General features: G+C 33.2%; 3 protein-coding genes and 1 long non-coding RNA gene across 21 annotated transcripts; all 4 read right to left on the bottom strand.

Annotated features, from left to right (window-relative positions):
• Positions 1–30,563: 30,563 nt before the first annotated feature.
• Positions 30,564–103,099, bottom strand: LOC145306092 (uncharacterized). 3 transcript variants are annotated; one of them, XM_080148034.1, is made up of 30 exons: positions 103,037–103,099; positions 102,093–102,199; positions 101,613–101,682; positions 100,540–100,649; positions 99,500–99,582; positions 97,996–98,042; positions 97,168–97,253; positions 95,804–95,924; positions 95,227–95,324; positions 82,984–83,041; positions 80,413–80,477; positions 79,687–79,771; positions 75,876–75,954; positions 73,819–73,851; positions 69,627–69,684; positions 69,179–69,243; positions 67,913–67,996; positions 65,895–65,967; positions 64,382–64,494; positions 62,953–62,995; positions 56,265–56,310; positions 50,000–50,048; positions 49,174–49,261; positions 47,754–47,802; positions 38,518–38,587; positions 35,605–35,694; positions 33,129–33,202; positions 32,249–32,353; positions 31,817–31,888; positions 30,564–31,622 (listed from the first exon to the last, which is right to left on the bottom strand). In XM_080148034.1, the coding sequence occupies exons 1-30, from the start codon at positions 103,067–103,069 to the stop codon at positions 31,527–31,529; spliced, it is 2,250 nt and encodes a 749-aa protein (XP_080004160.1). In that variant the 5' UTR covers positions 103,070–103,099; the 3' UTR covers positions 30,564–31,526. The 3 variants fall into 3 exon arrangements, with proteins under 3 accessions (XP_080004160.1, XP_080004161.1, XP_080004162.1); XM_080148035.1 differs by having other exon boundaries at positions 56,271–56,310; XM_080148036.1 differs by having other exon boundaries at positions 50,000–50,045; positions 56,271–56,310.
• Positions 103,100–103,179: 80 nt separating this feature from the next.
• LOC145306093 (uncharacterized) lies at positions 103,180–108,802 on the bottom strand. 2 transcript variants are annotated; one of them, XR_013874886.1, is made up of 8 exons: positions 108,570–108,802; positions 108,044–108,120; positions 107,574–107,683; positions 106,914–107,038; positions 104,631–104,756; positions 104,146–104,236; positions 103,694–103,909; positions 103,180–103,512 (listed from the first exon to the last, which is right to left on the bottom strand). XR_013874886.1 is itself a non-coding variant. In XM_080148038.1 (7 exons), exons 1-7 carry the CDS (start codon positions 108,644–108,646, stop codon positions 103,841–103,843), a joined length of 675 nt encoding a protein of 224 aa, XP_080004164.1. In that variant the 5' UTR covers positions 108,647–108,707; the 3' UTR covers positions 103,652–103,840. The 2 variants fall into 2 exon arrangements, 1 of the variants encoding a protein (XP_080004164.1); XM_080148038.1 differs by lacking the exon at positions 103,180–103,512 and having other exon boundaries at positions 103,652–103,909; positions 108,570–108,707.
• On the bottom strand, positions 108,669–136,964 carry S6kII (Ribosomal protein S6 kinase II). 15 transcript variants are annotated; one of them, XM_080148031.1, is made up of 31 exons: positions 136,884–136,964; positions 136,386–136,432; positions 136,091–136,149; positions 135,167–135,234; positions 134,362–134,412; positions 133,943–134,040; positions 127,171–127,267; positions 126,611–126,662; positions 126,122–126,223; positions 124,508–124,580; positions 123,993–124,067; positions 123,100–123,216; positions 122,308–122,387; positions 121,347–121,470; positions 120,835–121,059; positions 120,200–120,253; positions 119,615–119,716; positions 119,134–119,175; positions 118,522–118,595; positions 117,992–118,072; positions 117,437–117,512; positions 116,774–116,956; positions 116,356–116,445; positions 115,449–115,529; positions 115,215–115,280; positions 114,083–114,142; positions 113,853–113,927; positions 112,982–113,723; positions 109,547–110,448; positions 109,360–109,445; positions 108,669–109,272 (listed from the first exon to the last, which is right to left on the bottom strand). In XM_080148031.1, the coding sequence occupies exons 2-28, from the start codon at positions 136,419–136,421 to the stop codon at positions 113,640–113,642; spliced, it is 2,325 nt and encodes a 774-aa protein (XP_080004157.1). In that variant the 5' UTR covers positions 136,422–136,432; positions 136,884–136,964; the 3' UTR covers positions 108,669–109,272; positions 109,360–109,445; positions 109,547–110,448; positions 112,982–113,639. The 15 variants fall into 15 exon arrangements, with proteins under 15 accessions (XP_080004157.1, XP_080004155.1, XP_080004158.1 ...); XM_080148029.1 differs by having other exon boundaries at positions 108,669–109,264; XM_080148032.1 differs by having other exon boundaries at positions 108,669–109,264; positions 110,434–110,448.
• Positions 136,965–138,844: 1,880 nt separating this feature from the next.
• Positions 138,845–140,239, bottom strand: LOC145306170 (uncharacterized). The gene is made up of 5 exons (XR_013874913.1): positions 140,208–140,239; positions 139,764–139,840; positions 139,404–139,502; positions 139,007–139,073; positions 138,845–138,937 (listed from the first exon to the last, which is right to left on the bottom strand). It is a non-coding gene; the product is annotated as an uncharacterized LOC145306170 (long non-coding RNA).
• Positions 140,240–144,179: the final 3,940 nt, after the last annotated feature.

Here is a 144,179-nt window from a genome sequence, read left to right as displayed (position 1 = left end):
TATTGGATTTTTTTCTCATCCATCAACCCTGACTTACACATGACAGTAATAAAATAAATATCTTTATTTTGGATTGCTCCTGTGGCCGCCATATTTGTACATTTGAAAAGTCAGAAAATTTTAAAAACCCTATTTTTTTACACAATTAATATGATAGCTTAAAAAATTAAAGAGAGGGGATGTACAACGCCCCCCCCCCCCCCGGAATAGAGTTAATCAATCTCAACATTATAGAAAATAACTATATAATGTAATCATACTGCAGTTAATATTCTATATTATTCCATGTTGTATGCTAAATTAACTTTAATATAGTCTTAACAGAATAGAGATAATAAATAATTATGAGAATTAATATAGTTTTTAGATGTGTCCAAATGCTCTTTGAGATCTTTGGTCTACAGTAATTAGGAAAGCCTAATGTTGGTCCTGGTAGGTTTATTGTGTTAAAATTGTATATATGAAACATTTTACTACTATCACAAAACCGTACATCTATTCTAAATAGCAGCCATGAAAATCTTGTTTGGACATAAGAATTTTAAAATTTGCAAAATTGGGAAAGAGTAGATGGTTATTTACAAGAAATATCATATGTACATCTATCTCTAATAGCCGCCAAGAAAATCGCATTTGTTTAAAAGACTTTTCTTAGCTTTCACAGGATACAGACGGATAATATAATTTCTCGTATTCTTCGAATCCGGTGGATATGGAACCGGTTCTCATCCATACGAAAAAACAATGTCTAGCATCATATTATATCCAGCTTTCTACGAATATAAAAATGTACAATCATAAGATTAAAACCAGTTTTTTTAGCCGGTGACTTCGGCACCTCAGGGCTAAAAAAAACTAGTTTTAATCTTATTATTGTACATTCTATATCCGCGGAAAGCCGTTTATAATACGATGCGAGAAATAACTATTCTAAAATGAAGATTTATTAATCGTATCAATTTTAATTAGACAGACTTACATTTTACATAGCAGCATAAAATGTTGAACTTTTCCCAAAAACATTATGACATTGGATTATATGCCATACTTGTATAGAGCAGCATTGCTACTAATAATCGATATAGAATTACTTGGATAGTGCACCAGATATTCGCTTACTCTAATCAAATGAAACGTCAAGCTGGCTAATATAACAATAACCCCCCCCCCCCCCCACCACCTATTTTGACTTATCCACGTATCATATATCCCTTCTACTATAACTCTAAACTATTTACTAATTCTATTTGTTATGAATAAATTATTATAAAGTAAATTGAAATCATACCTTCTCACTAACTACTTCAAACTATTCATCTATCTATTCAATTATCTATCTATTAATCTTCAGGGTTGGAGGGGACATTGGGCTGTTTATTACACTAGTCCCCAAAGTTTTATAATAAAGTTTTCTTTTTCGTTGGCTTAACAACCTTAAGACTTTTATTTATTTTTGATTGATTGGTTCATTTAGTTGAGTGTTCATACGTTTTAATCACTAATTTTACTATTCAACTATCAATCTATCTATTTATCTCACTCAATATTCAACTATCTATCTATATATTTATCTCACTCACTATTCAACTATCTATCTACTAGCGGCTACGGCCCTAGAGGGCAGAGGCTTTAAGGAACCCATGAAACATGGAGAGTGGGATGGTGTAGACCGACCATCATAAATTTTAGTTTTAACAAGAAAGTAATTCCTTAGCCTTGCATAGATATAAAAGAATATGTGAGCCTATGACAATTATTTTTTAAAATCAAGAACCAATTAAAAGTTTTTTTTAACAATTTAACTTTTTTTTCATTTGTTGAACTTTTTATGTACAATAGAACCAACAAACCAAATGAAGATACAAAAAAAGATTAAACTTTCAATTGAGAAACTTTTTAAGTGGTTTCGCCAAGGATAGGGAGAGCTTTTATTAAATTTGATCCATTATCCTTTAGTCTATGCGGGGATAAAATCACGTTTCCTCCATAGCGTTACGGACTGACGGCCGGACAGACAAAGTGAATTATAGAGTAGCTGTAAACAGAAGCACATAAGAATATGAAGAATGAATGTTAAATGCAGAAAAAAAAGTTTCATATTTCTAAAAAACACTTATTTCATTAATTGCTTTACATATATTATATAAAAGATGCTTTTATTTCTTTCCTCTTTTTCATTTTATTCAGAGGCTGCACTCTTAACCTCTATTATGGAATACGAATTTATAATAACATACAAAACAAAATTCCCCCCAAAAATAAATTAAAAAAAGAAATATTACCATTACCCCTACAAACCCTTTCAAAGACGTCAAAGGTCGCGGGGGGGGAGGGCCCGAGGGGCGTTGTTTACCACCCTTAAAACCTAAACCTTTACATACTCTACCCCCCGAGGTATAATGTTTTTTTGGTTTAACAGATTATTGGGAGACACATTCCCACCTCAATAGATTTCAGGGGAGGTAATTGCCCCTGCAGCAAATTTTACCCTTGGGTTAAAAAATTTGAGGGTTATCTCAATAATGTTCCTTTTCCAAAACTTTATCCAAATTGTCTTTAAAAACGTAAAAAAGTAGCTATTGCTAAGAACATGAGTTATCAGAAATAAAAATGAGGTGTTTAATAGGACGGCAGGTAAAAAAATGTTTCGACATCAAATGCTTTGTTGAGTTCTAACTGCACATAATTCTGTCAATATAATGAAAATATATTTGTTTTATACAAATCCAAGTTTTTAATTATAGATCGTGTTCTTCCATCTATTAGTTTATAGGTAACTTAAACCTTAATCGAACAATTAATCGTTTTGAAATGTTCTATCTGATTCCAACCTTCTACTTATAACATTGAAAAATCTTGAGCTTAATCATATTCTTAAGATTTTGAACATACAAGCATTATTACAACAGAGATCGGCAGATTTTTGTTCACCAGCTTAAATATGCTAATTTTTCTGCAGAGTTTGAAGGTGCCTATCCTTTAAATCACTTTTTAGACCAAAACAAAAAAGCTTCATTGTAAAGAAGACCATATTGGTTCAGCGATTAACTAGATCCTTCGCTTCAGATATCTTGTTACTTTTATACAAAAATAATGGGAAATAGTCCCTTTCGTAACATCGCCCCATAAGGGGCGATTTGTTGTATTTTTAAAATGGCTTTTTGTAAACCCCGAACAAACATAATATTGCCCCACAGGGTTAGGTAATTCACCCCGCAGTAGGAGAAAAGCTACTGTGAAAAATACGAAGATACAAATAATGTTATACACTCATTAGCTTTTAAACAAGACATTGACTAAATATGTTACAACAACTTCATTTTTTACTGTTTCATATGCTGTACCTCTTATCAATATAATTGTCCTGGTTTATTATGACAAATATTGCAAGGAGAAGGAGAAAATAAAAAGTTTTATAAAGTAATTTATTTGCATAATCATCAGGCATCTTATTTTAAGGGGGAAACATTATTATCGCATTTTATGCTCTTCCCCTAAAGAGAAGTGTTGTTTTCTTTACTTTCTCTCGCAAAGGGACGAAATAATCACCGAAAAAACATCAATTAGAGAAATTTTAGCATATTTTGATATTTCTTACCCCTTTAAAATAAAAGTTAAAGAATGCACCCCCAAAATTTTTTAAATTAAATATTAGATTACCCTCTCACCCCCCCCCCCCCCGAACAGTTGAAACCCTCAATTTTCCCTACTAACCTAAAAAATTTGACGTTATTCTTTAAAGTTAATAAATATGATGTAAATAATTATTATTTCTAGGGTATTTTGCAATATGATAAGTTTTGTCTATTTATTTAATGCTAAATATAAAATTAATGGTTAGACATAAACCATTAACTTAATTTCTACAAGGTTAGAGGGGAGTGAGATCACGCTATGCTTCTAGAAAAATAAACTTTAAGTTTCTAAAACAAAGACAGGAATATAATTGTAAGTGTAAAGTATTTCGTGGATATTTTATGGTGCATTTGAAATTTCAATAAATTTTCGTCTGCTTTATATTTTTTAAGTATAAAGATTATTGTCCATCTAAAATACCAATCTATTCATAACATAGGCAAACGAATAAATTGATATAAATTTTGAAAGGGATAAATTTGTAGAAGTATATAAATAATATTCTTAAAGATAAAATACCGAAATAAAATGGTGAGTGGATCAGATGAAAAAAAAAGGGACATAAGACCATTAATTACACTTGTACCCAATGTTCTCTCTATTTCTATGGCTTAAAAACTTTAGGTACTTTTAATAAACCTTAATTGGTTAGTTTTAAACTAGCAGTGGTCAGACTTCTTAAACAATAACATTAATTTATATAGTAAGGAGAACTTTTGTTTATGATCATTGGGGTTGTAACAAAAACAAAAAGGATTGATTATGCCCCTGGTTGGTTTGAGAAATCTAAAACTTTAAGTCGATATACATTCTCAAATTTTATCCTCTTTGGAAATAAATATTAGACAATCAAATCTCCTAATTTATTTATCCATTTCTGCAAGCTTAAATAGTTTACAGGATACCCTTGAGAATGGATATAATATTACTTGGATGTTGCACCAGATTTACATGTACTCTGAACAATTGATGCTTGCAGAGATGCTCGCAGATGGCTATATTCACCTCCTTTTATCCCATTCCCATCCCTACTGCTGGATGCACGAACTGGCCAATAAATGAGATCCATATTAGAAAGCTAATTTGACAACAAATTTTCCCCTGTCAATATATCCACGTATATCCTATATCCATTCCCTTGGGTTGACTGGCCCGTCCGTGTTGTCCAAAGTTTATCGTCATGAAACCTAATAAAAAAGTTTGTACATAAAGTTGTGTGGAGACTATTTAGAAACTACTGGAGTAGTGTCCATCATACTACACACTTCTCTTCAACTCCAGTTTGAAAACAGTAAAAGAACCCAAGGAGGAAGGGGATATTGAACTGTAAATTAAACTACTACTAGTGGCCATCTTACTACACACTTCTCTCAACTCCACTTTGAAAACAGTAAAAAAGCCCAAGGAGGAAGGGGAAATTGTAATGTAAATTAGACTGAACGAATTAGGGGAATGAATTAAACTACTAGCCGTGTCCATCGTACTACACACATCTCTTAAATTCCAGTTTGAAAACAGTAAAAAAGCCCACGGAGAAAGGGGATATTAAAATGTAAATTAGACTGAATGAATTAGGGGAATGAATTAAACTACTTGCAGTGTCCATCATACTACACACTTCTCTTAAACTCCAGTTTGAAAACAGTAAAAAAGCCCAAGGAGGAAGGGGATATTGAACTGTGAATTAAACTACAAAGGCAGTGTCCATCATACTCTTCTCTTTAACTCCAGTTTAAAACATTAAAATAACCCATTATACTACACACTTCTCTTTAACTCCAGTTTGAAAACAGTAAAAAAAAACCAAGGAGGGAGGGGATATTGGATTATAAATCAAACTACTAGAGCAGTGTCCGTCATACTACACACTTCTCTTAAACTCCAGTTTGAAAACAGTAAAAAAGCCCAAAAAGTAAGGGGATATTGGATTATAAATCAAACTACTAGAGCAGTGTCCATCATACTACACACTTCTCTTTAACTCCAATTTGAGAACAGTAAAAGAACCCAAGGAGGAAGAGGATATTGGACTGTAAATTAGACTGGTAGCTAAAGTTTTATAACCCCGTCATATAATTTGTGGGGTCTAAAACCTTGGTTTTTAAATCTACTAGCGGTTTCGCCCCTAGCCTCTAGGGGCTTTGCCCCAAGAGGTTTAATCAAACCATTTTTTCGTATTTTAGATTTAAAAGAAAAATTATTAAAAAATTTTTTTGGGGGGGGGGAATTTTTTTTTTTGGGGGGTAGTCGACCCCACTATTTTAATCTTAGTTTTAAAAAGAAAAAGAAAAATTTTTGGGGGGGGTATTTTTCATTTTTTTTTTGAGGGTTGGGGGTGTCCCACCCCCCAAAAAAATAGTTACAAACCTTCCCGGGACCTATGAGAAGCTACCCTGTAAAGGAGAACCCGATAGGTTCAGCGTTTAGCGAGATCCTTCCCTACAAACAATTTAATTTTGACAAAAATTTTTGGGCAAACAAACGGATACAGCATGAAATCTCAGGGATTTAAAGGAATAAGACAATGGCCTATAAATTGATGTACCTTCCCAATGATGATATACAACATTATTCCTTCTGTACATTAATTTTAGTGGTTGAAACGTTTGAACACTCAACTTAATGAATCAACCAATCAAATTTAAATTCCCAAAGTAGTTAAGCCAATACAAAAGAAACGTTGTGATAAAACTTTGGGGACTAGTGTAATAAACAGCCCATTGTCCCCTCTCTCTCTCTCTGATAAAATATGTTTCTTGGAGCCTTTGGCTTATTTAAGTTGTCTTTTGCACAAAATGACGGCTGAGCACTGAATCAGTGAATATCCCTTTTTTTAAAAAAAAATATTAAAAATAAGGAGGGAGGTATATATTTCCCCTCCTATGCTTTATCCCTGCGGGAATAGTCCTAACCCTGCGTGGCTGCCAAAAAGTAAATCATATAACTTGACCTAAAGTAATGGACAAGCAAAACACTACTCCCAATTATTTTCAGTTTATTTTAAAAAAAGAGTAAAGGGGGGGGGATATATGTGTTCACAAGGGTACGTTGTGTGAAAGTGCTGAAATTATTTATAGCCAACAAATCCTTCCAAAAAAATATTTTTTTTACTATCACTTAATAATGGAAAAGTACTAGAAAAAATAAAGCAACAGAACCAAGTAAGTAGAAGAAAGTAAAATACTCTCCAATATGGATAAGGACCTGTTCTAAGCCATACTCAAAAATCGTGTATCATATCGTGTTATATCCAGTTTACTACAAATATAAAAATGTACAATCATAATATTAATACCAGTTTTGCTAGACCGTGCCTTTGGTATCTTGAGGAGGATACAACTAACCAGTTACAGCAAGATTTAATTATATTACCAATACAATTTGTTCTTATAATGATTTTTTAAAATTGGTTAGGTTGGATAAAGGACATATCTAACGTTGTTTTTTTTATGCCATTTCACCCCACTACCAGGATTGATTGAAAAGTTTGGAAGCTCTTGGTATAAATCACAGAATCTAGATTTGATAAAAAGTACCCACAAGTGTTTAGGCCAACGAATAATAGGTTGTCAATATAATTTACAGTCTAATGTCCACCCCCCCCCCCCTCCCAAGATTTCTCTCAGCCCCCTCTCCAGAAAAAAAATGTAAATAAGAAATAAATATTTACTTTAACACAAAAATGTGAGATTGGATAAGTTCAGAGGTCACAGAGATCTAAACGGACTTACTTACTAAACCATTGCCCCCAAGGGGTGGTGCTTAATCCCTACATTTTTAGGGGAAGGCTGTTTTTTGTGTCTGTATTTCTAAGATGGGATGAAGAACCAACCTAACCTTAGGACCTATAACAGCTTTACTGTAAAGAAAAGAGCCATATTGGTCTATCACTTTCGATACAATAACATCGATGGGATGGCAATCCGTCAAATTTTTGGACCGGATCCGGATTCTTACAAGAATCCGTCCAAAAAAAAGGCGGATTCCGGATTCTTATTTTGGGCGGATTCCTGATTCTAGCCATATTTTTGAAGGCTTTTTTAAAAATAAAAAGATTTAAGTGCTACATATGTCCCAAAAATTAATGTTCGTGTTGTTCTCTATAATTCACTTCCGAGAATAGAATCAAAAGGGGGAGTTGAAATAAAAAACTGAAGACGCTAATTTTAGCCTACCAATTAAGAGTCCGAATCCGCTATTAAAAAACGGATTCCGGATTCCAAAATTGACCAAAAATTGGACGGATTCCGGATCCGGATTGCCAACCCTAACAATAACACGAGTATAGATAGAAAGATAGAAGGAGTTGTTTTATTTTCTACTGTCTTTCCTTTTATCTTTTACTTTGTTAAAATTAATAAGTCAATTCATTTTCTCTAGTAAATATATTAATTTAAGAAGCTTCGCTATAATTCTGGATGTGTTAGTCCTTGTTTTATGATGTAGATTTATGTGTCTGGTATCAGACAGGGGTCTAGGGCTGGAGTAAATGGTATATAACTTAAAATAAGTTTCATATTCAATTATTTGAAACTAGCGTATATATAGGGGCACTGTATTAGAAAGGGTAGAAAAATAGCCCAAAACTATCCCAAGATTTAAATATTTTTTTTAATTAGCATAAAACCATCCCGGAACTTATGTGATGCTTCCCTTAGATGGAGAGCTCAATCAGTTTAGTAGCTCTTAAATTCTTAAGCTACAGACAAAAAGTCTTACTACTTTATATAAAAGGGTAATCAGGATTTTTGTATGTCCGTTAGGATCTTGCTAACTACTGAATATATGGTTAAATTATGTTTTCTGGCGAAATCTTAAAACACAGCGGTACAGTACTGATATATGTAGAAGATTGAATTATCATTCCCAAATAAACGACCCCTTAAATAGTGGATGTAAATATTCATTTATTTCCCCGGTATGATCATTTATATCCCTGGTATCAATTTTAGAAGATTTTAGAATTTTTATTAATTACTAAAAGAAAGAAAAATAATACCAGGGAAATAAATTAAATTTAAAAACCAAAATTAAACCACATTTTAGCATAAAAATGGGGTATTCCTGTCCAGTTTTTTTGTTTAGGAATGAATATTTCTTACCCGAGGGAATAAATGATGGACCGATAGGTCATCATTTATTCACGAGGGTAAGAAATATTCATTCCTAAACAAAAAAACTGGACAGGAATATCATTCTCATTTAAACAAAAAACTCATTTATAATAAACAATTATATATATTGAAAATAAGTGTTCTTTTCAAAAAAAATATTATAAATATGAAAAAAGGAGATTATTTTCTTTCTTTTAGTAATTAATAAAAATTATAAAATCTTCCAAAAAAAATTAAATATCTTCTAAAATCATACCAGGGATATAAATGAGATACCAGGGAAATAAATGGGGTATTCTCGTGAATAAATTGTGTGTGCGAATGGGGCGTTTGTCCATATTTAGGAATGGAGACCGCTCTTCTATGAGTACTACTAAAACCTAATTTTAATGCAATACACATAGACATTCTCATCGTCGGTTCGCTTATTTAGAATGCTTAACCCTCTATTCCCACAAGTATAATACGAATTTGGTTGAGCTGGTGGAAGCTCAACAAAAGACCCACGCGAAGTATTATGTTGCTTTAACCTAAGAATAAATGGTTGGTTTTGATATTCGATTAGAATCATATAAGTATATTAAGTATTAAGGAAAGAAAATGTTTTTATAAAGTGTATTTATATCACAAGTGCATAAGTTAAGTATGGAAATATTTACAGGATAAGTGTTAAAATTATAAGTAGAGTAGGACAGAAATGTGCCCTAAGTCCCAAGCAGTGAATTGTGCTAAGTGTTAGAGTCCTAACATAAGGCCTGAGCTCAATTCATGCTAAGTACTAAGGGGCCTAAATTTAAACTACAATGCATGCCAAACAACTAATTCATTACCTTTTTAAAGCCAGAAAGAGAAGTTTATGGTAGGAGAGTTAGTAAATAACTGAATAAATTCAAGAGGTACATGCTATAACATTAGCTCTGGACCAGGATTTTAGTGTTTGTCTGTGCAATTAAATATCTGTGTGTTAATATGTGACGTAAATCAGGCATAGTTGTAGGCATACATATATGTACTGATTGTTTATATGATTACATTAACTATAAACATAATATCTTTAATAAACATATACTATTAGCAAATCACATACAGATTACCATGAATAGGCTTTCGTTACCTATATATGGTGTCATATAGGTAGAAACAGGCCTATGAATGCATAAATTGATACAAATAATGCCTTGGGCCTAGCTAAAGTAATTGTGTCTTGCCCCTGAGTGCTACTAGTTAATTGCAGGGCACGTGTCAATCAAAGGTTCATAATATGATCTATATAGTGTTGATTTTATATCAAGCATAGATAGATAGTTGTGGATGCGAAGCATTTCTGTAAAAGTCTCATATGTACGTTCAAAGAATTTGAAAATTGAGGATCGCATCTCCAATGGGGGTAAGTTGTTAAAAAAGAAAAAAGAGAAAAAGAAAAAGTTTAGTAGTCCCAGTATATAGGCATATATAATAAACTATAAATGTATTCCAAGCTAAGTTAAATACGCTTTCCATTAAGAAAGTATGATTTGCGTATTTTCATAGCTGGGTATACAAGATGATAAACCTCCCAAATAGAATACATTCTTTTCTTAAGGGGTTTAGTTTTATCTAACTTTGTCACATCAATAAATGTTTTTGCGTTGGTAGTTCTGGATAGTTCAGCTTCTTCTGATGATGAACTAGGTGGTGAAGTGCTCTCGTTCGAAGTGTAGGTTGAGGTTGGGGGTGAGGTAGATATGTAGCCAAGGGCGTCCACTTGTGCTACCTCGTTTCCATTCTCGTCCAAGGTGATCGAGTGATTCTCCAGGTCATAGTAGAGTTGGTTGAGGTCATCGGTAGAGAGGGACAGTGTGCTGCTGGAGCTGGTGTTACTATCGGTCTCCACTCTACTATCTTCTCTGGTAGTCAGGGCTGTATTTAACAAGAAATTCCTGATGGTGATGGACAGGTTCTCTGAGAATCCATCGTACTCAGGTGTGGTGATGATGTTGTTGTTCTCGTCTATTGTGTCAAGGTGTTGACAGGAACACAACCGCAATCCGTCCAAGGTAGGGTGGTGGTAGGGCTCCAATACTCCATGATCATCTAGGTTATCTCCAGGCTGGTCCATGGTAGATCCTAAAAAGAGTTAGTGCGCGTGCTCCAACCGGTTCCTTGGGGTATCCTGGCTATGGTAATCTAAACAAAAGAAGTTTTAATAATCTTTTATTAATCCTTTTATCCCTGGGATATTCTAGAAATTCTTTCGTTACAGATAGACCTATAATGGATTGGTTAGTTATCTCTATTTCTGTTAAATATAACTGTTTCCTGAATATAAACAATATTATATATAAAAATGTATAAGTACAATTAGTATTTACATATCGTATTATTTTCTTTGGTTACATTACTCGTATATATGTAAAAATATAAGATTTTACTAACAAAAGTTGGTAACCCTTTGTTTGTATATTTTGTATATGTACATATGGTTTATACCATTGTTGGTATTAGCTGTATTTATGTTATTTTTAACATGAATAAATTTTAATCATTTTAAAGACTAATATCTTACATTACGTCGCTATCAAGTGTACCTTTTAAACTTAATATCTATAAAATATATCGTTCGACGTCCGTAATTAAATTTTACGTAACAATAAGTTGTCAACCCTTTGTTTATGTTTGGGCGGTCAAAAGTGATAGGGGTTGGCTTTGAGCGAGGTTATAAAAAGCTGGCGGCCCAGTAATTATGCTCATTTATATAATAATTGTCCTTGCGAGCGGAGCTTGCGTTCGAGTGTTTAATTTTACCGCTAAATTCCAAGAGAATTTATATAAAAGTGATAAAATATAGTAACCCGTTTGTTTTATATGAATGTTTTTATGTTATAGATTGTTGATGTGCCCATTATTGCATTCGTTAGCCATTATTTAAGACCTAAGAATCTTATTTTTCTTCGTCGATAAGACCTTTATCACTGTATTTTAAACGAAAGTGGGTTTGAAGCAGTATGGGTACATCTTCAATATATGACAATTTTGTTCCATATAATATTTGTAGTTTTGATAGGACATATCTGAGTCAGCAAGTAAATTGACGTACCTTGTTTTGTTTCCGTTTTCCGTCTGCAAAAGTTAAATTCGTTCATCGTAAACAAAACTTATAATGACACAGATATATTCCATCATTCTACTCGTTTTAACTTTTGATTATAGGGTTCCCTTTGTATAATCAAAACTTATTTGAGTCCTGATTCAAATCTTCTAAAACAATTTTACTATAGGTTTAAAAATAAGATTTTCTTTTTACGTAATTCAATTATAATGACGTTAATTGATAGATTATTTACGTTACGAATAACTCAACCATATTATATAAAAAAAAATGGTCGCTTACAAAAATTATATTTAGCTAGCTTTATCTAAAGTGTTTTTAAAACATCATTGAAGATATTCAGATTTAGCTAGTACATAAGTTTTAACTGCTTGATACATCATAATGAATATGTTTTTGATAGCTCAGCGATGGCTATTTTTAAGCGTTGAATCATGTAAAATTAATTACATATTCTTTAACTTAATTGAATCTTAATAAAACAAAGTTTTAATGTTTAAATAGCTTAACGATAGCTATTTTCAAGCGTTGAATCATGTAAAATTAATTACATATTTTTTTTTACTTAATTGAATCTAATAAAATAAAGTTTTAATGTTTGAATAGCTTAACGATAGCTATTTTCAAGCATTGAATCATGTAAAATTAATTACATATTCTTTAATTTAAAGAATTTTACTTTTAGATGATAAATCAAAGTTTTAATGGTTAGGAGGTTCAACCATAGTTGCTTAAAATACAAAAAAATTCGTGTGTACAGTCTTTTTCATAAAATTAACTTTACTATATTGCCTTTCAGAATCACTAGTCCTCTTATTTTAAATTTACATTCGCTCATAATGTATGTGCCTGACAGCCTGGACGCGCATCAGAATATTAAGGAAAGATTCGAGGAATCAATGAGGGCGGCTGCGGCCACTCTCGCCAATTCCTCGTTTCTTGAAAATTCCTTAGACGACTCGAGTTCAGTGTACAGCGACCAGTCTGGGATGCCAAGCCTTGCTGATGTCGATGACTATGGGGGCACAAGTACTGTAGAGTCCGAAAGGGATCAAGGGGAGATGTTCGGCAACGAGCATCTCTCACTGATGCTTAGTAGAACGATACAAATCATCTGGTCTCTCCTCAATTCGGTGATGCAGAACTCCTGCGGTGACATTGGTGACGATGTTGCCGGAGGTGATTCTGGGTCTGCCGAGTTGGGGAGAGACCAGAAGACGAGTCTGGACACCTTCAACATGGATGGCTTAATTAACATGTTGTTGGGGTTTGGCTTGTTTTCATGTGCTCTTATAGTGGTCTTCTTCGGCGCTGTAGGGCTTGAGACTCTCACACGTGTTGACAACACCTCAGACAGGTCGCTGGCTCGCTGGATAAGAGATGTATGTACGCGCCTCCGAAACATAGGCGTCAGGACCATTGAGCTTCTCCACTGCAGTAACAGGACTAACAGGACTAGAGCTGGGGCTATGTCGCCAACTGCGGAGCCGTCGGGCACCATGTATGAAGCCGCGTCCTCTGAGATTGATGATATTCTGTCGGATACACAGGTGAGTTTTCTTCTGTTGTATATTTCTTTTTTTTGTTTTGTACAATTTTTTTTCTAGCCACCCGGTTTGTATAATTAAGCATCATGTTGGTGTATGGTTGTTCTGTCCTATTCTCACTTCCTCAACGTTGACTTACGGCTCTTCCATATATATCGCTCACCGTTTGTCATCGTTTTATGTCGCCAGAGAAATCTGCCCGGTTACCGCAATTAAGTTGAGATACCAGTTAACATTTACTAAAATCTTAAGTAGCAACCTAATATTATTTCCCTCTGGGAAAGTTAAGAGTTTGCTCGTGCCGTACGTTTCTCATTGGGGTTTAAATGTTAGATCAAGACTTTAATGTTTTCCTTTTGTTGCTCCCTCTGCTAGTCCATCGACTCCAGCAGAAGTGAGGTCCAGAATTGGCCTGTTTGCCGTACACTGTTTGTCTGCCCCTGAGGATCGGATTACTGGAAGAAGTGTGCCTGTGGGCTTGGAAACCTCGACGGGAAGTCCTGGCTTCCGTCCGTTGATTGTGGATCAAACAGAGCGTTTACATGTAAGTATCCATGCTTTAGTTTTCTATTAATTTTCAGAAAGAGGCTGTATATTTGTACACGTATCTAGAGGTATTTGCAACTAAAATTCTTTTATGTGTAGAATATTAATCTTAAAATGTATGGTTGCATGTATTTTTGAAACGATCTAAGATTTTAATTCTAGTATAAAGTGGGTTGAATTGCTACCTAATCATATAGCTTTACAGGATTTTAGGCATTCTCATTTCCTGATTTTCCTAGACTCATTGTTAATATTGCGATTAAACTAATAAGATTTATTATATTTTAGGCGACCAACTCAGTTAATCTGGAGGAACACTATACAAACATGCTAAGATTTAGCCCACCCAATTCTGGAGGGTCTGCAGAAGGATCCAGCTATAGTTCATCCCTATGCTTGAGTCGAATTGATTCCACATCTGCAGCGGACCTTTCAGCGGTAAGTTTGCTACATTCGTTTAATATTATTAGTCGCCAAAGCTACGTGACATGAGGTAAAGAAGTTGGTGACTTTAGCTATGCATATTTACAATAAGTTATTTTAATCATGGTGCTATTTTCGTTCCATTGGTTAGCATCATGACTTTAGCGGAGTTAATAAAAATTTTCTAAAAGTATCAAGACTGTTCAATTATCTATATGGGTAGACATTATTATATTTCTCCCTGATTATTTTGTTAAGATTTTCTATTTTCACTAATATTTACTTCCCTATTTTAGGAAGCGGAGAATACCCTTCCTCTGGTGAACGTGTTCGAGATCGATATACCGTCCAGCCAGTTCGGTTCCATGGGTAGTGAGATTCGGTTCCCATTGCCAGAGAGAGTGGTTGGAGGTTTAGAGCGGCTGCGTCTTACAGTCGAGACTCCCACCCCATCTCTTCCACCAGAGACTGTCTCAGAGACTGCTAGCCTGACTTCAATTGTGCGTTCGTCGGATAACAGCAGAGAGGAGTCCGATGCTGAAGGTGTCCCTCGGCGACGGAGTTCTGCCGGCCCTAAGCGTACGCGCTGAAGTGGCGAATGTTAGCTTGGTCATAGACATTGTAAATTTTATTAGACAAAGACTGCTCAGACACTTGTGACAAAATTCTTAATCTATGTAACTAGTCAAAATAGTGATTACTATTCAGTAAAATATTAAACGTTATGACTTTCATACTGTACAAGACCAAATAATTTACACCATTGTTATTTTGTTATATCATTACGTGTTAGCTTGTAAGGAACCTAGTATGTAAGGAAATATTGGTATAAGGTTGTATTTTCTTTCCCCTAATTTAAAACTTCGTGTAACTTCAATTACTTTCGTCCTAGTTGAGCTAAATTTCTTTTCTCAATATTATATTTACAATTTTAATTTTCAGCCTTATATCACAATTTATTCATTCTTGTTAGCTTTAAGGGTTATGTACATAGATATTTAATCGAACTTGCGCCTCAGTACCTTTTCTCTGATCTTTTCATTTATATCCATCCCTGTGCATTAATCGTGAATTTTAATTGTGCTGTGATATATATAGAAGACCTGTAAATAGCATATATTTTTGTAACCAATATCCAAGTAGACTGAAGGACTGACATTAGCCAAAGCTACCCAAATATGCGTATTCAAGTACTTGTAAGAGAGATATATAAAGACTGTTTGTAAATTTTAATATTTGAGCAATTAAAGTAGTTTCATGGATCGAGTAATTTCATTAAGGAGGATTATTTAACTTATTAAGATTTAGAATATATATCATTCCTCTTCAAAACTATAGATCTTTACATCCCTTTAATTCTTGCTACAATAACCGTGAAACTTAGGTTTTGGGGTAAAATTTTCTTAGGCCTGTCATTAAAGTTAAATCTAAACTTTTATTTCCTCCAAATAGAATTTCCTGATTCAAGTAGAGTCGTTGATAAGATGTGTCCCTATATTTATACATATAAGTCTTTGCATTTATTGCTCAATTGTTTTGTTTTTTTAATGATCTCGGAATTTTTCTTATGTGCCAATATACAGCTTAAGTCCAAAAAAAATATTAACTAAATTTGTTAAAACTTGTCAGAAATCTTTCTTATTATCACAATTTTGTTTGCCAACGATTTTTGTTAAATGAAAGTTTATATTCTGTTTTCGAAATTGTCTTAACTTTATAATTTTCACCAAAGAGAAATATTTGTCAAATTTTATACCTTTTCTAAAGATTATCTACTTTTGTTAAAATAAATATAGAGATTTTTAAGTAACATACATAACTTGTTAATTACTGGTTTAGTATTATATAAAATTACGTAGCTTACTCTATAAGCGTTACTTGTTTGTTTGTCACGTTAATAGTGATAATAATTAAATTAAATTGTTACCTTTAGGAAGCGTTTAGCCTAGTTTTAAAGCTTGCTTATTTTATAACAATTAAAATGAGTAATAATATTACCTACTATGTTCTTTTGGTGTCATAGTTACTATATATGTGGTTTATTTTCTTACCATTTCTATCATTACCCTTTTAGATAACTCATATAATAATAACGTGGAGATTTTTTTATGAGAAACATACAAGAATACAAGTACAATATTGTATAGGTAACTACGAGAGTATTATATTTTCCGTTTGGCAAGGTCTTTTATATCATTGGGAATGTCCGTTAGTCTTTCCATCTGAATGCCTTAGAAGTTAAATCATAGGAAACATGTTAACTTGTATATTTATCTAACAATTCTGTTTGAGTTTCTAGGTCGATAACTAGCGGTATGCGCGGCGGGGTGACCTCTCCGGCTGTAGATTACCGTTAAGTTATGATGATGTGCGTCTGGTCGTTGAGGGATAAGCGTTCTACCGCGTATACGCAAACTCCTCTGAAATGCTCTTAATATTCTTTTCAAGAGTCTGACTAGGAATGTAGTGATCCTGTCTAATATTATAACCATGATAATTGTTATTGATACGTATATAGCTATTTCTTCTATATGAGCGAAGATAGTTCTAATGGTCAATGGTTCTTTAGGTTTTGGTGGGCACAGTGCTTCTGACGCAAATGGTAAAGTTCGTGCCGTGGTCTGTCGGTCATATCCTAATGCGAACTGTGCTATTGTATCTCCTAATGTGAGATTATATGATCCTCCTGTTATAATAAAAGGAGTGGATGTAATAGTTATTGATGCATTCTCTAAACTGCGATTAGTATTTTCGCTCAAGCTAGTAAAGACAATTCCATCCTGCACATGAGTGTAGGGATAAGTCTGTTTTGCCAAAGGGCAGTGCTTGGTTATCAATGTTTCATTAACGCTAAGTAGTCCTTTAAGGCACTGGTCAGCTTCAACCGGTAGATAAGCGTTATAATAAGATTGTCTGTAAACTCTTTTGGTTTTATCCAAGTAATAAATGGAATCGATATAGCACTCATCAAAAGGAATTGGTGCGTATCTGTAGATTTTTATTGGCTCAGAACTTAATTCCATGGATAGGATAGTGGTGAATGATGTGGTGCCACCACTTAAACGACTTTGGACTTCTAATCCAAGATTATGAGTATAGTCCAAGTTAAGTTCTTGCCTTACAAAAGTTTTAATAGAGTCTGTGATGTCTGTCTTTGCAAGATCTTGAATTAGAGTAAGTCTAAAGTTCAAGTCTGCTTTAAGATCTTCTAAGTTCGTGATGGCTAAGTTGCTCAAGCTATCAACATAAGAGTATTCTGCTGTTTGCACAAAGTTAGCTGCTTTGGCATGAAGGATTATACCACTTACAATTTGTGGTACTATCTCCGCAAGCAATAACTGTGTAAAGTCAAACTTATCATGATCTAGCTTATAAGAAAGCTTATTTACGTTATTAGTCACTTCAATGCGGTTAGAACTTATTAAAGGAGTTATTGTTTCAATAGCTTCCTTGATGTCGCGAATAAGTTTTATTACGTCATTAAGCAAGTCCTTAATCTTTTTGGTATATAACTTGCCTATAAGTTTAGTTTGTGCTGAAGTGAATGTGCGTCCATCGTAGCTAATGTCTACTTGATTCTTCAGGCCATCATAGATTGCTATTTCAGGCGCTGTATTGTCTACAGATATATCAACTTGAATGGATCGAATTGCTACAGCTGTGTAGCCTATATATTCTCCACTTTGATAGTGAGTGGGTATCAAGTCTGTCATTGTGTCTGCTGTTGTACTATAGTAGTACATACTTAGTATTATTAATATTATCTTAGAATACATTGTTAAACAGTTAAGTTTATTTACTAGATGCTTATATCCACAATCAAAAGCTAATTTTCTGACTGGTACACTTACACTAATAGTTAAGGTCTTCACTGCTTGGAGTTCTATGATAAACTGACTTATTTTTCCAAAATCTATTTATTATCCCACTTTCGCTACTGCTAGATCCTGAGTGGGCGTTTCCGGTTTCAAACTATAATTAAAGTTTTTGACATAATTTTTTTTGTATGTAGATTGGTTATAAGCTTAATAACTAATCAAGTTCATCTCAATTCAAGGCATTTATATATAGGTTGTCTAATAATGTTTTTATGCTTGTGTGATTTACATAGAAGTATTAGATATTTTAACTTTTAACTCAATTTTGTATATTTTGGGTTACGCAGTGACATGCGTATATTTGTACAGTTTATATTACTCGTTTGACTCTGTTTAGATTATACAGATTCAAAACTTATACATATACAATTTTTTCTTTTTTTTTTATATATTTTTGTGTATAAAAATTTTTTGAAGGGATCGACTTATTTAGTCGACATGTATTGTATATGGTTGGTCTCCCCCTGTCAAGAGAGAAGACGTAAATTTTACCACTGGATATATAACCTTGAGTGGGAAAATTCTACATAAATTATGATATCTCTGTTATCAGATTAGAATAACATGCTATTATATTGTTCCCGAGTTTACAGGGTAAACGGAAATGCAAGTGATTGTTATTGGATTTGATTTATATCTCTCTAAATCTGATATTATAATTTATGTTTAACGTTTTATAGATATGAATTCTGTACGTGTGCAGAATTATAGGCTTTGTATTAATTAAATTTGCATTTGTTATAATGATAGTCATTCTGCTGCTTAATTGTGCATAAGGGATGACTGTGCACATATTTTAGTTGCAGAATTTGTTTTGGCCAAAATTATAAGCGGAAGCGTCTTGCTTAGTTAATTATCTTTTAGTCCATGACTTTATTGTAAGACTTTATAATTACTGTTTTGTATTCTCTATGAAAGTGTCAAAATATTAGCCAATTGGTTTGAAACTCTTCGATTTTGAAAGGGTATTTAACTTGTCTGTATTTATATCAGATCTCCTTTCAACCATGTTTATTTTGAACACTTGCAATTTATTAATATGTGAGAGGGTATGTGTGATATTAGGATTGGTCTTACGTGGAAAGTATTTAGTTAATTCCATGAATTTTCTGTAAGTTTACCTTTATATATATTTTTTTTTATGTGGTTTTTAGTTGTAGTCTTATTTTTAATTAGCAATTAAAACAGGTTTTGGCATCTTTTTTAAAATAGATGTAGGGGAGTTTTATTATTTAAACTTTTAAATATCCCTGTTTTATCAAAAACTGCGTACAGCATATACTATTGCGTAAGGAAAGAAGAGTAATAGTGTTCCCTTCTTTTAGTATGAGCTATAATTAGTTCATATGGTTTATAACTTAAATATTTTATGGCATTATTATTAGTTGTGTTTTTGTTATAACAGTTCAAATCTACTTTGGTTAGAATTGTAATATACCTGTTATTCATTTGTTGACAAGATGCATTGGTATTTGGGTTATATTATAATTCTGAAGGAATTTTCGCTTGAAGTTTTTAAAGCTTTAAAGAAGTCTGAGTGCAATATGCAAGAAAAACTGAATTTTGTTTTGACTGAAATTTTCTTTAAGGGTAGGCAATGGTTTTTGCTTAATTACTAGATCTTTAAATAAAATCATTGATGGGCAAAATTGTGGCATATCACAATATATACTGTTATTGTGTTTCCATAAGAAAAGTATGAAAAGTATAGTTTTGTTCGTACAGACCTTAATCAATTTTGTCTTTATCACTATTATATACAAATTAGATGCACTTTTGCCACAGTATGGTTTTGGGTACATGTTTCAGGCATTATTAAAGGCTGATGGGTTAAGTATCTGAGATGTGTTTCTTAGACTTAATGTTAACTGCAAGGTTACTGGGAATTATATTCATAGGGTTTCAAGATAATCAAAATTCAAGCGATTCAATACGGCTTTTCCTTGCTTGCAAATGCAATGATAAGTTTGGTATCTTATCACCAGGGGTGATATAGCATTGTATGCTTATATAAAGATTGGATCCGGTGGTAAAAGTGGTTTGTGAGTTCTAATAATGCAGTTTATAATAAGACTATTACATAAAAGCTAGAGGTGGTACTAGCTTTATTTGACAGGGTTATTTTACATGTCAATGTGCTAGTTAATTCTACCAAAATTGGTCCAATTGCCAAACTTTCATAGTGTCCTCTAAGTTTCACCGTTGTGCTAGGATTGAGACAAAAGTTCATCTAACCCGAAGGTATAAGTGAGATCGAATGTGCTATCGGTTCATTTATGCCTATTGTTATGAATATGCACATAAAAAGTTTTTTTTTGTAAAAACTGTAAGTCCATATATATTTTGAAGGCTGCTATGCTTGTTTTCAGTTTATACTGCAATAGACATGTAAATCTAGAATCAAGGAAGAGTTACAGCTTTTCAAGGTAAGTGAAATTTTCTCAAACCAAATTTTCTCCTATGTGCGTATTGCCCACAACTTTCTTCAGAATATTCAAAATATATGTTCAGTAATTCTGACTTCGTTTTTTTTTTTTTTTTTTAATAGTTCAATCAATTTAATGATACTCCCTAAGTATACTGGGCTCCTGGGGTGGAGTGTACTGTCTAGGTCATGTCCTTAATATATGTTTTTGTTATACAATTTTGTCTTGTCTGTCTCAGGGTGAGTTTTAGTGTAAAGTTTGCTTCACAAGTAATAATAGTCTTTTAGACAAAGTCCCAGTGGTACTTTGGCACTGTTGATTGTTCAGGGTCTTTTCTTTTGTCTACACGTGAATGTATGAGGATTTTAGAATTATGCCATAAAATATCAGCTATATTATTATTCAAGTTTCTCTCTCTCTTTTTTTTTAAAAAGTATTGTGTGAAATTTTCAATCTTGGCCATACACCTTAACCTAATTTCTACACCATCATCTATATGTTCAATGAAATGAATTTACTGTATTCAGGAGTAGATGAGACTGGAGTTTTATTTAACATTAGGCTGATAATCAGATTAAGATCAATCATGATATGTGAGTGCCCTGTTTGACAGCTGTATGAATTAAAGTGTATATATCAGCTTAATAAGTTAATCAATGTAATAATTGATTTTGTGTTTCAGATTGGTATAAGAGTGTCATTGGGTTGGCTACTAGTAACTAGAGTGATCTAATTAATAGCTGGCGTGTTTCGTGCTATGGCAAGTTGATCCAATTCGTCATCAGATTCGTCTACTTCTGGTAGCATAGGTAGTCCATATATGAATGATCCTGAAAAGTCAAAATCAACGACTACCTCTCTGACAATAGATTGGTCGCTGGACTCTATGTAACCAGTGATAACTGTGTTGGTGATAGTGTGATCGGAGTTGTTGATTATTAAAGCTCTGCCACTGAGTTGTCCATCATCATTGATAATGAGTTGTGTTTGTCCAGGTAAGATTTTGATGCCTGCATTTTCGTTTGAAATATGATCGTCGCTGAGGATTACTTGTGTTCCAGGTGCTAGGTTGAAAAAGTGGTTGATATTCATTACTATCACTTGGGTTTCTTTAGCTTTGATCTTTTTAACTACTCCTGTACAGAGCTGGAGCTCAAGTTCAGAACAGAAGATACTGCTCAGCGGTCCTTCAGGGTGAAGAATGGAATACAAACACGGTGCTAACCGGTATTTGTCTGTGACAGACGTCCATGTTAGCTGTAGGCTTCTAATACCATTTAGTCCAATTATCATAGGTGCGACATCCTCATGGTTTTCAGCTACAATTGAGAAGGGAATTGGGTAGTGACGGCTTGAGAATGATGTGGGGCGAATCATGAGGGTTACTTCTCTGGGTTCGGGGATCTTGTGATCTACATGTGTAACTGGTAGATCATGACTTTTTTCCAGCTGATTTTCATCATCGTTCATTACTATACCGAACAACTTGCTATAGTACCTGGCTGATATGATGTTTTTATCTGTTGCTGAGTCAAGTAAAGCTGTCATGCGTACATCATAGTCATATTTACAATCTATTTCTTCTGGCATACAACCAGAGCAATGGAGGTACAATTTTCTTTCTTCCTCTTTTGCTGGTGTAGTATTATCTCCTACTTGATCTTTAGGTTCATTGAGATCTATGTCTGCTGTGTCAGCTGTGATTCCACTGAGGTTACAATCTCTAGATGATTCCTCAGCATTGGCTTTAGCCCAGTCTTCATATGTTTGCCTGAAGACACCACTAGGTCTCACCTTACCACTATGGTATAATTCCATCATGGCTGGCCTTCCAGGACATAAGTGTCGAGAATGGTATAACTCTTTACCATATGTCTTATAACAGTTTGTACAGAAAGCTGATGTCATTACAGTTGGGTATAATCGCCCTGTATCATCACATAGTAATCTACATCCATCAGATATATCATGAGAATATTGTCCACATGCTACACAGTAGCGTCCAGGTGATAACCTATAAGAAGCCTGATAATCCCGTTTGGTATTCCTCTGAGAATGCCTGTCCCTGTTATCCCTGTGATGAGGTTTGGGATTGGGTGACTTTGTAGCCATTTCTTTAACGGTGGATTTTCTTCTATGATAATTTGAGATGGCCTCTATTTTGGCAATTTGTCTGTCTCTATAGTTAGCTCTTCTCTCTTTAGATTTCGAAGTGTTGGTGGTGTGGATTCTCTTGTGTTCTATACTCGTTGTACAGTTTGTGCAGAGATGCCTTCCAACTTCAAGTGAACCACTCGTATTAGGTCTTCCAAGTTGTATTGTGTTCAGTTTCTGCGAGAGTAGAAGTTCTTCTGCTGGTTCTGCTACTTTTGTTCGCCTGTGGGAAACAGTTTTCCATGAGTCTGATAAGTTAGCTTGTGTTGCTAGTGAGGCCAGAGATATCACATTCACCTCAGGGCTCATATTCCTTTTGTCAATTTGTTCTGACTCTTCTAAGTTGGATATTTGTATTTCCTCATAAGCATCGGAGTCTCTAATGTCTGTATTAGCTGAAGGGGTGTTCATACCAGGTGTTTGTCGAGCGTCCCCGACAAGGAGTGGTTTCCTTACCAGCTTCATCATCCTGCTGGCCTTGCTTGCGGGCAGATGACATGATAATAGTTGTAAAGTCTTAGAACTAATTATAAGTTCTTTTAGATGCCAGTGGAATGTTGTACTATTTTTATGATAAAAATAGCGGAAGTTCGAGAGGAGTACAAATAATGGTTATAGTTTAAAACAATCAAGAATTTGTTTAAGTTAACAATTCTTTGCTTTAAATTGTGTTTAACTATAGATGGGTATGATATATGCTTCACCTATAGTTGTTTCTACGTCGTATATATGTACGTGTGAGCTTTTGATTGATATTCTAAAGATGTGCGCTAATGCACCCTTATCCTTAATTTGGCTCAACTGTAGAAACACTCCTACTTAACTTTTATACAGTTTTATTTATGGAGTCAATTTGAGCTAGTTAGCTATTCAAATTGGTTATTAAGTTAAGTAATGTTTACAGCGGAGTTAATTTGGGTATGCTTATATACTATCACAAATTAACTTTTAGTTTGCTCAGGAGTCGACTTTCCCAGCAAATTATGGTTGTCGAGAAAAGAAACAGCAATTTATAATCCTTGTTGAACTCTTACTTCACTCCAAGGATATGTGTTTATAGCTTACGATCTACTTATTCCTGTAAGGCTATTATGAATATAACTTACTAAGGTTCACTCCCAAAGGATCGTCTATATTCTAATAATATTGCAACAATTTTGCCTGAATGTCAAAGATCTCGCCACCTCTTACTTATAGTTGTATTAGGGGTTTCCTTCCAATCCTATAACGTAATTTGCGCAAAATTGGGGCTTCACTTATGACTTCAATTCTTATAACTGTAGTGGGATATACAATTTAGATATTCCTATATTTATATATGTAAAGATTGTTTTCAAAATTATCTGACCGGATGTAATCTAATTATAATTAGTAGTATTACAATATTCAAGTGCAAGTTTACTCTGAGGAAGTGTGAGATCCTACACTAGGTGGCCAACCTAGAATGTGGAGGTTGTCAATCAAACTTCAAAGGAGCCTATCAACTTTAAATTAAGCAATACTTATTCTCTTTTTTTTTCCTGAAAACTAATCTGACTGATTTTAGTGCACTTTTTTTTTCTAACTTATCTAAAAGTAATTTGTTAGGTTATAAAAATTCTGGGCTATATGTAGACACACTTTTATGTTACTTGGTTATAGTCTATGTGCTAGTAAGCCTAAGTAAACATACGTTTCTCGATATAAAATTTTATGATTCCGGATATTTAAAGACAGTAGGGTACTTTTCCGTAGTACTTCTGCTACTTCTTTTAGAGACGTCCTACTCTCCCAAGGTAGGCTGCTGCAACCTCCTGCTGCGTTTGGTGTATAGAACTTTGTCTCTTAAAGTGTGCTATTCAGTACATATAGGGCCTATATTGTTGACTATACTTTTATATCACTAATGGTCACTATCACTAGTAATTAACTTGTCTTCACTTTCACTGCTGAATCCTGGTGGTACATGAAATAGAAATGTTAGCATTAGCAAAGTGAGTAAAAATTTAGTTTTCATGTCCTACTTATTGTTGAGTGAACTGCTTATTATATTTATGTATGTGTTTGTAAGGAATATACAAACAAAAATTTTCTAAGTTAAGATTGAATTAAAAACTTTCTAAGTCAAAATAAAATAGAATCACTCTAAGTCCAAAGTTGGAAAATTTTGACTAAGTCCAAAAAGTTTCTAATGAAAATATTCTAAGTACAAAATCAATAAATTTTGGCCCAGAAAAAAAATCAAAAAGTATCTTAAGTACAAAAAGTTAGCAAATTTTGACTAAGTCAAAAAGAATTTTTTTTTTTTTGAAATTATACCAAGTACAAAATTAGTGAATTTTGACTAAGTCCAAAAATCTTTCAATGAAATTATGCTAAGTACAAAAATAGTGAAATTTTCTTGAGACAAAAGAAATAGAATTACTCTAAGTCCAGACGTGGAATAGTTTGTCCGAGATGAAATTTCCTAACAGTTCATTCACAAAGCTACTTTAGAGATTGCCTATAAGTCAAAAGAAATAGAATCACTCTAAGTCCACTATTGGAATATTTTGACTAAATGCAAATCTCGCTAAGTTAAGGATTTTAAAATTATAAAGTATTAGAGTGTTAGAATTATCCTTCACCAAAAGAAGTAGAATCTCTCTAAGTCCATAATCGGAATATTTTGGCTAAGACAAAAATACTCTAAGACAAAATTTTCTTTTAAGTGTGGAAAATGAAATTTGTTAATCTAGTTGGAAAAAATCGTAATTATTACAAGTCCGAATTTTGGTAAATTTCCAACCAAGTTCCCAATTTCATAAAAATTACTATAAGTCCAGAAATTCGAGATTCTCTCTGTAACAAAAGAAATAGAAACGGTGCTAAGTCCAAAAGTGGAATATTTTGTTCAGAGTCTCAGGAATTATTTCTCTGATTACATACAGCAATTTGTCTACACTTATATCATTCCAACCGATCGATGTTGAGAATATCTTTGAGACTTTGAAATATTTTGTTTAACTCAAAATTTTAGAGGCAATAGTTTTATTTTGATACATCCGCGTATAAATCAGAATTGCATTAAGAATATAAGTCCTAGGCATGTATAAGTAAGTGCAAATCTCAGAAAATCGGTTCTAACGGCACCAAAGTATTAGTACAGTTTAACTTGTGTATAAATGCTACAAGTTTGTAATAATCTTTTGGCCCTTTACTACGACTCAAGAGTACTAACTGCTTTCGGCATATTGTTTCAGAAACATGGCTCCAAAGACAATATGTATCCCAACTAACAGCGTTTCCCGTGTTCTATAGGATTTGCTCCTAAGTTTTCATTTAATAAGGCAGTTCAAAATGGTCCTTTACAAATAGTATTTTGATAGCTTATAAATGAAAAGTTACTCCATGCTTGATTCTTAGTAAGTTCTGGTTTAAGTATCAAAGATTCAAGTATTTCAACACTTAGAGAATTTTCGAATAAGTAAAAATCATACTAAGTCCGAAGATTTATATATATACTCCGCCACCTAGCACAACTCCTAAATTTCAAAATTCTGACTAAGTCCAGAAATCAAAATTTTGCACATAGCTCAATCATAGATTATTCCAACCCAAGTGTTTTACTAAAGAGAGGCGGACATGGAGGTGCCGGTGTGCTGGTATTCTCTAGGGCCTCTAGAGTGTCAACCAGTGCGAGTGTCCTTATAGGGCGGCGACCAATGGCCACAAATATGCTAGCATTCTCTAGGGCCTCTAGAGTGTCAGCTAGTGCAACTGCTCGTACACGAGGCTCTCAATTGCATTTGTGTCGTGCCTTTCAGTCCCTATCTCTTCAAACGCCTCATAGTCCTAACCTTGCTCTCAAATAGTATCACAGGTTTTGGTAAATCCGATTTTGCCATAGCTACAATTATTCGATTTTGGTAAAAATACCTGCCTTAGGCGGTTCGGGTACGGCAAGGAAAAAAAGAAAAAAAATTTATGAAGTAAAATTTTTCTAAGATACAACCGGTAAGTTGCACCATTGTGTGTGCGAATGGGGCGTTTGTCCATATTTAGGAATGGAGACCGCTCTTCTATGAGTACTACTAAAACCTAATTTTAATGCAATACACATAGACATTCTCATCGTCGGTTCGCTTATTTAGAATGCTTAACCCTCTATTCCCACAAGTATAATACGAATTTGGTTGAGCTGGTGGAAGCTCAACAAAAGACCCACGCGAAGTATTATGTTGCTTTAACCTAAGAATAAATGGTTGGTTTTGATATTCGATTAGAATCATATAAGTATATTAAGTATTAAGGAAAGAAAATGTTTTTATAAAGTGTATTTATATCACAAGTGCATAAGTTAAGTATGGAAATATTTACAGGATAAGTGTTAAAATTATAAGTAGAGTAGGACAGAAATGTGCCCTAAGTCCCAAGCAGTGAATTGTGCTAAGTGTTAGAGTCCTAACATAAGGCCTGAGCTCAATTCATGCTAAGTACTAAGGGGCCTAAATTTAAACTACAATGCATGCCAAACAACTAATTCATTACCTTTTTAAAGCCAGAAAGAGAAGTTGATGGTAGGAGAGTTAGTAAATAACTGAATAAATTCAAGAGGTACATGCTATAACATTAGCTCTGGACCAGGATTTTAGTGTTTGTCTGTGCAATTAAATATCTGTGTGTTAATATGTGACGTAAATCAGGCATAGTTGTAGGCATACATATATGTACTGATTGTTTATATGATTACATTAACTATAAACATAATATCTTTAATAAACATATACTATTAGCAAATCACATACAGATTACCATGAATAGGCTTTCGTTACCTATATATGGTGTCATATAGGTAGAAACAGGCCTATGAATGCATAAATTGATACAAATAATGCCTTGGGCCTAGCTAAAGTAATTGTGTCTTGCCCCTGAGTGCTACTAGTTAATTGCAGGGCACGTGTCAATCAAAGGTTCATAATATGATCTATATAGTGTTGATTTTATATCAAGCATAGATAGATAGTTGTGGATGCGAAGCATTTCTGTAAAAGTCTCATATGTACGTTCAAAGAATTTGAAAATTGAGGATCGCATCTCCAAAATGATGATCTATCGGTCCATCATTTATTCCCTCGGGTAAGAAATATTCATTCCTAAACAAAAAACTGGACAGGAATATCATTCTCATTTAAACAAAAACTCATTTTTATGCTAGTAAAATGTGGTTTAATTTTGGTTTTTAAATTTCATTTATTTCCCTGGTATAATTTTTCTTTCTTTTAGTAATTAATAAAAATTCTAAAATCTTCCAAAAAAAATTAAAAATCTTCTAAAATCATACCAGGGATATAAATGAGATACCAGGGAAATAAATGAATATTTACATCCACTATTTAAGGGGTTGTTTATATGGGAATGAGTTTTTGTTTAAATGAGAATGATATTCCTATCCCTTATCTCTGAAAAAACCAAGAAAATTTCATATGGATGGCTATTTCTATAGTCGTTCAATATTTCATCATAACAGTATAGTAACCATAAATAATACCTCCCGACCACCCCCCCCCCAAAAAAAAAAATATTTTTTCACATTACATTAAAAATTGGGCATCTCTTCCCCCCCCCCCACCCCAAAAAAAAGGATGGGTATTCAGATAGGTTAATTACCCAACCTACAATGAAAATTTAATACCCTGTGTAAAAAAAGTAACCCCCACCCCCCCTTCCGAAAATAAAAAGCTTGTAAGAAAAATAATAATTGAATTACTATAAGAACGGCATTAAAGACAAACTAAACGAAGCAATGACACGACACTTTTTAATTTTAGTATTATAAAGAAAAGAAATTATCTTTAGAGGGGTAAGGAGGTTCAGCGGTTGACAAGATACTTCTGTACAAACAGACAGACACAGACATCTTGTTTTTTTTTATATAATGATTATTATATCTGGTTTGTAGACAGCTAAATCAAAAGACACAATATCAAAATCCCATAAAGACTCGTATAAATCATGGATCTAAATGGATAAGACAATGACAGATAAATTGAAGTACATCCCCAATTATGATCATACAAAATTACCTCCTTCTGTAGATGCCAATTAGTGGTTGAAACGTTTGGACACTCAATTAAGCAATTATAATTCGATTAATGAAACCCCGAAGTTTTAAGCTAACGAATAAAAAAAGTTATTAAATATCAACCCATTGTCTCTTCCCTCCCTGCATGTAAAGAGTTAACAATGAAATATTACACAGAAAATAATAAAACAGTCTAAATGAGACAAAAATACTTTGACAATAAATAAAAAGAAAAGTACAAAGATTTAGAGAAAGATGGACAATTTTGTGCACTAGGAGTGCAGTAACAACCAGAGAGAGAGAGAGAGATTGGACAAAAGGCTGTTTATTACACTAGCCCCCAAAGTTTTATAATAGCATTATCTTGTTCATTGGCTTAACAACTTTGGGGACATTAGTGAATTTTGGTTAATTAAGGTAAGTGTTCAAACGTTTCAACCACTAATTTTAATCTACAAAAGGATTAATTTTGTGTATCATCATTGGGTAAATCAATTTATCGGCCATTGTCTTATCCCTTTTAATTCCTGAGTAACAACATTCTATTCAGGGATGTTACGAAGGTCCGTGTGTCCTCCCTACTGTCAATCATAGAGAGGTGGATGCACCCCATTATCAGTGGTCTACACTACTCCGTACCATTTTAGAAAAATTTTGTTAAAATTTTGGCCGCCAATTTTTGTAAAACGGGACGGGGTAGTCTACACCAACCAAAGCAGCCAAAGGGGGTGTTTTACATGAACCTCCCATAAACATAACACCTCCCTACACCCCTTATGGCTAGAGATTCCCTTCCCCCCTCCCACCTGGTAAAACCCTGCACACAAGTAGTACCAGAAAGTGAAAAAGGTATAACCAACAAGTCAAATAAATCTAAGATGAAGGAAGATGTCCATCATAACTATTTTCAGTTCGATTCGCCCCATCTCTTTATGCATTCCCCTTTGAACTGGATTTTTCTGGATTATTTATTCCAAAACTTGATAGCGATAAGGTGTTTATACAAGTGCGCCAATGTTTTTTTTTATAAAATTGTTAAAAAATGACATCTGTTTGGTTTTCCTTTGCAATTAAGCTTTTTTTTAGGTACAGGGAAGGTTTTTAACTATTTTGGGAGAGCGTATCTCTACCCTCCCAATTTAAAATCACACCCCCAAATTTTTTTCTGAATATTTCTTATTAAAACTCAGTTAAAAAGTAGAAGGGCGGTTGACTTATCCCCCTCCCACCTTAAGAACACCTAGAGGCTTCTTGGGGGCGTCCGTTGCCCCTAGTCTTTCTTAAAATAAAAGCTATGTCTTTCAATTAGGTGTTTGATCACGAATTTCATATGGTAAAAATATTTTTCTTATTTAATTGTTATCCTAATAAGATAAAAGTTATGCTTGAAAATTGTTTTAATAGCTATTATTATATGTTGCATTTTTAGATAAACGTGAGAATTGCGTTCAGAATTTGCGTCAGAATTTGCGTCATTTGCGTCATTTCAATTTTCAGATTTTTATTACCCGTCATCAAATCTAAAATAATTTTTGGGGGGCAAATGGAGAGGTCGTCAATTTTATGATGTGTTGCCCCCCAACGACAGCTGCTGAAAAACACGTATAGGTTTCGTGATTTTTTTCTGAATTAATTTCTGCTTACTGACGCACTTCAAAACCCTAGTTATATAGTGACAGCACTACTAAAATAAACAAGAAATTCTTAATTTTAATTCATTTTATATTTGGAGTAACTTGGAGTTTTAGGTTCAGGTACATTATATTTATTTACATTTACAGTATGGCTCCGAATCAAAGTATTTTATTAATGTTTAAAACTGGTTCTGAGCCATACTGAAAAATCTTGTTTTAATAATATTGAAGAGAATTTTCACGAATCACAAAAAAATTATAGGATTTTTTATTTTGTTATCCACAGAAAACTGTCTATATCACGATGCTAATATTTATAAGAATTATACTTAAAAAAAAAAAAAATGATTATTTAGTATTTACATAGATACAAGTTTAACTGTAGGCTAACATTTTAGAAGGTATCATGAATAAGACAAAATCATGTATAAAACATTATTTCAGACAATTTATAACTAAAATTAAAAAAAATTAATTTTTTTTTCCCCTGCTACAAATTTTTTTATTTTTTTCCCCCCTAGTTTTTTCTCACCAAGAAGGGGGGAAAATGGAAAAATATTTAAAGAACTCTATATTTTATTTATTTTATCCCTCCTACCACACATTTTTTTTTGGTTTTTTCACCAAGGAGAGGGGGGAGGGGGAAATGGAAAAAATGTTTTCAGTTTTCTTAATTTTTACATTTTTTTTCCCTCCAACCACTTATTTTTTATTCCCCTCCCCCCCCCTGAGCAGGGGATCCCATGTAGAATATACACCCCTGCAGGGGATATAAAAAATAAAAATGTACAATTGTGAAGTTAAAACCAGTTTTTTTAGCCCCGAGATGCCGAAGGCAAAAAAAAAAAAAACTGGTTTTAATCTTATATTTGTACATTTTTATATTCGACGAAAACTGGATATAATACGATGCTCTACATAATTTTTCAGTATAACTGAGAACCGGTTCTAATCCACTGGATATTAATCGGTTTCAATGCGATACTGGATAAGGTATTTTTTAAAGTTGTGTGGCATTTGTTTGTTCATTATTGTTGTTAATTTGTATTTGAATCATCATTCCAATCATCCAGAATCTTAGCAAGTTTATCCTTTATTGGTTCACTCAGACTCACGTCATCGTCATCAAAGCCCTAAAAAGGATTATTTTTTGTCCAACATAAGTTTATGAAAATAATTTTAAAAATCTTTTAAATAAAGAAATAAAATCTACTAATTCATATAATATCCTCTAGCGTTTTCCCTTTTATATGTCCCCCTTATACTTTTGTTCCTATAGGGTTAGTCGTACGTTAGTTGGTACACCCAACATTCTAAGTAAGTATACCTTTAATTCCTCTTCTTTTTCAATATCAGATTCCTCTGGGTTTTCAGAAGGCGTAGATTCAACATCTTCGTGCTAAAAATTTACTTAGTATTTTTGGGATCCGAAGGGATAAGACAATAGAGGATGGAATAATGCTCACCCTCCTCAATTTAACAAACTTAGTAAAACTTACTATTCTGTAGGGTTATTAATGGAAAACTTTTGTAGTACCTTATTAAAATTTACTTAACGTCCCCAAAGTTTTTTTAAGTCAAAAAATAAAAGAACCTGTTTAATGTTTATTGAACTTTAGTGACCATTAAAATTTTCGGTCCAATCGGAACCTTCCTTTCCTGGTAATACCCAAACAAACGTCCCCAAAGTTTTAAAGCCAACAGCGTTCATTAAACTTTGGGGACCACTTAACTTCCAATATTTTTAAATTCACTTTACCTGAACCTTCATGTGTTGTAGAACAGCCTGTTTTCCCACAAATATTGCCGTACAAAAGTCGCATTTGTACACTTCAAAACTGTCACTTGGTTTAGTCTTCTCTTCCTTAATACAATCCTTATATAAAAGTAATAGTATGCCTATCAGTCTGTGTGTACCGATTAGGGGAGGGTACAACCGTCCTCCCATGAGAAATTACCCCCTAATGACAATCCTTCTTAATTTTAATGTTTGTTTTTTTTCTTTTTAAAATTAAACTTTAAATTTTAAGTAGGGAAGGGTCGACTACCCCCCACCACCTCTTGTTGCCTTTAGGGGCGGAGTCGCAAGTTATATATTAACACTAAAAAATTTGAATTTTAAACAATAAGTGGCGTGGCTTCTAGGAGCCACTTTTTGGGTAAAAACCGACCCAGGACCTATATAAAGGCTTCCCTGAAATGTAGAACTCAATGATTTGAAAGGGAAACTGAAAGTATTTTCGCCTTAGAAAACAACTTGATCTTTAACTTTTAATGAAAAATCTTTAGTGGTTTAAAATCTCGCCCGGCTCCTGCTGAATCTCTGCTGGATACAATTCCAGAATGGGGTTTTCTAACCTTTACTTAACCTAACCTAAATATTTGGATCATGGAAAGAAAACGAAGTTTCCGGTTTCGTCGTTTTTTCACAGTAGCCTTTCTCCTATTTCTAGCCCCTGCTGGGGGCTCTAGCCCTGCGGGGCATATTTTCTAACCCTGCGGGGCAAAAATTAACATTTACTTAACCTAACCTAACCTAAAATAACCCTTCAAAAGCTACTGTGAAAATACGATGAAACCATCAACTTCGTTTTCTTTCCATGATCCAAATATTTTACTGTGTATCCTCGCCTTACTACCTGATTAGAATCATCTGATGTTGATTTCCTTTTATTGTCCTCTTTAGGTTTCTCTCTACCTTCATGTGCCCTCACTAAAATCATATTTGGATAAGGATATTATACAATAAGCTATAAAAATTGGAAAGGATTTTAATGAATATAATAGATTTGAAATCTGCATAAAATTTTAAGGATTTTTTATAAAATTCGTTTTTTGTATAATTCTTTATCTATAAGCGCAAATACAAATTAAGTTAAATAATTTTGACATCTGTGATTGGTGGATTGAAAACTATCTGCGCCCTGATTGGAGAAGCTTAAGTGACGTACATCATTAAACCAATTAGAGCGCAGGTAGTTTCCAATCCACCTATCCTATTGGTCAAAATTTATAAACTTAAATTGGATTTGCGCTTTTAAATAATGAATAAAAACGAATTTTATAAAAAATCCTTAAATTTTTATGCAGATTTCAAATCTATTATATTTATTAAAACTCTTTCCAATTTTTATAGCTTATTATACAAACCATGAACTTTTGCTAGAATCATCAATAAATCACTAAAAATGACATTATGACGATTTCTACCAACCAACTTTCTTTCTGCCTTTAAAACCTACTTCCCAGTGGTTACATCACAAAATCTTGTTTTTCCCCAGAAAATATAATTCGAATAAGAGCCCAAGTTATAAAAAGCTAATATATGGAATTAAGGAGTTAGACGAACTGTATACCTACAAGTTTTATTGTAGATTTGCTACTAAAAAAAAAATAACAAGTTACATTTGTCTACTAACAACACCATTAAAAGAACACAATCTTATGGTGATGATTATAAAAAATGATATATGAGGTTTGTAGGTGTGTCTGTTCCTTAAGATCTCGCTAAATACAGAACTGAAGGCTTAGGGTTTCAGACAGAATCTAGTTTTCTTTAAAAATAATAGGTACACGATAAACTAATACTAATACTCTTTCAAATCTTGGAAAATCCAAATACTTTCAATTTAAAATAAGATTTAAGCGGAAAAAATGTAATACGGTAGTACAGTATGACATTAAAATTATTTTAAGAAAAAAAACTGTAAAACATAACTTAAAAGTAAAATAAATAAATATGTAATTAATAATCATTGTGTTGGCTAACTAAAAAAAGTCACCACCAAAAAATTGGAAGCCTCTAGGGGCGTATTGAATTCAATAACCCATTTTTTTTATTTTAGAGGAAAAAGTAAAATACGATTATCTTTTATTGGAGGGGGTTACTTTTTTTATGGGGGCTATTTCTCTTGGAAGGGTGGTGGTATCCTCCCCCAAAATAGTTATAAACCTTCCCGGGACCTATGAGAAGCTACCCTGTAAATGAGAACCATATTGGTTCAGGGGTTAGTGAGATCCTTCGATACAGACAAAAAAAGCTTACTTCTTTATATTATAGGATAGGTAAATGTCTTGCAATTAAAGGGTTGGTTGTGCTTAAAACTAGGTTTGGACCGGATATTTTTTCGGCCGGATATCCGGTCGGATATTGAAAATGGCTGGATATCCAGCCCAATTTTACTTAAAACACTTGCTACTGTTCATCCTTTATAAGTTCCCATTAAGTTTCTTCTGAATGTCTATCCATGCCCATACAAATAGAATATGTAATAAATATAGGTATGTATTTGTAGCTAGGTTAATGATACAAAATTATGTCATACTTTTACATAATACATATTAGTGATGGCAATCCGTCGAATTTTTGGGCCGGATTTGAATTCCGGATTCTTAAAAAATCTGTCAAAAAAGTGGCGGATTCCGGATTCCTATTTTTGGTGGATTCCGGATTCGGATTCCGGATTCTAGCAATATTTTAAAAGGATTATAATTTTTTTTTAAATCAAGTGCTACATATGTCCTAAAAATCAATGTTCTTGGTGTCTTCTATAATTCACTTCCGAGAATCGAACCAGATTTCAAAAGATATTATATATAATGATGAAAATCTTTGCCTTCAAAGAGGAGGAGTTGAAAGAAAAAACTCAAGACGCTAATTTTAGCCTACCAAATAAGAATTCGGAATCCGCTATTAAAAAACGGATTCCGAATTCGGATACTAAAATTGGCCGAAAATTGGGCGGATTCCGTATTCTGGATCCGGATTCCGGATCCGGATTGCCAACCCTAATACATATACAAAATCAATTTTGATTAGATTTATTACACCAGATGGTCAATCAGACACAATATGCCGTCCATCTTAATAAGGATTTTCTAGCATTCTTGTTTATATTTATTTTAAAAAATTTCCAAATATAATTCGAGCATCCAGCATAAAGTTTTCTGTTTTTTTTTATTAGGTACCTAATCTCTCTCTTTCTTTATAAATTATAATTACCGACCATTTACCTTCTGCTCTCTAACTCGCTTTGTCCGTTTGTCCATCCATTATTGTTTTTTAGTGTTTCGCTACTTTTTGAGTTATTGTCATCCTTGTCAACTTTGTCTCACCATTATGAATTTTAAGCCCTCTCTTAGTTTTAGCCAAATATCCACAAATCAGACATTCGATTTCAGTTTCGTCACTTTCTTCCGGATTTCCTAATAAAGAACAAGGATGTCAATATTCATTTACAAAAAAAAACAAATATAAAAAGTAGGGTTGGCAATCCGTCTAATTTTTGGACCAGATTCGAACTTACAACATTCCGTCCAAAAATAAAACGGATTCTCCGCGGATTCCGGATTCTTATTTTTTTGACGGATTCAGGATTCTAGCAATATTTTAAAAGGCTTTAATAGTTATTTCTCGTATCGTATTATAAACGGCTTTCCGCGGATATTGAATGTACAATTATAAGATTAAAACTAGATTTTTTAGCCCCGTGGTGCCAAAGGCACCACGGGGCTAAAAAATCTAGTTTTAATCTTATGATTGTACATTTCTATATTCGTAGAAAACTGGATATAATACGATGCTAGACAGGGGCGTCCAAGCTTTTTTTTGGGGGGGGGTAAAAAATTTTAGGGGGGGGGGTAAAATGGCGCGCGAAGCGCGCCGAAATTTTTTTTTACCCCCCCCAAAATTTTTACCCCGGGGGTAAAATTTGATTGGGGGGGGTAATTACCCCCCTAAAGTCTGTTGGGGGGGGGGGGTAAATACTCCCCCCAAATCTGTTGGGGGGGGTAATTACCCCCCCCCCCAAACTAATTTACCCCGGGGGTAAAATTTTTGGGGGGGGTAATTTAATTATGTAAAAAAAGCACCTACCTAATCTATTAAGTTAAGTACTATCCTATAACATAAAGTAGTAAGTAAGGTTTATTTGACTATAGCTTCAGATTTCATTACTTTTAATACTGAGTTCTCATTTTTAGGAAAGCTTCACATAGATCCCATGATGGTTCCACAATATTATAGGTCAATCCTTTGAGTGGTTTTAGGCTATTTTTCTCCTCCCTTTTTACCCTTTAGAAAACACGAGTTCTTAGATGCTAAGGGCGCCACTACTATTCAAATATATAGTAGTATCTCATTCTTTAGATTAACTCACTAACCAATGAACCAATATGATTATACTTTAAAGTGAAGCGTCTTATAGGTCCTGGTAAGTTTTATAACAAGTTTTGAGACACCCTGACATCCTCCCAAAAGAAATCGCCTATAGAAATTCTTTTTCATTATTTAATGAAATATTTAATTTAGTTAGGTATCTATTTTATGGAATCTTCAGTGCTTTACAATTACATCATAGATCCCCGGGATGGTTTTAGCCCTTATAAAGGCCCAAGCAAATAAAACATGATCAAACTATTAAATTTTTTGTTATCATGGTTAAGAACTGTTTTAACTGGTTGGACTATATTGGGGTATAGTCCCTTTTGTGGCAACGCTCTTTAAGGGGCGTTTCTTCGTTTTTTTCACACAAGCTTCTCTCCTATTTCTAGCCCCCGCGGGGGGCCAATTGCTTAACCATGTGGGGCAATCACCTAAACCAATATAACCTATCCTAAAATAAACTATCAGTAAAATTTTTTTTTAAAGAACATTCAATTTTGGGGGGGGGGGGGTAAATACCCCCCCCAAAAAATTTTTTTTTAAAGAACATTTATTTTGGGAGGTAAAATTTTTTTTTAAAGAACATTCAATTTGGGGGGGGTAAATACCCCCCCCAAAAAATTTTTTTTAAAGAACATTTATTTTGGGGGGGTAATTACCCCCCCCAAAATGGTTTGGGGGGGGTAAATACCCCCCCCAAAATCGTTGGGGGTGCCTACGGCACCCCCAAGATAGGGGTAATTTTTTTTTGGGGGGGGGGGTATTGTTCACAAAATTTTGGGGGTGCCTACGGCACCCCCAAAATCGTTTGGGGGTGCCAAATGGCCCATTACCCCCCCCCTTGGACGCCTATGATGCTAGACATAGTTTTTTCGTATGGATGAGAACCGGTTCCTATCCACCGGATTCGAATGAATACGAGAAAAAAAATTAAGGGATTAAATTTTTACCGGGTACGGCGTTTTTTCATATTTTTACAGTAGCTTTTCTCCTAACTCTTGGTGGTGTTGGTGGGGAGAGATTGGGAGGTGGTGATCTTTGCCTTCAAAGAGGGGGGGGGGGGGCGTTGAAAGAAAAGACAGAAGACGTTAATTTTAGCCTAACAATTAAGAATCCGAATCCTCTATTAAAAAACGGATTCCGGATTCTAAAATTTGCCAAAAATTGGGCGGATTCCGGATTCGGATTGCCAACCCTGATAAAAAGGTTATTTAGTTGTATAAAAATAACAGATTTCTGCACAAGTAGCGCAGCAAAAATGCAGGGCATGTTTAGTAAACTTAACTTTGTATTAACAACTACAAATAACTTCCCCATAACAATTTTAAGGGGATATTTTCACCCAAAACATTGTTAGAAAATTTTTATGTTGGGAGGTTAAAATATAATTTGAATTTTTTTATTACCCCCATTAGCCATTGACATTCCCCTGTTATATAACATCCGTGCATAAGAAAATTTGTAATAGTTATTTCTCGCATCGTATTATAAACAGCTTTCCGCGGATATAAAAATGTAAAATCATAAGATTAAAACCAGTTTTTTAGCCCCAAGGTGCCGAAGGCACGGGCTAAAATAACTGAGGTGAATTCTTAAAAAAAACTTTTGACCCACTAAAAGTTTAGTGAGGCAAAATTATCCCATCTAAATTTTCAGTTTGCCCCACTAATTTCAGTGGGGCAAACTGATTTTAGTTTCACCTCTGGTTTTAATCTTATGATTGTACATTTTTATATTCGTAGAAAACTGGATATAACACGATGCTAGGCATAGTTTTTTCGTATGGATGAGAACCGGTTCCTATCCACCGGATTCGAATGAATACGAGAAAAAAATTATTTTATCTTATCCTAAAATATGTTTACCTGTATGTTTTTCTTTGTTGTGCTTTTTTAATAGCTTTTCTGAGTCAAACTTTATATCACAGAAAACACACTGAAATAAAACAAGCCAATGACAACATAAGTTTATAATAGTTTTTTCTCGCATCGTATCATAAACAGCTTTCCGCGGATATAGAATGTACAATTATGAGATCAAAACCAGTTTTTGTATTCGTAGAAAGCTGGATATAATTCGGTACTAGACATAGTTTTTTCGTATGGATGAGAACCGGTTCCTATCCACCGGATTCGAATGAATACGAGAAAATGAATTATTTGTTAGAATTAGCTTCAAATCAGCTAAGGAGCATAAAGTAACAGGTTCTTCTTGTCTGTCTTTGCCAAAAGAGCTCTCTAACTTTGGTTTTGATTTTACTACATGAATTTCCGTATAAGTTTGTACCGAGAGAATTTGTGGTATGAATCTTAATTATCCAAACTATTTATCAGGAAATAGGAACATTTATAAAAATTAAAATAACTTTAGCAACAAGTAAAATTGGAACAAATGCCATGAAAATTTATACAATAAAACTAAAATATAGAAAATAAAATAATTGAGTCCGATATCACACAAAGTACGTTCTTGAGCAGTGATAACACCCCCCTACCTACTTTGAAATAAATTGAAAATAAGGGGAAGGGGTAGTTTTTCAATTGTTTTAACTCGTAATTACAAGTCAGGTTAGTTTAGTAAATAATGGATATCCCCGCAGAGATAGACCCACCTGCAGTGTCAGGTGTAGGAAATAACTACTCCTCTCCCTTATTTTAATCATTTCCAAAAATATGGAGTTGGATGCCGGAGAGGGGACATGGGACTGTAAATTGCTACTGAGGTAGCAGATTTAAAAATATGTTCTCTCATTTGTTAGCTTAACTACATCGGATTGGTTTAAACTAGCATTGTCCAAACTTATCATAAAAAATCCTACAAAAAGGTTTATTTTGTTAATCATCAGTGGGGTGCCGGAATTACAAAATTTCGTCTATTGTCTTATCCCTTAAGATCCCTGTCTCTATCCCCCTCTTGTTTCTAATCAAAGGTATTGAAGAAGGAGGAAACATTCCGCTAATTTTCAAGCGTTGAATTAGCTAGAGTTAAAGGAAAGTTAAATGTTCCTAGGAGGGAGGCAGCTTATACCAATAACGAAATTAATTCGGGAAAAAATCACGAAACCTATACGTGTTTTTCAGCTGTCGTTGGGGGGCAACACATCGTGAAATTGACGACCTCTCCAATTGCCCCCCAAATATTATTTTAGATTTATTTCACTTGTTGGTTATACCTAATACCTTGGAGGGAGGGAACATTGGACTGAATATAAGTCCCCAAAGTTGACTTAATAACTGTCCGTTTTATTAATTTATTATCAAAGAGGAGACATTTGGCTTTTTATTACAATAGTCCCTAAAGTTTTATAATAACGTTTTCTTATTGGTTGGCTCATTAGGTGGAGTACAAAAAGTTGCAATCAATCTACAGAAGGGATAAATTTGTGTATCATTATTGGGGATGTACATCAGTTTATTTGCCATTGTCTTATCCCTTTAGATCCTTCAATGATCCGAATATATATTTCATATTAGGTTTTTTATTATATTATGTATTGTTATTTTATACTGAGTATCTAAACTCAATGTTCTTAAAAAAAATTTTGCCCCACTAATCGCTTAGTGGGGCAAAATTGTTTTCATGAAAAATCCACCAAAATCACATTAAAAATGATTGAAGGATTTTTCACGAAAACAATCTTGCCCCACTAATTTAAACATCCACCTCAGAACTCAGAAAGTGAAAATTATCAATATTCTGGTTTTATAACTTTCTCAACTATCTCTTTGGTTAAAAGGATAGGTAAATTACTCCTAGTTAATCATAATTATAAATAAAAAAAACAGAAACTTTTTTTTAAGATTTCAAAAGTTGATTAAATAGGGTTTTTCTTGATTGACAAAAAAATGTCAACCCAATAATATAAATCATTTTTCTGAAGATTATTTCGAAGAAAACAAAAACAAAAAAAGCTTAACATCTGACCATGCCCTTAATCAAAGATTGCTTGAATATTGTCAAACCAGCTACTTCATAACAAAAATTGACACTTAAACATAACATTTACCCATTCAAACTATCAACTATCACTTGTATTTTGACATTGTTTATTTACGTCATTTCTAATGCTTGCTCCCATGAAAAATATGTTTTTATTTCTCCTTAAAATATATATGATTTTATTGAACTTTCTCCTTTTTGGCGGGAATATTAATTCTTGCAAATCAAACTAGGGTGCAAAGAAATTGTTGGTCTACTTAAAAATTTTTTTCAGTACATAAATGGCGCTGAAGAAAGACTAGTAACCATCCTTACCAGCAAGTATTTTACGAATATACAGGTCGGAAAAAGGGATTATAACACAGTTCTAGTATATTTTGGTATTATTATATTTAATACTTTGAGGACCCCTATTTTTTTTGGGGTAAATTTCAGGTTTATACCTATTAACAAATAAAATTAAAATTGAGCAAAATATTTTGCGGATTAGACAAAGTTTGAATGGCTTGGATCGATTCAGTTTTGCACTAAAGAAAAATTATTATGCAAGATTCATTTTGTCCCCTAATTTAGCTCCTAAACTTTAGGTTGAAGCCAAAATTTACAGAATATTTTAAAGTCAGGACAGACCCTAAATAAACAAGAGCTTAACCTAAAAAGGTGAAAAGTATTCTTTTTATCAAATTATCCTTTTATATGTGAAAATTGTAATATGCAAATCCGATAAATCAAAGGAATCTGGGCAAAAAGAGATAAATGTACTATGTGTATACAACATATATAATGGATTTATTATTACTTGGATGCTACACCAGATTTCCATGTTCTCTAATAACGTGTAACACGCAGCGGGCCAAAGACTCACACCTTCTCTTACGTTTAGCCCATCCCCTCCCTCATACTAGATGAACGAAATGACCAATAAATGACAGAGAAAAACGCACCCTAAATTGACGACAATTTTCTCCCCTGTTATAATATCCACGTATATTCTATATCCATTGTGTATACATATAAAAAGATACTAAAGATCAGCTAAAAATGTAGGTATACTAATTTAAGAGAGAATGACTTAAATTGAACAAAGTTCCCTTAAATTAACACCTAATATATGGCAATCTAAAAATGACATGTCAATTTAGTAATAAAAATAATAAAACACGATCTAGCTTTGCCTCAAGAACCCAAAAGACTGTTTCATATTATGAGCTATTCAGAGAAGCTTCTTTTAATAGATAGGTTATACAAATTTTTACATAGATGTTTTGTTAAATTAACTTCGTGTAATGAATTATTCTACTCCCTTAACACCCCCCCCCCCCGGTCCCCCCCCTCCCCCCAAACCTTGTCAATAGCAAGAGTTATCAATAAGCAGAATTATCAATAAGAATCAGAATTGTCTTATTTTTTGCTATTCAAAAAAGCTTCTTTAAAAATTATATTATTAAAGGTTTCGAAAAGCAATTTAAATTGTTGTTTCATAGTCTGAAGATATTTTTAAATGTACTATGTAATGAAACTATCTACTCAAGCCCTCCCCCAACCCTCTAACCTTGTCAATAGCAAAGTCCTGTAAAGCAGAATTGCCAATAAGTTTCCAATTTGAGGAAAACTTAATTTTATTGTCAAATTCTGTTATATTTGGTAGGTATAATGTGAAGCATAGGTAGGTATTTAATATTTATTACCAATATCAAACTTATAAAGCATTTTCCCTTCGAAAATCAGCCCTGGGACACACATTCAAAAAAAAAGAAGAAAAACTGCACATTTATTATTCTAGCATCCAGGGGCTCTGAATTCCTTAGATAGGAAAGGACAGAAAAAATAGCCAAAAACCATCCTGGAACCTATGTGAAGCTTCCCTGAAATGAAGAATTCGATGGGTTCAGTAGTTATTGAAATCTTAAGCTGCAGACAAAAAAGCCTTACGACTTTATAAAGTAGGATTAAAGAGAATATATAATATTTCGAAAGGGTAACTGGACTTAAAATTTAAAGGTTCCCAAAATAAAAAAATATATAAAAATTGTTAAAGAATATCTTTATCTGAACTTGCCTATAATGCAAAATTTGAATAAAAGTACGACTATGTATATTTGATTTAATATTCTTTGGTTCTGTTCCATACTAATTTAGTTGTGAAGCTGCAAGGAAAAGTCAACATTAAATAGCCTAAAACCATCCAAAAAGTACAACTTAAACATTCCCGCCATTTTATAGATATTTAGCTCTAAACAAATAAAACTAAATATTTTTTTTTATAGACTATTATTAGTTAACAAAATAGCCTAAAACCTTCCCTAGATCAGTACTCAACTAAAAACTTTACTATAAACTGTGAAACAACCAATCCCGCTTTTTTCAAAATCTCAAGTAGCATCAAAACAACAACTATTATGCTTTATAGATAGGATAGAGCATCTCAATTTTGAGAGGCAGGGAAAAAATTATCTTAATCTTCCAATAACCTATTCCTTGTCCCTGTTTCTGCTTCGGGCCTTTCATCTATAATCTATATTTGATTGCATACAGGCTAGAGCAATCACAGTGAAATTGAAATGGAAGCAGAAAACAGCTTTCCTGTTGTGTAGGTGTCTTGTTTGATTCTATAAAATTACTGCGTTACATAAGAAGTATTTTAGAAATACTGAAATTTCTAGGCTGAGAAACATGTCAAAACAACAAAGCAATTAAATGAACCAACAAAACAACAATGTCTGCTAATTTTTGTTAGGACTAATTTCAGTTGATGATATCAAACGCTTTCATTAGGTCAAGCTAACACAAATTGAGCTAGAATACCTTGTGTAAAAGTAATAGGATGTATGTATGTCTTGTGTATACTGTCAGTAGCTTAAGATCTCGCTAACCGCTGGACTAATATGGTTCTTCATTTAAATAAGCATATTATAGGTTCCCGGGAAGGAACCTCCACCCTCTATAGAATAATACCCCCTGGAAAAAATCCCTTCCCAAAAATATTTTTTATTTACCTTTTCTTGTACAGTGGAGGCTAGCTACAACCTCCCCCCCCCCCCCCACCCACATCCCGTAAGTTTGGGTGTTGATTAGCAGCTATTAGATATTAAGTATGAAAAATAAAAATGATATTCCTAAATCTATGTAAGACTCCACTGTGGAGTGTATATTCTCCATTCTAAGTCCTGCTATATAATATTGAATAATAATATTCCGTACATGAATACTTTATGATCCTCTACATATATACAACTCTATAGCAGCGTTAAGTTCATCCCCCCCCCCTTATATTAAAAATAAGGGGATAGGGTTATTTTTCGATTGTTTATTGATTTCTTTAGGGCAGGTTAGATTATATTGGGTGCCAGGTAACCCACACAGGGTTGATGCACTTCAAATATAGACCATTAAAGTTTGGATCCCCCACAGGGGTTAGACATAGGGGGAGGGGGCTTCAGTTCTCATCAGGCACTTTGTGGGAAAGCCCATCTATGGACGCCGATGCAAAGTTTCTCATGAAAAGCCTCTCTATTCAGAACTTTAAACAGGTCTGATTGCCAATGTAAATCCTTGCTAACCCGCGTCATAACTCAAGACGTTAAAATGTGTGTGTACCTTCTACTATTATGTCAGATTTTTAGATATTTCAAGTTTAGATGGTTTTACAATACAAATTTGAAAAAAGAAATAGAAAGGGGTGGGGGAAAGAAATTGAACCAAGTTGTAAAATAAACCTACACCCTGTGACAAATAGAGAAAAATAGGAAGTACTACATCTAATGTGTAAATTATGATAAAGAGCCAGTAGACCTAGAATGTACTCAAATTAAAAGGATACAGTAAAGGCAAATTAGCACTAAAATAATTTTTGTTGTTGTACATTTCAGTACATACACTGTTGGGGAAATGAAAACGTAAAAAAATAAGTACAAAATAAAATCGAACACTCTTAATTATCCTCTAGGGTTCGTGCGGACATACTGCTTTAAATAATGAGAAAATCGATAGCTGTATGTAAGATACAATGAAAATAAGATTTAAAATGAAATATGGAGAGCTTGACTTGATAATCATAGAAACTTAGGCTGCACAACAAACTTTAATAATTTCAGAGATAAGACAATAGACGATAGATTGATGTTATACAATCCCAATGATGATAAGCAAAATTACTCAAGCTGTAGATTAAAGGGAGGAGTAGGTTGCATTAAAATCCGTAAAGGTGTGAGTTTTAAGGCTTAAAAATAGTAGTAGAACGATAATATTCACTAAATATGTGTATTTCTTAATGAAAAGAACTGTAGACAAAATCTTTTTTTTAAAGTTTAACATAAATTTTTATCGTTCTACTACTGTTTTTAATTTAAAACTCACAAACTTTACGGATTTTTAGCACAACCTACTCCTCCCTTTATTGGTTAAAAAATTTAGAGACTAATAGTTTAAAACCTATCGATCAGAAATTTCCAATGTTTTGAGACAAAGTAAAAGAAAAGGGTGAGTATAAAAACTTTGGTTACCACTGTATTTAAAGCACTTTTTGAAAGCACTTAAGGTGGGCGTGGGGCCACGAATTGTGAGAATTAGCTAGGTTTTCTACGAATGTAAGGCCTTTTTTTCTATCAACTTACTGATAACTTTATCCATGAGAATATAATTTATAAATCTTGCTTCCACGGACCAACTGTAAAATCAATCAAAAGGGCTGTCCAAACTTACCAAAACATAACACACGACCAGCCAGTGGGAAGGATTTATAAATACAAAAACAATTATGTCCAATCCATTTTATAAAGAGGGCTATCCACGAACAAGAGCAAGTGATTATAAGCACCTTCCAGCATTGATCTTTGGCATTTTTTTAGTGAATATACTAGGTTCATGTTTATTATTTGGTTTATCGACTAAAAAGGTAGGTTTCGCCATGGTTTTATATGAAAAAAACTTTGAAATGTTAAGCATAGTTTCGTGCAAATTCATCAAATGTTTTGATGAGTTCAAACTGTTGTTTAAAAGCTTTGACACAAAAGTATATCATTTTGATTAAAAATATATGTTTAGAAAAAGGTGGTAGCATGTAATATTTTAAACAGTTTAATTAATGTACTTTTGCAATTTACAGCATTTGATGCTTTTATTTTATTTTGTCCTTTGAAGTCAACAAAGCAGTTGATGATATTGTATCTAAAAATGCTTTACATTTTAAATTTTTTTTCATATAAAACCATGGTGAAGCATAACTTTTTAGTCGATAAACCAGATATTTAACATAAACCTAGCAATGTTGGAAGGTGCTTAAAATCACTTGTTCGTGGATAGTCTTCTTTAGTAGTGCATCACCCCCAACTTGTCTTGTTTTTGAGAAATGTCTTGATTTTTAAAAAGTGAGTTAGGTAAAGTCAATGAGAACCCAAACGGGTTGGAGAATCCTTAGGTTGTAATAAAACTAAAGTGGTCAGAAGTCGTAAAAAGGGTGGAGCCTAGGTACCCCAAAACATGGTTGTTAGAAACCTACCCCTGGACCTATAAGAAGTTTACTGCAAAGGAAAACCAAATCTTTTCAGCGGTTAGCGAGATTCTTTGCTACAAACAAGACACACAGACATCCTATTACTCTAATATCATATGAGAATTATGTATTTCAAATGATCAACATCTTTTTCCATGCTATCTTGTACTGTGTTATATACCTTGGTATATGTATCAGATTTAGATTATATATTCAAATTCAAGGAAAGTGGATATGGAACACTTAATAAAAACTGTTCTGTAAAAATAAAATTTCAGTTGATGAAAATGTTCTCCTTTTTCATTTCCCAAAGCCAGATAAACACATCGTTATATTAAAGTAACAGGATCTGTGTGTGTCGAAGGAACTCGCTAAAAGCTCAACCGATATGGTTCTCCTTAACAATGTAGATTCTCATGGGTCATGGGAAGGTTTGTGACTATTTGACGGGAGGGTACCACAACCCTTCTAAAAGAAATCGTCCTTAGTATAAAATTACCCCCACATTTTAAAAATTTTTCTTTTTAGAACTAAAATTAAAAATGATGGAGGTTGATCGAAATTTAATAACAACTCTAGAAAATCTATCAAAAAATTATGTTATGTATTCTAATTTAAATTTTCAAAGTACGAAAATCTAGATGGTTTTATGATTTCACGAAACTTAGAGTATAAGACATTGGACGAAAAATGTATGTAATGTATTCTATGTTATAACAAACAAATAACCCCTCTATTGTATATTAATTCTAATGGTAGAAATGTTTGGGCTACACTGCTAGTTTGGGGCATAGCAGCTAGTTTCATATAATGCAGGAACATTTGGTGATAAATAAACTGAGCTGTATCTTTAAATCATTTTAGTGGTGAGCCATATCGGGGTGCGCCGAACTTCAACCAATCACAGCGCGGCATTTCATAAAATGCTGTGCTCTCATTGGTGGAAAGTTGGCTCACCCCGATCTGGCTCACCACTAATATGATTTAAAGATCCAGCTCTGTACCTTAAAATCAGAAATCATCTAACATATTTTAAATCCAAACGGACGATTCTAACATGCATAAATTAAAGACACTAAATGTATAAAAGCTTCGTTTTCTTCAGAGAGCAATGTAAAAAATGAACAAAAATTTACATTACTAAAATGTTCTCTCTAAAAAATAGGCTAATCCTTAAAAACACATGATCAAGAGAGTACAAGAAATATATAAGCACAATACAATTAAGAAAATTTCTAGCAACTGCACCATTTAATGCAGCTTATACCAATAACGAAATTAATTGAGGGGAAAATCACGAAACCTAAACGTGTTTTTCAGCTGTCGTTGGGGGCAACACATCGTAAAATTGACGACCTCTATATTTGCCCCCCAAATATTGTTTTAGATTTATTTCACTTGTTGGTTTTACCTTATAACTGCATTTAATGTATCTAGGGTCAATTTAATGGGGGTCGGGGGTAATTTATTCTAATGGCTATTTCTTTTAAAAGGGTGGTGTTAATCCGCCCCACCCCCCACACAAAAAATGATTGGAAAGCCTTCCCGGGACCCATATAAAGCTTCAATGTGTCCAATGAATCCAAATCACTTCATCAATAGACGATAATTTTTTCTACAATCACACAGACATCCTGATACTTTTATATAAGTGTGCTACTCAGTACTCACCCATGCTCCAGTTTTGTGGCTGGCTTCATGCTGTTTCCAGGTAACCAGACTACAAATAATTTTCAGGTCATCACACACAGCATAGATAGGACAATGGATGATAAATTAATCTTCCCTCAATTTATGATTTTACAGAGCCCACATCAAAAATTGTTATGATATGATTCCTACTTCTGTTAAACTGTTTAAACACTGATAGTTTGGAACCAACCAATCAAGATTCAATAAAAGTACCCAAAGTTTGTAAGCTACGAACAAGATGAGGTTAAATAAAACAATGGGCACCCATGTAATGATAGTGCATAAGCTCTTGATGGGAATGCGGGTCTGGCAATTGATTTTAAAAGGGGACTATGAACAAAAAGAGCAAGTGATTCTAAGCACCTTCCTGCAGTGATTTTCAATTTTTTTGGTGAATATACTTTGATATAGTTATATCGACTACAAAAATTAAGTTTTACCATGGTTTTCTATGAATAAAACTTTAAAAGGTCAAGCATTTTAAGACAAATATCATCAAACGTTTTGTTGAGTTCAAAAGTTCAAATACAATAACATGCCAAAATATAACCAAATGCTGTAAATTAAGCACACTAATAAAAAATGTTTACATTATTTCAAGTTTTTTCTAAAATAACATTGTTCACTGAAAAAGTTTACTTTTGAATCACAGCAGTTTGAACATTTGATAATATTTGGTCAAAAAATGTTTTTTCATATAAAACCATGGAAAAACTTAACTTTTGGATCTACTGCAGTTCACGGTAAAATATTGCTGGTAAGCAATATTTCCAAAAATCTATGAATTTTAAAGGCTGCCAGCTGCCAAACGGCTGAACTTACAGATCATTTCCCTCAAACTGTTTTAAGCGGCATAAGAAGGCCTACAAATAATCTGGAATAGCCATAAATCAATAATGCATAATTATCTTGCAGTGCACAGAAATGCGCAAAAAGACCTATTTTATGCGTTTTTTCTTCAGTGAAGCTTTCCCTGTGCATAATTGGATCTTGGCTATTCCAGATTATTTGTAGGCCTTCTAATGCCGCTTAAAATGGTGTGCAGGTTAAATCTGTACTTTCTGCCGTTTGGCAGCTAGCAACCTTTTAAATTTATAGATTTTTGGAAATATTGCTTACCAGCAATATTTTACCGTGAACTGCAGTAGATCCTAACTTTTTGATATGAAACATTACCCTAGTATAATGACCAAAAACATTTAGAATCACTACTGGAAGGTGCTTAAAATCACTTGCTCTTATTCGTGCATAGTCTTCTTTAATCTCAATTGTGACGTTTCATAACTTTAGGTATTATTGTAGTGTCACATCCTTGTGCATGTGAATACCAAAGTCAACTCAACAAGTAAAAACTATTGTTGGAAGAGTACATGTTATTAAACTGTGTATGTGATCATACCTTGAGAATGAAATCTTACAGTATTGGCACACAAACCCTCCTCCTACACCTCCACTAGGCTTTCCTCCACTCCACCGTGGCTCCTCTGTTTACATAGGATCATCAAACAAAAGGAATTATTTATCATTTCATTTCTTTTCTTTAAAATTTTACCAGCAAAATCCCCTATTTAGCCATAGAAGCGCCTATTTTTTTTATTTTTAATTTGAGCAAGAAGTGTACATTGGGGTGTAAATTAAACTAATATCCAAAGTTTTTTAAAATCCAAGCTCTTCGTTTTTGTTTTAACCCTAAAAATCCCAAATTTTTAGACAGGTTTAGTAAAATGAATTTAAGATCGCCAGCTACAGCCATGAAAAAAAAGGATGATGTTACATAGAAAACAAGAAGGGTGTTATTTGTGGTCCACTGGTGAATTGTATTAAATTTCTCAGAAATAGGTATAGTAGAACCCTGGACAAAGTAACAGGTCTATTTCCCTTCAGAAAAGTAGATTCTGTCTTTCATAGCATATCAAAAAGTTAGAGGGATTGGGGAAAATAATTTGTCTTTTTTTACCTATAAAGGGTCTGTAATATATTGTGTACTTAAATTGCAATACTTATACTGAAATATAGGACGCTGTCTGTTTGTAGCGAAGGATCTCGCTAATAGCTATAATAATATATATTTCTTATATTTTCCGTGAAAATTGAAAGAGTCGCTTTCCACACCACACCTCCATTTAGTTCTCCTAGAGGCCTCAAGGGGCATAGTTCCAAGTATAGTATTTAAATTTTAATAGAAAAAATAATCTATATATTCCTTTAAGATGAATCTTTTCCTGGACTGGTAATTTTTCTTGCATTAGTCGGGCTTGGTAATTCATCATCCTGCTTAAAAATTATTCTGTTAAAGGTGATTATGGACACAAGTTGTACTTGTTTTTGTTATTTTTTCAAAGAGTCTTTTATTTGCATCCTATTATGTAAAATAGTAATATTTTTGTTTATCCGTTGATATCTTCCTGACTGTTAAACCGATTGAGTTCTCCATTTAGGAAAGCCTTAGTGATGTCAATGGAATGTGCGGGCTATTTTATTTTTAGATTTACCGAACAATGGCTTCCAAGTTTTTTTTTTTTAGGGGGGGGGGGGTATTTGTTTTTTTTTTGACGGGTAATCACCCCTTTACCCCCCCTACTCTTCGGCGTCCTTATTACCGATTACAGGACTTTCAGGATTTTACTTTTTTCATGGGAACCCTCCTTTAAGTATAAAAACGTGACTATTAAGAAGTTTATTCGAATGGAGATATTTTAAGAAAGAAGCTTTGGACATTTTTACTTTATGTTATTCACCAATCAATATGTTAAAAATACACTTTCATAAAAATTCAAAAACTCAAAAATACTGTAATGAAGTAATGAGTTCATAAATTGAAAGTATAACATTAAAATTCTAAAAATATATTCTTATTTTTGAATCATGAACAAATCACTTTATCAGAATGTCCCATCAAAAATTGAATAGGACAATCAAACACAAAAATTGTTTAAAAGATTGATTTGATTTTAGTAATTGATCAAATAATGATTTTAAATTATTTCTTTTTATTAATCAACAATTTTTTTCATGAGAAATAATTTTCTGCAAATGGAATTTAAAATCTTTTCAAATTTTTTACCTGAAAAGTAAAAAGGATGAAATCCTTATACTAAAGTAACAGGATGTCTGTGTGTCTGTGTATCTGTGTATCTGTGTGTCTGTACCGAAAGAACTTGCTAACCGCTGAACCGATTGGGTTCTCCTTAACAGGGTAGATTGTCATATGTCCCGGGAAGGTTTTTAACTATTTTGGGGGGAGTACTACCACCCTCCCAAGAGAAATCACAATAAAATCGAGAAAAAAAATTGAAATATTTCCGCCGCATAGTGTCGCTAGCATAGTCTCGCTGCGTAGACGCATGAATTTAACAATTGATAACATAGTCTCATAGACAAGTTATTTCTCAAATTAGATATTTAAAATTAAAAAAAAAAATTTAAAGGCCACTAGAGGCCTCTAGGGGCGTAGCCGCTAGTAATTCATAAAGGCAAAGCTCAACAAATCCGATATAGTCAGAGTCAATAAAACTAACTTTAAAAGGCAACAACAGAAGAAGATTTTTTGTAAATACTTGCTGTGCTACTTATGAAAATAGGGGGGGGGGGGAGAGTTTTCAAATATTTGTGTAAAAAGTGAGTATAGGCTATATCTTGAGACTGAGAGGATAGGTTATTAGGGATGAAATCATTCTTATATGATAAATTTTCCCAAGTTTTAAGATTTTTTGGATAGGCCTCCAGGTTTAGGAGCTGCAGGCCTTCAGGTTCAGGATCTGCAGGCCTCTAGGTGGTCTCTGGACAGGTAGAAATCAAAACCAAAAAAACAGTATATACAACAAAATATGCATATTTTTAAATGTTATTTGCATATTTGAAGAAAAAGATGCTTATTTTGACCTCTATTTCTTGAATTTATTTTTTATTTTTACCTGTCTAGAGACCAACTGGAGGCCTGCAGCTCATGAACCTGGAGGCCTTTCCAAAAAATCTTAAAACTTGGGAAAATCTTCATTTAGGAATGATTTTTTCTTTTATAACCTATCTTCTCAGTCCAAAGATAAAAGCCTATACTCACTTTTTATGCAAATGTGTCAAAACTTTTCCCCCCTCTTGTCCTTGAAAGATATTGGTTAATGTTATAGAGATGTTGCTATTCATGCTCAATTGAGCAATGAATGTCTGCAACTTTGGTATATATTAATAAATACATTTTTGAAAGGATCCTAATATCATATTTTATTAAGTAACAGAATGTCTGTTTGTATGTGATGTCTGCCAAGATTTCGTTTCCAGCAGAGGTAAAAGCTTTTAGATTTTTTTTGGGAAGTTTTATATTGGTAGAGAGGTTTTATTCTAGTTGAAAGAGAATACGACACACCCTACATGGAAACGAAATAAAGAGGGAGGTCATTTTCTAGTAAATCCCGTAAAGGTGTGTGTTATAAGGCCTAAAAATAGTAGTAGAACGATAAGGTGCTCTATATATTTGTATTCCCTATTGAAAAGAACAATAGGGAATTTTTTTTTTTTTTTTGATAACCGTACCTGGAATATCTTTAAAAAATATGAAATTTCTATCAAACGCTTTGTTTGGCTCAAACTGACAAAAATTAAAAAAAATATAATTATAATAATAATGTTTTCTATAGGTACAAGGTAAAGGTTAAGAACAATCTATACCATTAAACAAAGGAAGAAGCCATTTTTAAAGGTTGATTTATTCAAGGTGACAAAAATTAGTTTTATGTTTGTGGAATTTCATGTTTGTTTGCTTTGAAGTAGAAGGTTTCAATGTGCATTGTTTCATTTCAATTTCACTACAGCGAACAACTACATTTTAGAACATTTTTTTCTGTAAATTAAACTTTCATTATCAAAAAACTAACTTGTTTTTCAACTATATTTTGGTCAATCTTTATTATAAAAAAAAATATTCTGGCTTTAAAATAGGATTTGAAACTAAAAATGACATACTACATAACAAGCAAAGAAAGAATATACAACTTAAAGAAACCTTGATGAAAAGAAAAGATAATTTATACATTTAGATGTCCATACGACCCCATTTTTCATCAAACTTTATAAGGTATTTTTTTAGACATAAACCTTTGTATACTTTTAGTTATAAAAGAGGAATGGCTGGCATTATTTGCGACGAAATTATTCAATGATATAATTTAGGCTAATTTTATTAAAAGAAATTTAACTATTCATAACTGACTTTTTATATGATTTGTCATATGCTCTACATTTTAAAAATACGACGAATCACACCTTAAGGGGCGTTGCCATGAAAGGGCCTATACTCAAAAAGTCTAATCCATATCCCTTCTTATCACCTATTAGGCTATTCATCTATCATTAAAGGGGGGGGGGGGCAAAGTGACACTTTTTGAAACCAAAACTAAAAGTCAACAAAGGAACTCAACTAAAAAAAGAGTTACAGGTCTGAGATTTTGCATGGCAGTTGCTTTATAGGGGTAAAATATATATAGATTGTATATCTGAATGTTTTCAAAATTGTCTGTATGTAACTTGTTGTGTTGGTTTGTTTCACTAAGTCATTGTATTAATGATTTGTTAAAGTTTCATTTTAATGTTCACTGCTCGTACAACCTGTAAAGAATGGCTTCTTCCTTTGTTTAATGGTATAGATTGTTCTTAACCTTTCAGTTGTCCGTGTGTCCATCTCAAAACATGGTGATTTTTTTTAATTGTTAAATTTTAATGTTATAGGTATAATTATAACCTAACAATAATTGCAAAATAATTTAATCTATATTGATATAAGTGCATTTTATCAAATTGGTTTTTTTTGACATTAATAGTTATCACTGCGGGTTCATGAGGATAATCACTTTATTCGTGTTCTGGAGGAAACTTATGTAAAACAAGTAAAATGCCTGAATTGCAATAGAAAATTTGCGGGAATAAAAGCATTGAATATTCACCATGAGGACACTAAACAACAGTGTAAAAAGAAAACACTAAAAAGGTTGAAAAGAAGGAAGAAAAAAAAAAAAAATCTGGTACTAAAGAAAATGCAAACCTGACACAATCTATCCTAAGAATCTCCCCAAGTACTATTGATTCTGTAACACCAGATCTATTTCCTGTACATAGAAATTTAGAAATTTTATTCCTTCTAATGATGCAACAATATTAGAAACTATTGAAGACAAAGATATGCCTCCCAATCATTCAACAAGTACTCCAGTAAAGACATGTAAAGCAAAAATTTAATGTAAAATTTGTCACAGAGTGTTCTCTAGGAATTGGTTGTTAAAACGTCACATGCTCTATCACACTCAGGTATATAAATGTTAAAGGAGGGGGGGGGGGGGGGGGCGAAAGTGACACTTTTTGAAACCCAAAATAAAAGTCAAAGGAACCCAACTAAAAAAAGTTACAGGTCTAACATTTTGCATGGCAGTTGCTTTGTAGGGGTACAATATGGAACTGTGAATAAACGGCGTCGCAACTGCCTAAAACCGCCAAGAAAAGGCAAAAAAAAATTCGACGGGAAACGGCGGTTTTCAGCAGTTGCGCCGCCGTTTCTTCACAGTTCCATATTTTACCCCTATAAAGCAACTGCCATGCAAAATCTCAGACCTGTAACTCTTTTTTTAGTTGAGTTCCTTTGTTGACTTTTAGTTTTGGTTTCAAAAAGTGTCACTTTGCCCCCTTTATGATAGATGAATAGCCTAATAGGTGATAAGAAGGGATATGGATTAGACAAACATAAAACTAATTTTTGTCACCTTGAATAAATCAACCTTTAAAAATGGCTTCTTCCTTTGTTTAATGGTATAGATTGTTCTTAACCTTTACCTTGTACCTATAGAAAACATTATTATTATAATTATATTTTTTTTAATTTTTGTCAGTTTGAGCCAAATAAAGCGTTTGATAGAAATTTCCTATTTTTTTAAGATATTCCAGGTACGGTTATCAAAAAAAAAAAAAAAAAAAATTTCCCTATTGTTCTATTCAATAGGGTAAGGGGGGGAAATTTCGGTTTTTTTCCGGTTTTTTTGAAAAAAAATGGGGTAAATATTAATATTTTCAAATGAAACCAAGACCAGTAGAAAGCTTACGGAAAGGACTATCAGGTCCTAAAAGGACATTATCCTAGGACTTTTAGAAGTTGGCCGAAATTGACCGCAAAAAAGTTACCGATATTTCCCCACCACCGGGGGAAATATCGGTAATTTTTTTCAACCTAAAAAAAATCGATGAAAAACGGCCAAACGGCCAGTCAAACATAAATAATCATAATTAGTATAGGTTATAGGGATTATCCACAAAAAGTTTCATAATGATCGGACTATTCCTTCTATGTTAAAAATGAATTTTTTTGAAAGACGCGAATTTTCGATTTTTTTTTTCGAAAATTTTTTTTTTTTAAACTTAAAATTAATATAAGAAAAAAACGTATTTTATTACTTTTTAGGCCTGATCCTAAAAAAGCTCACATTGAACTATAGATTTAGCCCAAAAAACATAAAAATTGATTAAAAATTGACCTCAAAAATTGAATTTGAAGCAAAAGTGTCATCTTTGCAAAAAATCTTGACTACATTTTAACCTTAAAAAAATTGATGAAAAAAGGCCAAACGACCAAACAAGCGTAATAAATCATAATTAGTATAGGTGATTGGGATTAACCACAAAAAAATTCATAAAGATCGGACTATTCCTCCTATGTCAAAAATATTTTTTTTTCAAAGGACCAGAAATTTTGATTTTTTCCTCGCAAAATTTTGATTCAAAAATAAAATTAATTTTTTTTTTGTTTTTTATCTGTTCTATTCATTTTTGGCCTAATTCTTAAAAAGTCCATATGGAATAATAGATTTGACAAAAGAAAACATGAAAACATGACCTTAAAAGTAGAATTTTAATTTCTTTTGAAATTACCGATTTTTCCCCCGGCGCCAACTTTGGTCATTTTTGAAAAAAATATTAACCCGATTTTAAAGCTCTCAACGGATTTGGAAAAAGCGGGCAATTTCTAGTTCAAAAAGTTTTTCAGATCAGCTCTAGGTCTTACCAATTTTTGTGTAGGTCGATCTTTACACACCTACTAAAAAATTTTTGGGAAAAAAAAATTTTTCGTCCGACTTTGAGACCCAATAAGTACCCTTAATATTCATCTCACAAAAAATTCATTTTATACTTTTTTGTAGGCAATTTAATAAGGAACAAATTTGCTTTTATGTTTTTTTCTGTCATTTGAAAGGAACATGGAGAAAAAGGTCATTTAATGAAGGTAGGTCGAAATTACCGAGAATAGCCCCTTACCGAAACTTCCCCCCCCTTACCCTAGGGAATACAAATATATAGAGCACCTTATCGTTCTACTACTATTTTTAGGCCTTATAACACACACCTTTACGGGAAAATGACCTCCCTCTTTGTCTAAATAGTATCAAATGTTTCGCTGAGTTCAAAGTGTATTTAACAGATCACAATTTTATTTCTATAAACAGAATAATTTTCCTGAGATACCTTGGCGCTAGCGGGTGTTTCTTCTGGTCTCAAACATTCTGCAGTTAACACATTATTATTAAGTAAACTTTCCAGAATTGGTTATAACATGTGTACTTTAGGCATAAAATATATGTATAATGTATATTCAGAGAGAGAGAGAGGGGGGACATTGGACTATTTATTCACTAGTCCCCACAGTTTTATAATTCGATGGCTTAACAACTTTAGGGACTAATGAATTTTGATTAATTGGTTAATTAAGGTGAGTATTCAAACGATTCAACCACTAATTGTAATCTACAGAGGGTGTTATTTGGTGTAACATTGATGGGGATGTACATCAATTTAACTGTCATTGTCTTATCCCTTTAGTTAGATCCTTGTGAATAATTGTCAATATTTGGTGAATTTTTGCCACTGGATAATATTAATATTTAATACATATATAAACGTATTTATAGCAGTTATACTGCGAGTATGGCTGTAGTTGTGGCAGTGGTTTGTGCATTTTGACAAAAAAAAACACTCATGTGTATTTCTACCGGTTGTAAAAAAATTCCCAATCCGAGATATCTGGATAAATTAACACCCAATTTCTCATCTCTTTTAGGATTGGATGTAGAATACGTGGATATTGTTAAGAGATTCTTGCAAGCCCTAATAAAATGTTTCTTCCAGCTGACTAATATAACGATACCCCCTACCCCCCCCCCCTTGCATGACTTTACCCTTACCCCCTACCCTAACCATTGAACGTATTGAACAATATATGAGGACTTGAACTATATAATATAAGCAACCGACAATGACATTGACGAAACAAGGATGACAACATCCAAAAAAGTGAAGCACTGAAACGGTAGGACAAACAGACATTAACACTTGTATAATGTCAGAACTGAATAATAAGAATATACAGGGTGCGCCACATAAATCCGGACTTTTTCTTATTTTTAAACAAATAAACATAAAATCGTCAATTTTAAAGATTTTATTAATTTTTAAAAACTGGTAAGCAAACTAGGTATATGACTATTAGATTGTTCAATAAAATCGCTGCCAACCTCAATCACCGGGTCTACTCGTTCCCTGAACCGCCCGCCGTCCCTGGTCACCATTTTCCTGTCCAAGCAGGCGAAGTTCTCCATAATAGGAGCAATGAGAGAGGTCTTTTTGGCATGGGCGCGTCTATTGTTTCATGCTTTAATGACGCTCCAGGCCCATAAGTCCATTGGATTAAGATTGGGGCTGCTGGGAGGCCACATCTCCTTAAGGACGTGAGTAACCGCAGGATCCAAATTAACCCATCTTTCAAGCTACTTTGACACGGCGGCTCTCATTTGGGCCACAGTTAAGCTAGAACAAAGCTTTATACCTTTTTAAAAATGGCATGGAGATTAAGATAGGGCTATCAGCGCAGCATATAGTCTAAAATGAGTTTTAAGGTTCCATATGGGCCCCTGAAGTCAAGAACCGAGAAATTTTCAATATCTTTGACGTTTTTGACATCTTAAACTTTACCACGATTTACTTTGGCAGAGTACTACAGCCAAGTCAGCTGGGATAGAGAGCTCTAGTCTTTTCTAGTGTTTTAACTAGGTATCTGATAGTATCTCCAGCAAGTTTCATTAGTCCATTTTACCTACAGATGGGCTGAGATCAGATTTAGTAGGCCCAAGTCGAGAATCCGCGGTAAACTAAGTGCGCAATTAGAATCTGCCTTGTTGAACATTTGCGCGGCCAGCTCGGCGTACACGTCCTCCATCGTCCAAAGATTTCCATGGGTTAAAAGGTCATTACCTAAGCTTTTTATAGTGGGGTCAAACGTCCTGATTGGTCAAGAAGTTTTGGCGCTATGGCCGTTTTAAAAAAGTCCGGATTTATGTGGCGCACCCTGTAAATATATAAGAGTCAAAGAAAAATTGTAAGTAAATTTGTTGAAAAACTGCTTGATACAGGATAATGTTTATGGACATACTTATATAATATTTTTAAGACTTGATTATAGAGTTGCTTTGTTTATAACATTATACTTTGTTGTCCTAGGAATCAATATACCAAAAATCAGATCAATCGGACGATTAGATAACATAAAAATTTGTTGATAAAAAAGTACAAAAATCAACATGTTTAAAATGGACGTACGGACATTCTTGTTATGATTATAGAGTTGCTACGCTTTCTAATCGTACCTAACTGCTAAAGGAATCACCATACAAAGTTTGAAATCGATAGGACAATTCTAACATGCCTAAATTAGCGATCAAAGCTATCCGTTACGGACGGACCGGCCATAATTATAGGAAATCTTCGCTTTTAAAAATCACGTAAATTTTCTCCACTATATTATATACTAAGCTAATTTTAATAATATATTTACCCTAAGATTTGTAATACAGATATAATAAAGTAATTTTCTACAAGATGAATTTTAGATTGATATTACACATTATTCTCAACAAGGAACCTTGTCTGCATAAGAAGTGCAGCAACATACAATTTCATATCTTTAAACGGCCAACAATATAAAAATAGGTCAGAGAACGATAAAAGACATCCGACCGATTTCTGTACGTGCTTACTTATCTGCCAAATATTGATACAGACAGACACCAGTTATAGAGTAGCTGTGCTCCTATATCATATTACTTTCATTCATAACAGTTAGGCCTTTGTGATACAGGAATAAAGATAGACACGGTGTATCAATTTTATGAATGAACACCTGGGAAAGATTTGCTTGTAAAACAGCTAGGGTTGGCAATCCTAATCTGAAAACCGCCCAATTTTTGGACCCAGAATCCGAATCCGCAATTCATATTGTTAATTTTATTTTCACAGTATATTTTCATAATTATTTTAGGTTAGGTTAGGTTCAGTAAGGGTAAAAAAATGGCCTCTGTAGGGGCTAGAATTTCTTTTTTGATAAAAAGACCTTTAAAAATATTGCTAGAATCCACAATCCGAAAAAAAGAATCCGCAATGGGGGCGGATTTTTGTAAGAATCCGAATCCGATCCAGAACTTGGGCGGATTGCCAACCCTAAAAAACAGCGTCAAAAATTGAAAATACAAAAATGAGTTAAAACATACAAACGTGTTTAGATTTTAAAAGTTAATTTTAAAAATTCCCTTGGCATAGGAAGCCAGCCTGGCATGAAATTGGAAGATTTCTAAAAATTAATTGATTCAAATAAGTCACAGTACACTATAATCAATAGATACCATCAGGAAGGAAGCTTGGGGGGGGGGGGGGGGGATAGGGCGCAGTAGGCTGGCTGTAAATAATATTAACCTCAACCAGTTCTGATATTCACAAGGAGACTAGTCCTAAATGTTTTAATAAAAACGTTTTCTTATTCGTTGATTTAACAATTTTCTCGTATTCATTCGAATCCATACGAAAAAACTATGTCTAGCATCGTATTATATCCAGCTTTCTACGAATATAAAAATGTACAATAATAAGATTAAAACCAGTTTTTTTAGCCCCGAGGTGTACATTCTATGTCCGCGGAAAGCCGTTTATAATACGATGCGAGAAATAACTATTATTGAATTTTAATAGGTTGGTTCATTAAGTTGAGTGTCAAAACGTTTCAACCATTAATTATAATCAATAATAATAATAGGGGTAAATTTGTGTAAATCATAGAGGATACAAATGAATCAATTTATTGGCCATTGTCTTATCCCTTTTGAACTTTGGGGTTACTAATTTTAAACATCAAATAGATTAAACTTTTGCAGCGCTCAATTCTATTTTAAAACCAATGAAACCCTTGCACCCTTAATTTTTCATACTAACCTAACCTAAAATAAGTATTAAAGCATGCTTTGTCGTCTAGTTGGAATAATCGGCAAAAAGTTGTAAAAAATACTGCAGATGAACATTTAGAAGAGATTATGATTTTGCACCCCAAATGTTTACTGTATAATTCCAACTGTGAAGCAGAGTTTCGGATCCAGATCCACAAGGATCCATAATTTTTGAGTCCAAGGATCCGGATCCGCAAAAAAATGCGGATCCGGATCCTTGGACTCAAAAAAATGCGGAAAAAAAACGGAAAAATCTACCTAAATATATATATAAAATCTCAGACATTCTCTTGATGAGAGCCAATCTTTAAGTTTTAGGGTCAGACTTGAAAATTAAAAGTATTTTTGACTTCGAATTAAAGAATAAATATTTTTGAAAAATTTGGTTATTTTATTTTTATTGTCAAGGATCCGGATCCGGATCTGCACTGACCAAATTTGGAGGATCCGGATCCGCAAAAAATCAATGCGGATCCGAAACACTACTGTGAAGAGTGATGTGACAATGCTGTGCAGGAGAGACTAAAGGAACCAAACATTAAAATGCATTTTAGAACGTTACTACCAATTGATTTTATACGCACACAAATAAAGTTAAATGTAAAACACCAGTTTTATATATCTATACTACAAAGTAGAATGATGTCTGTCTGTCTGTCTGTCCCTTAAGATCTAAGTTACCACTGAACCGATTGGATTCTACTCTTCAGGAAATATACCAACTGGTCCTGTGGTGGCTATTTTCTTTTGGGTGGGACACCCCTAATCCCCCAAAAACCCAATACGGAATACCCCCCCCCCCCCAACATTTTTTTATTTGTTTATACCAAAAATTGGCGCATTTGCAAGTGGGGAACTTAAGGGAACCTATTTCTTTTTTTTAAAGTTAGGTACCTATTTTTTATATTACCTATTGGGGCAAAGCAACTAGTTACTAAAAAAAGTAAAAAAAAATGAAGGGTAGTGAATAATTAACCAACCAAAAACCAAAGTAATAAATCCTAATATACAAAGTAGTAAGATTTTGTTTGTTTGTCCATTAGGATAGCTAACCTAAAAACAGTGAGATTGGATTCTCCATATTCGGTTAACATTCTTATGTAATGGGAAGGTTTTAATTTAAAATATATCAAATTCTATGGCATTTAGAATTATATTTGGGTAGATAGTATTATCTTATGTTTTTCAATTCAGTTTTAAATAATATACTTAATACTTTATTACTAGAAATTTAATATATATAATAAATCACCCATTTAGATCAGGAATCTAAAGGGATAATGTAAATTCCCATTCCCCATTTATTACACACAAAAATTACTCCTTCTAGTGATTACAATTAGTGGTTGAAACGTTCGGACACTCAACTTAATAATAATAAACCAACCAATTAAAAATCAATAAAAGCCGCATAAGTTTTAAATGTTATTATAAAACTCTGGGGACTAGTGTAATAAACACTAAATCGCCCCAGTGTCCCCTCTTCCCTGCAATTTAATTTTGTTTTATATCTCTACAAAATAAATCTACATGGTTAAAACTGTACAGAATACAAATTTGAATAAAACTAAGTATTCTATGCATAATAATTGAAGAATCTTATTTCTAATTTATTAGGTAATAAATTACACAAAGTAAATCCTTCCAATTGTTATAAATAGATTAGTTATATTATGTACCTAACTATATAGCAAAAGTAACCAAAGTTTTAAAAGTTGGCTTAAAATCTGTTATGTTCAAACTAGGGTTGGCAATCCGGAATCCGTTTTTTTTATAGCGAATTTGGATTTTTAATTGTAAGGCTAAAATTAGCGTCTTGAGTTTTTTCTTTCAACCCCCACTCTTTGAAGGCAAAGATCACCCCTCCCCCCCCCCCCCCCCCATATATCCCCACCTACACCACCAAGTGGAGAGATCAGAAAATATGAAAAACGCAGCTTTAGATTCTTCCCAGTACCCAGTATATTTTAATCCCTTAATTTATTTTTTTAAAAGCCTTTTAAAATATTGCTAGAATCCGGAATCCGTCAAAAAAATAAGAATACGGAATCCGCGGAGAAACTGTTTTATTTTTGGACGGATTCTTGTAAGAATCCGAATCCGGTCCAAAATTGGACGTATTTTCCAAACTTTATGACCAACATTTTTAATCTACAAAAAGGGTAATTTTGATTATTATTATATAAATTGGAGATTGTTTATCTTATCCTTGAATATCCGTTATAGAACAAACAATTTTTAGTGTTTAAAACAAATTCTGAACCTTTTTAACTTTTACAAAAGGATGACAATAAATTCTGAAGTAGTGAAGCACAATGTGGGCATAGATGGATATTGGACAGACTGACAATGGAGGTTACTAAGGAGATGATCATAAAATAAGAGAGAAAAGATGTAACGAAAATATTTATTAGTCTTTATTGTAGCAGGAAAGAGAGACAAGCGAACAAAGTAAGTCAAATATTAGATGCACATAAGCATGGCTGATCTTCACAAAAAAAACATCAGTCTATATTTTATAGTGACTGAGAAAATCACCAGAGATCTATAGGGATAAGACAAAGGCCGATAAATCAATGTAGATTCCCTATGATGACAAACAAAATTACCCCTTCCGTAGCTTGAAATCAGTGATTGAAACGTTTAAACATAACTAAATAAACCAACCAATCAAAATTCAGTAATAGTACCAAAAAGTGTTAAGCCAACTAGTAAGAAAACCTTATTACAAAACTTTGGAGACCAGTGTAATAAACATCCCTTTGTCCTCTCTCTCTCTCTCTGGTAAATCACACTTTCTTCAAATCGTTTAAGTACATAAAGACAAGAAATTGCAAGAATAGAGGAGACTTGCTTCTAAAAATTATAATAATAATGTTCCTTTGTCAATAATTGATGGCGGCGAAGATGAGCTGATTGTTACGTCTAAATATGAATACAATACAATAGATAGTTTCATTTGAAAAGCTTGAACATTGCACTTAGGAACAATATTCCTAATAGTTCGGAAAAGTGATTTTATTTAATCAAAAAAAACAATAAACTTTCTGTATTTGTCACTTAAACAGGCTGTAATATAAATAAATTCTATATTCTGTTATTAAGGAAAAATCGTAAAACTGAAACAAACCAGTATTTACTGAAAGACAAAGTAATTTTTTTACTCAAAAAATAACCATACTTAAGCTTAAAGGCATTCATTTTGATGGAATATCCCCTTATAATAATCAAGAAATACATTTTCTATGTATTTAATAACTTTACCAAGTTTAATTTTGTTTCAACACAAAAGAAATTTGCAAGAAATTAAACAAAAGTTTTAAGTACAAAAAAACTTAAGTTTTTAATGATAAGAACTAAAAGGGGTAGTTTCACGAAATGCATTTGAACTTAATTTAGTGAACCACATATATTTTCCTGGTTAATTGGGTAAACTGCATTTATATGGCATATAATTGAAAGAATTTCAATTTTCTACCATGTAGTTTTTAAAATATCAAGACTTGAAAATCGTCTTTTTAAATTGCATATATCACAAAAAGACGATTTTTCAAGTCTTGATATTTTCAAAACTACAAGGTAGAAAATTGAAATTCTTTCAAATATATGCCATATAAATATAGTTTAACCCATTAACTAGCAAAAAATATGCGGTTCACTAAATTAAGTTTAAATGCATTTCGTAAAACTACCCCTTTAGTTAAGAGTACCTAATAATTTGAGAATAAAAGATTAAACAAATCATAAGTTGTTACTTATTAAGAGATATAAGTTTTCCGGAATTGTAATGAAGGGAGTAGATTTGAAATCTGCATCAAATTTTAAGGATTTTTATAAAATTCGTTTTTTGTATAATTCTTTATCTAAAAGCGGAAATACAAATTAAGTTAATTAATTTTGGCATCTGTGATTGGTGGATTTAAAAAATCTGCGCTCTGATTGGATGTCGTACATCATTCAACCAATTAGAGCGCAGGTAGTTTAAAATCCACCTATCCTATTGGTCAAAATTAATTAACTTAAAATGTATTTTCGCTTTTAGATAAAGAATTTTACAAAAAACGAATTTTATAAAAAATCCTTAAAATTTGATGCAGATTTCAAATCTACTCCCTACATTAAAATTCCTGAAAACTTATATCTCTTATTACTTATATACTACAGGTTACGCCTATAGCTATTATAATATAATGTTTGATTTTCAATCGGAAAAAGATAAAAAAAAAAACTTAAATAAATATTTTAGACCGTTTTGATGGTCTTAAGTAGAAGATGAAGACTCAAACATGTCATGTCAAAATTTTATTTTACCTAGTTTTGTCTTTTTTCTTGGAGAAGTGAAACAGTCCATTTGCTTCGCGGGAGAATTTACTTCAGAATCTCGTTTCCGCTTTGATGATTGTGCTTGCTCTTGTTGGTTTAGTCTAAAGAATCATATAAAAGATGATACTTACATATTTTTTTGTGAATAAGTATGGAATTTAAATAAATAACTAGAGGCTAAACCAGGGTTGTCATATTGGGCATTTTTTTCGATGACGGGCCGCCCAATTGCCCAGGGTTTGTGGCGCCAAAAAGTGGTTCTGTGCACCCTTTTTTGGCAAATGTCGTAAAAAGCATATAAAAAAGCCTAAAACCATAATGAGACTTATTATTAGAGATAAAATAGCCTAAAACCATCTCAGGACCTATAAAAATGATCACGCAACCTTCCCTAAGATGCCCTGGGGTTGTAAGGGGGGAGATTTGTAGGAAGTAATGATTCTACAAATCAAGCAGCTCTAACCATGCTTTCCCTCATCCATGCTCCTCGTATGAGAGTGCCATTAATTAGGGTGCCTTAATATTGAACACCTGCCAAAAACTCTAGGCCAGGGTGATGTAATAATTGAGTAGCTTCCACGAGAATTGCGGGTCAGCTTGTAATGTAACATAGAATACAATCAGCTGTGCGTGAAGCTTACCAATCTAAGATTGGCCAAAGGATTCTAACTTCCAGTCTCCGTGTGCATCTGAGTCCTAACTTCAAAGAATCATGGCTACAACAACAACGTATAAAAGCTCCACTTGAAAGGAGAACCATATCGGTTCAGCGGTTATCGAAATTCTTCTCTAGATACAAAATAAAACTTACTAATTAGTAATTTGTATAATAGATAATATCACCCAAAAAATGGGCCCGCCCCTCCCCTTTTTTCACCCCCCAAAACGGCGGTTGCCCAAGTCTGCCCAAAAGGACCGATAAAAGGCGGCCCTAAACCGCCCGCCCATTTTGACAACCCTGAATATCACCCAAAAAATAGGCCCACCCCCCTATTTTTTTAATCCCTCCCCTTTTTCTCTCCCCCCCCCCCCAAAAAAAAAAAAAAATCGGATGGTGCCCAAATCTGCCCAAAAGGACCCGATAAAGGGCAGCCCAAAAGCGCCCGCTTGATATGACAACCCTGGGCTAAACATGCTTGGAGGGACATTGGACTAAAAAATACACTGGTTCCCACAGTTTTATAACTAAGTTATCCTATCTACTGGCTCAAAGTTTTTGGAATATAAAAATTTTCAAATTTGAAAAAAATATTTCTAAGATAACGCCGATTTATCAATTAAACCTATGCATGTAGGTATTAAGAAGGGGGATTTGGTAACTCGTAACACGACATACCAGCAATTTTATTTTGTGTGCTAAGACTCTGGCAGAGAATAATTATTTTAGGTTAGGTTTTAGGCTAGGGGACCGAGCGCCCGCGGCTAGGCAGGCTAAGGGGGATCGGGGTTTAAAAATTTTCAAAATTGAAAAAAATATGAGGATAATACCAATAAATCTTACCTTGGAAAAAAGAATTGACTTATTGTGGACTGTCCTTTTCCTATCTTTGTAGATGATTGGCAAGGACTGTCTGCTCAAAATATTTCTTGTAATTATTTTTTATTTAACATTTAACTAACTTTGAAAAAAAAGGAAGTACAGAAAAGGCTATCTGGCACCCTACCTATGTAAAAAAGTTGTCGAAAAATAAAAAAAATAAGGGGGGGGGGGTTTAATGCAACCATCTCGTAATCAGTGAGCAAATGGCACTTAGAATTCGAATTTTGATCTGGAATTTTGCATGGGTAATCCTTGGTAGGTCTATTTTCCCTAAATTGAACAAAAAGTTGGAAAAGTAACGGCTAACGGCTGGCGGCTCAGCAGTATAGCCATTTTTAAAACTATTTCAAGGGAAATCATCACGAAACCTATCTCCACATAATACTCTATGCTGCTCCAAAACATTTTCAAACTGTTCTAGTCGCTAGTTGCTGGTACTAGAAATCTAAAAACGATTTTTTGTATCATTTCACATGATTTAAAGCAAAATATGTTTCAAAAAGTTGATTCTTACATAATTTATGGCAGATTTGCCCTAAAAATAGCCAAAAAAAACGGCTAAACGGCTGAGCCGTTAGCCGTTACTTTTTCAACTTTTTGTTCGATTTAGGGAAAATAGACCTACCAAGGATTACTCATGCAAAATTTAGATCGAAATTCGAATTGTAAGTGCCATTTGCTCACTGATTACGAGATGGTTGCATTAAAAACCCCCTTGTATTAAGATTTAAAATCAAATATCAATTAAAGTGGATGGAAATCGTTTTTTAAGAGAAAATCTTTTGAAAGAGGAAATAATACTCTGAGAGAGGAGACATAAGTCAATCAATTTTCATTTCATTCAATTCTAAGTTAGAGACAATCATTTGGAAAATTTATTCATATCTAATAAAGAAAAGGGAAGGGACAATAAGATGTTTATTACTCTAGTCATACAAGTTTTATTTAACGTTGGCTTAATAATTTTGGAGACTCTCAATGAATTTTGATTAGTTTGTTTATTAGGATGAGTGTCTAAATGTTTAAACCAATAATTGTAATCTACAGAAGGAGTAATTTAGTGTTTCATCAATATGGATGTACATTAGACTATAAAAGTTTTAAAGATTTTTAATCAATATAATAGATTTGAAATCTGCATAAAATTTCAAGGATTTTTTATAAAATTCGTTTTTTATATAATTCTTTATTTAAAGGCGCAAATACGATTTAAGTTAATAAATTTTGACCAATGGGATAGCTGGATTGGAAACTACCTACGCTCTAATTGGTTGAATGATGTACGTAACTTAAGCTTCTCCAATCAGAGCGCAGATAGTTTTTAATCCACCAATCACAGATCTCAAAATTATTTAACTTAATTTGTATTTGCGCCTTTAAATAAAGAATTATATAAAAAACTAATTTTATAAAAAATCCTTAAAATTTTATGCAGATTTCAAATCTATTATATTGATTAAAAATCTTTCCAACTTTTATAGTCTAATGTACATTGTACATCAATATATCGGCCATTGTCTTATCTCTTTAGATTCCATAAAGGAAATGAGAGTAGAATTATTAGACTGTAAATGAAACTGATACCCAATGTTTTACAAACACAACCTAACATCCGCTGGCTTACAAATTTTGGGAATTTTTATCAAATCTTGATTGGTTTGTTCAAACTAGCAGTATTAAAACTTTTCAACCAATAGTTTTAGTTTTATAAGGTAAATTTAGTTTACATCAATTTATCATCCTCTGTCTTATCCTTAAAAATATAGGTAGTTAAACCAGCAAGATAACAGGTATTACTGAATATCAATTTCCTATTCTTTTTTATATGAAATATTAATTTCTTATTGTTGCTTCTCTGGTTAACATTATCCTGTTTTTCATAATAACTATCCATACTAGGGAATAAAATCAATTTATGTCGCCTGTCAGTCAAATAAAATGTAGAGGTGGATATTTTAAATTTTGAAATATTTTTCCTGAAGATTCTTTAAGATTTTCAGTGATATTCTCCTTATCATTATTTCCTGATTCGTTATTTCCTTCTTCTGGTACTGCGTCAACATCTAAAAAAGGATACTAATAGGTGCTATCATACAAAATGCCCTTTGAGCACTGAAATCCCCCCTTCCCCTTATTTCCAATGTATTTGGAAATGAGGGCAGGAGGGAGTGGGGGTGCTGAGCTCGAAAAATAATAATAATTAGGGTTGGCAATCTGCCGAATTTTTGCGTTGTATTCGGATTCTTGCAAAAATCCGCCAAAATAAAGCGGATTAATCCGTGGATTGCGGATTCTAGCAATATTTTAAAAGAACTTTTATAAATAGAAAAATTACATTTGTCTATGTGGATTTTGGAAAGATATTTTTGTCTTCAGACTAAAACATTAAATTTACATTTTGTCAAAATTTTAATTTAGAAAAAGCTTTCGTTATAGAATACATAATCTATACATAGAAGATAAGAAAATAAAAGTTTTTCTTTTCTTTATTGGTTTAGAAAACCAGCTGGTACATTGTAACAAGGATGAACCATCCATGAAAGCGAATCTCAACAATCGAGACAACAGAACATTACATTTTAAACTTAAATGTAATAACGAAGCCAGAACAAAATCTTATATTGAGATTTGTAGTTAAGAAGCTTAAAAGCAGAATACTTTGAATCGACCTACTATCTTATTTGACTTCGCTTCGCTTATTGCCTAATGCATAGGGTGTCTCATCGTCAGAGGATTTGTCATTTAAAAACTTATGGTAAACTATCTAACTAGTACTTCATATAAAAATGGACAAAAAGTATCTTAAAATTCTACATGCTTAAAATTTTTAAACTGACTTTGGTAGAGATTATAGAGTTGCTACGCTATAAATAGGTATTTTAATATCTAATGTATCATTGTCATTTTAAATGTCTTCTTTTAAAAATGTTAAAACATTAGAATCAATATAGAGCAACTACTATATCTTAATTAAGCCTTAAAAAAAAATACATTATATCATTATATTTAGGTATCAAATGTCATTCTGAAGTCTAAACTACATTAATGTAAAATACTTTTAAATTGCTGGACTTGTACTTAAGCAAATGACTATCAGAAAGCATTTAAAAGTAAATAATGTAAATATTGAAATTTTTACAACAAAAACAATCTGAAGCTTTATATATTAATTTTGTATTTTTATGAAAATAAAGTGAATTAGTCTTGACGAATACAACCTATTGCGTCTAGTATTAAATACTCACCTATCGGTTCTTTGATTTCAGTGCTCTTAGGCTCAACAACTGTTGGCTTAGGCTTACTTTCGTTCCTGAATTAAAAAATAATGTATCTTACAGTCATTTTTAATTTAAAGATAACAAAATAAACTTTTTAAAAATATGCGTAGCATCTCTATATGTAGATTACTACCTTTACGACTGCCTGAAATTACACGAGTACCTTCAGTTTTATAAACCAGTTTTCTTATTTGTTTATTTCAAAACTTTGGGTACTTTAATTGAAATTTCACTAGGTAGTAATGTCTAGTTTATCATCATTGGGGATGTTTATTAAATTTATCGTCAATTTTCTTTTTCCTTCCGCTCTCTTTTGTACACTAAATATTATTAGGTTATCAAATAATAACCTTGAAAAGACTAACCGTCAATTACAGACGGAAAAGCTTACTAAAAAAAAAACTAACAACCATACCTTTTATTATCTGAGAATAGCTTAACAGGCATTGGCACTAGAACAGCTGGCGCAGGATCTAAAATAATATAAAGAATACAGATTCATTCTAGGAACAGGGAAAGAGGGGACATTGGACTGTAAATAATCTGATAAAACTTCAGATACTTTGATTCATAATTGTTTTGCACAACATAGCAGTGTCATAACTTTTGCACCAATTATTCTAATCTACAAAAGGTGTAATTTTTCACGGGATCAATTCTCTAAGAACAAAACAAACTCCCCATCAATTCCCCCCCCACCCCCCCAAAAAAAGAAGAAAATTTAGTGAAGCCATAAACGAGATTTTACCAAACATACATATGAACACATAACTTCTTTATGGTATACTAGTTGTTTATGGGCTATATATTTTGGCTAACTATCCTTCGATTTAGATCTTCCCTAAAAAGCATAACTTTATTAGACCAGCCAATTCCAAGCTCTTTCGAATTAAACCAAACCCATTGCACTTTTTATAATGCAAGGCCCCTTTTTTTTAAGATTGAGAAGAGTGAAGCCATATAAAGACATAATCCAAAGAACTAAAAACTCATAACAGACTCTAAATTCAGGGAAGAAGGGGGCATTGGACTGTAATTTTAATTAGTACCCAGAGTTTTATTACCAAGTTATCTTATTCGTTGGCTCAACTTTGATTGGTTTGTTCTCCACTAATAATGCTCAACAAACTATTTTTTTTATTACTGAAAAGGTAATTCATTGCCAAATGGCTTATCCCTTATAAACCCTACTAAAATGAGTTAATGTTTTATTAGGAATTCGTATTTAGATTAAAATAAACTAAAAAGAAACCGTAGAACAGAAAAAAACATACATTAATAATTTTCATAACAAATCCGGGTACATTCTCAATAAACATTTTTTTTCTCTAAATTTAGGTTAGGTCTTGCTAACGGGTTAGGAAAGGGTTAGAATTTTCCTATTAATTTAAGACTTGGCATGATGATTCCTGTAACAGTGGGGTATTTAAAGGCTTTGATTCTAATCCTCCAGAACTTTTCTGGTAGCATCATGCAAGGATATCCAAGGGGGGGGGGTAAAGTGGTGATTTTGGGGGGGGATGGTAAAAAAAATTTACTCCTGCCAACAGATTTAAGGGGGGGTAATTACCCCCCCCCCCCCTCCAAGCAAATTTTACCCCCGGGTAAAAAATTTTGAGGGGGCATAAAAAAATCATACCTCCCCCCCCCTAAATAAAAGAGCTTGGACGCCCCTGGCACCATGAAGCCAGAGATAGTTCTAATGAAAATAAAGTTTGACCCCAATAGGCGAGGCTTAAAATTAAAAGTTAAATTACCGGGCATGATAAATACAAATGCACTACTTGTATTTTAATAAAGTCGGGGAAAAATCCCAAACTCTAGGTATAGTATTATAGTTTCCGATAACAAATTGGATTTTATAACATTTTACAGAATAAATCTACGCATTAATGCAAATTGCAAAATTAATTCAAAAACAGATATTAACGGTATGTTGTCATCCTTGTTATTTTGAAGAATATATTTATTTGAAATAATAAAAAATATAAAATCAGATATCTAAAAACATTCATTATCGATAGAGCAATAAAAAGTTTACAATTCAATAAATGTTTTTTTTATGAGCGAAGCATCGCTACAGTTAAATTTTTCTAAGGGCAACCTCGATTTTATTGACTTAAATTACTGATTTGTTTAATAAGAGAGGGGTAGGTTTCTGGTAGAATCCGTAAAGGTGTGTTTTTTAAGGCTTAAAAATAGTAGTACTATTCACTAAATATGTGTATTTCTTATTGAAAAGAACTATAGACAATTTTTTTTTTAAAGTTAACATAAATTTTTATCGTTAAACTACTGTTTTTTACTTATAACACATAACCTTTACGGATTTTACCAGAAACCTACCTCTCTTTTTTATTTGAATAATTGTAAGAACTTCCTTTTGTCTTTTAATTTGTGGTAGATTTAAATTCTAAAGGAGAAATGTACTTTCTAGACTGCTATTAAACATAGATGTCTATTTCAACTCACTATGACCAGCTGCTTGTTCTTCATAAAGAGAGGGGTAGGTTTCTGGTAAAATCCGTAAAGGTTATGTGTTATAAGTTAAAAACAATAGTAGAACGATAAAAATTTATGTTAACTTTAAAAAAAAAAAAAATGTCTATAGTTCTTTTCAATAAGAAATACACATATTTAGTGAATATTATCGTTCTACTACTACTTTTAAGCCTTAAAACACACACCTTTACGGATTCTACCAGAAACCTACCCCTATCTTGTTTTATATCTGTAAGCTTCGCTGCATAACATATGGTTATTGTCATGTGATTTATTTTTTGCTGTAAGAAAAGTTCATTTTAGTTTTTAAGTACATTTTCTTATACAAAATCACGATATAAATAGAATAAAATACAAAAACTGACATGGACAGGTTAATTCTAAATCAAAATAAATCACCAAACTAAAAATCAAATGATATAACCAGTCATATATTTGTAAGGTTGGCGAACAACTGAGTGTATATTATTGATGGAGGAGACATTGGACTGTAAACTACGCTGGCACCCAAAGTTTTATAAACACGTTATCTTTTTCGTTAGCTCAAAAACTTTTGGTACTTTAATTGAGATTTAATTAGTCGGTTCAAACTAGTCGTGTTTCAACTTTTCAACCAATGATTTTCATTTACTAAAGGTTTACTATTCGTTGACTATAAACCTGCAATGTTCAACAATTTGTTATTCCCTTGTCTTGTTGTTATTTCATTGAGGCTTATGAAAGCAGGGATCTAAAGGGATAAGACAATGGCCGATAAATTTATGTACATCCCCAATGGTGATGCATAAAAATTTAAAATTACCTCTATTACAATTAGTGGACAAGTTAATAACTCAACTTTATGAACCAGCCAATAAAAATTCAATAAGGTCCCGAAAGTTTAGAAGCCAACGAATAAGAAAAGGGTATTATAAAACTTGGGGGACTAGTGTAATAAACAGTCCAATGTCCACTCCACCCCTGCATATTTCATTGGGGCTTATAAAAGTGACAATGCTTATGTCAGGTTTATTAGATGATTAACAACTCACTTTAATAAAATCTTACACATGTCATTTTTCAATAATTTTTGCTAGTCAGTATTACCTATCAAGAAATAGTTAAATTATTTATCTCATCGGATTACATACAGCTTTCCATAGATAGAAAATAAAAAAATCATAAGATTAAAACCAGTTTTGTTAGCCCATAGGGGCCGAAGGCCCGGACTACCACAATGGGTATTAATTTAATAACTTTTGATTTATCATTCGTGGATATAGTTCGAATAAAATGTTAAAAGTAAAACGTATATGTTAATCAAATAAGTAAATTCAGCCCATATTACCAAGTATTGAAGAAACAATAAAAGAATAAAACTTTATTCTGGCTATAATAAACTTTTCAACATTATTCTGACTGCTATAATAAACTTCATAAACAAAAATAACTATCATCAAATTGTTTTTTATATAAATAGCAGTACATACAATCACAAAATTCTTTTATAATAAACGATTCAGATGTTTTAATAACCATCAAGATATTTTTCCTCCAATGCCTAACACTTCAAGGGGGTCTAACAATGTCAAAACGATCCTTCTATCAAAATTTCAAAAAAAAAATAAAATCCGTTTTTTAGTCATTGAATTTTTTATAACAGAATAATTAAATGTACTTGTTTGGAACCAATCAAATAAAATTCGATAGATGTACCCAAAGTTTTAGAGCCAACAAATAAGATACATTTTGGGTACGAGTGTAATTTACTGTTCCCCACATTCATCACTGTTTTTTGATAATATCATAACAACCAGAAGATGGTACTCAAATTTACGTCTTTAGAGTGACACAGTTTCTACCATGTAACTTCAAAGTAGCGCAGCACTTATAAGTAGGGTATGTCCGTCCGTATGCAACACAGTCACAATGTAAAAGTACTTTGGCATGCAAGGTTTTGTGATTTTTTAAAGAAATGATTCACACTAAATTTCCTATTCTTTTAAATTTTAAATAACATATTACTGTTCTTTCTTCAACTTACCACTGTTCTATTGTTAACTTCTAATGCTGCGCTACTTATGGACACATTTGTTCTAGTTTAAAACTGAACTTAAACTACTTACCAAAGGATAACTTGACATTTCCAACAGTAACCTAGGAGGAGGCCAGCATTTAATTTATGAAAATTTATTTGCAAGTCTAAAGAAAATTCTACATAAATTTGTTGCAAAATTGCTTAAATACAGGATAGAGTAAAAAATGAACATACTGCCATTTATTGAATTTAATTTAAGAGATGCATGCTTGTAATTTTGTAAATTAAAATTAGAATGTTTTAAATGAACGTACGCTTTCTGGTAAAGATCATGGAATTACTACGCTTCCTAAATCGTACTTAACTGTAATAAAAATCATCACACAACGTTTGAAATCAATAGGACAATTCAAACATATCTAAATAAACGAAAAGAGCTAACCGTTACGGCGGACATACGGAAGGACCACCTAAATAACTTCGCTTATAATAACTGATATTTTTGACCGGTTGAAAAGTTGTATCTTTTTAAAACATTTTGGGACGGTTGATGACAACGTGGGGCCAGACCTCTAGTTTATATCATGGTAATTATAAATTTATTTCAGACAGACTACAGTCTACAAGTCCTGTCTGTGCAATGTATTGAGTTGCGCCTGAAAGGCATTCCTCCTACCTTTAATATCAATATAGCGCATCAGACATAGCGGCAGTAAGTACAATTTAACCGTCTTTAGTTATAACCCGTCTTGGAACAAAAACCACTCCAACAACTTACTAGCATTTTCCCTACGTGTCAATAGTTATTTCTCGCATCGAATTATAAACGGCTTTCCGCGGATATAGAATGTACAATTATAAGATTTAAACCAGTTTTTTAGCCCCTAGGTGCCGTAGGCACGGGCTAAAAAACTGGTTTCAATCTTATGATGAACATTTTTATATTCGTAGAAAGCTGGAAATAATACGATGCTAGACATAGTTTTTTCGTATGGATGAGAACCGGTTCCTATCCACCGGATTCGAATGAATACGAGAAAACTATTTTCGCCAGTGGAAAAGTCATTACACAAAAGTTTGCTAAAAGTGTCTTATCCCTGTCCAATTCCATGGTAATACAGGGAGAGAGAGGACATTGGGCTATTAATTACACTAGTACCCAAAGTTTTATAGCCACGTCATCTTATTTGTTGACTCAAAACTTTGGATACTTTTCATGAATTTTGATTTGGTGAGTTAAAAACTGACAGTGTCCAAACGTTTCAACCAATAATTTTATTCTACAGAATAAGTAGTCTTTTATACTCACTGGTTATGCAAATAAAAATATTGTCCATTGCTTATCCATTAATATCCCTGAATATGACTTCAAAGGATGTTCATCTATAATAATATATCTATTTCTACAGCAAATATTGACTCAAGAAATACAGAAAAAAAGGATTTGAAAATTAGACAAAATATTGTTAACATATGTAAATTGATGTTAGGTACTTTCTAAAAAATGCAAAAAAAATAACCCCTTCGTTAAAAATTATTGGCAAAAAAGAAATAAGGCAAAATACAACCCAAAAAGATTTATAAAAGTTGTAATTAAGTGAATGAAAGGATATCGTGTTTATAAAACTTTTGGTACCAGTACAAATTTTCATTCCAATGTCCAATCACTCCCAGCGTTATCAACCTTAAAAATATCAATGGTTAGGGTTTAATTTTTAACTTAAGTTTATTTTATAACTTCCTTTATCCCTTGTAGATTTAAAGATTTTCTCTGCCAGTTCAAGGTTATATATAACATAAATTTCAGTTCTTGTACGCTTGTACAGAAGTATAAAACCTGAACTCAAGCACGACCTATCTCAGACAGCTAGTGGAGGATGTTTTATCATTTTTCTAAGATTTCAAAAGCGAAGTTTTTCTATAGCTTGGGCTTAGTTTCTGTAATAGTTACCATATTTCCTGACGGCTATTTATAACATGTTAATTTTTTAACTTTTTGGAAAACAATTTTTAAATTAATAATCTGCTTATTAAGGTCTGACAATGTTAGTTTGTCCTACCGTTTCAGAACTTCGCTTTAATGTAAGTTGTCATCCTTTCTTTTTAGTAAATTGACTGTGTATTAATCAGCTGGGCTCCTTTCCTCTAGATTATCCCATTTCTTTTTTCCTTTTCCTCTCGACTTCAACTTGAATTTTGTTCTCTCTGTTACTCGGGCCAATATCTTAAAAAAGTACAAAATATTAATTGCAGCAATATGGATATAGAATATGTTGACATTGTGACAGATTCTCCCTGATAAATGTGGACATTGTGAGAGATTCTCACATACCCTGATAAATGTGGACATTGTGAGAGATTCTCACATACCCTGATAAATGTGGACATTGTGAGAGATTCTCACATACCCTGATAAATGTGGACATTGTGAGAGATTCTCCCTGATAAATGTGGACATTGTGAGAGATTCTCACATACCCTGATAAATGTGGACATTGTGAGAGATTCTCACATACCCTGATAAATGTGGACATTGTAAGAGATTCTCCCTGATAAATGTGGACATTGTGAGAGATTCTCACATACCCTGATAAATGTGGACATTGTGAGAGATTCTCACATACCCTGATAAATGTGGACATTGTAAGAGATTCTCCCTGATAAAAGTGGACATTGTGAGAGATTCTCACATACCCTGATAAATGTGGACATTGTAAGAGATTCTCACATACCCTGATAAATGTTTCCCCCAGCTGGCTAATAGATGTACCTTACATCCCCCGACTTTTGTGAATTTACCCTTTACACTCCCCTAACCATGTAAGAACGTATTGACTAAAAACTGAGGTCTGTACCATGGATTAGGGAGGTGACCAGCGTTTCGGAGCCGGAGCAGCAACATTTTTGGTGGAGCCGGAGCCGTATTTTTCGTTAAAAACGGCTCCGGCTTCAGATTAGCTAAAAATGATTTTTTAAAGTAATATTATAATTTGGCAACGGTCTATTTCCATTTAATAAACTAAAAAACTATTATTACTTAACAAATAGACACACATCCTTCTACTTTTATATAGCTTTAATCAAATAAAAGCAAAATATTTTATATTATTTATTTTATTTTATCAAATTCAATAATGAACAAAAATTGATATATTAATTTTAAGGTAGGAGCCGGAGCCGGAGCCGGAGCAGGAGTCGGAGCCGTATTTCCAGGTACGGCCCCGCGGAGCCGGAGCCGCATCAAAATTAAACGGCTCCGAAACGCTGGAGGGGACATTGGGCTAGTTATTACACTAGCCCCTGAAGTCTCAAAATAACGCTTTCTTATTCGTTACCTTAAAAACCTTGGGGACTTGAGTATTTTTGTGTATCATCATTGAGAAAGTACATCAATTTATCGGCCATTGTCTTATCCCTTTAGATCCCTGAGGACTATACTATGTTTGTTTATATATTATAACGTTGCTTAAATATTTGAAAGTACTTAGAGAGGAAAGAACATCTCATTCGTTGGCTTAAAAACGTTGGGTTATTTTGAAAACTGTAGCTAAATTTCTTAACCAACATCTTTAATCTACAGAAGGGATAATTTTGTTTATCACAATTTATTAGAAATTCATTTCAATTTATCTACCGGTGTCCTATTCCTTAATATCCTTATAAGTACTACCTACATAATCTAAATTTGTGTGTAATATGTATTTACTAGCGGCTTCGCCCCTAGCCTCTAGGGGCTTCACCCTATATAGTTTTGGGAAGTCAACCCTCCTTAATAGAAATATTCAAAAAAATATTCTTTGTTTAATTACTCTGTGATAAAATTAAACCCAGGTTGTGCGCTTTATGCACAAAAATTTTAATTTGTACAAATTAAACCCAGGTTGTTTGCCGTATACAAAAAAATTTCAATTTGTAAAAATTAGACCTAGGTTGTTTGCATACACAAAAATTAAAATTTAAAAAAATATATTTTGATTTTTTTTTTTGGGGGGGGGATTCATGGGGGCTTTGCCCCATGTTGCAGTGGGGTTCCCCCACCCCAATTACTGGTTTTTGTTTAAAAAAATAAAAAAATAAAAATTTTGGAAGTGGGGATTTTTTTATTTTTGGGGGGGTTGGAGTGTCCCACCTCCCAAGAAAATAGCTTAAAACCACCAGAGGACCAGTAGGTATATTCCCAGAAAGGTAGAGCCCAATTTGATCAGCAGTTACTGAGATTTTACAAAAAATGTAAACAAAAAAATTTTTGGGGTTGGATTTTTTTATTTTTGGGGGGGTTAGGTGTGTCCCAACCCCCAAGAAAATAGCCTAAAACCACCACAGGACCAGTAGGTATATTCCCTGAAGAGTAGAATCCAATCGGTTCAGTGGTTACCGAGATCTTAAGGGACAGACAGACAGACGGACAGACAGACGGACAGACGGACAGACATCAAGCTACTTTGTATTATAGATTAAACCAGGACTTTTGGCTCATTGAGTTAATTCATCAAATATTCTTATTCATATAATTTGAAAAGATTAAAATGCACCAGATAAGCAAATATAGAAAAATGTTAAGCTTGTACTATTATGTCTTTAAAAAGCGGCTCCGCCACTTAGGCTTCTAGGGACACTTGAGGTTGGGGCACGGATAAGTGAAGCCCTGCCCATTTAAAGGGGGGAGGCGGATGTGCCACTTTTTGAAACCAAAAGTAAAACGTGCATGATCTTAGCCCTTAAAGAGTTACGGCTCTAACATTTGGCACATCAGTTGCTTTTGTAGAGAACAGTATGGAACCATCCTAAAAAATACTTATAAACATTCCCTAGACTAGAATGAGAAGCCATGTTGAAAAAGAGAAACATATTGGTTAGCGAATTTCTTCGGTACCGACAGACAGAAAAGAAAATATAGAAATAATGGTAAGTTTGTTCTATCTAAAATACAAAGTAGCTTGATGTCTGTCCGTCTGTCTGTCCGTCTGAAGCTTAAGATCTCGGTAACCGCTGAACCGAATGGGCTCTACTCTTCAGGGAATATACTTACTGGTCCTGTGGTGGTTTTAAGATATTTTCTTGGGGGGTGGGACACCCCAAACCCCCCAAAAAACAAAAAATCCCCCCCCCCCATTTTTATTTTTATTTTTTTTTTTTTTTTTTTATTGCAGAAGAAATCCTTGGTTGTTTTTTTTTTGCAGGAGATTTCCTTGGTCCTTTTACGAATTTCACCTTAATTATTTTTTGATCACCTCTTGGGGCAAAGCCCCTAGAGGCTAGGGGCGAAGCCGCTAGTCTTCTATAATACAAAGTATAACGATGTCTGTCTGTCCGTCTGAAGCTTAAGATCTCGGTAACCGCTGAACCGAATGGGCTCTACTCTTCAGGGAATATACCTACTGGTCCTGTAGTGGTTTTAGGCTATTTTTTGGGGGGGTGGGACACCCCCAACCCCCTCAATAACAAAAAAATCCCCCCCCCCCATTTTTTTTTGTAGGAGATATCCTTGGTCCTTTTTTTTGCAGGAGATTTCCTTGGTTCTTCTTATTTTTTTTAAAGAATTTCACCTTAACTTTTTCATCTCTCGGGGCAAAGCCCCTAGAGGCTAGGGGCGAAGCCGCTAGTATTATATAAAGTAATAAGGTTTTTTTCTCTGTAACGAAGGATCTCAATAACCGCTGAACCGATATAGTTCTCCTTTTCAAGGAATCTTCATATATCATATGTCCAAGGATGGTTTTAGGCTATATTATTTCCGGATTTATGTCTTGGGATGTTTTTAGGCTATTTGTTGCCATTTCCGAGCTCTTGAAATACAGAGCTCCTAGATGCTAGTAGGGGCGCAGTCGCTAATATCTTAAAAATAATTGTAAATCTTTATAATTTTGTAAATATAAAAAGAACCCATAACCTTATCTCACATACAAATATTAATAAACAGTAGGTACCATATGAGCGATTTAAATAAACAAATTACTTGTTGCTTGTCATTAGATGAAGAATCAAGTTTAACTCTGCTGAATACTGACACAGGTCTGGATGGTACGTTTTTCAACAGGTCCCTAAATTAAAATATTAATACTAAAACAAGGATGACAACATCCATAAGTAGCGAAGCTCTGAATTTAAAAATAAATATCATATGGACGTACGGACTTTCTAGAGTTGCTACGCTATATAGATCGTACCTATTATCATTATCTTTATGTTTAAAATCGATTGGACAATTCTGACATGCCTAAATTAACGAAAAGAGCTAACCGTGACGTACAGACCATTATCGTAATCCACTTTGCTTTTAAACCATTTGTTGTAAACTGTTTTAGTGGCTTTGTCATTAGCATATATATATATATTAGCATATAGATTAAAACGAAGAAAAAGTGTCAAAATCAAGTCAAAGTTGCCCTAAAGTATTCTAGTACCAACAAATTTTCTAGTTAATTTACTTAAACTTAAGTTGCCTAATTGAAATAGATGTATAACCCTAGATTATCAATCAAACACAAAGGATTGCCCATTAAAAAAAAAGAATTTCTAGCAGCAATTTTGTTTGTATATGTTACTTATTATGCATAAAAAAGGACTGCCCTTTCGTACCAGTCTGTATAGTAATATTGGTCAATCAAGGGATTGCTTATCTATACTTTATATATTCATTCTACTAAGATTGAGTGCCGTTTCCGAGATCAATGCAATTTACCTGCAGATGTCACACTTCCAGCGGGGACGGTCAAAGTTCAGGCCTCCACATTCTATGTGAATACCCTAAATATAAAAACAAGGATGATTACCTACGACGTCAAATAGAAAAAATAGAAAAAAACAATAATGTAAATACTGACTTACATAAAAACAAAGGCATTTTCCCGCAAGCGCCTTGTCTAGCACAGCAACCCCCTCCCCCCCCCCCCTTATTTTTAAATAAATAAAAGATATAGAGGGGGTAGTTTTTCGTTTGTTTCTTTTTTACTTTAGGTTCAAATTATTTTTAAAATAAGTTGAGGGGGATCAGTGCTTGATAGGCATTTTTAGGCAAAACACAAAAAAGTAAGTATAAGTGTTATTAGTTATGCAGTTATATATCAGTTGTAGTTACTTTATTCAACCAACAAAAAAAAAAAAAAAAAAATTTTCTCTTGTATCGATGTGCATATTGGAGGAAAAAAGATTGACATCCATATCTTATCAAAATTGATTTATTATTACTTAGGTCTTAGACCAGATTATATTGTACTCTAATAATACTGGTTAAAATGACGATCCCCTTATCCACCCCCTATGCATCAACCTAGTTCTCTTCCTATTGAATGAACGAACTGACCAATAGATGATGTCCATGTTACCAACCTAAATTGCGGACAATTTCCCCCCCCCTTCCCCCCGATATAATATCAACGTATATTCTACATCCAGTCTTATAATTTGCAAGAGTGATCTCTTCATTTACAACTTAAGTTTTCTAAATATTTGTTATTAAAGGTTCAACCTTTCTTGGGAATTTATTTTCCAAATCCCTGGCTCAAATTGATAATGATTTGGCAAACTGAAAGACTGACTTTAACCTATGCCTAAAGAAAATAATCTCACATGATTACATCACACTTTCAGTCTGAATATTTGGTTTGTTTTTAATTGTGATTATGGGAAGTTAGTTACTCTATAAACCAGCCTTAGCATGTCTAGACTTTTAAATTTAGTAAATTGGCAACACTATTTCAAATAGACGAGCCAGACTAACCCTTTGTGCTCTTTGCCTTAAAAGGATACAATTATCCAGGCAAGGAGGAGACAATGGACACTGGTAGCAAAATTTTTCATCATTCTGTTATCTTATTCATTGACTTTAAAAAATTCTACTTTAATGTTATTTTGATTTGAATTTTAAGGGGAGAGGAAGGTGAAGGGGGGTGGAGAGGAAGGTGAAGGGGGGGGGGGATTGACACCTTCCTACTTTACAACTCTCATGTCTTAAAGCAATAAATTTACTTGTTTTTATTGTTTTGCGCCTAAAATAGTTTTTAATCATTGTATAATAGGTACAATGGCTAAACTTAAGTTTAATTATTGTGATTTAAATTTTATTTTTATATTATGTTAGAAGCAATTTTAGATCCTACAGATCATTGGTTCTTTAGAATGTTCCAATCCTAATTCAGGATAGCAAGGCAGAATTTTTTAATATATTTTAATCTATACCTTATTTTCAATTATGAATTTCAGTAATTTAAAAAGAATAATATTGCATATCATTAAGAGTAGGTAATTGTTTTATCAGATATATGAAATCATTTTTTGTGCATTGAGATTTATTAAAGGTGCAAGAAATTTACAAAAATATATTTAAACAATTAGAATAGAAAATGTTCATTTAATAATTGGACAAGTAAGAATATTACATTTCAGTTAGAAAGCATTTTCTTAGTTATAGCAGCAAAGTCAACAAAAGAAGTAAACAAACTAAGAGCAGAAAGTCCCAACCACAATCTATTGTATCTATTCTAGTCTAGTTGTATCTAGAGTCTATTTTGTTTACATGAAAACTCATGGTTAGGCAAGGTTGTTTACAGGGTGTCACAGTCTTCCTTTTTCCAGCCATTCAAGAATTTTTTCACTTCCTTGTGTACATAATCATTCATGTGGGCATTTTCCATTTTTTTCACATGAATTCTTTGTTGAATCAGGAAACCAAGGTAGCAAACATTTCAACCATTTTAGCATGCTGTGTTCAATTATACTTTCCACACATTGTCCGTACCCCCTTTCTCTACCCTGAAAGTTCAAACAGTGGGAACCATCTTTCAACCTTGAATCTTGTAAAATTATTTCTTAAGCATAATATCCTAATACTAAAGTAACAGGATGTTTGTACCGAAGGATCTCCCTAACCGCTGAACCGATCGGGTTCTCCTTAACAGGGTAGATTCTCATATGTCCCGGGAAGGTTTTTAACTATTTTGGGGGAGGGTACCACCACCCTCCCAAGAGAAATCACAAAAAAAATCAAAATCTTTTTTACTTTCTCGATTTTTAAAGAGAGTTCAACGCAAACATAAACGTCAAACGCAACATAGACGTATTTTAAATTTAAAAAAAAACATTTAAAGTGCCACTAGAGGCCTCTAGGAGCGTAGCCGCTAGTAATTTAATATTGCAATAGATCTACCTGCCTCTTTATCTACAATTTAACAACCTTTGAATACATTGCCCCTAGGTTCTATGGGTCCAGCTGCTAATAAAAAACAATCAGCATGTAAAATTGTAAATAACTGACCTTAGAACCACAAACCACACAAATAATAGTCTCCCACACAGTATCCTCCCTATCAATTCTAAAAAAGCAGAACATTTCCATCAGATTCAAGTCAAAAGTTTAGGATAGAACATAAACATACAAACATAAACATACCTAAACATATTTATTTGGGCATAAAAATTAAACAAAAAATAAGTCATAAAATCAAAAAAAATATAATATACAATTAAAATTACTATAACAATAACAATAACAATAAACAACCTAAATCCTAATCAGTTCTGCCCGGGTAACCATGAATAGATCACTATGGATCTGTCTACTTTGCCCAACATTAAAAAGCTCAGTTGTTAAAATTTTTAAACTATGTCTAAATCTCAGAATTTACTGTTTTACAGGTAAAATAGAACAATCTCAGGAATAAAGGGGGAGGTAGGTTGTGCTAGACTTCTGTAAAGGTGTGAGTTTTAAATCTTAAAAACAGTAATAGAACGATAATATTCACTAAATATAAATATGTATTTTTTGTCCATGGTTCTATTCAATAAGAAATACACATATATAGTGAATATTATCGTTCTACTACTGTTTTTAAGCCTTAAAACTCACTCCCTTACGGAATTTTAGCACAACCTACCTACCCCTTTATAACAGACAATCCAGATCAATGTAGTAAGATATAAAAGCTACGCCGATAAAAATTCTACCAAAGAAAAATAGTCGGACGAATTATTTGTTATTTATTATAAACCCAGAACCACTTCATTATGCAATCTACATTTTCCTGGATATTTTGTCTACGGTAGTCCATAAGTGTACAGCTTTACAGTACATTGTTTCTATTTGTTAAAGCAACACGTATGATAAAAGAAAAAGATTCTTTTTAAAGTAAAATGCTTATATTTCAATCAAAATCTAAATTTTTTTATTTTTTACCGATCCACTTCATTATGCAAATCAAAAGAAAATCAATGGCAAAACGTTTGTTTTGCATTTTTCTCCACTTTTAAAAAATGATTCTGATAAAATAACAATTCTTTAAGGGATTTATGCATTAATTATAATGAAAAACAGTTTAAGGTAGATTTTAATGATTTTTCTAAATAAGAAATAATTGAAAAAAAGAAATTCTATCCTGTTGTAAAATCGCTTAAAACAGTGTAAAACAACTTATAATTGTTTAATTTTAGCTAAAAAAAGTCGTAGCTACTTTAAATTTAACTTTAAAACTTCAAATTTATCTCTAAAGTCCTTAATTTTAAAATTCGTCTGTGTCCTTTTATTCTTATATGCATGTGGTAATAATTCAAAGATGCAAAGAGTCTAAATTGGCTTGAAATATACAAAGAGTCCATTTTATATACAAAAAAAGCATATTTTTTACTCTAAAACTTAGTTTTAAAAGTTCGTTTTTTAGTTAATTAATTTTAGTTTAATTTACACATTTTTTTATCCTATTCTTTTATTTTTTAGTTATAATTTAGAATATAGAGCACATGTTGTACATGTGGAGTTGCCAAACCAAACCTAAAAGGTAAACAAATCCTACTAGTATAAATATTGCCTCTGTTTGGTTAATTAGTCAGTTCTTGTGAGTATTTTTAACTAGTTAAAACGTTTTTTGGATTTTAAAGCTGGAACCTAATTTAGTACTATTTTATTTAACAAATTTCTGGCATTTCTTTGCTAGTAATTATTTATTTTATCCTAATTTCATTTTTATGAGTTTTTGGCAATTCTGTGCTGAATCTCATATAGTTAATTTTAAGTTTTAAGGTTCTGGGTTTAAAATACTTTAAATGTACTGTGACTATTTTAGAACTCAATTTGTGAGCAGTTGCCAGTGTTTCTGCTGTTTCCAGCCGTTGCCAGCCGTTGCCAGCCATTGCCAGCCGTTGCCAGCTGTTGCCAGCCGTTGCAGTCATGTATTCTGTTAATTCTTTTAACTGGATAACTTCAGCACAAGTAAGTTTTTGGTAGTTTAGTTACATTTTATAGCTTTTTATTATTTATAGTTTTAGGCATTATTTTATAGTTTTAAACCACATTTAAGCTACTCTATTAGTTATTTTTGCTGTTTATGGTATTATTTGAATCAGTACTAATAGTTTTTTTGTAGCTTGCATTTAGTGTTTTTAAGCTTAGTGTTTGTCTTCACTATAAACCAATAAGTTGAGCTAGTAACTATTTACTATTCATGTACAAGGAATAAAGCACTTCTTTGCTGATTGCTTGTACTTGTTATGCATAATCTAGCAGTTCTGTGCTTGCTATGCATTATTGAAACCTTGTTTGAACACATACAAATATAGTGTTTATTATTTCAGTTCAACAAGTTGAATTACTGTTAGATCCAGCATTTGTCTACTTTTTATTGATATACATATTATATGTTTTGATTTAAATATTATATGTTTGGATTTTGTTTTATATATGTCATTTTGTTTGTGATATTGGTTAATAAATGTTAATTTTGTTCAAAGATGTTTGTTGATGGTTGTATTCTTTCATAGCATATGATTAAGATGTATCCAGTGTCTTTTTACCCATTTTTGCAACATATCCCTATCACTTTAGAGGACAGTTGCTGACCCCCAGTCTTATGGATGAAGCTAAATACATGTTAAAGATAAAAATTACCCTGAAAAGTATACAAAAATGTTTTTTGATGTGTTAAAAAAATCCATTTTAAAATCTTGATTTTGAGGATGATGGCCTTTAAGATGCTCTTTCTGGTGGTGAAGGTGAGCTAAATGTTATCTAAGTACATGACCATTACAACAACTTGTCTATTAACCTATGTTGTGATAAATAATTTAATGATTATTTATAGGATTGGATAACAAACAAGATATCTAACAAACCAGTCTGTAGGCAAGAGGACACCGTGACCAGGAGGACTCTTTCCTACCAAGCTTAGTTGATTATGATAACAAGCTATTTATGTTGTTTAAATTAAATATATTCTAATGTTATATTCATGTAAATAAGATTTTATTAGATCATTAATTTGGCTTTTGTTTATTCCAGATTACTGGGGTTTTTAATATCTATATGTGGGAGCACCTATAAGTAAATTATGTTATGTTTTAGACTAATGTGAACATGTCATTTTATGTGCTGGTGTTTAAGTGTCTCCATAGCTGCGCTACTACTTTAGGTAAATTTTAACAATGGTAGCATGAACTAAATGTAACGATCTACGGAGCACATAAAAACTATGACATAAAATCACATAACATAACAAAAACAAAAGTGATAAGCAAAAGTGTTTTTTTTATTTTAACGGGCTGAGGCTCACCAGTAAAATAACAAATATTAGTAGAAGTTTTAGACAACAAAGACACAAGCTGTGTCATAACTAAAAGATAACAAGGATCGAGGTCCAGTGTTGATTTTAGATAACAAGGATTGAGGTCCTGATTTAGATAACAAGGATTGAGGTCCTGATTTTGATAACAAGGATTGAGGTCCTGATTTTGATAACAAGGATTGAGGTCCTGATTTTGATAACAAGAATTGAGGTTCTGATTTTAGATAACAAGGATTGAGGTCCTGATTTTAGATAACAAGGATTGAGGTCCTGACTTTAGATAACAAGGATTGAGGTCCTGGTATTATTTTTTTTTTGATAACAAGAATTGAGGTTCTGACTTTAGATAACAAGGATTGAGGTCCTGATTTTAGATAACAAGGATTGAGGTCCTGATTTTAGATAACAAGGATTGAGGTCCTGATTTTAGATAACAAGGATTGAGGTCCTGATTTTAGATAACAAGGATTAAAGTCCTGATACATTTTTTTTGATAACAAGGATTGAGGTCCTGATTTTTTTTTTATAACAAGGATTGAGGTTGCGTGATTAAATACAGTTAACAAAAACCGAAACCGAGTCATAACTATATATAGATAACAAAAAGATAACAAAGACCCCAGTAAGTAAAAAATGGCAGAGAGGGAGAAAACAGATAATCTAACAAATCCGAAAAATTCGGAACAAAAAGGGGAGAGATCAAAAAATGACTTCCCTGTGAGAAACAACATTCCAATCCCTTATATAGAAGATTTTAGCGACGTATCGATGTGGATAGAATGCATTCGTGCTTGGTCTGCCACAACAGATTTACCGCCAGAAAAACAAGGTTTTGCCCTAGCACAAGATTTACCAAAAGAATCTTCGAGATTCGGGGCGACGCTAAGGGAGGATCTATACAAAGAGGTCAAACCAACCGAGCTTATTAACAATGCTGAAGGGGTGGAGTTAATTATTAAGTTTATGGAAGAAAGATTCTGGAAAAATACGGACGAAGAAATATACACGACGTACGCGCAAATCAAGGTCATAGAACGCAAAAATGGCCAATCGATTCCAGAATACATTCTTGAATATGATAAAATGTTGCAAAAAGCGAAACAACTAAAAATTAATAACCCAAATGATAGAGTTTTAGCCATGGATCTCATGATTACAGCAAAATTGACGGAAACCGAATTTATGCTCATAAGAACCGTAGCCGACATACAATCCGACGACAAAAAACGATACCAAACCGTAAAGCAAAAAATGCGTGAGATTTTCGGAACAATAGATAACAAAAACAAAAATAATGAAGCCTTTCTTACTAACTCCGCCAACAAAGACGACATTTCGAATCACGACGAAATATACCTTTCAAAGGGATGGAGGCCGCCAAAGAAAGATAAGCGATACCAAAAATCAGAAAACCGATACCAAAAGTATGATAACAATAAAAACAACTCAACAAAACAATCCCGACATGAAAACAAAACGTTTTTTCGCACCAAAAAGAGAAATCCACTAGGAAAAGATGGAAAACCATTGCAATGCAATGCCTGCAAGGCTACTACACACATGGTAATAGATTGTCCGGATGCAATTCAGAGTTCTGGAAATTTCAAAAATTTCAAAACAGCATTTGTTGTCAATGAAGCAACAAAGGAAGAAGAGAGAGTGCTGATACCAACATTATCAGACAGTGAAAGTGCAGGAGAAAGCCAAGAAGAATGTAATCTTTGCTCCATATATTGCACGGATAACATTGATGATCTAAACGCATTCACAGCAGAAGCCTTAAACAAAGGGGCTCTAGATACTTGCTGTACTTCCAGTGTGTGTGGAGAAAAATGGCTACGTATTTACCTGCAATCATTACCAAAGGAGATGAAAAACAAAGTTGAAGGACCAATGACAAGTAACAAACAGTTCATTTTTGGAAACCAAGGCAAACTGAAAGCCACGGCAAAATACAATATACCTGTACGCATTGGTGGTGAGGATAATCAAATAAGTATAGATGTCATTAGTTCAGACATACCTCTGCTACTATCAAAAAGTGACATGAAAAACCTGGGAATTGCACTTGATATGAAGAATGACAAAGGTTACATCAATGGTAAACCTCTTATTCTAACAACAACCACAGCAGGTCACTACACAGTCGATTTACTACATAACAAAGAACAACTAGATCAAGTAAACATTGCAGAATTGGATGAAGATAACGAGAAAGTACAAATGAAATCCTTATTAAAAATTCACAAACAATTCGGTCATCGGAATAAAAAGCAGTTTGTAGCAATTCTGAAAGATGCAGGAAAATGGCAAGAGAAATTTTCTGTGATGATAGATAAGATAATGGATGCGTGTGAAGGATGTGTGATGAGAATGAAAACACCTCCAAGACCTGCGGTAGCTCCACCAATGGCGAGTGATTTTGGAGAAGTGCTTGGAATGGATCTGAAGGTATGGGATAAAAACAAAAATATTTATATACTATACATGATAGATATTTACTCAAGATACCAAGTTGCTACAGTGATAAAAAGCAAGGAACCAGCGGAAATAGTAAAAGCTTTCACGCTCAAATGGTTGCCAATCTTTGGAAAGGTAAATAGGATAATAACTGATAATGGGACTGAGTTTTGTAACGAGGATATGAGGGAAGTTTGCAGTGCACTGGATGTAATACACATGACAACAGGCGCCAATGCCGGTTGGCAAAATGGAACAGTGGAGAAGGCACATTACTCAACAGATAGTGTGACACACGCAGTTAAGAGAGATTTTCCCAGCATGAGTTTAGAGGTTGCACTTGCTTGGGCAGTTTCAGCAGTCAACTCTATGTCAACAGTAAGAGGTTTTTCACCATACCAACTAGTTTTTGGAAGGCAGATAAAGCTACCAAACATTTTAGAGGATCCACCAGCTGCATGGGAAGAACCGGAAAAGAGTAAGACTCTTTTAGAGACTCTTGAAGCCATTCATGCGGCTAGAGTAAAGTACACTCAAAACGAAAGATGTGAACGAATCAAGAGAGCTCTCAAAGCTAAGATAAGAGTAGCTGACACCATTTATGAGAAAGGTGATATAGTTTACTTTAAGAAAGAAGGGGAAGAAAAGTGGAGAGGTCCGGCTAAAGTAGTTTTCCAAGATAGTAAAGTAATTTTCATAAGAATCGGTTCAATTTACTACCGAGTCAGCGCCAATAGGTTAGTAAAAGCAGGACAGCAACTAGCTAAAGATATTATCAGCAAAGAGAACGCTGAACTAAATGAAGAAATAAAAGTTGATAACAAACAGAATGATGGCAAAACAACCTGCAAGACATTGAGACAAGGAAAAGAAGTGGAAGACTACCAAGAACCTGATTGGACTAGTTTAAAGATGAATGATAACAAAGAAACTGACTCAGGTGAAGTTATAGAAGAAGACAATGAGAACGTGGTTCCAGGAGCTGATACAGAGGAAGAAGTATCAAATACTCCAACAACATCTAGCACAAGAGTCACTCAAGAGGTTGGAAGGAAAAGGAAGAAAAATCATCAGAGACCAGAACCTGAATTCAACGAGGATGGTTCTCTAGCAAATGCAGCTGCTGTGCTTAAAAAGAATGATAGAATAGAAATCCTTGAGAATGGAAAGTGGGAGAAAGGGATTGTTCTTGGACACGGTGGAAAGGTAGGTGGTAAGCATGCAGGATGGTACAATATTCAACTAGACAATGGACAGGTCTTTCATGATGAAATGTCTAAAAGAGAAGTAAGATATAACAAAGCTCAAGAGGAGGATGAAGAAGTACACCTGATACTTAAACTAGATAATGGTAAAACAATAGAAGTGAAACAAAACAAGGATAACAAAATCAGAATGGAAAGCGAAGAAGAAGTGTTTGTCCTTTTAGTACATGAAGCCATATTAGCAGTAATGCTGTCAAGAGAACAGAGAAACTCGCCAGCCGCCATGGCAGCAAAACTAGTAGAGCTGGATAAGCTGAAAGCATTTAACACATATGAAGTAGTGAATGACGAGGGACAAGACAGGATAACAACAACTTGGGTGTTGACGGAAAAGGGTGATGAAATCAGAGCAAGATTAACAGCTAGGGGATTTCAAGAAGAAGGTGATTTTCCGACAGACAGTCCAACAGTACAGAAGCATTCTGTAAGACTTTTATTGGCTTTAGCAGTGAAATACAACTGGGATATCAGTACAACGGATATATCATCAGCATTTTTACAAGGAAACAGACTAGAGCGGGATGTATTTATAAAACCACCAAAAGAAGCGGAGCTACCAAATCAGCTGATGAAACTAAACACCTGTCTATACGGCTTGAAAGATGCAAGTAGGCAGTGGTATTTCAAGGTACATAAAAAGTTAATGGATCTAGGTTTCAAGATAGCTTTTTGTGACAAAGGTGTATTTTTCTTGATCAAAGATAACAAACTCATAGGATTTGTTGCGCTGCATGTGGACGATTTTTTGCATGCAGGTGATTCACATTTTGTTAATCACATAATGCCACAAGTGCTTGCGATGCTTAAAGTAGGAAAATCTGAATCAAGAGATTTCCTGTATACAGGAATTAGAATACAACAAGGTGACAACTATATCAAAGTAGATCAGGAGAAGTATGTCAAGAATGTGAAGATACCAAGTCTAGATCTAAAGGAGCTGAAGGATAAGAAGAGAGAGATGAATCAGGAAGAGCTTACATTGCTAAGACAATTGACAGGAATTGTGAACTGGGCTCAAAGAAGCACAAGACCGGATCTAAGCTTCGAAACTATTGAGTTATCCACAAAGTTCAAGGGAGGAGTAGTGGAGGACCTGATTCAAGCAAAGAAAGTAGCTAACAAACTGAAGAAATTGGAAGTGACTGTGACAACATCAGATATTGGCAACTTTGCAGATTGCCAAGTATGGATCTTTACTGATGCAGCATTTAGGAACTTGAATAACAACACAGACAGTTGTGGAGGCTATTTCCTACTCTTGGTGAACACAAAAACAGGAAACTGTGCCCCAATTGAGTGGAAAAGTGGTAAGATAAAAAGGAAAGTGAACAGTACACTTGGTGCTGAAACACTGAGTCTTTACAATGGACTAGATGCTGCACTTGCGATCAAAGAGATGCTCAAGCAAATAACAAACGGTGAAGCTGATCTCACAATCAAAGCCATCACAGACAACAATTCTGCAAGAGTAGCTGTTTACTCTGAATCAGAAGTAACAGAAAGAATGCTGAGAGCAGACATAGCAATGATCAAAGAGATGGTAGAAGATGGAAGAGTTAGTGAGGTTAAGTGGGTAGAAGGAAGGAGCATGCTAGCTGACATTCTTACAAAGCGAAATGTTAATAAGCTACCAATACTGGAAGTCCTTGAGAATGGCAGAATTCCAAGAGAATTGCTTGGAAAAATTGTCAAATAAGATAACAAGATGGATGTTCAACATCAAAAACAACCAAATGTATGTAAATAGAAAAATTACTGTACAAAAAGAAATAAAAACCAGATAAAAACCAAATAAAAATACTAAAAATGTTGAAAAATGAAACAAAAACAAATAAAAACATGCAAAAACCAACAAAAATAGAAACCATAATGTAAAAATTGCACAATCATGAAAACACTCCCAACTAAATGCAATAATCGCATGCGAAAAAATTCGTAACAAACAACGGCTGGGATACGACGCACAAAAATGGTCCCGTTTAACAAATACAAGAGTTGGCAACTTGAATAAAAACGAAAATAGAACGCGGCATCCAGAGCATATGCAAGTTTCAACGTTGCCGCTTAGTGAACAATTTTTTAGAACCAGATTTTTATACAGTTATTACACACTCTCGTCAAGTTTTAACTTTTATTACGTGTAAATCAGTATAGTAAAGTGAATATTAAAATTGTCACCCATAATGTAAAACATTTTTTTATTTTTTTTCGTGTGTTGAGTAAATTTCATAGTGAGCGATAACAAGTATTAAATTTGGAAATTTAAAACGGAATACTGAAGAATAAAAACACTCATGAAAAATGACTTTCAACAAATTTCACAGTTAACAATCAATTTTCCTCCAATATCAAGTTTTTTTTTAGATAACAAGTAATTTTTTTTGGGGGATGTTCTAATTTAGATAACAAAATATTTTTTATTATAACAAATGATATAAAAATTCCTGCACAAGTTAGATAACAAAATATTTTTTTAAGATAACAAATGATATAAAAATTCCTGCACAATTTTTCAGAATATCATGGCTCCGGTAACGTCAAAGTTTAATAACAAGATTGTAGATCTTGTTTTTGCAAGTTTCAAGATTAAGGAGGAAATCCTCAATGAGGAGCGCGAAGGGATACGCTGGATAAGTCTAGCGAACTATGACCTCAAGACCACGGTTTCTGTCATAAAAGAGGCAGTAATCCAGCAGAGTACTGCTAAAAACATACTGGTCGCAAGCTTCCAGAAGTTCCTAGGGAACACTGATGTGCAAGTGCTCATCAAGTACCTGCATGAAATCTATGATTTGGTCAAAGGTCAGGCTCAGAATCGCCTAGTATTCGGAACCGCGCTATTTTTACCAACACAAGAGGAATATTGGAAACTGGTAGCCCTTTTCAATAAAGAGTGTCAACTCTTGAATGAAAAGTTGAACATGCCGCGCGTGAATTTACACCGTAGTGTAATGAGGCAAATGCCAGATGATTCAATGGAGATCAAGCCACAGAACTGGCAGGAATTTCAGCTAGGTGTAGCAACGGGTAGGACTCTAAGTCATGAAGGTCAGGATTGTCTGTTCAGATACGTCAGAAAGGCATTTGATACCGTGTTCTGTGATAATGCACTAACACTAAAAAGCAAGCCACCCAAAGTTATTTGTCCACCGTCTCTAGCTCACATGCCTGAATATAAAAACAATGCGTTTTTTCGTCAAGTCCTAGAGGTTAAGGGTATTATACCAAGAAGAACAAGATCTACAGGGCAGTCAAGACAGGCAAGGTTGACATGTACGGATGATAGACTCCCCGGCTGGAGACATTGGCGTATTTTTAAGGACCAAGGACCATTGTGGTCTCTGAGTAGCAGAGAAGGAGCGCTAGAAGCGCACAACTACATGATCAGCAGATCTGATGAGAGGCCAGTATGGATTGAAGATATAGAGGAGAAAGTTGAAGATTTGGATGAGAGAGAGGTCGAGGTGATTGAAGATGAGGAAGATTCTGTTTTTGAGGAAGAAGAAAGACCAATGCCTAAGAGGAGTGATAAGAAAGAAGAGAGAAAAACAGAACAGAAAGACTTATATGAGAATCAAGATAATGTGAAGGATGATACCAAGACGACTACCAAGCTTTTAAAGTTGGCCAGAGACAAAGTAAGGGAGTGTGAGCATATGTTGACCGTTGCGAATGAGAAGATGAAAGCGTATAAGAAGGAAACCGCGGTTAAAGAAGCACAGATTGTCAAGGAGAAAGCTGCCGTGAAACATTGGCGTAACATCGCAGAGGCCAAGCAGTCTGAGATTGAAAAACTGCAAGCTGATTGCAAGAAGCTAGAGGTCAGCTATGAACGGATTTTAAACAGATGTGAAGAAGTCACACAGGAGTATGAGTACCTGTGTGGAGTCTATGGGGAGGAAGTAGACAAGCCTAAGAAGCTAAAAGTCACTAGGAAGTATCCCAAGAAAGATTAGGTATGTAACAAGATAACAAATATTCTTTCGTTAATTAGATAACAAGCAGTAAGTAATAAGATAACAAATTAGTAGATAACAAGTTTAAATGGCATTAGATAACAAAGGTCAAATAGTATGATAACAAGTTTAGAACACTAAAAGAGAGAAATTGATATTAGTGTTGTGATAAATAATTTAATGATTATTTATAGGATTGGATAACAAACAAGATATCTAACAAACCAGTCTGTAGGCAAGAGGACACCGTGACCAGGAGGACTCTTTCCTACCAAGCTTAGTTGATTATGATAACAAGCTATTTATGTTGTTTAAATTAAATATATTCTAATGTTATATTCATGTAAATAAGATTTTATTAGATCATTAATTTGGCTTTTGTTTATTCCAGATTACTGGGGTTTTTAATATCTATATGTGGGAGCACCTATAAGTAAATTATGTTATGTTTTAGACTAATGTGAACATGTCATTTTATGTGCTGGTGTTTAAGTGTCTCCATAGCTGCGCTACTACTTTAGGTAAATTTTAACAACCTATGTACCATTTTTTGTAGTCATAGCAGCCTCCAGTGGAGCCTCTCGACATGAAATATAACCATTATCTTAAAACTACATTATTTACTTTATGTATTTTAATTATTAAAATTGTAATTTTTTTTTTTTAATATTGCTTGGCTGGAGGCTGCTATGACTACAAAAATTGAAACATAGTTCAATATATAAGTTTTCATCATGGGCATGCACTTTGATAACATTTAGCTCACCATCACCACCAGTAAGAGCATCTTAAAGGCCATCATCCTCAAAATCTAGATTTTAAAATGGATTTTTTTAACACATCAAAAAACATTTTTGTATACTTTTCATGCTAATTTTTATTTCTAACATGTATTTAGTGGAGAAAAGGGCAAAACAAACATTTTCCCATCGATTTTCTTTTGATTTGCATAATGAAGTGGATCAGTAAAAAATACAAAAATATAGATTTTGATTGAAATATAAGCATTTTACTTTAAACAGAATCTTTTTCTTTTATCATACGTGTTGCTTTAACAAATAGAAACAATGTACTGTAAAGCTGTACACTTATGGACTACCATAGACAAAATATCCAGGAATATGTAGATTGCATAATGAAGTGGTTCTGGGTTTAAAATATAAATGCTCTAAAATTTATCTCCTCAAGACAAATTCAACCTTTATATAGACGAACGTATGGACAAAAAGAAATTATCAAATAGCTACGCTTCTGATATAAAACTTACTTTCTTCCCTCCGGACAAAGGCAGACCTCAGCATCACAAGTGTCAGGTCGGACAAGAAGATCCTCGAAGCCACCATCATCGGTTTCCCATTTGGCGTCCTATATAGAAGAATGAAGCCCAGTTCACAAGACATAGGTCGACCTCTAGAAATTTTAGGTCAACCTATAGAAGCTTTAGGTTTACCGATTTAAAAAGGTACCTATTTGTTAGTTATATTTTTTAGGTTGACCTACAGAAAAAATCGGTCGACCTCTAAAAGTTATTTGTGAACTGGGCAAAAGGTTATGAAATATATTGAAACTAGCGGCTACACCCCTGGCATCTAGGGGAGGGAAAATAGACTAAAATTATCGCAATATTTGAATTAAGAAAAAAGGCTAAAACCACCCGGCCCTAATAGCTTCCTTAAAAGCAGAACTCAATCGCAAACAACACTTTCCCTTTACCCAATCCCCTCCCCACCTACTGGATGAACGTACTGACCAATAAATGATGTCCATGTTAGCAAACTACATCGACGACAACTTTCCCCTTTCATAATATCCATGTATATTCTATATCTATTATTATTACTAACCTGTTCAGGGATATATATTCCAAACTGTAGCATTTCCTCAGTAAATTCATCTCTATTATTACAGAGCGGACATTTAAAGAAGTGGGCACCCGCTGTATAGGCCATTCTTCGCATGCAGTTCCTGAAAGGGATAAGTCCATGAAAAGATCCATCTCTATTGTTACAAAAGGGGCATTAAAAAAAGTGGGCACCAGCTGTATAGGCCATTCTTCGCATGCAGTTCCTGAAAGGGATAAGTCCATGAAAAGATCATCTCTGTTGTTACAAAGGGGGCATGAAAAAAAGTGGGCACCAGCTGTATATGCCATTCTTCGCATGCAGTTCCTGAAAGGGATAATTCCATGAAAAATTCATTTCTATTGTTACACAGGGGACATTAAAAGAAGTGGGCACCCGCTGTATAGGCCATTCTTCGCATACAGTTCCTAAAAGGGATTATTTCATGGAGAGATCATCTCTATTATTACACAGTGGATTTAAGAAGTGGACACCCGCTGTATAGGCCATTCTTCGCATACAGTTTCTGAAAGGGATAATTCCATGAAAAATTCATTTCTATTGTTACACAGGTGACATTTAAAGAAGTGCAATTCTTCGCATGCAGTTCCTGAAAGGGAATAATTCCATGAAAAAGCTTTAACCTTTTTACATTCAAAAGAGGTAAATCGTTTGTCTGTCTGCTTGACATCTGTATTTATCAGTAAATTCATTCCTTTTATAACAGATAGGAAATTTAAAGAAGTGAGCACCATTCTTCGCGTACAGTTCCTAATGGAAAAGCTATATATACATACAATAGGTAGAAAGTTTGTCTGTCTGTATGACATTTGTATTTATTGAAAGATCTCGCAAACCGCGGGACCAATGATGTTCTCATATTCAGGGAGTATTTTTAGATTCTTGAAGGATTTCAAATATTTTGGGGGAGGGAGGGTCAACTCAACTACTGGGGTTATGGCACTTGACAATGTTAATAAGAGGTGAGCTATATGAAGTCCTTAGACTGCAAACAGTTGGTTGGATGTAGAATGTTTCCCAAATGATAGTGCACTTGATAAAGCAAGATTTAGATTATGTGATGGCTGTAAGTGTAAAATACTCTGATAAAATATATGATACCTATCTCCCAGCTGTCAAATATAAGGATACCTCCTCCCCCCTTTTGACCTTTCCCCATCCCTTCCTCTGACCATGGAGGAACGTATTTACCAATATCTGATGACTATATTAGCATCCTAAATTAAAGCCTATAATTCCCCTGTCACAATATCCACTTCACGTATTCTATATCATCCATTGTTTAGATACACCAAAATAAGACCTTGTGGCATATCCGCCTACTGACAACAAAATAATTTTCCTACCTGTGAAAGTAACCACCACAGCAGGGAGAGTAAAGATTCTGGTAAGATTTGGGATTCAAATTGTCAAGGCATATCCCACATTCCCTGTAAGGTGACACAAAATAAGGATTTGAAAGAGGACTATCCACGAACCAGAGCAAGTGATTCTAAGCATCTTCCAGCATTTACCCATAATTTTTTTTTAGTGAATATACTAGGTTTATGTTTAATATTTGCTTCATCGACTAAAAAGTTAGGTTTCACCATGGTTTTATATAAAAAAAACTTTGAAATGTTAAGCATTGTTTGGTGCAATATCATCAAATGTTTTGATGGGTTCAAACTGTTGTTTAAAAGCTTTGACACAAAAGTATATATAATATTATTGTGATTAAAAATGTATATTTAGAAAAAGGGTTGGTAACTTGTAAACAGTTTAATTAATGTACTTTTGCAATTTACAAAAAATTTGATGCTTTTCTACAGTGTTATTTTATTTTGTCCTTTGAACTCAACAAAGCATTTGATGATATTGCTTTAAAAATTGCTTTACATTTCAAAGTTTTTTTCATATAAAACCATGGTGAAACCTAACTTTTTAGTCGATAAAGCAATATTAAACATAAACCTAGTATATTCACTAAAAAAATACTATGGGTCAATGCGGGAAGATGCTTAGAATCACTTGCTCTGGTTCGTGGATAGTCCTCTTTCTCTGTCTATGTAGGTATTGTATACAAAAATTTCTAGATACTAAATAAATTAATAAATATCAATTTTTATAAATGAAACGGAAATTGTTCACAGATAAATTTTAGTCGTAAAATTCATGATTGTGTCAACGTCCCTTGATTTTTTACTGCCTGGTTTATGCTTCGGTTCCTGCAGGGGTCTGTTAAAGCAAATTCCATTATTTCTTAATGTTTGTTAATATGCATGATCTTAAACTTTCATTGTAAAATGTACCTTAGTTATGAGGGTGATATAAAAAATCTAATACATTTCCAAAACACCGCTTACACCCCCCCCCCCCATTGTAAGCTCTTGTACCCACCCCCTGAGGTACGCCGCTGTTAGTTCCTTTTTTAATTGCAAAGTTGTTTAGAAGATTAAATGCATTTTTTATAGCAGTCATAAAATACAGGAAAATAAATGGAATCAAATAACAGGAATAATGCATTTCATTGATAACGAAATTCACTGAAATTAAATATTTGCGGCATTTGGTTTCAACCTTTAAATATACGAAGTTTTGAGAGGTTCAGCGCGACTTTGAAATCAGTTGGACTATTATAAAAATCCTATTATTTAAGTAGTAGGATTTTTGTCTGTATCATAAAATTGTGATACTGAAAACTACATAACCGATTGAGTTCTCCATTTAAGGAAAGCTTCACATAGGTCATAGGGTGGTTTTAAGCCATCTTATTAGTTTAAAACCTGAGATTGGTTTATGGCTATTTTTCTGCTATTCCCTGCCCGTAAGAATATAGAGCCTCAAGATGCTAAGGGTGCTGCCGCTAGTATGTACCTATATATTCTTCTAGGGAACCCTTGCATATAAATGATAATTTTATTTAGTGATGATATTAAATTAAATTGCAGTTTAATTTTATGCTCAATGTAACAAACTGAATAAACAATAGATGTATTACCCTTGATGGCCTATTAAACACAATAATCCGTCATGCTTAAAAAAGAATTTCTAGCAGACAAAGACTTCCGATTATATTTAGTTACATATGAGAAATCTCATGGTAGAATTTTCCCAAGAATAGCTTCATCCACAGTAATACAACTATCTATACTTAACTTATTACATAGAAGAAATAAATAATAATTTTCGGATTGTATCTAAAGTACATAGGTATGTAACGTTACTAATGGTCCAATTAAGAGATTGTTCATTTAGACTTCCAATATTCATTGAATGAACATTTGCAAAAATAAGGATGTTGGTTTTAATTTAAGGGATCTTTAGTCAATATAAAAACACACTTAGTCTTTAATTTTTTTTAAAAAGAGGCTTTGAGCGAGGCTTACAAATCTAAGATTGGCCAAAGGATTCTCACTTCCAGTCTCCGTGTGTATCTGAAGCCTAACTTCAGTGATTTAGGGCTACAAACAACAACAAGAACCACTCTCACAATTATTTTTCTTTTAAAAAACCTATTTTTGTTGCATAGGTTGGGTTATGTTAAGTAAAGTTTACAAGAGCACCGCAATGGAAAGGGCCTCGTCGTAAGGGTTAAAGTCCCCTACAGGTGCTTTTAAAAAGTCTCTTAAAAATGGGAGGTCTTTTGAAGGTTAAAAAACCTTGTTATTAAGCATTTTAAAATAATGGGTTTCCTGTGTTCAAAACAATAAGATCCAAAGTTGCCAAAAAACTGTTGTAGAGATCCATTTTCAAGTCCACAGGGTAGATGGTAACATTTCCTAAATTATAGGAGACTTATTTTGAACCAGGGAGTAAGGGAGGGGACAATGGATCGAATATTTAATTTTTAAGAGTCTCAGACTTTGGGTACTGTCATAAAGGGAATGTGCACGAATACAGCAGATTCTGACTGACTTTGGGTACTAGCGCATCAATGCCCTGCTAACTAGCTGAGTTAGTTTTGAATACAGCAGACAGAAAAATTTGTTATTGATGGCTGGTTTTAACAAATATTTTTTCCCAAGAAAATGTCATTTCATTTATAGAAACTCTACTGTGATATTTATGTATTGAACAATCTAAGAACCGCTTGAATTTAGGTGTCAGTTAAAAATTAAATATATGAGAAGGGTTGACGTAGTTCTAAACAAGATTTTTCTAGTGATTAATTACAGAATGTTTACTACATTGTGATGTATTGGTAATTTAATTTTCAAGTAAATGATTTTTTTTCTTGGAAATAATTTTGTTCTAAATTAGATTACCATGATCCCTTTACAATTTTGGTCAAATTTTCTTGATAAATCTGGTTTTCATTGCTTTTCAGCGAACCCTCTTAAATTGAATTAATTGCCCATTGTCCCCTCCCTTACTCCCTGATTTTGAACAGTATTTGAACTGTCAAATATAAGATTTTTATATTTATTTCGATCCTATTACTTTTATGAATTTTAACCTTCTAGAATTTATACTATTATTAATTTTTTTTGTCTGAAGCTTAAGATTTTACAGAAGTGATTGAGATTTCCCTATTAGAGAAGATTCACATAGGTCTCTGGAGGTTTCTGTCCCCTTCTTACCCCTAGATTCTAGGGACGCAGCCCCTCGTGTTTCATTCTATACTAAACATGAGAAGAATTATGGGATCTCACTCCCAACTTTAAAAAAACAAGGATGACAACAATACATACATAAAAAAAGTTTAATTACCCCCCCCCCCCCCTAAGGTATCTTACCTGCACCCGGTAGCAATACAGCCAACTGTAGAATATTTCTTCTTGCAGTAAAAACATTTCAAAAAACTTCCTCGCTTCCATTCTTTGATTATATCGTCAGGTTGGAAGCCCTAAAAATATATTTTATGGCAGTCAGGGATCTTAAGGGATAAGACAATGCATGTTAAATTAGTGTACTTTAGAATGATAATGAACACAATTAAGTCTTGTATTATGCAGCGTTTCGAAGCCGTTTAATTTTGATGCGGCTCCGGCTCCTACCTTAAAATTATTATATCATTATTGAATTTGATAAAATAAAATAAATAATATAAAATATTTTGCTTTTATTTGATAAAAGCTATACAAAAGTAGAAGGATGTGTGTCTATTTGTTAAGTAACAATAGTTTTTCAGTTTATTATATGGAAATAGACCGTTGCCAAATTATAATATTACTTTAAAAATTATTTTTAGCTAATCTGGAGCCGGAGCCGTTTTTAACGAAAAATACGGCTCCGGCTCTACCAAAAATGTTGCTGCTCCCGGCTGCGGCACGCTGGAAGTTGTATGTATATTAAAATCATTGGCTGAAAAGTTTGAACTGTACAGTCTTAACCCAACCAATCAAGTACCCAAAGTTTTCGTGCAAATGAATGATAAACGTGTTCATAAATCTTTGGGTACCAGTGTAATTCATAGTACCCTCCAGTGCATATTTTGATCGTTTGATTTTGGTGCGGCTCCGGATCCGACCTAAAATTAAGAAAAACTCGACATATTTTTTACCCCACGTCTATTTTTGACTTTTTAAGGTTTTAAAAGTTCAATTTTTGAGAAAAATGGACTTGAAACACTTAAAAAGGGCATTTGCACATGACAAAACAGAGTTACCAAATTATAATTTATAATAAAAAATCACTTTATTTATCTAGTCCGGAGCCGTTTTTTAACGAAAATAACGGCTCCGGCTCTACGGCTCCCGAACACTGTTTTAAAGTACATCATCTGTACAAATGACAGTAGAATCCAGAGATATGAAGGGATAAGACAACTGAAAATAAATTGACCTCTTTAAAAACGTAGTTAACTTACCATAATACCCTGATCTTCTTCCCCTTTCTGTTCTAGACCACTTGAAAACATCAAACAGAAATGGTGGGCCCTAAAAATAATTTATTTTTAAGAAAAAGAACTTGTGTGACTGTTTGTCCGTCTGTATTCTGGTGCGACATTCCCCCCCCCCCCATCAAGAAAAAATACACCCCTAACAATAATATTTTTGTCAAAGCAATAATTTGAAAACCCCACCCACATTATTTTGGGATATGTAAAGCCCTTAGTAGAGTCTATTATCAAAATAATTTCTTTATGTAATGATCTAATGATTTAAGACTTTTCCTTTGGAATAAGTTATATCCAACATGCGAAATAAATCTAAAATAGGTAATAATTGTGGGGCAGATAAAAAGGTCGTCATTGCTACAAAACTTTGCCACCCCAAAATCGCGTAAAAATTAGCTGAAATTACCAAATATATTAATTCAGTTTTTGGTTACAACAGTGTTGACTTACCTACAAACCCCATATTCATAGAGGGGACCCAGGTCAATATTTTCTGGCAGATCTGGATCTTGCATAGGCCTGGAGCACAGTTTACAATCCAGGGATTCGGATACTTCCTGAAAATGGGGTATTTTATTGCAACAGCCGCTCCTCGCAAAAATTGATATTTCTATATTCCTAAATGTTGTTGCATTTCAATGTTTAGAACCTAAAGCTATTTAAAAAGTCGGGTATAGCCCCTTTCGTGGCAACGCCTCTTAAGGGACGTTTCATCGTATTTTTATAGAAGCTTTTCCCCTAATCCACTTTAACCTAACCTAAAATAACCTATCAAAAGCTACTATGAAAGTACAACAAATCGCCCCTTAAGAGGCGTTGTCACGAAAGGGACTTTACCCATAAAGTCTAGTAATAAACTAAGGGTAAACTAAGCTGTATTCAAATACAACATAAACTTCCAGACTGAGGTTAAATAAACTATTAATTTTGATTCTAGGCTTGTCTGATTAAATACTACTTTTGTAAAGGAACTTGAGGGATAATATATGATAAATATAATGGACGATGATCAATAAATGTACATTGTATGATAACAAAAAAAACTACAACTTCTGTGTACTAAATTGTTTGGTAGAAAAGTGAGTACAACTCACTCAATATTTAACTTTAATATGACAAGAAGAAGTATGACTTATACCCCATCCTTAGTGAAAAAAAAACTGAAAGAATGTGGGATGGGGGATAATAAGAATAAAATAAAGAGTTCTGAATTTTTTCTGTCTCCATTTTTCCTCACCTTGCTAGAAAAAACTGGGGATTGGAAAGAAAAATATATAGTTTTGCTGCAGGGAAAAAAAATGAATCTTAAGCAGAATATACATACACCCCTGAGTAAACATTAAATGACTTTTATCAAAAGAACTTTGATATGATTTGCATCGCAATTTACAAACCTTGATTTCTACCAACTTAAAATCTGTCGCCATTTTTATTTATCTACATTTAATTTTTTATCTGAAAGTATCAAAGAAACAATAAATATTAAAAATTCAGCTAAACATAATTAAGAGATCAACTTAAAAATAAATAATAATGCTAAAATTTATAAAAGTTTATTTCATATAAATAAGCTCAAACTACATATAAATAAAAGGGGTCGTAAAGGACAAGACAATGGACGATTAAGTGATATACATACCAAATGATGATTAACAAAATAACCCTTTCTGAACACTAAAATTATTAGGACATTATTAGTTTAGAACCAACCTATCAAAATTTAATAATAGAAATACAAAGTAAAAAGAAAAGTTGTTAAAAAACTTTGGGTACCAGTGTACTTTACATTCCAATGTCTCCTCCCTCCCTTTATAAATAATCATTAATCATGAGTCATACGGTTGGACACAAGTTACTGATTGTCATAAAACTAAATAAATAAATACTGGTTAAATAAATGAAAACGTAAACTGAATTAGAACAAATATTTAATTAATAGCAAAAGAAACTTAAAATAGGTTTAAGAGAATAGGTTTAAGAGAATATGTTTTAATTATACTTAGTAGTTAATTATACACTTAATACTTATTAAAATTTTCGTTGGATTTTACATGAGCATTTGATTGATATTACATAAATAGTATAAAAATTGTAAAAACATTCTTATTTAAAGCACAGCCTGAGATTCAATAATATTGCTGCTTTTATTTCCACCAATAAGAGGCCAGAAAAAATGTACTGTAATCACGTGACACATTCTAATTGGCCAGAGATTTGGCAAATCCTGGTCCACAAAGCTGAATTGGCGTCTTCTCCTCGCGGTTCTGTTTAATAATAAACAATAATCATATTTGGTAAGGATTTAGGTATAATTTTGGAATTTAGAAATAAAATAAAAATTTGCCTCATTATTTTGACTTTTTAAAACTATGATACACGTTGAGAGATACATTTATAAAGGACAAAATTGGAACAGAAAAGTAAAATAAATACAGTAAAAGAAGCATAAAAGACAAGAAAAGCCAAGGCGTATTATAATCAAATTAGTTATTGTTTGTTCCTGAACTTCAGTATTGGCCCCGGCTTTGATAAGCAATCTGGCTACTTCAAGTCTCTCTTCTTCACAGGCATAATGTAGAGCAGTGTTGCCATACCTAAATATTATTATAATCAATAATTTTGCAACCTTAAGTCTGAAAAATATGTGAGGGGTGGAAGAAAAACGAAAAAAAAGAAAATTGAGCCATAATTGTAATGTATTTAATAAAATAAAAGAAAACTTTATCTAACTGACTGCATTAAGGGAAGAGAAGGACTACTTCATTAATTATTAATTTTTTCCCCTCCCTGGGTAAAAAAAAACTAGGGGAGGGGGGAAAAAAATATTTTTTAGCAAAGAAAAAAAAATAATTTCGTGCAGAATATACAGCCCTGATAGTATAGTAAATTATCTGGCAACCTAGGTACTAGTTATAATTAAAGATGTAGCATTTTCAATAGGTACGAAACCTACCTAACTTAACTGGAAAACAGCTAATATTAACCTACCTGTCCTGTACATCAACAAGGCAATTATCAGCAGAAAGAAGAGCTGTTACAGATTGCATGTGTCCTTGTCCAGCCGCTCTGTGCAGAGCTGTTTGTCCAACCACATCTTGCTCATTTACATTCACTCTGAATACAAAAAATATCAATTTAGAAAAGATTTCATTATTCATTAAAACTAAGCAGAATCATCTTTGTTCTAAGCTAGGTATAATATACACGGTGTTTCAGAAAAACTGCGTTTTCCGTTTTTCTGACACAACCAGAAGGAATACAGAAAAAAAACGATTATATGTCCTTATTCTCTGTAAAAAAGTACATCAAATTGTTTTTCATTATCTCTAAAAATAGTTTCCAAAAATGCTTTATGGGAAAAATGTTGTGCAAGAAAAATTAAAATAACTCTTCTATTATGTATAAAAAAAATCGTAGAATTTTAATATTAATTTAGAAAAAGGTATAAGAAAAGTACCTTAATGAGTTTTAAAGGTGAAATGCTTTTTAGCTCCTCACAAAAGCATTTTTATGAAACTGCAATTTGTCATTTTTTCACATTTCTTGATTGTGATGCATTTGCAGTAAAAGAATCTTCTTTAATAACGTAGGTTATAGTAAAAAGAAAAAAACTCCTTTTCATTTGACAATAAAATCTCTAAAGACAAAAAAGTTATTGAAGTTTGAATTTTTTTTTTAAGCATTTAATTACAAATTATGGATAAATTATGAGTTTATATCTTAACCTGTCAATCAAATTAAAGGATTATAGGAATAAATGAGTGGAGGGGATTTACGAACATGAGCAATTTTTAAGGTCATGTTTCTTAAGTATACAAAAAGAAAAACTGAATATTTGTTTTCAGTGAGGGAATTTTAAATGAAATTTTTAGAGTGATTGGTAGAAAATTGTATTGGCCGTATTAAGATGTTGTTTTCAAGTGAATAAAGGGGGGGGGGGGCGAAAGTGACACTTTTTGAAACCAAAACTAAGAGTCAACAAAGGAACTGAACTAAAAAAAGGGTTACAGGTCTGAGATTTTGCATGGCAGTTGCTTTATAGGGGTACAATATGGAACTGTGAAGAAACGGCGGCGCAACCGCCGAAAACCGCCGTTTCCCGCCGTAATTTTTGTTGCCTTTTCTCGGCGGTTTTCGGCGGTTGCGCCGCCGCTTCTTCACAGTTCCATATTGTACCCCTATAAAGCAACTGCCATGCAAAATGTCAGACCTGTAACACTTTTTTTAGTTGAGTTCCTTTGACTTTTAGTTTTGGTTTCAAAAAGTGTCACTTTCGCCCCCCTCCCCCTTTTTGAAAACCAACCTTAAGGCACAAAATTCTATCAGAAAAAAGCATCATACGCATCTTTTGAAATATTTATGCTTTAAAATGCGCCGTTATTTTCAGAGATATTAAAAAACACCTGTAACAATTTCGATGCATATTTTTATAGAGAATATTGAAATATAAGGGGGGGTTTTTTAATGCAACCATCTCGTAATCAGTGATTAAATGGCACTTAGAATTTGAATTTCGATCTGAACTTTTGCATGAGTAATCCTTGGTAGGTCTATTTTCCCTAAATTGAACAAAAAGTTGGAAAAGTAACGGCTGGCGGCTCAGCCGTTTAGCCGTTTTTTGCCTATTTTCAGGGTAAATTCATCATCTATTACGTAGGAATCAACTTTTTAAAACATATTTTTGGTTTAATTCATGTTGAATGATAGCAATAACCATTTTTAAAACTTCTAGTACCTACAGCTACTGTCTAAAACCGTTTGATAGCGTTTTGGAGTTGAAAAGAGTATTATGTGAAGATAGGTTTCGTGACTAATTTACACTACAGATATCCAAAAAATGGCAAAACGGCTGAGCCGCCAGCCGTTAGCCGTTACTTTTCCAACTTTTTGTTCGATTTAGGGAAAATAGACCTACGAAGGATTACTCATGCAAAAGTTCAGATCGAAATTCGAATTCTAAGTGCCATTTAATCACTGATTACGAGATGGTTGCATTAAACCCCCCCCCCCCCTTATTTTTTTTGTACTCCTAATGGTTGTTTTAAACGCCCTGTATTCATAAAAAAATTTATTTTAAAGTAAAATGTTAGAAGGTATTAAAAAAAGCTTTTTTAGTGGGGTTAGTAGGTACCAAAACACTGAATATTCTACTAACAAAAACAAAAAAAAAAGAGATCATATGTTTCCACAACTATTTCAATAACCTTACTTTTCCCTTATACAGGCACTAAGCTACGCCACTAGTCAGTGGCATCAATAGGGTCAGCTTACCTGGCAGCTAGAAGAAGGTTAACAATATCATATCTGTTCTTGCTGGCAGCATATAGCAGGGCACTACGCTTCTGGTCAGTGACAGCCGTAGGGTCAGCTCCTGCACCAAGAAGCAACTGCACTACCTGAAATATTTTCATCATAAATATAAATATTTTAACTGTCTTTAATCTTTGTGATGTATATAAGATAAAATTTTGTTTTGCGATCAATCAGAAATTATCACATAGAAAGCCTTAATGTTAGGTTTCATTGGTCAGGGTGTATTAAAGTAGGACAACTGCCATATTCTGGCCAGGGTTAGTTAATAATAGGTATTGAGTAAGCTCTGATCCATTTATTGCGAGTCTAACATCTGATGTTAAAGAGTTAAGCCAATAGGGAAAAAAAATCCTTTACTGGGTAAGTTTGTATTTCATCCACATATATATGAAAACAATATACCTAGTCAACTATTAATTTAATTATGCCTCTGTATGACCGCCAGAGGCAGCAATAAGTAGAGGTGTTCACTTGGAATCACTCATAGTTAGTATTGAATACCCTTCATAGAACTATCTCCTACCTCTGTATGACCGCCAGAGGCAGCAATAAGTAGAGGTGTTCACTTGGAATCATTCCTAGTTAGTATCAAATACCCTTCATAGAAGTATCCCTTACCTCTGTATGACCGCCAGAGGCAGCAATAATTAAAGGAGTCCACTTGGAATCGTCTACAGGATTTGCGTCCTTGTGCTGGGACAACAACCAGGATACCATTTCTTTATGGCCTACAAAATTTTTTTAAATATTATTTAGGAGACCTTATGAATTTACATGTGGATGTAATATTTTTCCTTAAGTTACTTATATTTTTTTTATTTATATGCCTTCACAACAGCCTTGTTAACCTGAATCTGAAGGGATAAGATAATTTGAACAAAATTACACATTAAATTCATTATATTAAGAACCAGCCAATCCAAATTACCCATAGTTTTTAACAAAACAAATAAAATAACGTGGTCTAAAATTTCAGAGTAACAGTGTAATAATAAATTTACAGTCCAATGTTCCCTCCCTGCCATTTAAACCTCCATAGATCTTGCTTGTGTCGCTGGTACAAGTCAATTGAAATAGAACCGGTTTACCTTTAGAAGCAGCCCAGTGCAAGGGAACTCTTCCAGAAGAATCTGTGGAGGTGATCAGGTCGGGTTTCAGCTTGATTCTAGGATTTTTTAAAAAGTTTTAGTCAAGTAATTTTAATCATATCATGGACAATGCTATGTACAAATATATTTCAACAACCTCCAAGGTTACTTATATAAATGCATTTTCTATCGTCTAAGGAAAGACTATTTTAAAAATTAAGTTTTTGCTACATAGGACAATATTATATCTATAAAAAACGAAAAATTCAATATGCATAAAATTAACGTTCGGATTCCAAGGTAAGGATTACAGCAATTTATTACGGACAGGATTAACCTGATTGTAGATTAGCTTAAATGAAAACATATTCCTTTTTTTAAATGAAAAATAAGATTACAATCCTTTCGTGTAAAGACACACAAACCCTTAAAACATTTTATATTATTATAATCTATTCTTCTAGCTCTAATATAGTTAAAGTTATTATCATAAGAATCTCTTTTTTAAAAAGGCATAAAAACCTACTTGTTGCAAACAGCCTCCAGGTCACCTTCCAGTGCCAGGTTATGAACAGTTTCCTGTACTCCATTGCCAGACATCATTTTACCAGCGAGGAGCAGCCTGTCTGAAAAAATTATTCCAAAACACGGGTGTTCATGCACAGTAATCACATTCAGTTCATTTTTATTCTTGCTTTTTCCACGCCGTCCCTCATGCCAATTTAGACATGTTGAAATGCCCCCCCCAAAAAAGCCCATATTAGACAAAGAAAGTCATCCTATTGTTAATGACATTCATGTTTATGTAATATTAAATGAAAAATAACTTTCTATAAAAAAGAAAATATGTTAATTTGATGTTGGGCACTTTGTTTGGATATCCCAACCCCTTCCATCCTTATTTTTTTTATATCAAAGTCTTGAATGCATTGAAGAACAGCGTGTTTTCTTTACTTCTCACTTTACAACAATTATAAAAATAAATACGACAAGAGAGAGAGATAAACTTTTTCAAAACAAAAAAAGATATAAAATAGAGAGACAATGTAAAGCTTAAAATCACAAAATAAGTAATAAAAATACATCAGTATGATAATAAAAAATCTTCCAAAATAAAGATGGACGTTGCCACAATATTTGAAGATTTTACATAGAAAAAGAAAGACTGTAGAACAAATGCAAAATAAATAAACCAGTTTGGCAATCAATCAATCAAGAAAACTGAGATTCTATGGTAAAATTATCTGTAATACTTTGTGACATCATTATTGCTATAAATTAAACTATAAAAAAGGTGATTTTAAATCTAAGTTTACTTGAACGACATCAAATTAAAATACATATAAGTTTATAAACATAAAACATTCGACTAAATGTAATTGGCAACTTCATATAACTTTTTCTATTGATAAAAAAGATAAATCAGTCAGCATGTTGTGCTTTAGGCGACTAAAAAGTCCACAAATTGCTTACTCAAGGTATTTTTTTTTAAAATTGTTAGACCGTTTGTATTTCTATGTATCACTGCCATTGAAGCAGTTAGTTTTACTTTGTACTCCTTAAAAAAATACATTATATCCCTTAGTGATGTAAAATAAATCGCTGAAATTTTGATTTTACTAAAATATTAATGTCAAAGAGGACTATCCAGTTCCACGAACATGAGCAAGTGATTTAAAGCACCTTCCAACATTGATCCATAGTATTTTTTTAGTGAATATACTAGGTTCATGTTAAATATTTAGTTTATCGACTAAAAAGTTATGCTTCACCATGGTTTTATATGAAAATGTAAAGTATTTTTAGATACAATATCATCCAACTGCTTTATTGAGTTCAAAGGACAAAATAAAATAAAAGCATCAAATGCTGTAAATTGCAAAAGTATATTATTTAAACTGTTTTAAATATTACAAGCTACCAACCCTTTTCTAAACATACATTTTTAATCAAAATGATATAATTTTGTGTCAAAGCTTTTAAACAACAGTTTGAACTCATCAAAACATTTGATGAATGTGCACTAAACTATGCCTAACATTTCAAAGTTTTTTTCATATAAAACCATGGTGAAACCTAACTTTTTAGTCGATAAACCAAATAATAAACATAAACCTAGTATATTCACTAAAAAAATGCCAAGGATCAATGCTGGAAGGTGCTCAGAATCACTTGCTCTTGTTCGTGGATAGTCCTCTTTTAGAATTAAAAGTAAGCTTGTAAAGTAATGCTACTTGTTGAATTTGGACGAAACGTATCAATTTCTTAAAATATTCATTACGTTTTAAAATATTTTTAATAACTTAATGATAATAAATAAAATGACAAAAAGACACCGATAATAATATAAATATGTTAATTATCACAACATCAAGCAAATTTAATATAACCTAGGTAGTTGAAATCTAAATTTATTTTTTTATGTACTGCTACTGCACATAACTTACATTATTATCTGTACAACATTTAGAGAAGCAATTATGAATTATAAATATACATTATCTTCCTATTATTTATTAAACTAGCGGCTACGCCCCTAGAGGCCTCTAGGGGCACTTGAGGAGGAGAGAGTCAAATTTAATAACCCAATTTCTTATTTTAAATTTTTTTTTTGGGGGGGGGGGGTGCCCCCCCCCTCTCATTTTTAATTTTAGTTAAAAAAAATTTAAAATTTTTTTTTTTTTTGGGGGGGGGATTTTTCATTTTGGGGGTGGGGTTGGGGGTGTCCCACCCCCCAAAAAAATAGTTATAAACCTTCCCGGGACCTATGAGAAGCTACCCTGTTAAGGAGAACCCGATCGGTTCAGCGGTTAGCGAGATCCTTCGGTACAAACACACAGATACACAGACATCCTGTTACTTTAGTATAAGGATGGGGAGGGTAGTTTTTATTAAGTGTGCCAAAATTTATTTTGCCATTTTAGAAACACTTAGTTGCAAGACTTTTGTCTGTAGGTCCCATTGTGTATAGAAAAAATAATTTTCGCCGCTTTTCAGGCCAAGGCATCCCCCCCTCCTCTCTTAATATCGATATAACGCCACATAGCAGCAGTAGGTGCCATTTTTAACATCTACTCGAAAATACGAACCCTAAACCTCTCCGCGACACTATAAAAATAGTTTTTATCACAACTATAGTTGACTATAGATGTTCTTTCTACACAAAATAAATTTTGGCACTACTGGCAGATAAAATAAACTACCACCTCCCCAATAGAATTATATCCTAAAACATCAATGATATACATTATATGTAAAATATTAGCAGTTTTTTTGTGATGCTCAAGTTAAAATTAGAGAAATTTCTATGTAATAAGCTTTGATTAGTAGCTTTTTATTTGGCACCAAAGATAAAATCACAAAATTAATTAGAAAACCAGTTAACTATTAAAGATGTAAAATATGAAGGAGGGGGGGGAAGTTTTGACACATTTGCGTAAACAGGGAGTATAGGCTTTATCTTTGGACTGAGAGGATAGGTTATTAGGGATAAAATCATTCTTATATGATGAATTTTCCCAAGTTTTAAGATTTTTTGTATAGGCCTCCAGGTTCCGGAGCTCCAGGCCTCCAGGTCATCTCTGTACAGGTAAAAATTAAAAAAATAATTTTTTTTTTGAAGAGTTAGAAGTCAACCTATGAAACAAAATATGCATATTTTTGAATGTTATTCACATATTTGAAGAAAAAAACGCATATTTTGTTTCATAAGTTGACTTCTAACTCTTCAAAAAAAAAATTTTTTTTTTCATTTTTACCTGTACAGAGAGGACCTGGAGGCCTGGAGCTCCGGAACCTGGAGGCCTATCCAAAAAATCTTCAAACTTGGGAAAATTCAACATATAAGAATGATTTTATCCCTAATAACCTATACTCTCAGTCCAAAGATAAAGCCTATACTCCCTGTTTACGCAAATGTGTCAAAACTTCCCCCCCCCCCTTAGTCAACTATCTAATTTAAGAATGATAACCATATGTTAATAAAAATAGATCTATCTTAAATGATAATTAAAATTGCATTGAAATATCTTATTACACATTGAGTAAGAAAGTTATGTTTAGAGAAAGCAGAATATTATTAAAATAAGTATTTATAATGGTTATTTATCGCATTGTATTATAGACAGTTTTCCGCAGATATCAAAATGCAAAATATAAGATTTATACAATTGTTGTTAATTCTGAGGAGCCGAAGGTCCGGAAAAACAAATCTGGTAATAATTCTATGATTTTTATTTTAATATTTGTGGGAATTGTCTGTAATACGAAGCTGTATGGCTGAAAACCAAAATCCAGGGGATATTAATCGGTTTTGACGCCATACTGGAAATATGAATATCTTTAGATTAACTAGCAGTGACATCTACTTGAAAATTTATTTTTGGCAATGTTTGACAAAAAGGACAAATAAATAATTCAGTCAGTTTAAATTACAGCTGTTTTTTTTACAGCATAATAGATGGTGTTATTTTATAATATGATGTCTTAAAATTAACTTAAAATGAGCATTTATTGCTCTATGATAAAAGTAATACTTTAGTTTAATAAGTAGCTTATTTTATTTATGTTTATTCTATTAAGGGGGAGAGGAAGTTCTGACACATTTGCGTAAACGGTGAGTATAGGCTTTATCTTTGGACTGAGAGGATAAGTTATTAGGGAAAAAATCATTCTTATATGATGAATTTCCCCCAGATTTAGGATTTTTTGGATAGGCCTCCAGAGAAATTCATCATATAAGAATGATTTTATCCCCAATAACCTATCCTCTCAGTCCAAAGATAAAGCCTATACTCACCGTTTACGCAAATGTGTCAGAACTCCCCCCCCCCCCTTAATTTTTCTTTATTATCTAATTTCTACTTTGACTAGATTTGTATTATTCTTATTTTGGTAATCTAAAAAATATTTTTTTGTCTTTTGAAAACTAAAATTTACCTGAATTAATTTAAATGTTACAAGTATAATTTGGTTTATGGGACCAGGATTTGTATAATATATATAATATATTATCAAGAATACATAATAAATAATTTTCACTAGAATTTAAAACTGAAACACCAAAACAATATTAAAAACTGTTTTTAAAACAGCATTATGATACAAATGATAAAATAAAAACTAAAAATGACAATAAGACCAATAGAGACAAATATTTTACTTCTAATGTGATGATTCAATTTAAAAATAAAATCATTTAAATTAAAATCCAGGGATGGAGAACCAGAAAATACGATTCTGATTTAAAGCATTTTAGAACACAGCAGTTGTTCATAATTGAAATGTTTAGCCTAAATCTAATAATTGACAAGCCTGCCTGTCCAGTGTCTATCTAACTCACCTAAACAATCTTTGTCCACTCAACAGTGGCTAAAAATATTTGAAAGTATCCATTCAAAGAACCAAAATTTCATTCAATTTAAAAATTGACGATATGGTCGAGTTGATTGTTTTATATTTGTGATGGTTCCAAAAATATTTGATTTGCTGATAACACGGCAGCATTGTGACTATGATTGCCTGTGCGACCATGTTGTGCTTGAGGGAAGTAGAGAATTTTGTTAGGAACCAACCAGCACCACCAAAATGGATCTTTTTACACCAGAGTTGAAGTTGGGTTGTCTTTTGGTTTAGATCTCTTTCTGCGGCGAGCCAACTCTGACATTCCAATGCTCCCAACCTAAGTAAAAGAACAAGAATATATAATCCCATTGATCCTTATCAAAAGTAAAAGTATAAAAATTAACTCGCAGAAAAATTCACAAACTAAAATTATTGGTGAAAGTTTGAGGAAAACCCCCGATTTTACCTTTGGCACGTTAGGACTCTGGTTTCTAATGGCCTGGTAGGTGGCGGTCACAGCACCCTTTAACAGGTGGGATTCCTAAAACAAAAATATTTATTTTCTTTCACCCTAGAACAAAAAAGATTAAGTAAACTTCTTCTTTAAGCAAGAAAAATCATCATAGCTCAAATACAAATAATATATTGTATCAATCTATTATGATAAAATAATCTTTTTTTTTTAAAAACAATAACCTGATAAACAAGATGAGTATTTGGCTGGTTTCTTGAAGTCAACCATGGATGGGACATTATCTAAAAATAAAAATTAAATCAAATATAGTTATTGATCAGCCCAATAGTTCTCTAACATTTTTCTTCAAAACCTCTTAAGTAGTTTATAAAAAGGTAACAGTTTTTATTAAATTTTATTAAAAGCGAAGCTTTTCTATAATTAGGGTCGGTCCGTCCGTACGTCCGTAACGGATAGCTTTTTCCGTTAATTTAGGCATGTTAGAATTGTCCTATCGAATTCAGGGTTTCGGATCCGCATTGATTTTTTGCGGATCCGGATCCGGATCCTCCAAATTGGGTCAGTGCGGATCCGGATGCGGATCCGGATCCTTGACAATAAAAATAAAATCACCAAATTTTTCAAAAATATTTATTCTTTAATTCGAAGTCAAAATTACTTTTAATTTTCAAGTCTGACCCTAAACCTTAAAGATTGGCTCTCATCAAGAGAATGTCTGAGATTTTATATAAATTTAGGTAGATTTTTCCATTTTTTCCGCATTTTTTTGAGTCCGAGGATCCGGATCCGCATTTTTTTGCGGATCCGGATCCTTGGACCCAAAAATATGCGGATCCTTGCGGATCCGGATCCAGATCCGGATCCGAAACCCTGCTATCGATATCAAATTTTGCATGGTGATTCCTTTAGTAGTTAGGTACGATTTAGAAAGCGTAGCAACTCTATAATCATTACCAAAATGTCCGTACGTCCATTTAAAACATGTTGATTTTTTTACTTTTTTAACAACAAATTTATATGTGATCAAATCATCGGATTGATCTGATTTTTGATATATTGATTCCTGGGACAACAAATAAGCGAAGCAACTCTATAATCAAGTCCTAAAAATGTAAGTATGTCCATAAAAATTATCCTGTATCAAGCAGTTTTACAACAAATTTACTTACAATTTTGCTTTGACTCTTATAAATTTATATTATGATAATTAAGTTCTAACACTATACAAGTGTTAATGTCCGTTTGTCCTACCGTTTCAGTGCTTCGCTTTTATGGATGTTGTCATCCTTGTTTTTTATTTTGTAGAATAAGATAGACAAAATAGTCATGAATTCTAGTGGAAATGTAATCAACCTGAGCTGCTGTAATTCTTCTGGCAGGATCCAACTCGAGCATGCTGCGCACCAAATCTTTAGCCTCCTACAAAAAAACAACAATTATATTATGTTCTGAAATTTTCATACATAAATTCGGAACTTACTGACAACAACATGGTTCAAATAAACACTCCCCCCTCCCACCTTCCTTATAAATCATGAGTCACTTTTTTTTATTTATTGTGCCAAAAACAAAAGTGCACACACAAACCTGAGAAACTGTGATCCAATTTCCAGTGTTAACATTGTATTTTCCTTGACCAATTCTGTTAAGGATCTCATCAGGTGTGTCCTAAATACAATCTTTGTTGTTCTCAGGGATCTCAGGGATAAAGTGATAAGAAAATGGCCGATAAATTGATGAAAATCACCGATGATGATATACAAAATTACCCCTTCTGTAGATTTTGTTGAATAGTTGAAACATTTGTACACTCAACTTGATGAACCAACCAATCAAAATTCAACAAAAGTCCCCAGAGTTGTTAAGCCAACGAATTAAAAAATTCTTTAGGGACTAAGGTAATAAAATAGCCAATGTCCCCTACTTCCTTGTTGTTCTTTTTAATATTACTAGCGGCTACGCCCCCTAGAAGCCTCTAGGGGCACTTAAGCTAGGAGGAGGAAAAGTCGACCTCATCCCATTTTAAATTTGAGTTTTAAAACAGTAAAAAAATATTTTTTTCGGGGGGGGGGGATTAAAAATAGTTTAAAACCTTCCCAGGACCTATAAGAAGATTCACTGTAAAGGAGAAAAATATTAGTTCAGCAATTAGCAAGATCCTTCGGGACAGACAAAAACGCTTACTACTTTATATAATATTATTATTGTGTCGTGTAAAGTGATGAGAATGTGAAACAGTCAAATATCCTTATCCCAATATATCATTGCAATAGCCAATAGGTAGTTAACAGGAAATCCGTATTTTTCACATTAAGTGAATTCCAGAGATCTTAGTGTTATACTAGAGACAGTAAAAATAATTTATACTACTGTATGTCAACTCAAGTTTAAAATGACTTGGCCCCACTAATTGCCGTGCACATTCAACACTTTCAGAGACAGTTGGTGCATTCAATGGGCTGGTTGACTGTTGGGGCGTGAAAAAACAACTAACCTCAGGTCCAGTGGCAAAGGGAGTTTGACCGGCCAACATTGTGTACAGAATGACTCCAAGACTCCAAACATCGCACGCAGCATCATAGCCCTAATATAAAAAGTCACTAAAACAAATGAAGTCAATCAATTTAATCACGATTCGTATTTTGTAATCAATCATATCTATTACTGTATGTTCTGCTAGCGGTTGCACCCCTAGCAATTAGGGACTCATTTCTTCAACCGGATAAGAAGGGGATAGAAAAATAGCCTAAAAGTAACCCAAGGACTAAATCTTAAGATAAAAGTGTCTAAAACCATTCCTGGACCCATGAGAAGAAACTGATCAGTTCTGTACCTAACGAAATCTTAAGCTTCAGACAAAAAAATAAATAGAAATAACATTATCTACAGATAAGAGAAACTCAAAAAATCACCTGTTTCTTCAGGACCTCTGGGGCCACATAGTTGGCGGTGTAGCAGGGGGTCATAAGCATGCCGTTATCTGCGCGCAGCTGCTTCGCAAACCCGAAATCACAGATCCGGATTGTCTCTGGATTACCGGAATCATCCGCGTACAGCACGTTCGACGGTTTCAGGTCACGGTGCACGACACCGTTCTAAATATAAAAATATTCTGGTATTGTTGAATTTTTAAATAAATCTTTGCGCTCTTAAAGGCCTCTAACGCTGTTGGGTTAAAAGGGAGGAGAAAAAGTCGAATCCTCTTGTTTATCTTTGGTTTTGAATGAAAAAGTAATTTGTTATTAGCGATACTTCAGCTACAGACAGACATACTGTCACTTTTATATAAGAATTTAATAACTTTTATTGCCCGAACATAAAGTTTTCATTTTATGTTACTAGGTACCATATGATATTTTAACTTTCGAATTAATTCCTCATAGTAAAAAATTATTTGTGGAACAGTTTGTTCATTGACAGTTTTTCCCAACCAATAAATATTTAATAAAAGTTTTAATAAAGATATTGAATGTGAGGATTTCTATAAAACGTTGGGAACCAGTCCAGTTTTTAGTCCAATGCCCCTCTCCCCTCAACTTCTTTCCTTGCAGAACGGGTTACAAATCATGTGTTACCTGATGCAGGTACTTAACAACAGAGACAAGCTTATCCATGACAGCCCTGGCCTCCCGCTCTCCAAACATCTTTTGTCTGTACACACAGTTTATGAACACCATGTAAAGAGTCGTGTTATTAAGAAAAATAGGATTATCATTAAATCACGTATCGTACGGCATTTCTTACATTTATAATTGAAACCTAACGATATTGTGTAGGTAGTTTATTGCAGTCTTAAAGAAATCAACAAGTTTTTTCAAGACTGATCTTATTATTTGAATCTAAGTTATGCTCATTGTATCCTTTTACTATTATACTTGAATTTAAATTATGCTCTTTGTATCTTTGTATACTTATTCTTAAGTTTAAGTTATACTCTTTGTATATTTCTACACTTATTCTTGAATTTAATCTTTGTATATTTTTACCCTTGTTCTTGAATTTAAATTATACTCTTTGTATCTTTTTTCATCTATTCTTGAATTTAAGTTGTACCTAATCGTTGGATATTTTTCAAAATATTCTTGTAACGACTAAACTTGACACTTTGTGGATTTTAAAATAAACTGTGCCTGGTAATTTTATCAAACAGTTCTCCACCCTTCATCAATTCAAATACCAAATATTTGTGCTGATCATCCTCAAACATATCCCTAAAAATAAAAATAAATTTCAATTCAAACTTAAGTAACAAACCATATAGTTTCTATTTTGATCCAATATGGCTGAATTAGAACCAGATCTTAGCCACACTGATATTTATGTATAGCATTGTATAACAGAAAATTTCCCACAAACATTAAAATAAATCTTAAAAACAATAGGTTCTTGTTAACCCAAGTCTCCGGCTCCTCGAGGCTAAGAAAACTGTTCTTAATCTTATAATAAATCATTTTAATATCAGGGAAAATATGCCTTCGATAGGATGCAATGGATAACTATTCCTTAACTTATATAGTTTTAATCAGAAATGGAGACAACATTACAGAAATCTAAAATTTCATATTGGTATTTTATTTCAAACTAAGAAAGAGCTGTATTTTCCGTGCTCGGTCCTTTGAGAGAAACCGCAGGTAAAATTTTTGAAAAGAACGCAACGTACCTTAAACTGATAATATTAGGGTGTTGGCCATAGCGGAGTAGGATGGACATCTCCTCCTCACAATCTCTCTTCGACTAAACAAAGTTCAAATGGAATCTTTATCAAATATAAATTGGATATATTAATAATTGGATCTTGCACCAGATTTTCATGTTTTATAAATAAGTGACCTCTGTAGCGGGCTAAAATATCGATCTTTCCATTCATTAACCTCCTACTGGATAAACGGCCCAACCAATAAAAGCGAGGGGCATTGCCGAAAATTTTCTCCTGTAATAATATCCACGTATATTCTACATCCATTAAATATACTAAAGTAATCAGATGTATGTCTGTCTTTTTTTCATAGGCTCTAAAGTCTTGTAAACAGCTACACTGATCTTTACAAAATATCAAGGAATGTTTTTATGTTTACATGAGGTAATCAAGTAGGGGACATAATCTAATATAAGATAAGGTCCAGAACAGAAAAAATTACCCACATCAAAAAGAAATTTTTTTTTACCCCTAAAAGAAACGCACCTTGTGGCTAATTCCTGTGCACGCTACGGTTTTATAGTAGGTTAATTTTAAAGCTTTAAGGATCTAAAATGAAATATTGCATTTAATTACCTTATCAATGATTTTAACAGCATACTCCAATTTTGTTGCTCTATAACAATAGTTTTGCTCAAAATAATTCCACGACAAAATTATGATTTTATTTATACTATTTATGCAAAGTTTTTTTTTTTGGAGAAGGGGTGCCACCTAGGGTCATCTCAAAAAACGCCCGTCTCAAAAAAGTTTAGGGGTAAATATAAGATATGGATAGGAAGGGTGAAATATAATATATTTTGAAAATTTTGGTATCTTTGGCACCAAATGTTTTTGGAAGGATATTATATAACCACTTTTTACACCTCCTTTGACGACCATTTTTAAACTAAACTCTCCCAGCCTCAAGGTAGGCTAATCTTTTAGAAGAGCCACTTAAATCGTTGTCATACCGTAAAGCCATTTTTAAAATTTTACTGGACACTAACACGCATCCAACTACTAAATACAAAGAAAGCAAATTTTTTTTAATCACGGATTTTTTGAGAAAATTCCTGTGAATACATCTTTTACAGACGCTGTAGGTTCCTCTTCCAATTTCCTCCAGAACATCATATTCATCTGACAGGTTGCCCAGTCGTCCAGCTTTGCTGTTCACCTGAATATTTAAAGATTATCCGGCTGTTAAATAATCTATTTACTCTAGAATAACAGCTAGGAATAAACATGCAAATATAATGGATTTATTGCCCTAGATGTTCAATATTAAAGTTTATCCATGTTTAATCCTAAGAAATGCAACTTATAATAGCTTAGGTAATAACAACTTAATAATTGGTTGAAATAAAAAAAAACAATGGAAGGATTGTTCCTAAACAATTTTCCTTTTGGTCCTAGACTTTCTATATCCTTGGAAGTAATCTATTTAGATGCATAGCATCTGTACAGGTATAACCAGGGAGCCGGAGGGAGGGAACATTGAACTGCAAATTGCACTGCCATCCAAAGTTTTATAAACACGATCTCTCATCGGTTATTTTAAATACTTTGTGTAATTTAGTTAAATCATAATTGGTGGGTAGGTAGTTAAATAAAAACATAAGTGTCCAAACTATAAATCAATAATTTAATATTTTATTACCTGAGGAGAAATTCTTGAAGCAGAAGTGTTGATACCAAGAGATTTGGCAAGACTAAAATTTCACACATTTCATCTTTTAAAATTTACTCTAGCCGCAGCGCATATGACACAAAAACTGTTTCAGAGCAAAGATCACAAAAAAAAGTTTTGTTTAAATTGTACTTACAAAGGGGTAGTTTCACGAAATGCATGTAAACTTTAACTTAATATAAGGAACCGCATATTTTTTGCTTGTAAATATTTTCTACCACGTAGTTTTTAAAATATCAAGACTTGAAAATCGTCTTTTCGTGATATATGGAATTTAAAAAGACGATTTTTAAGTCTTGATATTTTAAAAACTACGTGGTAGAAAATTGAAATTCTTTCAAATATTATGCCATATAAATGTAGTTTAACCCAATAACTAGGAAAAAATATGCGGTTCACTAAATTAAGTTCAAATGCATTTCGTGAAACTACCCCTTTTGTTGTAATACCGGATAATATATACTATGGGATATTAACTTTAAAGTGTTCAAAAAAATCACCTAATTTGCAAAAACTAATTTTTTTATTTTTTTTAGATGAAATTAAAATTAGAATAGATCCAACACAAAGAAAAAACATTGTGAATAAAATTAAAATATGTTCCTTGCATTAGCCGTCAGTGTGTTACCAGATTTGGCCGCTTGAACTACCGGCGGCGTGCCGCCAATAATATTGCCGTTGCCGCCGCCGGCTCCACCGGTCTCGTAGAGCAGTGGCGCTACATAGCTGAAGCCGCGGAACAGCTCGTGAGTGGCGGCGCTGGCGGGAATGGCCGGAGAGTCGTGCGGTGTGCGGGAAGTGAATTCAGAGTCAAAATAAAATGCGTCATCCTAAAATAATATTAATATGTAAAAAAAAAACTACCTAAGGTATCTAAGTATATTAAGTAATAAAAAATAAAATAAAATAGCATAAAACCATCTAGATATATATAAGAAGCTTCACTGTAAAGGAGAACCATATCGGTTCAGCGGTTAGCGAGATCCTTCGCTACAAACAAAAAAGCTTGATTCTTTATATAATAGGATTGTTAGAAGACTATTAAGCAGATATATTTAGTAAAAGTGAGTCTAAATAAAAACCATTTCTTATACTAGTTAGGTAAATTTAATTTTACCTGGACTATAGTTGGTTGGAAAGGTGGAGGTACGAGTTTATTCAACAGTTTGTCCCAGTCTATGTTGCCAAAAAACGGATGGCATTTCAGATCTTCAATCCCGTTAGGACCAGAACACAGCCTGGGCACAGCGCAGTGTCATTATAACAGGCAGGGATGGACAATGGACTATAAATTACAATGGTACCCGAAGTAAAGTTTAACTAATATCAGTGTTTTTACTTTACCACCAATATCTTTATTTTGCATCTCCCTTTGAAATATTTGAACGAGAGACCGGACGGTAAGTAAACATTAAAATTCATTGTAAATCTTCTCTAGATGTAACAAGAAATATAGACATGTAATTTATTTTATTTAGCTAGAAACCAAACTATTGCATTAAAGGGTTTAATATAAAAATGGGGTGAAGATATTGTCTAAGTTAGCTGTAACCTATCCATGAATATAATCATGGATCTAAAGGGATAAGACCATGGCCGATAAAACATCCCCAATGATTAAACACAATATTACCAATTCCGTAGATTAAAATTAGTGATTGAAACGTTTGGACACTTAATATAATTACCGATAAAAATTCAATAATAGTTATTTCTCGCATCGTATTATAAACAGCTTTCTGCGGATATAAAATGTACAATTATAAGATTAAAACAAGTTTTTTTAGACCCGAGGTGCCGAAGGCACGGGCTAAAAATACTGATTTTAATCTCACGATTGTACATTTTTATATTCGTAGAAAGCTGGATATAATACGATGCTAGGCATAGTTTTTTCGTATGGATGAGAACCGGTTCTTATCCACCGGATTTAAATAAATACGAGAAAAGTCTTTAAAAGTTGTTGAGCCAATGAATATGAAAACATTATTATAAAACTTTGAGGACTCTAGTATTGAAATATAGAGCCTTGTGTCCCCTCCCTCCTCCCTGGATGTTAATGTCACTGGACATTCCTGTTAGCAGGGTTACGTTTGAAAAGAACCCTGAGTAGAGATTGGGCTTCGGGAGACAGGAAAGCTGGCATTTGTAGTCGAGCCTGAAATAGAATATAAAGTAGGGATATAGTCCCTTTCGTGGCAACGCCCCTTAAGGGGCGATTCGTCGTATTTTTAAATCGCTTTTAATAGTTTATTTTAGGTTAGGTTAGGTTATATTGGGTTAGATAATTGCCCCGCAGGGTTAGAGTCCCCTGCAGGGGCTAGAAATAAGAGAAAAGTTACTGTAAAAACTAAAAATACGAATAATCTTCCTTTAAGGGGCGTTGCTACGAAAGGGACTATACCCTAAAAGAGTAAGGTTTTCTATGTTTGAAGCTTAAGATTTCAATACCTACTGAACTCATTGTGTTCTCCTTTAAAGGGAAGCTTCAAAAAGATCTCAGTTTAGTTTTGGGCTATTTTATTTCTAGATTTACGCCTTTGGGTGGTTTAAAGTTATTTCTTTGCCCCCTTCTTATCCCCTTTGAATACAATGCCCCCTAGAGATTCTAGACGCTAGTCTATAATAAAACATTAAATAAGGATGAGAACATCCATACGAAGCAAGTCATAACAAAAATAAAGATAAACATTGATAAATACCTATAGATTATTTTGATACGTGTCCGACGGACTTACGGGCCAAGTAAGTTATGTACAGAAACCTTTTTGTAAGAGGTATTAGTATTTACCTTGAGTATTTGATTCTTTGTATCCTTACGGTCCTCCCCAGAGAATGGTAGCTTCCCTGTCAACATTATTATTATTTACCTTGAGTATTTGATTCATGGTATCCTTACGGTCCTCCCCAGAGAATGGTAGCTTCCCTGTTAACATTTCAAACATTAGCACACCATAGCTCCACCAGTCTGCCGCAACATCATGGCCCTAGGATTAATATAAATCAATATCTCAAAAACAGCTGGTCCTATTGAAAAGTAGATTTTCGTTTTCAGTGTCTTTAAGGTTTAAATGTTAAAGTTTAGTTTGTAAATTATATATCATAATCTTCTTTCATATTCCATAGAAATAAATCTTCAATATTGGAAAAGTAGCAAGGTTCTCTTTGTATGAAGCCTAAGATTTCAACTACTGAACTAATTAAGTTGTACTTTTTAGGGAAACCTTATACTATTTGAGTGTGGACCACACCGTATCTTACTAAAACTGCTTATTACTTAATGTCAGATGAATGGTATTAAAAATAGGGTTGGCAATCCGTATCCGGAATCCGCCCAATTTTTGGCCAATTTTGGAATCCGAATCCGGAATCTGATTTTTAATAGCGGATTTCGGATTCTTATTTGGTAGGCTAAAATTAGCGTCTTGAGTTTTTTCTTTCAACTCCTCTTTGAAGGCAAAGATTTTCATCATTATTTTAAAATATTGCTAGAATCCGGAATCCGAATCCTGAATCCGCCAAAAATAAGAATCCGGAATCCGCAGAAATCCGCCACTTTTTTTGACGGAATCCGGAATCCGAATCCGGCCCAAAAATTCGACGGATTGCATCACTAATTAAAAGTAAGGCTGGGGGAATGCCTCGGAAGGAACATTAACAGGGAAACCTCATTACACTGCATAGTTAGGAATTCCAGACAAGGGTCAAGCAATGAAAGTGTTGGTTGTCTGATGGATGTTACTTAATACTTGAAAGTACGAACCTTGCGATTAACAACCTCTGGAGCCATATACTCAACAGTGCCACAAAAACTGTACGCCTTCTTTTCAAATCCCTCCTAAAAAGTAATTCAGTCAATTGTGAATTGGGAAAGGTAGGTACCTAAATAAATCAAAATATCAGAAACTCTTATTTTATGCATCTTTTTTTTTGTCTGAAAATTAGGATTTCAGAAAATAATAGACAGATTGATTTCTCAATTTTGGGGAAGGTCCACGACTCCACATAGGCTAGTTTTTAAAAAATTTAAGTCTTGGGATGGTTTTAGGCTAGTGTTCAGACCCAACATCCCAACTCTTTAAAAAGAGAAAAACCGTAGATACTAAGAACGCAGCCGCTAATATTATAGAAGAGTTCTGTCAAGGTATTTTTCAGACGAAATATAGAACACTTGCCTAGATAATGATATGACTAAATTATCAAATCATTCTTATCTATTTGCCCCACAGTGCACGCAGAGAAACCGGTTTGTGGAGCCATTATGGGAAAAAATATTACCTTACAAAGCCCGAAATCTGTGACGGCAATGTGCCCATCTGCATCTAATAAAATATTCTCTGGTTTCAGGTCCCTGCAAAAGTAAAGACATTGATAACTAGAGATGTCATAAAAAAAACCACGTGGTTTAAACCAAAAAAAAAAGCTTAAAAAAACCAAGGTGGGATGGTTTAAATGTTTTTTTTCAAAAATATTTATACGAAGGCCTATTTTTCCAGTTATATCTTTTCATAACGTAAATAATACAGTAAATAACTGTCAGTCAGGGTTTTCAAATCGGGCGGGCGGTTTTGGGCTGCCCTTTTTGGGTCCTTTTGGGCAGATTTGGGCACCCCCCCGTTTCGGGGGTGAGAAAAAGGGGGAGGGGGTAAAAAAGAGGGGGTGGGGCAGGCCTATAATTTGGATATTATTAAAAAAAACCTGGTTTTTAATAAAAAAAAACAAAAAAAACCTGGTTTAAACCAAAAAAAACAAACTGGTTTGTTCTTTTAAAAAAAACCTGTTTTTTTTCCATCTCTGTTGATAACATTAAGTACCTAGTTATTTAATATAATATAAAAAAAGCCTACTGTCACTTTTTATGCACGGACGCAGGGGCGTAAATTCTCCAGCCTTACCTTAACTAAGAACAAATTTCTTTCACTGGGGCGGGATTCTCATTAGATTCGAATGATAATCTAGAGAAGCCAGAGCATCATCCGCTTTGGATATTAAGTTAAGTAAAATAACCCTTAGGATACATGATTTTTGTTTGTAATTTTTAACTGTGCATTGTAATGAGTTGCGCCTGTTCGTTTTACACAGTGTTCCTATTGGTCTAATTGGGTGATGGCGGATCTAAACTTTCTTTATTTACCAAATTCTTTACTTTGTTGTTAATTGCAGAGGCGTATATTTTTGAAAAATTCCCTTAAACCACAGGAAGAGAAAAGAGGAGAATTCAAAAAAGGAAAAATCCCGTATTTTTAAAAGCGAAGCTTTTCTATAATTAGGGTCGGTCCGTCCGTCCGTCCGTCCGAGATAGATAGCTTTTATTCGTTAACTTAGGCATGTTAGAATTGTCCTATCGATTTCAAACTTTGCATGATGATTCCTGTAGTAGTTAGGTACGATTTAGAAAGCGTAGCAACTCTATAATCATTACCAGAATGTCCGTACGTCCATTTTAAACATGTTGATTTTTCTAATTTTTTAACAACAAATTTTTTATGTGATCTAATTATCCGTTTGATCTGATTTTTGGTATATTGATTCCTGGGACAACAAAGAACAATATTTTAAGCAAAGCAACTCTATAATCAAATCCTAAAAATATAATAAAGTATGTCCATAAAATCAATAAACATTATCCTGTATCAAGAAGTTTTTCAACAAATTTACTTACAATTTTGCTTCGACTCTTATACTTTTATATTCTGATAATTCAGTTTAGACACTATACAAGTGTTTATGTCCGTATGCCTAACGTTTCAGTGCTTCGCTTTTATGGATGTTGTCATCCTTGTTTTTTAATAAATTGGAATAAGAAATAGAGAGAAGTGGAAAAGGGGAATTAAACTCAATTGGAAAATATACACCCCAGGTTAAATTATCAAAAACTAGCTGCAAACTGACCTGTAAATGATGCCTAATGAATGTAGGTGATGTAGAGCAAGAGCCAACTCTGCTAAGTAGAATTTTACATCCTCTTCTGTGAACATTACTTCTTTGGCTAATCTGAAAGAAAATTTATACTGATACAATTTGATTAAAAGTGAAAGATGGAAGGTGGTAGCTCTGTGATGACGAACCGCGTTTCGGAGAAGATATTTTGAGTTCATGCCCCAATGATAAATCGAATTTCACATTATCTAAAAATATTTAAATAGAAAAATATTTAATGTACTACCTATATATTAATTTTATCCCCCATCTCACAAATTTGTTTAGTTTTTTTTCAATAAGAAGGGGGGGGGGAAATGGATTTATTGCCCCCCAACCACATACCTATTATTCCCCCCCCCCCCACCCCTTTAAAAGGGTCAATTATGCAGAATATACACCCCTGTATGTGGTCCAAATGCGATATTAGGGAAACCGCCATAAAAGTTTGAAAGCAATTACCTGGTAAAAAGATCTCCTCCTCTTTGGAAATCAAGAATTAAATAAAGTTTCCCTAAAAAAATACATATTTAAAACAGAATAATTTTCAAAAAAAACTGTTGCTTATCGAAATTAAAAAAAAGATTACTGTTCTTTTGTGTAAAGATAACCATTCTTCTCACCATATTATAGCCAAGGTTAGAGTTTTTTTTGCTAAGTTACTTAGACAGACGCACGGACGGACAAGACATACAAATCACAAAATCATGGTTGGACAAACGAGAGAAAAAATCATTATGCATAAAGATTGATATTTAGAGGTAGCAAAAATAAAATAAAAATCACAAAAACTTTTAAAATAAACAAATGTCCTTTGATGCATGACCGACAGACAGACTGACCAAGTAAGTTTACTGAATGCTCTTTAAAACGTAAGACTTATCTTCACATAATAAAATCAGTAGTTTATCCTAAAAAGCTACCAACCGATAAAATCACATTTTGATTTTCCCTCTGCCTTAACGGACGGACAAACTACGTGAATAATAGAGTAGCGTCGCTACTAAATAGATAATGTTTACCTTCAGTTTGAAATGCATATTGTAGCTTTACTATGAATGGATGGCTGACCTCAGCCAATATGTTTCGCTCCAATTTTGTCCTCACACGATCTCTAACCTAAAGATAGGAATATCCTATTACGTATAAAAAGTAGTAAGGTCTGTTATTTTAACACAAACAAAAAAATAAGCCAACTCATAAGATGGACATTTTAAAAGCAATAATAAGATAAAAACTAAAATTAAACATGATAACAAAGATGCAATGTTCTAGGGGGGGGAAGTTTTGCCACTTTCGCGTAATCCGTGATTATTAGGCTAGGTATTGATGTGAGACTATAGGTTATTTGGGATAAAAGTTTACTTTTGGGTAGTACTTCACGTATATTTAATCATTTTTTGGATATGTCTCCAGGTTCAGGTGCTGCAGGCTGGAAGGTGGTTTCTGGACAGGTAAAAAAAATTTAAAATTTTTGTTTGAAGAGTTAGAGATCAAATTATTAAACAAAATATGCATCTTTATGGATATTATTGACATATAAGAAGAAAAAATTAAAATCGGCCTCCAGGTTCAGGTGCTGCAGGCCTCCAGGTCAACTCTGGACAGGTAAAAATCAAATTTTTTATTTGAAGAGTTAGAGGTCAACTTATAAAACAGAATATGCATATTTTTTTATATTATTGACATTTTTGAAGAAAAAATTAAAATCGGCCTCCAGGTTCAAGTGCTGCAGGCCTCCAGGTCCACTCTGGACTGGTAAAAAAAACAAGTTTTTTATTTGAAGAGTTAGAGGTCAACTTATAAAACAGAATATGCATATTTTTTGATATTATTGACATATTTGAAGAAAACATTAAAATCGGCCTCCAGGTTCAGGTGCTGCTGGCCTCCAGGTCCACTCTGGACAGGTAAAAAAATAATTTTTTTTATTTAAAGAGTTAGAGGTCAACTTATAAAACAGAATATGCATCTTTTTTTGTATTATTGACATTTTTGAAGAAAAAATTTAAATCAGCCCCCAGGTTCAGGTGCTGCAGGCCTCCAGGTCCACTCTGGACAGGTAAAAAATCAAATTTTTTATTTGAAGAGTTAGAGGACAACTTACAAAACAGAATATGCATCTTTTTTGATGTTTTTGACATATTTGAAGAAAAAATTAAAATCGGTCTCCAGGTTCAGGTGCTGCAGACCTCTAGGTCCACTCTGGACATGTAAAAAATAAAATTTTTTATTTAAAGAGTTAGAGGAAAACTTAAAAAACAGAATATGCATCTTTTTTGATGTTTTTGACATATTTGAAGAAAAAATTATAATCGGCCTAAAGGTTCAGGTGCTGTAGGCCTCTAGGTCTACTCTTGAAAGGTAAAATATAAAAAAAAATTGATTTGAAGAGTTAGAGGTCAACTTATAAAACAGAATATGCTTCTTTTTTTTATATTATTGACATATTTGAAGAAAAAATTAAAATTGGACTCCATGTTCAGATCCTTCAGGCCTCCAGGTCCACTCTGGACAGGTATAAATTAAGTCTTTTTATCTGGAAAGTTACAGGTCAACTTAAAAACAAAATATGCATTGTTTTGGATATTATAAATATACTTGAAGATAAAATTAAAATCGGCCTTCAAGTTTAGGTGCTGCAAGCTTTCATTTTCAGGTATTTTTGCTTTTTTTCCTGTTTAAAACATGGTAGGTAGGTATCATACATTTTTACTTTTTTATATGGACAGTGACACTTTTACCTGGCTCCTGGTGAACGCTGGTTGTTGCCGGCCAGGTGAATATCTCAAATGGTTATTTTGGAATTTAGAAGAAAGATTTCGAAATAGAATAAGTTTAAAACTTAAAATATAATAATATAGTGAAATTAAAGGACCTGGAGCCTGTCTGGACACACATTTTGAAGCCTTAAATGATTAATTTTACTATATTATCTTATTTTAACCATTTTTTTAATACATACCTTTACTCTAAATTCAAAAATTACCTGGATATTTACTTGGCCAATGGCCAACAGCGGTCACTGGGATCCATCAAAAAGTTTCAATGAATATGATAACTACCAGGTTTAAATAAATATAGAATAGAAAAAAAAGTAGAGGGAAATCTAATAAATAGGAAATATACCTGAAAATAGTCTCTAAAGTTCACCTGGAAGCCTGCAGCACCTGAACCTGGACGCCAATTTTATTTTTTTTCTTCAAATATAAATGTAACATCTAAAAATATGCTAATGTTGTTTTAAAAACTGACCTCTAACTCTTCCAATAAAAAATTTGATTGTTTTACCTGCCCAGAGTGCACCTGGAGGCCTGCAGCACGTGAACCTGGAGGCCAATTTTAATTTTTTCTTCAAATATGTCAATAATAACAAAAAATGCATATTCTGTTTTATAAGTTGACCTCTAACTCTTCAAATAATTTTTTTTATTTTTTTTACCCGTCCTGAGTTGACCTGGAGGCCTGCAGCACCTGAACCTGGAGGCCGATTTTAATTTTTTCTTCAAAAATGTCAATAATACAAAAAAAGATGCATATTCTGTTTTATAAGTTGACCTCTATTTCTTTAAATAAAAAAATTTATTTTTTTACCTGTCCAGAGTGGACCTGGAGGCCAGCAGCACCTGAACCTGGAGGCCGATTTTAATGTTTTCTTCAAATATGTCCATAATACAAAAAAATATGAATATTCTGTTTTATAAGTTGACCTCTAACTCTTCAAACTAAAAATTTGATTTTTTACCTGTCCAGAGTGGACCTGGAGGCCTGCAGCACCTGAACCTGGAGGTCGATTTTAATTTTTTCTTCTTATATGTCAATAATATCAAAAAAGATGCATATTCTGTTTTATAAGTTGACCTCTAACTCTTCAAATAAAAAACTTGTTTTTTTTACCTGTCCAGAGTGGACCTGGAGGCCTACAGCACCTAAACCTGGAGGCCGATTTTATTTTTTTCTTCAAATATGTCAATAATATCAAAAAATATGCATATTCTGTTTAATAAGTTGACCTCTAACTCTTCAAATAAAAAAACTTGTTTTTTTACCTGTCCAGAGTGGACCTGGAGGCCTGCAGCACCTAAACCTGGAGGCCAATTTTAATTTTTTCTTCAAATATGTCAATAATATAAAAATTATGCATATTCTGATTTATAAGTTGACCTCTAACTCTTCAAATAAAAAACTTGTTTTTTTACCTGTCCAGAGTGGACCTGGAGGCCTGCAGCGCTTGAACCTGGAGGCCAATTTTAATTTTTTCTTCTGATATTTCAATAATATCCACTTAGATGCATATTTTGTTTAATAATTTGATCTCTAACTCTTTAAACAAAAATTTTAATTTTTTTTTACCTGTCCAGAAACCACCTTCCAGCCTGCAGCACCTGAACCTGGAGACCTATCCAAAAAATGATTAAATATACGTGAAGTACTACCCAAAAGTAAACTTTTATCCCAAATAACCTATAGTCTCACATCAATACCTAGCCTAATAATCACGGATTACGTGAAAGTGGCAAAACTTCCCCCCCCCTTAAAAATGATGTAGTTACTATTACGTAGCATTAATATTCTTTCTAATATGATGCTTACTTTGATTCGGATTAAAAATGGATTCTACAGAAGCAATTCTTTTCTGTAAGTCTCGTCAATGTTATAAGTCTGTCTGCCTTTCTCACCACGTAAAAAGGAGATAATTTTAAATAGGGAGAAATACCACGTGAAATTAACTAATGTAAAAATAAAATAAAATGACAAACCATGATGAGAACATCAATAGGTAAGTAAAAACAATCATAATTTAATATATTTAATTTTTAAAAATTTATATCTTATTAAAGGGGGGAGGCGGATGTGCCACTTTTTGAAACCAAAACTAAAAGTCATAGGAACTCAACTAAAAGAAGAGTTACAGGTCTGAGATTTTGCATGGCAGTTGCTTAATAGGGGTACAATATGGAACTGTAAAGAAACGGCGGCGCAACCGCCGAAAACTTCCGAGAAAAGGCAAATAAAAATTCGGCGGGAAACGCCGGTTTTCGGCGGTTGCGCCGCCGTTTCTTCACAGTTCCATATTGTACCCCTATAAAGCAACTGCCATGCAAAATCTCAGACCTGTAACTCTTTTTTTAGATGAGTTCCTTTGTTGACTTTTGGTTTTGGTTTCAAAAAGTGGCACATCCGCCTCCCCCCTTACAACTTGGTACCTAGCATCGGAATATTCACAAAAAAAATAATGTATCTTACATTTTAGCTTAGAGAATCATTTTTCCTAAAATATTTCAGACAAACGGACTTTTCAAATGTTTGAGTCGCCACGCTAATACTTGTATTTATCTTGCTTGTTATTCTATATTATTATAATTAATCATCAAAGAAAAATACTTCTATAAAATTCTAATTTTGATATTGAAAGATTATCTTTTAATAAGCTAATAGTAAATCTAGCTTCCAGAAGATACGATAATAGTATAAAACTATTTATAGTTCAAGGGTGAGATAATAAAGTAGTGCTTCCATAAGACAGTGTCGTCATAATGTGCTTAAACTGGCTCTGGTGTGGCTTTTCTTTCTATTTAATTTAAAAGTTTTGTTACTTATAGGTAGATGTTGTCATATCCCAAGCATATTTTATATTTGCGGCACAATGGAATTACAACTATAATAAAGGATTTCTATAGTTTACAAGAATTTTCTCATTTAAATCTGCTTTAATTTAGCTGTTAACTACCTTATTTATATTAAATGATAGGTACATATATTTCTATATAATATCAAGTTCTTTTTCCGTTGTTTCCCCTTATTTAAAGAAAAAGGGGGGGGGGTCTTTTAATGCAACCATCCCGGAAAAGTAATGGCTGGCGGCTCAGCCATTTAGCCGTTTTGCCTATTTTCAGGGCAAATTCATCATTAATTACGTAGGAATCAACTTTTTAAAACATATTTTTGGTTTAACTCATGTTAAATGATAGCAATAACTATTTTTTAAATTTCTAGTACCAACAGCTACCGGCTAGAACCGTTTGATAAGGTTTTTGAGCGACATAAAGTATTATGTGGAGATAGGTTTCTTGACTAATTTGCTCTTAAGATATCTAAAAAAAACGCAAAACGGCTGAGCCGCTAGTAGCCGTTACTTCCAACTTTTTGTGCGATTTAGGGAAAATAGACCTACAAAGGATTATTCATGCAAAATTTTAGATCGAAATTCGAATTCTAAGTGCCATTTAATCATTGATTACGAGATGGTTGCATTAACCCCCCCCCCCCCCCTCAATATTATGAAAATAGAGGGGAATTTATAAACACACACACACACACACACACATAGTAAATCCAGGATATTTGATGTTTAATCTTACAATTATTTCTAAACAACATTAATCAGGAGATTCAGATTTCTTACACCCCAGCAAAATTACCTAGAGATCAAGGAGGACAAAATCCAATGGAAGTGAAGAACAATAAAAACATGAATGGTAATATTGATTATCCTATTATATAAAGTAGTAAGCTTTTTTTTGTCTGTAGCGAAGGATCTTGCTAACCGCTGAACCGATCGGGTTCTCCTTAACAGGGTAGCTTCTCATAGGTCCCGGGAAGGTTTATAACTATTTTGGGGGAGGGTACCACCACCCTACTAAGAGAAATCGCTCCTAAAAAAAATTACCCCCCCCCCCAATTTTTTTTCTCTTATATAAGTCTAAAAAATAAGTCTTGGGATTAAACTTTCCTCAAGTGCCCCTAGAGGCCTCTAGGGGCGTAGCCGCTAGTAAGAATTAAAGAGCATTAGTTGAAATAAAGAATAGATTTCTCGAGAAAAAGTCACAAAAGCTTTCACACATATTTAAAATTTTTCAACATTTATATTTTATAGCTTGATTGACAGAGCTACGACGTACAAAGTAAACATCATAATAGAAGATGCTCAATGCTCATTGTCATTGAATGTTCACCAAAAATAGCAGCTGAGAAAATCGCATTTCCCCCTTAGCTTAGTGATACGGACTGACGGACAACCAGACAAGTGAAGTATAAAGTAGTAGCAAGGGCACCGTGGCTCAGTGGTAACACACTGAGCTACGGTGGTGAGAGTTCGAGTTCAATTCTCCATGTGTTGACTTGAATTTCTCATTCGCAATAATGATCAAGCAAATTCCCCTGGTTGTGTTAGAGGGGGATTATTGAGTCAATACAAGTCAAGTACATAATATCAGTACTACCCTTATCCCAAGCTCCTCTGCGGAAAGCGTCATTCATTACGGTGACTTAATTTCGGACACCTGCCATACTCGGCGAGGGTTAGGTAATAATGAGTAGCTCTCATGAGACAGCGGGTCAAGTCATAATGTGCTTGAACGTGGAGCTTGATAGCCCTAGTGGCTATACAAAAGTGTCTCAGCCTACTCCATGACTACTTAGGCCCAAACCCTAAGAAACTATGGCTAATCAATCAATCAATCAAGTATAAAGTAGCTAGGTACACTACTAAAAAATTACACAAGGCCAAGGATACAGAAAGAATAAAAATTAAATATCATAAAGAAAGTTACCGCACAATGAGATTTATCAAAGCTAAACTCAATTTGAAAATATGAACCAAATGTATTGATATTTGCATACCTAGACATCATTCAAGTTATAATAAAGGTGGAGTGGGCATGAAGGGGAGACATTAAAGATAATGGGTTAAAAAATCCTTAAACCTAATAAAATTACCTAGGTGATATATTATATTGAGGACAAATTTACCTCTTTGATGGCTTTTAAAAACTAATGTATTACATAACATACCTTAAGAGTAGCTTTCTTTAAAACTTTCATAGCATACAAAGTACCAACATCGTAGCCCCGTACTTTGCGGACAAGAAAAACCTTCCCAAAAGATCCCTAGGAAACAAACTGATTAAATAATATGAGCAAAAAGAGCAGATAAGAATTTTGTAGATCCTGGAAGCATCCAGGTGGCTTTTGGAGGCAATTATTGCAAATTTTTTCATAGTTTTGAATCTAAAAGTAATCTTTAACCCAAATAACCCTTAGCTAGTCTTAAACCTATCACAATAGTCATAAAGACCATGAAAGTAGCAAAAGAAACGATCATTATTTAAAATTCCTTTCACACAATAGAAGATTATGACAATGTGCTATAAAATCTCCCCCATATAAACTTAGTTTAGGAGGAGAATCATATAATGTTTAATCTGTTTCCTGTCCAAGGACTCGGAGAAGTTCAAAATCTTTTGTGTTGGCTCGATCACATCCTTAAAAAAAAATATTTCAATGTTTCATTTATTCATTGTTCATAGTTTTTTTTAGAGTTTGGACCTAAGATGTTATAGTCTAGAGTAGGTCGAGACACTTTTAAGTAGCTACTAGGGCCAGCTCAAGAACAAAGTTCAAGCACATAATTTTATGACTTGACCCGCTATCTCATGAGAGCATGAGAGATTGAGTTAGTAAAACTTAAAGTAAAAGTATTAGTGATGGGAATCCGGATCCGGAATCCGAATCCGGAATCCGCCCAATTTTCGGCCAATTTTGGAATCCGAATCCGGAATCCGTTTTTTATAGCGGATTCCGGATTCTAAATTGGTAGGCTAAATTTAATTTAAATAGGTTAGAAAATACCAAGCACATTTTTAGGACATACGTAGCACTTAAATTTTTAAATTTACTAATGTGATGTAAATGTTTTAGTTATGCTGGAAGTCAACACTTTATACAAATCAAGGCTTCAACCAAGTAACATAGTGATAAATTAACGAAAAAAGCTATCCCTCTGTGACGGACGGCCTTTTAAAATACTGCTAGAATCCGGAATCCGAATCCGGAATCCGCCAAAAATAAGAATCCGGAATCCGCAAGAATCCGTCACTTTTTTTGACGGATTCCTTCAGAATCCGGAATCCGAATCCGGCCCAAAAATTCGACGGATTCCCATCCCTAAAAAGTATATTTTTAAGTCCAATGTCCCCTACATCCCTGGGTAATGTTATTCTTGAGATTTTATCCTACCTGACGGAGTAACAGTGCCAAGTTCTATTTCTGTGGTTCTTTCCTCCGAATCCGCGTGCCCATCCCCTATTCCAGAGGAAAGATATCAACATTTTTTACGTTTAGGTGGGTAACAATATTTTGATGTGGTTTAATGTCAAATTTAACATTTTTTTTAGATTCTACTTTCCATAAATGATGAATTTTGGGGGGAAAATAGGGTGAGGTTATTTTAATGTCTTATCCCTATATTCCTTCTTATTCTTACCAGATTAAAAAATGATGTACTTTTAAATGAGCTTCAATAATTAAACTCTTTCCTTCAATGAGTTCTCCCTCCAATAATTTTCTCCCATTTATTTAAACTACCCCTAATCTCTAAATGTAGCAGCTACTCTTTAGTTTACCATTTAATCCATCTTTGAAAATAGTTTATAAAATGGTTGATTTGGTAACTATTTATTTGTGTTTTAAATAAGAGATCATGAATGACAAGTATTGTATTATTCTTTTGAATACTATTAATAAATTAGGCTTTATTTTTAAAAATGTAGTGGGCATTTTATGAAAAAGGCGTTTTTTGAGATAGGCGTTTTCTGAGATGGGCGTTTTTTGAGATAGGCGTTTTCTGAGATAGGCGTTTTTTGAGATAGGCGTTTTCTGAGATAGGCGTTTTTTGAGATAGGCGTTTTCTGAGATAGGCGTTTTTTGAGATGACCCCAAATATTACGAGTGTCAATAATTTAAAGAATTTATCAAATCCGCATACTTTTTTATGCGGACCTAGTAAGTTGTAACAAGAACGCTTTTTGGTAAAGGGTTGGTATCTTTACCATAAAAATCAGCAGTCTATCTTTAATAGCAATAGAGAAAAATCAAATTTCTCCATGGAGCTATCACGGACGGACAAAAAAGTTCTTAATAAAATGTTGATTTTGTATTCCTGTGCTGCCACCAGAATCTCCGCCATTTTGATCACCTTCATCTGTTACAATTAGGTTCACCTAAATAATTTCATTTTTAAAATACATCTGGGAATTGAAAAAGCTCTTAGGGTCAAACTAGATAATTGATATCCCTCAAAAAAGAATTTTTTACATTTCACATCCAAAATGTAGGTGTTAATCCCATATTCTATTATCAAACAAGATCCTTCGCTACAGACAACAAAAGCTTACCTACTACTTTAAATTATATCAAATATATTTAGTGAAATTTTAAGTAAAAAAACTTGAATAACCTGTTTGAATGGATCCACTAGGTGAGCAAGTGGCATAGCTAGTCTACCTAGAAATATTAAATAAAGAGTTAATACATAACTTCAAGACAACAACTAGTTTATAATATCTTTTTATTACTCGGAATTAATAGCAATTTTCAATAAACTGTATTGACAAAAGGATGACAACATCATATAGGCGAAGTGTAACAAATTATCAGCAATATTGGAAAACGAAACTTAACTAAAATAGAAAGTCTTGGGGATGGCTTTAGCTATTTGTAAAGCGCCCTCAAAAACTAAGTCCTAGATGTAGTCATTTTATTAAGTTTTAGGTAGGTAAGTTTTTAAAAAGCTAAAGAAATTTTTCTGGTTATTGGGTCAATACGCCTTTAATCCAAATTTATTTACAGGGCATCCTCGAAAAGAGGTGAAATTAGAATGACATTTACTAATATTCATCTCTTATATAAAGCAAAGGAAGTAAAATTAAACATGCGTAAGAAAGAATTATCTTACCAAAGTAACTTTCTCAAAATCCACTTCAAGCAAAAATCTTGAATAACTCTCTGAAAATTATCAAATTAAAGCACAAAAAAAAAAAATAATTAATTAAATGATATTAGGTAATACTTTAACACAAAGACCTTTGAGATAATATGAAATGTCATGCAATACGATTTTAATAATAAACATCGAACACACTTTCGAAAAGTATTCAAATTGCCAAATAGACTAGTTGCTAGTCCCTAAGCGCGCATCTAAGGTAGATCAATAAAATAGCCTAAAACCAACCATTCAAGAAAATTATAAAGCTTCCATAAAAAGTTTTTATCTTTCTAACATTTAAATTAACAGTTTCCGAGATCTTTAGCTTCAGAAAAACAAAATTACTGCATCATTATCATATTATCGGGTGGCTGAGTAACTAGAATATTCATTTAAACTCTTGTTTTGTGTTGTATTGAAAATGTCATTCATGAATGATACGAGAAAATAATAAAAGCTGTACATACATATTTGTAATTGTATGTGTGTGTGTGTGAGTGTAAAAGGAACAATACAATTGTGTGTAAGTGAGTGTGTGCAATAAGTACATTCGTTTCGTTTCGTATGTGTGTGTGTGTGAGCGCAGAGCTTCGAGATAATGCCGCGTTGAATTGTGTACAAATCATGGTTCCCGCGTTTCTAAATAAAAATAGTTTTCGTAGATTTTTATTTTATCTTTAAAATACATATTTTGATTTTTTAAGTAAGAACGTATGGCGTTACGTAAATATTTTTTTTTTCAATTTTATACTCAAATGATAAAAGACATAGACTACGTTTCTTTTTCTTTAAATTTTTATTTAAGCACTTAAATAACTTTGTTCAGACTATTAATTATTATAAATATCAATTATCAAATTATCGATTAGCCTTTAAGCTCATATATTCATTGCACAAGCAATTATAATCTATTAACCCTGCTTGTCGAATCTATTTCACGCATAGAAAACATAACCTAATGATTTAATATGATTTAAACTTTCACTTTTGATAGGTTATTCAAATTAATTAAAACTGTATGATGGGGTGGAAATTATCAATAATTATCAATAACATAAACCATTCCTTAGGGGAGGTACAAGTTTTACGTAAATACTAGACGAAAATAAAATTTCTAACCAAATACAATTTTTATTTGGCAACTCTGTTTCTGCCTCTAAAATAAAAACACAAGGGTGTCAAATTTAAATTTGGCGCCACTGAAAAGTTCTACCAATTAATGACACTTTGACCCTTAACAAAGCATTTGACAACAGTAAAAAAAATATATTTTATTTCGATTTTTTTAAATTATCACTAAGACTTTACACTTATACAGAGTTTTTTTTAGATTAAAATGAAAATTATTTATTATATTAACAACAAAATAAATTTTTCAATAATTGTAGGTATGGTATTCAATATTACATTTTCAGGTTACTGGGTCTTTTAGACAAAGGACGGCAATTTTGCGGGAATAAAGCTGATTTTAATATTGCTTGAATTAGAAATAAAGAAAATCATCACAAAGATGTTAAATTAAAGTAACATGCAATAAAAATAATTATAAAAATCAACTAAATCTATTTATTATTTAAAATTATGTTACAAAATTTGTATAAAATCACATTATTCTGACAAAATATTGGAAGCAAGCAACTCTCCTCGCTCCATTGGATGTTTTGTCTGTTTTAAATTAAGATTTAAATGAATATTGAATATTTTACATTTTGACACATGACATGATTAGGCACATGATAATTGATAAGTTATCGTTATTTGTATTGCAAGGCCTGCAAGGGAGCTTCAAGCAATAATTAAAAGTCCTTACTTCAATCAGGTAATTTTTTGTCATTAAAACCCTAATTTCGGCCCACCTCTCACATGTAAAATTATGAAAATGAAGCTTTTACGTCCTTGCTTGCCTTTTTTGACCTAATTTAATTTTGATTTTTTATGTCTATGATAATAAATTGATCTTGATGTTATTAAAATCTATTTATTTAAAATCTTTCCTAAAAGAATCCATCTAAGTTTGTAATTACCTAAAATTAAAAAGGATAAAAAATCTCTGATTATATGTGAAATAATGGAAACTTTATTAAAGGTTATACCTGCGGGAAATGATTTCTTTATGAGAATGGGATATCCAAACATATCAGGTGATTTCTTTGACCATGCCTAAATAAATCAAAGTATAAGAAAAAAATTGAATACACATACTTAATGAACAAAGATGACAATTGACAACATCTATATGCAGTAATACACAAAGGAATCATAGATAGACAAACGGACGCAGTGAATTATGAGGCAGATGTTTAGTGGTAACAAAAAAAGGGGAGATTTTGTGATTATTAAATGGTATAAATCCCGAAACTAAAAAAGTAAGCAATACATATTGAATAAAATAATATTTCTATCATAGTTTTAGGGACGTGCTGATAGATTGACAGAGAAATTGAATTATATGAAGAGTAGCCCCGCTAATAAAAAAAAAATAAAAGCCACCTGAAATTGTGTCATAGCTCTTTTCTGTGCAAGTTTGTCTTCATCCGTGTTTATTAGGTTGTAGAAAAGTTTATCCATAAACAATACAGATCTTTTGTCCTAATATATGTCATGAAAATGTAGTTTAAATTTAATGTGACATGAATTTATATCTAATTTAAGTTTACGTCTAAAATGATTATCAATACAACTGGTATATTGACTTGCAGATGCATTATTGGTTCATTTTAGTGGCAAAAAGTGAAAGTCAGTTTGGTTTTCACAAAAGTTTGAAATTAATTTTTATTTACTGTTTAAGGCCTTTTCATAACCCACTTTTTATAACCAACTTTAAGAATGTTTTACTATATAAAATGTTACCCTGTTAGCACAGGTTTCATGTCCAGTTAAATATTTACATCCATCTATATCCAATCCAACCCATGGCAGCTTTATACCTGTAATATTATTTTCAGTTTGGCTCCGAATCCAATTAATTTTGCTGGAATAAAACCAGTTCTGAACCAAAATTATTATTAAAGAAGAGGCTATTTGGCGCATTAAAGTATAATCATGCAATTACTAAGTTGCAAAAAAGGTGAAAAATATTGGAAGTGTTCTCTACACTTAAAATCTATAGGTCCTTATGTAAAAATGTTAAAATTTTAGGGAAACTATTTCTTATAAATACAAAGCTTTTCTGAATATTATCAAGCCAATTCTTAAAAACATGCACATTGTCTTTACTCTTAATAAGTCAAGAACATTTTTATAGAAACATGTCCAGATTTTATGATAAATGTGAACTCAAATTTACAGGTTTACCTATCGGAGTAATCCAATGTACGTCTTGTTCTAGTTTACCCTAAAATAAATAAGAAAAAACTAAATTCCTAGCACCGTTTTATAACCAGTTATTATCCAGTAAAACAAGATAAAATCTTTTTAACTTATCAAAAGAATTTTTTTTAAATGGGTTGTTGGGATGTGCTTCTTCAAGTTTAAGTCAATTTGGAGTTTAACCTAGCTATCCCAACCTCACTCCACATGTAAAATCACAAAAAGATAGTTACCTTAATATGAAACCCTTGTGTCCAATTTAATCTCAAAGTTACAGTTTCTCCTCTTAATTATAAAATTAAATACAAAAAGGATAGAAAAGAAAAAGGGATCTTGAAAAGAAAACGAAGAAGTGGATTTCGTCGTATTTTCAAAGTATATTTTGATAGGTTATTAGTATATGTTAATGATTGCCCACAGGGTTAGAGCCCCGCGAAGAGGCTAGTAATAGAATAAAATACAAACGAAACCCACTAATTCGTTTTCTTTCCATGATCATAGAAAAGAAAAAAAGAGATTTAAATGCTAAATGAAGTTGAAGCAATTTGAAAATTTAAGCAGTTCCTGCGCTACAAATAGATATCCTTTTACTTTTATACAAAGATAATATTTAAAATACAGAGCTTGATCTTTAAATCGTTTTTATGGTGATTTAAACCGGGGCGATTCAGAGGTGAACTGTAGGTGCGTTGGTGTTAAGCCACAGCGCGCCTATAAAACATGGATTTTTAAAAGATTTTCGGCGCGGTGTTGTTAAATCGCCTGCGCGCTCACTAAAATATCGATCCGCGCCAGTACAACTTTATTACTTAAGCAGTGTCAGTAAGGTATTTTATATAAAATGCCGTGTCCGTATGGTATTTTATATAAAACATTAATATATAATTTATTTTAAAAATAACTATAAAAAATGTTTTCACGATAGTTTTGCAATAAAATATTAAAGTAATTAAAAAAAAATATTTATTTATTAAATAAATCACCCCGATTTGGTTCGGCAATGGCACTCGGTGAGTGCCATTGCCGCGCCGGGCCCGCGCCACTGCCCGATTCAAATCGCCCATGCAAATTCGATTTAAAGATTGATATTAATAATTTGATGGTGCGCCAAATGAATCGCCCCGGTTTAAATCACCTATAAACGATTTAAAGATCGAGCTCAGGATAAAGGATATTCATTGGACAATAAATTAATTTATCCTTATTACCTGAGAACAGTACACGGAGGACCAACAAATCCTTTGCACCAGAAATCTTCAATTTCAGGATAGGTTGACCGCCGGTAACAGCCGTCTATATCAACTGCCTGATAAGATAAGGTTGATTTTAAACATGTAAGAAAAATTCTAACATGTTTAAATTAGAAATCTTGAAACAAAAATTCCCTTATGGTGACTTTTCCTCTTAAGAAAAACTATTTACTGCAATACACTACATACATAAATTCGAAAAAACCAGAAAAGGTGAAGGTAATTTTTTTCATATTCCTTGTGTACACAGTTCTAAAAATTTTCACAATAATTTACACAAGTAAATACTTAAATATGCAGTAAAAACAATTTTTTCTCCAAAATGAAAAAGGGGGAGGGGATCATTCAATGAAATGCTTAAATGATAGCACCTGTGACCTATGAGTTTCAAGGCTCGGCAGCCGCACGTCAGCCTCCTGTAAGCCTCAGGAATATCAACCTTTTCTAATTTTGAAATAATTTTTGTCTTAAAAAAATTGACACTAATATGACAATCCCCCTTATTAAAAAAAAACCTTTTAAAGCATCCAAATGAGGCTTAGTCACTGTTGCCGAGCTCTGATAAATTACAAAATTTTAATTACCTTAACATTTTGGCTCGCTGAACATTTTTTCCAACAGATTTTATTCCATGATAAAACAGGAAAACTTGATATAGAATATAACAATAAAGTTTACACAATTTGGTTAAATTCAAGGAGGGAGAGTACATTGGACTGTAAATTATTGCGGTACCCGTGACCCAAAGTTTTAATATAATAAGATTGGTTTGTTAAAACTTGAAGAAGTGTCTAAACTTTTTAACCAACATTTTAATCTACAGAAGGTGTAATTTTTTTTTATTTGGAATCGCATTGATTTTTCTTCCCTATGTCTAACCCCCCTGGGGGAAACTAACCCTACCAGGGCCACCAAGTACCAAATATAACCTTACCTAACCAAACATACAGTAATAAATAAAAAAAATAACAAAACCACCCCCATCCCCAAAGCGCCAAATTCACACGACTATTTTTCGATTATCCAACGATTTTTCACTTTTTAGTAGCGAAGCTACTCTATATTTTACTTGGTCCGTCCGTCAGTCAGACAGTGTGTAATGCTATGGGAGCAATTTCCTTTTCTCCGCTGCTAAGTTCTCTTTATAAGCATCCCGCGTGTAATCTATTTTGTCCGTCGGTTTGTCAGTCATGCTACAAAAATATAAATAAAAACATATATAACGCATATGAAAGGTTTCATGATTCTTTCTAACTAAATTTATTCTTTAAATCACATTGTCCGTATTTCCATTCATTTTTTTGTTCCGCCACTTATGGATGTTGTCCTTCTTGTCGTTAAGTAGCTGGAAAAAAAATCAATGATATACCATGATATAAATATAAGTATTTCCCTAAGTGGAACCATAATGTTTACTACTAATAAATACAATAATACTTTTTCCTAAAGGTTAATAAGAATTATACCAACAAGAACAATTACGTGCAAAGAACATGTTTATTAGAATTGTGAAATAAAAGGGAAATGAAAAAGGATTTTAAGGATATTTTAATTATCCCACCTGTAATAAGTGGTTAAAACGTTAGGACGCTTGACTAAATTAACCAATCAAAATTCAATAAAAATCCCCAAGGTTGTTAAGCCAACGAATAAGAAAACGTTATTATTATACTTGTGGGGACAAGTGTAATAGACAGCCCAATATCCCCTCCCTCCCTGTAAGAGAACACTTACAAAGATGCTGCGCGTTTATATTTTTGTTTTTCATTCTAGATTAGTAATTTTTTTTCATGGAATATGAAAACAATATACATGCTTAAAAACAACATTCATATCAAGTCTAAATTGTCAAAATGTTACAATATCAAAACGAAAATGTTTTACTATAAATATATTTAATTATATCTAGCCCTTAAGAGTAATAGGATAAATTAAAGATTAAGAGACATGAAATCAAAAGGTGAGTCTTGAATTCCGCACATTTCTTACATAAAAGTAACATGTTTTTCTGTCTCTCTATACGTACAAAAGATCTTGCAAACTGCTGAAACGATGGTTCTCCTTTACAAGAAAGCTTCTCAAGCATCCGTCCAGGGAAAGTATATAGATATTTGGGAGGGGTGGTATCGTCACCCTCCTAAGAGAAATTACTACTAACAGAGTCTTCGCCAGTCTTAGCATGTATGTGTTCTGTGTTCAAAGGGGAATAGAGAGAAAAAAAATTAATTTAATTTGTTATGGACATACCGATAGACTCTAAATGTAAAAAAGCTTTAGAAATTAATATGCTCACTTCAAGGGTGTGTATAGATTTGTTAAAATTAAAATTCTTTTTGCACGCCCTTACAAATCAGAATAATACATTAAAATTCACTTTGCTTTTATAAATTAATACCAGGGCTCTGCAGCTGCGCATCAGCCATGGGTAAGCCTCAATCGTCACATTATAACTTTAAAATTCAGCTGGATATCTAAACCTGTTCCTAAACAGATAATCCATATTTTAAAAAAATTGTCATACTAACTGGTTTAAATTTGAGGCTGTCGAGCTGTGATTAATACATTAAATTTTGTCAATTTATTATCAGAAAATGCATCAATATTCATTTGTTGAAATCTAAATATAACAAGGATGACAACATCCATAAAAGCGAAGCTCTGAAAGGGTAGGACAAACGAACATTTATACTTGTAGTGTGTCAGAACT

This window comes from Acartia tonsa, chromosome 14 (genome assembly GCF_053477335.1).
Source record: "Acartia tonsa isolate MP-2025a chromosome 14, ASM5347733v1, whole genome shotgun sequence".
In the NCBI taxonomy this organism is placed as follows: Eukaryota; Metazoa; Arthropoda; class Copepoda; order Calanoida; family Acartiidae; genus Acartia; species Acartia tonsa.
Note: the sequence above shows the minus strand (reverse complement) of the source record. Positions and strands in the feature narration are given on the sequence as shown.

Coding starts and splice junctions, on each gene's coding strand:
- LOC145306092 (XM_080148034.1), bottom strand. CDS start 103,069: ATGGCGACAGATTTTAAGTTGGTAGAAATCAAG. Junction 83,042..95,226: donor CTTTGTCCGGAGGGAAGAAA/GTAAGTTTTATA, acceptor CTGCTTTTTTAG/AATTGATAGGGAGGATACTG. Junction 32,354..33,128: donor CATCAGATGATTCTAATCAG/GTAGTAAGGCGA, acceptor GATTGTATTAAG/GAAGAGAAGACTAAACCAAG.
- LOC145306093 (XM_080148038.1), bottom strand. CDS start 108,646: ATGATGTCTGGCAATGGAGTACAGGAAACTGTTCATAACCTGGCACTG. Junction 104,757..106,913: donor AACCTTCTTCTAGCTGCCAG/GTAAGCTGACCC, acceptor TTTTGTATTCAG/AGTGAATGTAAATGAGCAAG. Junction 103,910..104,145: donor CCGGGGCCAATACTGAAGTT/CAGGAACAAACA, acceptor TTTATTATTAAA/CAGAACCGCGAGGAGAAGAC.
- S6kII (XM_080148018.1), bottom strand. CDS start 136,421: ATGCCACTTGCTCACCTAGTGGATCCATTCAAACAG. Junction 124,068..124,507: donor CAGATTTCGGGCTTTGTAAG/GTAATATTTTTT, acceptor ATTACTTTTTAG/GAGGGATTTGAAAAGAAGGC. Junction 116,446..116,773: donor CAGAGGTCCTGAAGAAACAG/GTGATTTTTTGA, acceptor TTTTTATATTAG/GGCTATGATGCTGCGTGCGA.